The 111,920-nt window shown below is 45.3% G+C and overlaps 4 protein-coding genes across 6 annotated transcripts; all 4 read right to left on the reverse strand.

Annotated features, from left to right (window-relative positions):
- Positions 1-471: 471 nt before the first annotated feature.
- On the reverse strand, positions 472-28,613 carry LOC310758188 (uncharacterized protein). Its single transcript, XM_083604116.1, has 14 exons — positions 27,870-28,613; positions 27,233-27,328; positions 26,269-26,499; positions 25,956-25,978; positions 25,249-25,364; positions 22,203-22,235; positions 19,111-19,613; positions 10,092-10,553; positions 9,024-9,119; positions 8,001-8,231; positions 6,217-6,239; positions 5,120-5,238; positions 3,891-3,923; positions 472-1,267 (listed from the first exon to the last, which is right to left on the reverse strand). Exons 1-14 carry the CDS (start codon positions 28,470-28,472, stop codon positions 696-698), a joined length of 3,141 nt encoding a protein of 1,046 aa, XP_083460242.1. The 5' UTR covers positions 28,473-28,613; the 3' UTR covers positions 472-695.
- Positions 28,614-31,737: 3,124 nt separating this feature from the next.
- On the reverse strand, positions 31,738-53,420 carry LOC310756897 (E3 ubiquitin-protein ligase TRIM7-like). The gene is made up of 9 exons (XM_083601826.1): positions 52,206-53,420; positions 50,048-52,137; positions 47,409-47,504; positions 45,931-46,161; positions 44,366-44,388; positions 42,716-42,837; positions 41,759-41,791; positions 38,172-39,652; positions 31,738-32,683 (listed from the first exon to the last, which is right to left on the reverse strand). The coding sequence occupies exons 2-8, from the start codon at positions 50,471-50,473 to the stop codon at positions 39,135-39,137; spliced, it is 1,449 nt and encodes a 482-aa protein (XP_083457952.1). The 5' UTR covers positions 50,474-52,137; positions 52,206-53,420; the 3' UTR covers positions 31,738-32,683; positions 38,172-39,134.
- On the reverse strand, positions 52,743-78,972 carry LOC310756848 (zinc finger protein RFP-like). 3 transcript variants are annotated; one of them, XM_083601702.1, is made up of 7 exons: positions 78,075-78,972; positions 60,734-60,829; positions 60,334-60,564; positions 58,900-58,922; positions 57,268-57,389; positions 56,273-56,305; positions 52,743-54,006 (listed from the first exon to the last, which is right to left on the reverse strand). In XM_083601702.1, the coding sequence occupies exons 1-7, from the start codon at positions 78,504-78,506 to the stop codon at positions 53,456-53,458; spliced, it is 1,488 nt and encodes a 495-aa protein (XP_083457828.1). In that variant the 5' UTR covers positions 78,507-78,972; the 3' UTR covers positions 52,743-53,455. The 3 variants fall into 3 exon arrangements, with proteins under 3 accessions (XP_083457828.1, XP_083457829.1, XP_083457827.1); XM_083601703.1 differs by lacking the exon at positions 78,075-78,972 and adding an exon at positions 61,664-62,331; XM_083601701.1 differs by lacking the exons at positions 52,743-54,006; positions 56,273-56,305; positions 57,268-57,389; ... (1 more) ...; positions 60,334-60,564; positions 60,734-60,829 and adding exons at positions 71,408-72,333; positions 74,044-74,076; positions 75,118-75,239; ... (1 more) ...; positions 76,659-76,889; positions 77,390-77,485 and having other exon boundaries at positions 78,075-78,754.
- A 12,578-nt stretch (positions 78,973-91,550) lies between these two features.
- Positions 91,551-100,994, reverse strand: LOC310756905 (zinc finger protein RFP-like; the record flags this gene model as incomplete). Its single annotated transcript, XM_083601834.1, has 7 exons — positions 99,317-100,994; positions 98,375-98,470; positions 97,975-98,205; positions 96,710-96,732; positions 95,441-95,562; positions 94,449-94,481; positions 91,551-92,065 (listed from the first exon to the last, which is right to left on the reverse strand). Exons 1-7 carry the CDS (start codon positions 99,743-99,745, stop codon positions 91,551-91,553), a joined length of 1,449 nt encoding a protein of 482 aa, XP_083457960.1. The 5' UTR covers positions 99,746-100,994.
- Between the last annotated feature and the right edge of the window lie 10,926 nt (positions 100,995-111,920).

Raw genomic sequence — 111,920 nt, forward strand, 5'->3', positions numbered from 1 at the left:
AAGAGCATGAAATTCACACTCGACTGAGTATATTTCAGAAACTATGAATGTTTTCTTTCCACTCCATTTCACCAACAGCTTGTAAAGGTTTTGTGAGGTAGGCAGGGAGAGAAGCAAAATAGAAGTTAAGATCAGGGGTGAGAACAGATATATGGATCTTCTCAACAACCATGATGCACAATTACTGCCTCTTTAAGACATAAAGGTATAGCAGGAAGAGGGAATTCTCAGATTCCCTCAGATTCCCTCTGAATGGAAGCTCATGTTGGCTTTTTCAGTTCTGCATTTGGACCAATATATATATAATTAATTAAAGTAATATAATTAATGTGCGGTAAAGCCTGGTTCCACCATGAAGTACACCAGGGAGCAAAATGATGGGTGTTGCTGCGGCTCTTCGCCCACAATATGCCTGAACTAGAACTTTGAACATTGCAGTTTGGGTAAATAAAGATAGCAGTCATAACCACAGACACTTGAAGCGTTCCTCAAAACCCTGGAATGAGTCCTGGGTCTTAAATAGAATAGTTTATTATTATTATTATTAAGCGCTAAGTAACAGCTGCTCTTGCTCTCTCTCCTACTACAACTTGGGCCCACGAAGGGTATATGTCCTTGGATCTGGGGCCTGGTTCTCTCAGACCTATAAATAAGGCGCCCTGAGGAGTACGTTCTCACATTCCACCAAATAATTATCAGGATCCCAACAGAGCAATATCATCATGGCCTGCGAGGCAGAGCTTGCCATCTCCAGGAGACAGAGTGAGGTGGGCTTTGTCCCTGAGAAAAACCAAAGGCAGAAGAGTCTCTCCAGAAAATGAGGCCCCCGAGAAGGTGAAAAGGGGAACTCCACTGTCAGCGTCGAAAAAGGCCACCCGACCCCCTTCAACGTTCAGAAAAACTCGGATCCTCTTGAGCTCTCCGCTCAGGGTCAGAGGAGAATAGTGGGGGTTGTTGGTGGCAGAGTATCTACTGCCCAGCTTCCCCACAGCCCAGATCCCCTCCTTCGAATTCAAGGACAGCACACCCTTTCTGCTCAGAGATTTCCTGGTGACCCCCACGGCCCACCCTCCGTCGCTTCCCACAGCAAAGTCCCAGAAGTGTCGGCCCGATGTAAACCCCTCGCGCCCCAGCACAAAAGGCGTCTTGTCGAATCTCTCCGGGTTGTCCGGCCGCTCTTGACACTCATCTCCCCATCTCAAGCTTTTGTGATCTTCAGACAGGATGAGGTTGGGATGAGCTGTGTCCGGGTCCAGAGTTATATGTTCTGTTGGGGATTCGGTGGCGTTATGAAGGAAGGAAAGAGAAGTCACTTTAACCAGGAGACAGATTTAAGACCTGATACAATCTCAAGAATGCCGCTCCCTCCCAAATCAATAGAATTTCCATACAATCAGGGCTGGATTAAGACCTTTAGAGGCATAGCTGTCAACGTTTCCCTTTTTTAAAGGGAAATTCCCTTATTCCGAATAGGATTCCTCGCAAGAAAAGGGAAAAGTTGACAGCTATGTTTAAAGGCCCTAAGATTTTGGTGGCCCAGGATGAGGGTCATAATATTAATTATGAGCTATGGGAGAATTTATGGACGGTAAATATGAATCTTACGGTGTGTTACGCACTAAAAATATATATGGTGAAAATGACCCACAGATGGTACTTAACACCTGCCAAACTAGTGAAAATATTTAAAACAGAAAAAAGCAAATGTTGGAAATGCAATGAAGTACAGTGGTACCTCCGGCTGCAAACGGGATCCGGAGGTTTTCGCAACCCAAGGATCACCGTTATATGCGTGAGCACGGCGGTAGACCGCTTCTGCGCATGTGTGCGGGGCGAAACCGGGTCAAATACTTCCAGGATTACCGCTTTTGCAACCTGAAGTTTACGTAACCCAAGGGTTGCGTAACCTGAGTGCTACTGTAGAGGGATCTTTTTCCACATGTTGTGGTCCTGTAATTAGGGAATTCGGGGAAGTAATTTACAATGAGTTAAAAAAGATATTAAAAAAAACCTTCCCCTCAAAGCCTGAGACATTCCTCTTGGGAATGGTAACAACAGAAGTCCCTAAGAAACAAAAGAATTTATTATTATGTGCCACCACTGTGGCTAGAATAGTATTGGCACAAAGGTGGAGAACAAGTATGGCGCCCACAAAGGAAGAGTGGCAATTTAAAATGCTTGAGTATGCTGAATTGGCAGGTATAACAGACAGGATAAGAGAAAAAGATGATAAAGGATAAAAGGAGGATTGGAGAATGTTTATTGAATATTTTAAGAACCAGTATAAACAAGTAAATAACCTAGCAGGTATTGAGTAAATCCAGCAGGATAGGAGCTAACAGAAATTAACAGAGGAAGAAATGTGAAGATTAAAGATTTGGAATACCTGATTTAGTAGAAAAGCAAAGAAACCAGAGAAAGGGAAGAAGGGGAGTCACCAGGTATTTAGTTGTATGCAGTGATTGGTATGAAAGTTGTATAATTGGTGGCGAGTGGCGGGAATGTGGGTTGTGAGTATTAAAAATGCGCATATATATATATATATATATATATATGAATGATTTTGGTGCCCTCACATACATCCAATTCAAAATAGAAACAATAGTAAACCATATATCATTTATTATTACTATTACAGTATTACTACTACTACTACTACTACTACTACTACTACTATTATTATGTGAATATATGCAATTTTTTCATTAATTGCGGGAGCCTTTTTTTGTGGAACATGGTTTTGCTGCACCATATGGTCTGTGGTAAATCCGGCAATGGAAAATTTCTGTGGTGCCTGCCTTCCCTTGAAGCCCTAAGCAGGCCCTTATTTAGCTTCATGGTTAATTAAGGCCTGCATTCAATGTATTCAGGACTGGGGCATTTTCCACGGTTACCTGGACAGCCACTGTTAAGAGTGGATTGGATGAGCTTGGACCCCCTTTGACCTCAACAATGTGCTGCCATTAGTATCATGCTACTGAATTCAAACTAAGGGCCAAATCATACCTACGATTAGGATGTAGCATGCAGTTGTATCACTGATTCCTCCCCTTACTCCAAAGAAAGCACACCTTTGAGATCTGGATTGGGTCTGGTCCGTGTGGAATAGTGTTTTAACCCTTTGCCGCCTATTGTGGCCCCAACCTGAACAGAGACCTCCCCCCACAAGCATTTTTTTGGTATGCAGGTGCACCTCAGGTCCACAGCAAAGGCCAAAGGGCTCAAGCTACCCCCATCCCCACAAACTACCGTATTTTTCGCTCTATAAGATGCACCAGACCACAAGACTGGTTTTTGGAGGAGAGAAACAAGAAAAAAAATATTCTGAATCTCAGAAGCCAGAACAGCAAGAGGGATCGCTGCACAGTGAAAGCAGCAATCCCTCTTGCTGTTCTGGCTTCTGGGATAGCTGCACAGCCTGCATTCACTCCATAAGACGCACACACATTTCCCCTTACTTTTTAAGAGGGAAAAAGTGAGACTTATAGAGCAAAAAATATGGTACCTTCCCAAAGCTGCCCCACCACCATGGCTGAATCCTAAATCAGATTGGGGGACTGAGCTTACTTCTGGAGCCAGAAGAAAAGCTCTGGCGCACCTGCATTATGCATATTAAAGGAAAATGTAGCTTGATCCTTAGTCTGATCCAGTAGAATAAGTTCTTTTATCTTCCTGACAAAGGGCTTCTTTTGGGAGGAAGGGCGGGATAAAAATAGAATTTCAATAATATTAATAAAGATATTTATATATCAATAGCCATGGAGCTTTCCCTTAACTTTCCACGGATGGTTTCAGAGCCAACAGGACAGAATTATGAGATGATAATGAAATGTTTTCTCACAAGATTCACCTCCTGTGAATGTTTTCCCTCAAAAGCCCCCAAAATTTACCTTCTTGCACCTTGACTCCAAATACCAGAGTGTCTGTGAAAGAAAAAGGAGGAGTGAGAGATTTAGATCACACTGCCATGCGTAAAACAAATCTTGTAACGGCAATGTCATTTCACACATCGCCCCCCCCCTTATTTTAGTGGGAGGGTTAAGTAAAAACATGTTTTTGATGACAGAGAAGTATTCCCCTCAACTCTGTTACTCCTCCATCACCTTAAATTCAGCTCAGCCTCCTGAATTCCCGTTTCCTCTCATCAGACTAAGAAAAGTCTGCAGCAGGCCTGGGTTGTTGTTATTTATTCATTTATATACCGCTTGCTTGCCCAAATGGTTTCTCAGTGGTTTACATGTATGAAATCAATGATAAAAATATGAGCAATAAAACAATGTCATCGAAACACTGAAACAGTCATCCTTAACTAAAATATAATAACAAACGAGGCTGGGAGTAAGGACTCTTGATAGAGATTGTAGTTAATAAGGTAAAGTCCCGTCAAAGGCGACTATGGGGTTGCGGCGCTCATCTTGCTTTCAGGCCAAGGGAGCCAGCGTTTGTCCACAGACAGCTTTGCGGGTCATGTGGCCAGCAGGACTAAACCGCTTCTGGCACAACGGGACACCATGACGGAAACTGGAGCGTACAGAAACACTGTTTACCTTCCTACCACAGTGGTACCTATTTATCTACTGGCACTGGTTTGCTCGAACTGCTAGGTTGGCAGGAGCTGGGACAGAGCAGAACTTGAACTGATGACCTTCTGAATGGCAAGCCCAAGAGGCTCAGTAGTTTAGACCACAGGGCCCCTTGTAGGTAATAACATCTGGCTGGAGCCTGTATTCACTAGTCAAGGTTGAACAGCCAACACAAGTTCTTTAAACATATTATAAATTAATGAAACTAATTATTAATTAGCAAGCACCAATTCTATGCTATTTTGAAATAAATGCCTAATGTCCCTCAGTTACCTCAAGAGCTTTTCACCTCTAAGTGAAGGAAGCAGGAGGCAGTTTTAATCTTATTGGGTAGAAAAATCCCTACAGGTTTTTCCTTTTATCTCCACAAGGAAAAGGAACAGAAACTTTCTCTTAATTTTTTAATTTTTTTTTAAAGGGAAGCTGAAAAGAACTTTCCTTGCCACCCTTATAACCTGCGGCTATGGCCCACCTCAAGCTCACTTTTGGACATGTAAGATGTTCTGTATCAAATCTTTGCATCCATTTCCCCTCACCTTTGAATTGCTTCATGGCACCCTCGAGAAAAGAGGTTTTATCACAGAAGTCCCAGATCCTCCACTTCAGCTCAGGAGAAAAAGCCTCGGGATTCTCGAATGCCTCCTTTTCCTCACACCTGGCAGAACAACAATGTTAACCCATTGTCCATCCAACTCCGTATTCCCAAATAAGCAAAAAAAGAAAAGGATGTGTTGGAAAAATACCTCAGAGAGCCTGGAGACAGAGGGGGGGTGGTGTATTGGCAAGGAGGTAATTGCCCCTCAATAATTTTTTTTTTAAATTTAATGAAATTTATATACAACTTAGTTTTTTTTAAAAAGCCTCTAAAACAGCGGTTCTCAACCTGTGGGTCCCCAGATGTTGTTGGACCACAACTCCCATAATCCCTGAGCTCTGGCCTTGCTAGCTAGGGGTGATGGAATTTGTAGTTCAACAACATCTGGGGAGCCACAAGTTGAGAAAGGCTGCTCTAAACCATGGGTAGGCAAACTAAGGTCCGAGGGCCGGATCCGGCCCAATCGCCTTATAAATCCGGCCTGCAGACAGTCCGGGAATCAGCATGTTTTTACATGACTAGAATTTGTCCTTTTATTCAAAATGCATCTCTGGGTTATTTATGGGGCATAGGAATTCGTTCATTCCCCCCCCCCAAATATAGTCCGGCCCCCAACAAGGTGTGAGGGACCATGGACCGGCCCACGGCTGAAAAAGTTTGCTGACCCCTGCTCTAAACAGTTTACATAACATAAAACATTCACAGGAAAACGCCAATAAAATCAGCAGGCTTACAGAAAGAAGTACCGTAGACACCCTAATAAAAATAATAAAACGGTCAAAACACAGATGAAATCAACAGTTTTAAAAACAAATACACAAAAAAAAAATAGTGCAGTCGGACCCCCTAAATAAGACATGTGAGGGCAAAATAGCAGCTCCATGTGACACCGGCATGCTCAGAACTATTCAGCTGCTACCTACAGCCCAGGAGAAAGAGAGTAAGAGTCTCTCTCTCTCTCTCTCTCTCTCTCTCACACACACACACACACACACACAGAGGAATGTGATGGTTGGTGGTGCCAGTTAAGCCACTTACCGCTGCAAGAAGCTTTTAATATCCTGCAGGGGAAAAGAGAGAGGCAAGGCAGAATTCAGTGTTTGCAGCAACCCACATTACAATGACCCTTTCAGCATTGAGACTGGTGCCCTCTGGGAACAAGCTGGCAGGACTTGCCAAGTGCAGCCCACTCAAAAGCTGTGAGCCCACCTTGAGTCCCATCAGGGAAAATGGCGGGGTATAAATAAATATATAAAAGTAAAAATAAAAGCGATACATACATGGCTTTGGCCCTGTATACCTGAAGGAGCGTCTCCACCTCCATCGTTCTGCCTGGACACTGAGGTCCAGCTCTGAGGGCCTTCTGGAGGTTCCCTTGCTGCGAGAAGTGAAGGTACAGGGAACCAGGCAGAGGGCCTTCTCGGTGGTGGTGCCCGCCCTGTGGAACGCCCTCCCATCAGATGTCAAGGAAATAAAGAACTACAGAACTTTTAGAAGACGCCTGAAGGCAGCTCTGTACAGTGGAACCTTGTGTTACGGATGGGATCCATTCCGGAGGTCTGTCCGTAACACGGAACTGATGCAAGCCGAAGTGCCGCATCTGCGCACGCATGGGGTGTGAGTTAGTGCTTCTGCGCATGCACGAGCGGCGAAACCCGGAAGTAACCTGTTCCGGTACTTCCGGGTTGCCATGGGACACGGTGCATGCTCTAGTTATCTCCCGCTTGGACTACTGTAATGCGCTCTACATGGTGCTACCTTTGAAGGTGACCCGGAAACTGCAATTAATCCAGAATGCGGCAGCTAGACTGGTGACTGGGAGCGGCCACCGAGACCACATAACACTGGTCCTGAGAGATCTGCATTGGCTCCCAGTACGTTTCCAAACACAATTCAAAGTGTTGGTGCTGACCTTTAAAGCCCTAAACGGCCTCTGCCCAGTATACCTGAAGGAGCGTCTCCACCCCCATCGTTCAGCCCGGACACTGAGGTCCAGCGCCGAGGGCCTTCTGGCGGTTCCCTCGCTGTGAGAAGCCAAGCTACAGGGAACCAGACAGAGGGCCTTCTCAGTAGTGGCGCCCGCCCTGTGGAACGCCCTCTCTTCAGATGTGAAGGAAATAAGCAGCTATCCTATCTTTAAAAGACATCTGATGGCAGCCCTGTTTAGGGAAGTTTTTAATATTTAATGCTGTATTGTTTTTAACATTCGATTGGGAGCCACCCAGAGTGGCTGGGGAAACTCAGCCAGATGGGCGGGGTATAAATAATAAATTAATAATCATAATCATAACAAGAAAACATGTGACCTGAAGCGGATGCAACATGAGGTATGACTGTATAAGGAAGTTTTTAATGGCTGCTGTGGTTCACTGTGGTTTTATAATTTGTTGGAAGCCACCCACAGTAGCTGGAGCAATCCAGATCGGCGGAAAATAAAGAATAAATCATGTCTGGACTGCGTCCTTGAAATTTGGTAGTGCCTCTGAATTTCCTAAACCGGGCCCCTTCATTTCTTGTGTGGGTGAAGGAGCCACACAATTGCTTTGGGGCCAACTTCGCTGTTATGTACTGTAGTTCTCACCCTGGGCCAGCAGGGGGATACTGTAGATAGTTATGCAAATAAGGGATCGAAAGTGACGTTCAGTGATTGGATAGTTTTAGAAAGTTGCTACAGTAACATTGTACTGGAGCTCTATATAAGCAGGCTGGCTGAATAAACAAGAGCTGTTTGAAGAATCGCTGTGTTGTCTGATATGTTCACCCACAACTTAACACTCGCGCTGACTGGAGAGCAGCCCAGGCTGCTCCTTCCGCCATTTTACCTGCAGGAGTTCGCCAGCTGTCTGCTGGCGCTTCTTCTCCACCTCCCGGAGGATGCACTCAAGGGCAAAGAGTTCGCCGGACAGCTGGGCCATGCGCTCATCCCTCTTCCACCGGATCTCCATCTCCGCTTGTTTCAGCTGGGCCAGCATGAGTTTCTCCTGCTCCTCCAGGAACTGACGCAGCTGCCTGAACTCAAGCAACGTCTTTTTCCTCTTCGCTTTCGTTTGCTTCTGAAATAAGCAGGCAGGAGGAGAAGAAAAGGAAGCGCCTGTTAGGATATTTCCGTTCCTCCTTAAAAAGGGAACAGGCTGTTGTGTGTCACAAGCCTGCGTACTTCCTGCTCACAAGAATTTTCCGTTTTGTATATAGCTTTTGTTTCTGGCTGTTTTTCCTCGACACGGATGCAAGCAGTCATGTTTTTCCTTTGTTCTGACCAACGTTGAATAAAGCTGTAAATATGCTCTTCTGGGTGAATCTTCTGTTGTGGAAACTCTGCGAAAAGGGCGTGCATGAGTCCTGGAATGTGTCTGAGGCTCGTGTCGCTAATTGACTGATGCTGTTCCAACGGGAGACTGGGAGATCGTCCAGAGACAACGATGGAGGCCTGCCTGATTGCCTCTGTCTCCCTGGCAGTATCCCAACAGCGCCCCCCCAAATGCGCTCAGGGAGATCACCCCAGCCGCCCCACCTCAGGCCCACGCCAGCTCCTTACCCCATAATACAGTCGTACCTTGGATCTCGAACGGCTTAGTTGCCGAACTTTATCGGCTCCCGAACGATTGAAAACCGGAAGTGATTGTTCCAGTTTTCGAACTTTTTATTATGAAGGCAAACATCCAATGCGGCTTCCGATTGGCTGCCAGGAGCTTCCTGAAGCCAATCGGAAGCTGTGCTTTGGTTTCTGAATGTTTTAGAAGTCGAACGGACTTCTGGAACTGATTCTGTTTGACTTCGAAGGTACGACTGTACAGGTGTTAGACAGTGCTAGCAGTCCTTCACTTCTCAATAGGAGCAACACTTACGAGCAAGACTTTGCTTTCTCTTTTTGTGTCTGCTTTGTATGACAGAACTTTCTCCCTCTCTTTCTTCAGAGTCTCCAGGCAGCTGTAGAGACGATCCTGAAAAGAAACGAGGAAATGTTAATTTAATATATGTGCAGGAATTGATGGATGGTTGTCTGAAAATAAATTAAGGTGTTTTTTTTTAAAAAAAACAAGTATATTATAATGTAAGGTTATTTGTAATGTTTGAAGTTAGACTAGGATTAACTGGGAATATGATGCAGCACCAAGGAGAATCACAAGGAGAAATGTTTAATTTGTTTAGATTAAATATTAAATTTGTTTTAATTTAATTTAATTTGTTTCAATTAGTGATCAATTTGAAAAAAAATGAAAATCAATGAAAAAGATGTGTCCAAAGGAATGAGGAATTCCATTTTGGTCAATTCTTCACTGTATATTGTCAAATCAAAAATATCACTTAAAAGACTTAAAGCATAAGCCAATTTAGGGCATCTTGAATTTTTCAACTTTCAAATTCTAAGAATGAGGGGTGTTAAAAAGTTTTAACATAACTTGGGGATTCAAAAGTTATTTTTGTTAAATTAATATAATTTGGTTTCTCTTGGTTAAGTAATATATGTGTAGCATGGCATAGAAATCATTAGAAATGACTGCCAAGTAATTGCAGTTATATTATATATTATTATTAATTATTTTTATTATTTAGCATTACCTGACATTTTCAGAAGGCAAAATTAGAAATCTGTGGTTTTCTGAAGCAGTTTATGTGCTGCTTCAACAAACATAGACTAAATGTCGTCCAATCACAAAGATAATAGCACACACCCAAAAACATAATTTTAAGACCACTCACTGAAAGTTTTTGCAAAAATTAAGTTTCACCCCCTAAAATGACACTCCCTACAGGACCATGCCTGTAATCAGACTATCTGATCACAGCAAAACCTGCAAGAGTACCAGTAGCTTGGGATTTATTTTCCAGCAAAAGTTAACAAGAATCAGCATGAGCTATATTTGGCATTCCCAAGAAAACGGAAAGGATGCCATTATCAAGTTATTTCCCACCTTGTACCCTTGGACAGACTCCTCCGGCGGAAGCAGAGTGTGTGTCCAATGTTCTTCAGATTCTCGACAAAGCTCACACACCAGTTTCTCGTCCTCTTTGCAGAACAGGCAGAGCTTTTCACTGTGGCTCTCGCACAGCTCCCTCTTCCCCAGATTCAGTGGCAGGAGTTTAATCCTTTCCACGATATTTGCCAGCTGCCAGTTTGCCCGAAACTTCCCTTTCTGGAGGATGGCGCTACAGACGGGGCACCTCAAGGTCCACAGGACATTCCAGTTCACCGCGTGCTCCTTGATGCAACCCCAACAGAAGCTGTGGCCGCAGTCGACGCTCACGGGGTCTGTGAAATACTCTTTGCAGAGGGGACACCTGGCTTCCTCCACTATGTAAGTGGACGGCTGAGCTGAGGCCATGGTGGGCAGAGACCCTTGAAACCCAGTTGCTAAAGGATGTAGCTTTGGGACCTGTTACGACAACAGCAGGATAGCAATGGACTAGAGAAGAAAGGAATAACTCTTGTGAGATGACATTGTCTCCCATCCAGCAACTACAAAGGCTCTAATTCCGCATGTTATTTCTTTGTCAATTTTATTTGTAACCTGTTCCTCACTGTTCACACAATCCCAGAACAAGAGACAATATTAAAATGCAATGAAATAATATTTAGTTTAAATGCAACTACTGCATGCAACAGGGATGCGGGTGGCGCTGTGGGTTAAACCACAGAGCCTAGGACTTGCCAATCAGAAGGTCGGCGGTTCAAATCATTGCGGCGGGGTGAGCTCCCGTTGCTCGGTCCCTGGTCCTGCCAACCTAGCAGTTCGAAAGCACCTCAAAGCGCAAGTAGATAAATAGGTACCACTCTGGCGGGAAGGTAAAATGGCGTTTCCGTGCGCTGCTCTGGTTCGCCAGAAGCGGCTTAGTCATGCTGCCCACATGACCCGGAAGCTGTACGCCGGCTCCCTCGGCCTATAAAGCGAGATGAGCGCCGCAACCCCAGAGTCGGCCACGACTGGACCTAATGGTCAGGGGTCCCTTTACCTTTACTGCATGCAACATGGATCCTGAACGCCTTGCGAGTCAAACGTTTTGTCTCCCAAATGCCGCAAAATCAGAAATGAATGTTCCGGTTTGGAAACGTACTTTGGAACCCAAACGTCTGACGCGGCTTCTGATTGGCTGCAGAAGCTTCCTGCAGCCAATTGGAAGCCGTGCCTTGGTTTCCAAACGTTTTGGAAGTCGAATGGATGTCCAGAACAGATTCCGTTCAACTTCCGAGGTACCAGAGTGGAGAACAATGCCTCTCTACATCTCTAGCACATCCCTCAAGATATACCTCTCAGATCTCCCTCTCTCTCCTTTCTCGCGGGTTTGATGCACGTCTCCTGCTGTTGTTCCCTAGATATATGGGTAAAGGTAAAGGTGAAGGGACCCCTGACCATTAGGTCCAGTCGCGGACGACTCTGGGGTTGCGGCACTCATCTCACTTTATTGGCCGAGGGAGCCGGCGTACAGTTTCCGGGTCATGTGGCTAGCATGACTAAGCTGCTTCTGGCGAACCAGAGCAGCGCATGGAAATGCCGTTTACCTTCCCGCTGGAGTGGTACCTATTTATCTACTTGCACTGGTGTGCTTTCAAACTGCTAGGCTGGCAGAAGCAGGAACCGAGCAACGGGAGCTCCCCCCATCGCAGGGATTCGAACCACTGACCTTCTGATCGGCAAGCTATTAAACAGGTGAAGAGTTCCAAGCACAGAAAATGGGGCCTGTGAATGACCATCAGCTTTGCTATCTGGGGCTGATAAGAGCCGATGGTCAACAATGTCTGGAGGGTGCCAGGAAGGCTGAAACTAAACACGAGGATGAAGTTTCTGATGGTAAGAGTAGTTCTGACAGCAAAATGATCTCCATCGGAAGGTGGTGGATTCTCCTTCCCTGGATGTTCTTAAGCAGCGGTTGGAGAGCTGTCTGTCATGGATGCTTTGGTTGAGATTCTTGTACTGCAAAGGGTTGGACTAGATGACCCTCGGGGTCCCTTCCCACGCTATGATTCTATGAAAATTGTGTACCCACAAATTCAGGGTTAGGATTTGAGTACCACCTGACTATAGTGAAAACATCTAAGCGGTTTGCAAGAAATATTAAACCAAATATTTAATTAAATAAGAAATGACAGTTGAAAACATTTATCAATAATAAGTCAAGATAGCATAACAACAACAACAACAACAACAACAACAACAACAACAACAACAACAACAACAATTTATTTATACCCCGCCCTTCCCGGTTCAGAAAACTGGGCTCAGGGCGGCTAACAACAAATTTAAAACACTTAATTGTTGCAACAAAAAACAGCATAAAATACAGTATAAAACATGAATAACAATAAATTCAGAAATCAAAAATCAATTTTTTTTGGGGGGGGGGGAATCCATCCAATAAACATTAGATGATCACTAGGGCTAGCTGGCTAAATTTGTCCTATTTGCATAGCTGTCAACGTTTCCCTTTTTTAAAGGGAAATTCCCTTATTCTGAATAGGATTCCTCGCAAGAAAAGGGAAAAGTTGACAGCTATGCCTGTTTTGCCAGCAAGGAGACCAGGGGAGAATTAGCTGTGGGATCCCAGAGCGGGTAATCTTCATGAAAAGGGGAGGGGGAAGGAAGGAAGGAAGGGAAACAAAAGATCAGGCTAAGTTCAAATTGAAAGCCAGGCGGAATAGCTCTGTAGGAATGGCTAAACAAATATATTTTAAGCGTATTCAGTGAAGGCACCTGCCTGGTGTCAATAGGTTTCACAATGAAAGCTGATCTGGAGATCTCCTGGAACAAATCCACCAGAACTGATTTCCTGCGATTAAGGAAGGCAAAGGGGAAAACAGCGCTTGCTTTAGGTAGCTGTCATCTGACCTCCCCACAAACAAACCAAGACAAACACTCGGCAGGTAGCTGACAAAGCTTAACCCACCCAGGAAACAAAACAGAATGAATGCTCAGCAGCAGGTGACTGGAAGTAACCTATGGCCAGCGCCCTTGGCTTCTTTGCAGAAAATGAGCACACAAAGACCTCTTGTGATCAGCGCTGCTGGCCCACCAATCAGTGCATGGGTAGGCAAACTAAGGCCCGGGGGCCGGATCCGGCCCAATTGCCTTCTAAATCCAGCCCGCGGACGGTCCAGGAATCAGCGTGTTTTTACATGAGTAGAATGTGTGGTTTTATTTTAAGTGTATCTCTGGGTTATTTGTGGGGCATATGAATTCGTTCATATATTTTTTTCAAAATATAGTCCGGCCCCCCACAAGGTCTGAAGGACAGTGGACCGGCCCCCTGCTGAAAAACTTTGCTGACTCCTGAATCAGTGTGCAAATTGGGCACTGTTGTTTAGTCGTGTCCAACTCTTTGTGACCCCATGGACCAGAGCACGCCAGGCACTCCTGTCTTCCACTGCCTCCCGCAGTTTGGTCAGACTCATGTTTGTAGCTTCGAAGACACTATCCAACCATCTCGTCCTCTGCCGTCCCCTTCTCCTTGTGCCCTCCATCTTTCCCAACATCAGGGTCTTTTCCAGGGAGTCTTCTCTTCTCATGAGGTGGCCAAAGTATTGGAGCCTCAGCTTCAGGATCTGTCCTTCCAGTGAGCACTCAGGGCTGATTTCCTTCAGAATGGAGAGGTTTGATCTTCTTGCAGTCCATGGGACTCTCAAGAGTCTCCTCCAGCACCAGAATTCAAAAGCATCAATTCTTTGGCGATCGGCCTTCTTTATGGTCCAGCTCTCACTTCCATACATCATTACTGGGAAAACCATTGCTTTAACTATATGGACCTTTGTTGGCAAGGCGATGTCTCTGCTTTTTAAGATGCTGCTGTCTAGGTTTGTTCTTGCTTTTCTCCCAAGAAGCAGGCGTCCTTTAATTTCGTGGCTCCTGTCCGGCAGCAACTCTCCAGCACGATCATAACCCCGTTTACCTGGGTAGACACAGTTAGGATCCCACCGCTGAGCGCCCCTCTTCTCTCAAAGAAGGGCAGCGGTTCTGTCGTATCCCCACCCTGCCCTCGGGTACCAAGAGAGACGCTTACCCATGTAAATAGGTCTTGGCAGCGGCTTGGCAACACCCGACGTGGGATCCGAATTGCACTTTCAAGCACGAGGCGGGGAGATTCTCGCCGGATGTATCCTTGAATCAAAGCGTTGGAAGGGATCCGAGGGTCATCTAGTCCAACCCGCTGCAATGAAGGAATCTCCTCTGAAGCATCCATGGCAGAACCAGTAATGTGGCTTAATAAATAAGGCAGCTTCGCGGGTCCCTGCTTGCCTGCAACCTGTTCAATCTAAGGAGCCTTTTCTCCTCGCTTCTTCTGCCCTCTGCTCTTGGACACGTTCTCCGACATGCAGATCCCCGCCCCCTGCCTGCTGCCCCTGTTCCCTCTCTCCAGATCTCTCGGATCTGCCGCAGCTCCTGCTTCCTCAGTTCTCTGGACCCAGCCCTCGCTTGCACTCCGCCCCTGGACCAATATCCTCCGGTTAACCCCTTCCTAGCACTCCCTCCCGAAACAGGGGAAGGCGTGCGTGCCAAGGGCTCTTGTTTTGTTCACGGAATCGGAGAGTTGTAGAGCTGGGAGGGTCCCCAGGGTCATCTAGTCCAACCCCCTGCAACGCAGGAACTTTTGCCCGATGTGGGGCTCAAACCCACGACCCTTACTGCCTTTGCATCCCAAGGAGCTCAAGGTGGCATGCATGCTTCTCTCCCTCTGTCTTATTCCCTGCAACGGCCCCGCGAGGTCAGTTCAGCTCGGCTGAAAGACTGTGGCTGGCCTCAAAGTCACGATATAATCTTTATTGTCATTGTCCCATACAGAACAACGAAATTGAAAATCTACATCAGAATACTTTCAGAATACTTAGAACTAACCAAATTGACAGACATAATAAGACAAAAACCAAGATAGACTGAAACTGCAGAGCTTTGAAAAATTAAAAAACAAAGTCCGAGACTGGCTTCATTATTTTCAGATAAGGGAGGCATACAATTTGGACAGGAAAATTGGCTTCCAGGTGGAAAAATCTAAATTAGAAACAGAAGTGCTAGAACCTAAAACTAAAATTATGTCAAAAATGTATAACTTGCTGCTGAAATGGAATACACAGGATGAAACGGTTAAGTCAGCCATGATTAAATGGGCACAAGATCTCGGACACAACATTATGTTTGCTGACTGGGAACAGTTATGGACCACAGGTATGAAATTTACGGCATGTAATGCCTTAAGAGAGAATATTATGAAAATGATATACAGGTGGTACATGACCCCAGTCAAGCTTGCAAAAATATATCACTTGCCCGATAATAAATGCTGGAAATGTAAGGATGTTGAAGGTACATTCTTTCACCTTTGGTGGACGTGCCCAAAGATTAAGGCTTTCTGGGAAATGATTTATAATGAAATGAAAAAGGTATTTAAGTATACCTTCTTGAAAAAACCAGAGGCTTTTCTCTTGGGCATAGTCGGCCATTTGGTGCCAAAGAAGGACAGAACTTTTTTTATGTATGCTACAACGGCAGCAAGAATACTTATAGCAAAGCACTGGAAGACTCAAGATCTACCCACTCTGGAAGAATGGCAGATGAAGTTGATTGACTGTATGGGACTGGCAGAAATGACCGGCAGAATCCGCGACCAGGGAGAAAAGTCAGCAGAAGAAGATTGGAAGAAATTCAAGTATTATTTACAGAAATACTATAAAATTAATGAACTTTGAAAAGATGTTGGTTTGAACTTTGGTGGTCTCTAGCTGTTATGATAAAGATAACGGGGACTAAAATTGTTTAAGTTATTAAATTTAAAAAAAGTTGAGTGGAAAATAAGGTGTTATTTTAAAAGGAATGTTAAGAGATTAGGATTTGCTGAATTAACAAGTTGAACTAGAGAACAAGAAGGGGAGGTATGAGGAAGTCAAAGAAACATGTTATTGAAAAATTGTTATTGAAATTGACTTGTTTTCAATATTTTTCTTTTTCTTTTTCTTTTTGTGTTTATATAAAATTGGAAAATCTAATAAATATTCATATAAAAAAAATAAGACAAAAACCAAAAAAGTGAAGTAAAAAAAGAAGGGGAGTCCCTAAATGAATGCCTCAAACGTCAAGGTTCGAGGACAGAAATCTGGCTCTGGAATAACCTTGTGAAGTGAAAGGATAAGAAAGAGGGATTGTAAGATATGGATTTGGGGGGGGGTGTTAATTGTTGCTTTCTTTAGTTTTCGAATGTTGGTTTTTGTATGATGTGTATTGCTATTTCTCGATATTTTTCGTGTTGTTGTGTGGAAAATACTAATAAAATTTATTTAAAAAATTTAAAAAGAAAAAAAAAGAAAATCTACATAAGACATTCAGAAACCAACCAGCCTGCTATCCCAGCCTGGTTAGCCCCCTAAAAACTCTGATACCCCATAATTAAACACAATATACTCCCATAGGGACTACCTTACATTGCGCTTAAAACTAAAATCGCATTTGGATAGAAACTGTTTCTCAGGCGGCTAGTCCTAGTCTTTATAACCCTGTACCTTCTTCCAGAAGGCAGAAGCTGAAAGAGATCATTTCCGGGGTGCGCACTATCCTGCGCTATCTCTGCCGCTTTCTTGTGGCACCTGGAAGCATAGATTTGATCCAAGGTGGGAAGAGTGCACCCAGTTATTCTCTCCGCAGTCTTTACAACCCTGGACAGCATTGTTTTTTCCCTGACTGTGCAGCTCCCAAACCACACACAGAGACCATAAGTTAATACACTCTCAACAGTACAATGGTAAAATGCCATCAGCAGGTCCTTTGCGAGATTGTTTTTCCAGAGGATTCTCAGAAAATATAACCTCTGCTGTGCTCTCTTCATCAGGTCTTTGCTGTTTTCTCCCCAGGTTAGATCATCTCTCAACTCCATTCCCAGAAATCGAGACTTGGTTTGAGTGGGGTTTTGAACCCTGGTATGCCGGGTCCATCAACTCTTAAGTCACTGCACTAGGCTGGCTGGCTTAAGTGCTTGAAGCCCCCCACTCATTTGCAACCATAATTTACCTTGTTGTTCAGGTACTGGGCAGTTCTAGACAGGGAGAAATGCTTTAGACTTGCTGGGTCAGACCAAAATCCAGCAAATTGTCTCTGAAAACCTGAAGGTGAAGGTGATGGGACCCCCTGAAACGTTCCAAGCAACAAGAGAAAGGGGCTGGCCCTGCTTTTTGGTGAGTTTGTGGTACCTATGGCTCTCTTTAAAAAATAGAGAAAGGGAGGTAGGAATAGACATTATTGAGGTTAGGGAAAAGTGAGGCCAGCCTGCCCATGAGGCAAGGTGAGGTGGTCACCTCAGGTGGCACATAGGGCCTCCTCCACACGCCCACCTGCCTCCACCATGCCTGGTAATATCCCAGAGATGGCTTTCTTCGCTGCAGCCCCTACATTGTGGAATCCCCTCCCCTGAGAGTGATGCATATTTATTTATTTCATTTATATTCCACTCCTTCGCCCAAGAAGCTCAAGGTAGCATGCATGGCTCTCCACACCCTCAACTGAATTCTCCACAGCAGACTTGCGAGGTAGACCACCTGGGTCTACCACTTTGTGGTGGACTGCGGGTTTGAACCCTGGCCTCTCGGGTCACTGCACTCAGAAGCAGAAATGTGAATTCACCCTAAGAAATTGCTCAGCAGCTGACCCCACTGTTAACGATTTAATTTCCTGAGCCAGGAATGTTTACTTATGTTAAATCACCATGTACTTTTAACATGGGCTTTTTCTCCTCTGGCAGTAGCTCTCATGTGATTGGCTGACTGTGAGTCACATGAGAGAGGCATTCCATTCTGTTGTGACTGTTATTCCAGTAACTGTCATTTTTTTTAAAAAAAAAAACTGCTTTCTCTCTGTGTATGTGAGAGGGGCGGGATGCTGAGAGAGGCAATGCTGTGTCACTGATCTGTCTGATGCGAAACAGAGGAAGATCCGAAACATTAATAGGGAGAAACCTGTGCAGGAGCTCTCTGTAAAACTCTGGTGCAAGTCTCAACAGTTATGTTCTTAAGTCTAAGTAAGTCTCAGTCTACAATTCAAGTGGGAACATACCCATGTTTGAATAAGCATGAGATTGTAAATATATTCTTCTCATATGTTCATGAAAGCAAAGTTCTTCTGAATATTCTGGACATTGTGTAGTCTTTACAAAGAAGCTACCAATCACCTAGAAGTTATTTAGCCTCTTAGATGTAAGCTACTCTGTTTCTTTGGATATCATCAAAATTTGTGGAATCCCCTCCCCTGACATTGATGCATATTTATTTGTTTTATATCCCATCTCTATTTATCTCCCTGTGATCATGGGGTTCCTTGGAGGAAAGGGTATGTGCTGTATATGTGGCTGCTGTTTTACTGAGTCTGAAATTAAACACGAGCAATAGGAAGCAAAACCTTTAATAAAATTAAACATTTCAACCGCATGAAATACACCCCCGTGTCTGCTGATATATATAAAAGCAGAAATGCTCCTTAGAAATCTATAGATGGAACTGCCTAATCCTTAACTTCCAATTATAATAGGGGGCATATTTGTATAAATGGAAATGTCTCACCATCCCCTAGAATTTGCTCTGGCCTCTCACTAGAACTTTAATTTCCAGAGGGGACACTGATGTAGAAAACCACCTCAGTGACTCTGAACAGAATGAAAGAAGACTGGCTTTTTAGTTTTTTGCATTTCAGGAGCTGCCTCGAGAGATTAATGTTCTTTCCAAGGAGAAGCCAGATTTGCAGATGAGCAATTGGCTGGTACTTGTTTCAATCATGATACACCTTCCCATTTTCAGGCCGGTGACATGGACGGTAACAATTGGGTGACTCTTGTGTCAGTTAGGACACCAACCTGTTGGCCCTCCCTACTCACTACACGAGTCAGTGCAGGAGCTAAGCAAGCAAGCAAAATAATAATAATAAACCTGTTTTGATGTACGTCTTCTGTCTGTGCTGTCCTCCCTTAGTCAGAGAGCGTCAGGTGGGCTTTACGGGGCACCCAAAACAAGGGCACGAGGGTCTCTCCTGAGAAGGGGGCTTCTGAGAATGTGTAGAGGAGGGCTGCCCTATCTGCATCGTAAAAGGACACCCGTCCCCCTTCACAGTTCAGGGCCACTCGGATCCTCTTGGGCTCCTTGCGCAGGGTCATAGCAGCGTGGGAGGAGGCCTTGTATTCTCCTGCCCACTTCCCCAGACCCCAGACCCCTTCCTCAGGACCAAACGTGATCTGACCCTTCCTCTTCACAGACTTCCTGGCCACCCCCACAGCCCAGCCCACCTCACTCCCCACAACGACCTCCCAGAAATGTCTTCCGCCTGTGAACCCCTCGCCTCCCAGCACATAGGGATGCTTGTCGAATCTCTCGCAATTGTTGGGCAGATCTTGTTCCTCGTCGCCAAATCTCACTCTCTTACGATCCTCAGACAGGACGAGGTGGGGATGGGCTGTGTCTGGATCCAGAGTTACGTTTTCTGTGGAAGCAGGTGAGGAAAGGGAAGAGAGACAGGCTTACGTGTCGACACGTGACAGGAACAGCATTTCCTCCCAAATTAACAGGGCTTCTAAGCACTTCATTTGGAAACGAGATCCTTAAAAAATACCAATTCACATTTACACTAGGCTTTTTAGTTCTTCAAAGCACTCCACATGTGCTATCTACAGTGGTACCTCGGGTTAAGAACTTAATTCGTACTGGAGGCCCATTCTTAACCTGAAACTGTTCTTAACCTGAGGTACCACTTTAGCTAATGGGGCCTCCCGCTGCCGCTACACGTTTTCTGTTCTCATCCTGAGGCAAAGTTCTTAACCCGAGGTACTATTTCTGGGTTAGTGGAGTCTGTAACCTGAAGCGTCTGTAACCTGAGGTACCACTGTAGTTATAAACCTTACAAAGACCCTTAAGGCAAATCCGTATTATTATCCCCATTTTTCAGATAGGAGGACTGAGGGTGACATAGAAACAGCTTGTCTAAGGCCAATCGGTGAGTAGGTGGCAAAGGGGAGATTCAAAGCAGGGAGTCCCTGATTCGTAGCTCAATCTTTTTCAGCCAATGTTCCAGCAAAGACCTCGCTTGAAACCTCAGGAAAAACTGGCAATGAAAGATATCCTCCTTGTGAGCATGACCCAGGTTTCAATTATTCATGTAAAATACTTTCAAACCTGCCGTTTGAGGCACAAAAAAATACAACAGAGCTATTTCTGTGTTTTCCCACTTATGAAAATGGGGGGTGGTGGATTACTTAGCCTCTCTCGACACTCCCCCCAAGTGAAGTGGCCAGTTTGAGTCTCCGAAAGCTCCTGTTTGGGTGACTAGCTCCCAGGTTATGTGGCTGGGCTTGGGCATTTTATTGCCAAAATCCAGTTCTGGAGGGAGCAAGTCTTGATGCTTCCTTTTCTGCACCTTTTCCAGCTGTTGGAATATCCCTTTTGTTGGTGCCCAGCACTAGGCCAGGCTGAACCTCTGCCTCCACATCCAGCAATTTCTCCCCCATGTTGACTTCAATGTCTAAAATCCTTGGTAGAGGACAAGGATCCTGAGATCACGTTAAGGGTAGCCAAATTCTGTGCGATTTCCATAAATCTTAGGGAACAAGCTGTGCTATCATAATGATTAAGGTTTTAATTTTAGGTTATACAGTGGTACCTCGGGTTAAGTACTTAATTCGTTCCGGAGGTCCGTTCTTAACCTGAAACTGTTCTTAACCCGAAGCACCACTTTAGCTAATGGGGCCTCCTGCTGCCGCCGGAGCACAATTTCTGTTCTCATCCTGAGGTAAAGTTCTTAACCTGAGGTACTATTTCTGGGTTAGCAGAGTCTGTAACCTGAAGCATATGTAATCCGAAGCGTATGTAACCCGAGGTACCACTGTATGCTAGTGACTTAGTTTTAATTTATATATTTTTTAATGGTTGCTATATCTATATTGTCCCTGTTATAAGGTAAAGGGACCCCTGACCATTAGGTCCAGTCATGGCTGACTCTGGGGTTGTGGCGCTCATGTTGCTTTATTGGCCGAGGGAGCCGACGTACAGCTTCCGGGTCATGTGGCCAGCATGACTAAGGCCCTTCTGGCAAACCAGAGCAGAGCATGGAAACGCCGTATTACCTTCCCACCGGAGCAGTACCTATTTATCTACTTGCACTCTGATGTGCTTTCGAACTGCTAGCTTGGCAGGAGCAGGGACCGAGCAACGGGAGCTCACCCCATCGCAGGGATTCGAACCACCGACCTTCTGATTGGCAAGTCCTAGGCTCTGTGGTTTAACCCACAGCGCCACCCGCGTCCCTGTTATACCTAATTGTAAATTCAAATGTATCCCGATCATGTTTTATGACTTCCTTGATATTGTGTGTGGGCTGGAACTGGTCTGTGACTGAAATAATAAAATTCATTCATCCCCCATGTTGGGGGTGTGGGCAGGGGAGGGATAATGCAGCCAGAAGTGTTGCTGGAGAGACTGCTTTCATAGTCCTGGCAAAGCGGCTGCATTCATGGTTTTTCTTTCGAGAGGAGGCTAAATGATTATGGAATACCTGGAAGACCATGAGAGGGGGAATGTTTCCCCTGCGCATGATAATGTCACGCCAATGTCTGGGCATGAAGAAAACCTGGAGCTTGAGTGAGAGACAGAAAGACCTGAATTTGGGCTGTGTAAATTTACAGCTTTTTGAGATCCTTGCTGCCTCTTCCTGGAGGTCTGATGCAGACTTGGCTGCTGGAGAATTTAAGGAGTGAACCTATGCTCAACCCGTGTATATTTGTAAATGAATTTAAAGGCCTCCATTGAGTTAAGAAGGAAACCATCGGACTGAACTGTGCAAAAACGCTTGTGAAGGATAGATCCTTGGAACTTCTCTTTCCCACAGTGATGTGGGGCGATTGTGCCACACCCCAGTTAAAATATATAGGCTCTTCTGAACAGTGAAAAGCCTGCGAAGGCAGACAAGGAGCACATTTTGGGAACGGAACCCCACTTTGTCCAGCGGCCTCGTCTTTTGAGAGGCGGATCTCATCTCCTCTGGAAATATGGGCCACCATCAGACCCCAAAATAACATACCTTGCTGCAGCTGAAATCCAGATCCCAGAGTGTCTGTGGAAGAAAAAAAAAACACTGTCATCCTCACAACGAATCTGGGAACAACACCACAATATTGCAGCATGCTATAAGTGAGGGCAAGGATGATGTGTTGGTGCCAAGGGTCAGCCCTTTTGTTGTTGTTGTTTAGTCGTTTAGTCATGTTGGACTCTTCGTGACCCCCTGGACCAGAGCATGCCAGGCACTCCTGTCTTCCACTGCCTCCCGCAGTTTGGTCAAACTCATGCTGGTAGCTTCGAGAACACTGTCCAACCATCTCATCCTCTGTCGTCCCCTTCTCCTTGTGCCCTCCATCTTTCCCAACATCAGGGTCTTTTCCAGGGAGTCTTCTCTTCTCATGAGGTGGCCAGAGTACTGGAGCCTCAGCTTCAGGATCTGTCCTTCCAGTGAGCACTCAGGGCTGATTTCCTTCAGAATGGAGAGGTTTGATCTTCTTGCAGTCCATGGGACTCTCAAGAGTCTCCTCCAGCACCATAATTCAAAAGCATCAATTCTTTGGCGATGAGCCTACTTCATGGTCCAGCTCTCACTTCCATACATCACTACTGGGAAAACCATGGCTTTAACTATATGGACCTTTACATCACATTTTCTCAGAGAGCAGGCCCTTCATCCAGAATGCCCCCCCCCCAATCTCCAGCATCCATGAGGAGCCTTCAGATTCAGGCAACCCAGGCCTAGAGGCCTCAACACCAGTTGCTCTTTTACAACCCCCCCACCACCAAGGTCATAATAAAAGGGGGCAGCAAACCCCAAAGCAGCGACAGGGTTCCACTGCCCAGCTACCAACAGACTCACAGAAGTGCAGATTTGGAAGGGACCTCAAGAAATCATCTAGTCCAACCCCTTACAATGCAGGAATCCTGCCTACAGCCATCCCTGGGTAGGCGCGAACCACCCACCTTCTGGTTAACAGCCGGACACACTGACTCATTGCACCACCTGAGATTTGTGCTTGGGAAATGTGAGACTGACTTGGGAAAAGTGCGAGATTATGTCTCAGCTCATAAGCAAAGGGGCTAATAATAATAATAAGTAATAATAAATTTTTATTTATACCCCACCCTTCCCGGTTCAAAAACCAAGCTCATGGCGGCTAACAACAAATTTAAAACACTTACTGTATTTTTTGCTCTGTAAGACTCACTTTTTCCCTCCTAAAAAGTAAGGGGAAATGTGTGTGCGTCTTATGGAGCGAATGCAGGCTGCGCAGCTATCACAGAAGCCAGAACAGCAAGAGGGATTGCTGCTTTCACTGTGCAGCGATCCCTCTTGCTGTTCTGGCTTCTGAGATTCAGAATATTTTTTTTCTTGTTTCCCTCCTCCAAAAACTAGGTGCGTCTTGTGGTCTGGTGCGTCTTATAGAGCGAAAAATACGGTAATTGTAAAAGCAGCATAAAATACAATGTAAAAACATGAATAACAATAAAATTCAAAATTTAGAGATCAATTTAGGGGAAATAAGCAATTAGATAATCCCCAGGGCTAGCTGGCTGAATTGGTCCTACTTGGGCCAGCGAGGAGACCAGGGGACAATTAGCTGTGGGGTCTCAGAGCAGGTGATCTTCATAAAAGGGGAGGGGGAGGGAAGGGAAATAAAAGATCAGGCTGAATTCAGACTAAGTGATTTGAGAAGTCCCCTTTTCAGTTGGGAAATAAAGTCAGACCCCCATGCAGAGTGGATGGGGTGTATTTGCTGTTTCCTCGAGATGTTTGCTGCCGTTGGGAGGATGGGCTGTTCTTTAGCAGTGCCCACTGCTTGTGGCAGGTGGCGGGACGCGGGTTCTGATCAGTGGGCTTACTGATCAGAAGGTTGGCGGTTCGAATCCCTACCCTGCTCCTGCCAACCTAGCAGTTTGAAAGCACATCAAAGTGCAAGTAGATAAATAGGTCCCGCTCTGGCGGGAAGGTAAACGGCGTTTCCGTGTGCTGCTTTGGTTCGCCAGAAGCGGCTTAGTCATGCTGGCCACATGACCCGGAAGCTGTCCGCTGGCTCCCTCGGCCAATAAAGTGAGATGAGCGCCACAACCCCAGAGTCGGTCACGACTGGACCTAACGGTCAGGGGTCCCTTTACCTTTACTGCTTGTGGCAGGGAATGGCCCTGACTTCATAGAAGAGCTTTACACAAGAATGGTTTCAGGTTCAACGCCTGGAATCTCCAGATAGGGATGGGAGAAATTCTTGCCTGGAATCCTGGAGTGGCTGCCAGCCAGTGTAGACAATACTGAGTGAGATGGAGCAATGGCCTGACTCAACCTGAGGCAGGTTCCTATGCAGATTCACTCCCTGCTCCTATCCTTAAGCAATGGCAGATGCAGAAGCACTAATAGGTATAAATGAGCAGATTCCGTTTTGTAGGAGGGAGCTTTGACCACGGCCTTTTTCCATAATGGAAGATAATTGCCTTTTCCTTTCACACTCAGCTCTCCCATTTTCCCGACACTGCTAATATGACAAGCAACCTGGAGCCTTTTATGAACATTTTTTCTTATTCCCACCCCCCAAAAAAATTTATTTACATATACATTTACACAACACACATACATAACACACTACCTTATTTTCATAACATAAAACATACCTACATTACTCTATATAATACCTACCTATACTGTACATATCAACATACCTACACACCTACCCCACACGGACACCCACCAAGTGACTTGACTTCCAGCCATTCTAGTTAAGCTACTTTATTTTTCCAACTAACTTAAATGCATTTCATTATTTCTTTAATCTCTTCTATCTTGACTTTACTCTCCATTCACTCTAACCATTTTCTGGATTCACTCAATATCTGTCAGAAATTCTACTTTTCCCACATAAATTTTGATGTATTCCTTAAAGATAGCCCACTCCTTATTCACTTTTTGTACCATATCTCCTCTTATCCTCCTTGTTAGTTCAACAATAACGAAGTATTCCATCATTTTAGATAGCCAATCTCTTTTGAACATTTTTTCTTAAATGCCCACTATAAACCATGGAAACCACTCTTGGTACCTCTGAACTGCTTCATGACACCCTCCAGAAAGGGATTTATATCGCAGAAGTCCCAGATCCTCCACTTCAGGGCAGGAGGAAAAGCAATAGGGGGATCCTCAAACTTCTCCCGATACCTAGGGGAGAAGAACAAGGTCAACTCACCATCCCTCTAACGCAAAGAGCTTTCTGAAAAGCCAGGTGCCTCATCTTGATGTCAGCTCATCTCCACATTAGGGATACACCATGGTGAGCTGAGATCAGGGTTTTTAGCACATGGTGAAAAGCAGCAGGCAGGTGGCTTGCAGATCTACAGTGGAACTTTGGTTCCCAAACATAATCCATTCTGGGAGTCTGAAATGGTTTGAGAACCTAGGCGTGGCTTCCGATTGGCTGCAGGAGCTTCCTACAGCCAATCAGAAGCCGCACCGCACAGTCACTTTCGGTTTTTGATCGTTTGGGAGCCGAGGTTCCACTGTACTGCACAAATTATGATGCAGCCCCAAAGGCAAGGACTTATTATATATAGAAGCAAAAGGATTATGCTACAATGTAAAAGTAGATGTTATTTCATTTTCTGGAAGTGAGTGAAACATAGGGTCTTTAGACACCGAGGACTAGAATCATTTAACGTGAACCATTTTAAAAGAGAGAATGGGGGAAATAACAGTTTTTCCACAAGTGCAATGAGTTTTCCGACCAACCTGAAGTGTTTTCTGTTTGCTTACCTCCACAAGAAGCTTCCAATGTCCTGGAAGGAAAGAAGAGATTGAATTCAGTGGAGGCAATTCAGAGCGACAGAAGGAGGGAGAGAAAGACAGGGTGGGAAAAGAGAGAGGATTACTCTCTCAATAATTTTATACTGATTATGAGCTGGCCCCTTCTGCTTTTTCATTAACCTCTAAACATCAACCTTCAAGATGAGAAGGATGCCAAGTGATGGAAAGTCCATCCCATCTGTGAACTGGCAAGCAAGGGCCCTCGGATTCAGCATCCCACAACCAGTTAGTTAGGAAGCTCAGAAGCAAGACCAGGCCTGACCTGCAGGAGTTCACTTGCTGGTTCCTGAAGCTTCTCCTCCATCTCCCAAATGGCACTATCAAAAGCGGAGAGTTCCCTGGAGAGTCTGGCCAGGTGCTCCTCCCTTTTCTTGGCGATCTCCTTCTCCACCTCTGCCATCTTGGCCAGCAGAGCCTTCTCTTGTTCTTCCAAAAACTGGTGTAGACGTCTGAACTCAGCCACTGTCTTTTCCATCTCTGCTCCCATTTGATTCTGCAACAAGTAGGCAGAAAAATAAGGACAGCTTGCCAGCAGCAGGATTGAATATGACTTTGCAGCCTCAGATCAGGTAAGAGAATTCCCTTAAAAGGGCTCTTTTGACATTTCGGAGACATCACACCAATGTTCACAAAACCTTGCATACACCCACCCACCACTTAGGAATGCTCTTTTGTGAACTTTTTTTGGTGGGAGTTCTGGCCACTCCAAATAGTAAGGTAAAGGTAAAGGGACCCCTGACCATTAGGTCTAGTTGTGACAGACTCTGGGGTTGCGGCACTCATCTCGCTTTATTGGCCGAGGGAGCCGGCGTACAGCTTCCGGGTCATGTGGCCAGCAGGACTAAGCCGCTTCTGGCGAACCAGCGCAGCACACCGAAACGCCGTTTACCTTCCCGCCGGAGCAGTACCTATTGATCTACTTGCATTTTGACGTGCTTTCGAACTGCTAGGTTGGCAGGAGCAGGGACTGAGCAAAGGGAGCTCACCCCGTCGCGGGGATTCGAACCACCAACCTTCTGATCGGCAAGTCCTAGGCTCTGTGGTTTAACCCACAGCGCCACCCGCGTCCCATTATGCTCAGCCTACAGATGTGTAAATAAAACCATGTATCACAAATACCAAGGGGGGCGGGAATCAAACTGAACCGGAGGGAAGTGCTTTCACCGCTCAGAGAGTGGGGTGCTTGTAACAATACTTTTCTGCTTCCCAGGGATGTTGACACTTACGAGCAGGTCTTGGCTTTCCTCTTCGGCGTCCATTTTAAATGCCATGATCTTCTCCCTCTCCTTCCTCAGATGGCCTAAGCACCTACAGATCTGGTTCTGAAGACAAAACAAAATTCCAGTCTGGTTCTATTTTCTTTTCCTGCTGAGTTTTAGGATGCATGCAAGAGGGAAGTTGAACAAGATGGCTGTCCTGCATTCCAGGGTCTTTTGTGGAGATTCCCACTTATTTATCCCAGTGGATTGAATAAGACAACCAAATCCAATATGGGTTTAACATAACTCCCTCCATCCCCTTGAGAGACTGCTTCAGACCAACTCAAGCTCCAGGTTTTGAAGAGCTGTTCGACACTAGAGCAGAGAATAATAATATAAAAATAATTTATTATTTATACCCCGCCCATCTGGCTGGGTTTCCCCAGCCACTCTGGGCGGCTTCCAACAAAACACTAAAATACAATAAATACTATAACCTGTGTGTGTCTGTGTTTTTTTGGGGGGGTCTTCCTCCTTGGAGGAAAGCAGAGACATTTACAAATTGAATCATAATAAATTATAAACATTTCCCACAATTTTTGCTCTCTCCTGTCACCCAGCCCTGCCCTGCCCTCCCCCATCAAGGCCCATTGCCGTTTCCTACCATGTACTCCTGGGACGCCTCCTCCAGAGGAACCACCTCGTGGCTTTTGTGCTCCTTGGATCTTTCACACACCAGACAGATGGGGCTTTCGTCCTCCTTGCAGAACAGCTTCAGGGGCTCCTGGTGCTTCTCGCAGACCCTTTCCTTTCCTTCTGCCCGCTTTCTTCCACAGAAATCCCCACGGAGCATCTTGGCTTTTTCTGCAACATTTGCCAGCGACCGATTGGGGATGAGGTTCCTCTGCTGAACTGTTTTCCTGCACTCAGGGCAGGAAGCCTCTCCTTCGGATTTCCCCCAATAGTGGATCAGGCAGGCTCGGCAGAAGTTGTGCCCGCACTCCGGGATGATCACTGGGTCCTTGAAATACTCCAGGCAGATGGAGCAAGTGGCTTCCTCGAAGAGATCTTGCACGGGACCCCCAGAAGCATCCATGGCTGCCGCTTCGCCTGGAAGAAAGTTGGTTTCACTTTCTTGTCTGCCAGCAACAGGGCGTGTTTCCTCTGCAGGAAGGAGGTGACGCACGATCTCTCCTGAGTCTCTAACAATGGTTTTTTTAAAAAACAACAACAACAACAGGGAAATCGTTCGTGGCTGGCTGTTCATTTAGGCAGGCATTTTCCGATGACAGCTGGAGACAAGTGAATTTTTTGTATTGTTATGAACTTCACAACATCCTCAAATCGCACTGAAAGTCAGTGAATGAATCTGAACCTCTTAAGCTCCTCCCACCTGCATGCTCCTAGAGCACGCACGCACGCACGCACGCACACACACACACACACACACACAGTATACATTCAAATCAGCATAATTAGCAGGCAAGTAAAATATCATCTGAAATATACTCAGAGTCGCAAAGTGATTTCATGCTCTTTATTCAGCTCATAGTGGTGAGGAGGAATGAATGAATGTCCCCTCAAAGTATCTGCTTTATATACATTATTTACACAATGGGCTGCACATGATTGGCTAATTCTGGAATTCTACTGTAAGCCAATCAAGTTGTGGATTCACTTCTATCTGGAGCATGATTGGGTGGTTCCTGCCAACCAATCATACTGCTGCATTGTTCTAGGACTAATCAGACTGCTGCATTCTGAATCCTATTGTTCTAGGGCCAATCAGACTGCTGCCTTTTGGATCCTATTGTTCTAGGACCAATCAGACTGCTGCAGTTTGGATCCTATTCAACTCAGTACATAACATCATCTTAAAGATGTCAAAAGAAAACATTGCAAAGGTCAATTACAGAGCGTACTTAATGCAGCAAAGTTAACGAAAAAATTAATCATTTCAAAAGAAAGCATTACTAAAGGAAGTTGAATATGAAATGCGCATTTAAAGCAGCATGATTAGCAATAAAATAAAATAAAATAAAATAAAATAAAATAAAATATTATCTAGAACATACCTGCTGCTGTTGCTGCCAAACCTGCCCATAGGGGTTCCTGGCGGGCAGTGGCTGTGGAAGCTCAGGCTAAACGACCTGAGACTGCGCTAAGAGACCTCCAAGATCCCTGCCCTTTCTTGTAGAGTTGGGAGGGATCCTGAGGGTCATCTAGTCCAACCCCCTGTAGTGCAGGAATATCAACTAAAGCATCCAGGACTCCCGGGCCAGGTGGGAAAAGGCCTGCAAGACAGGGAACAGCAGGTTTTCCAGGACTCACAGCCAAGGTGGTCTCTTGAGGAACAGGGTGCCTCTGAGCATGCACTCAGCCTAGGAATTTGTGAGCCAAGCTCAAGAGATGTGCACATTAATCCACGCCTGGTTTCCTCACTTCAGCAGCTTTTGCAGTAATAGCGAGCTCTTGAGTTGTTGCTGTGTTAAGTTAAGACAGTTGACAGCTGGAAACCACAGGTGATATTCTGCAGTCACTGGAGATCTGTCAGTAGATCTGCCTTCGACCCAGCCCTGCCATAAGCATCTTGTGGGAATGTTCAGGGTGGCAGGAGAGGATATATTGTTTATTACTGGTAGTATCCTTCCTAACATGTGCTAGCAAGTTCCTTTACTTAGCAGAGTGCATTCCACTTTACACAGCAGAAAACTAGTTGCAAACTTGTGTGAGTTTCTTAAGACAATACGCAATTCAATCTGGCTTGTCCAGATTGAAATGTGTTCTAATATTTTCCTGGTAAGACCCCTTGAATCCCTCCTAAAAGAATAAAGACACCACAGTCTTATTCATAAGCAATAAAAAGAAAGTTTACTCACAATCAGGCAGAGCATAGTGTGATCTCTGAAGGCAGGCTTTAGGCTTAAAGTTACAAACATATAGAAACAGGTCTACCCCATATGTGGGTTGACCTAGTGACTGCAGTTAGCAGTCTGGGAAGTTCGCAGGATGAAAGGAAGATGGAAAAGAGAGAGAGTGGCAGCATGCCTTGTCCTTTTACCAGGTCTGGAAAGGTCACGCCCACCCACTAGTCACATGCAAGGAAGGATGCTCCAGACCAGGGGGAACAGGAAATTTGGACTGGCTGGACCGAACATTCCCTTGCATGTCCACTCTAGCAAAACAAGGAATGTTGTACTTGACTGCTCTCAGTGGATTACATCCCACTCATCTTGATGAGCTCCTCTTATGTTCTTATGACACCAAATGCTTTCCACTTGCATTAAAACACTGCTCATAGTTTGTTGATTCAATGGTGATAGAATCATGGAGGTGGAAGGAACATCAGCAGTCATCTTATCAATGAGGGATCTTTATGGTATGGATGATGTATTCCCTGTCAGGAGCTCGTCCTACTCTCTAGTAGGACCCTGGCAGAGACACATGCCCGACTGGCATGTTCCCTCCCTCCTGGTTTTTCGTTCGGGAGCTTCAAAAGCTTTCTTCTGCCTGGACATCACAGCGACCGATGGCAACAGACATCGGTACACTTAGGGATCCGCAGAGTCTTCACAGCTTGCGTGACAGACCTCAGCAACTCAGCATTTTGGCTAATCTACTTTATTTACATATAGGAGCACTGCAACATGGCTCCCTCTCTCTCTAGCATCGGGCAGCAAAGAGAAAAAGAACAAAGGACAATAGTCCCACTTCACGGAACACAGTAACACAAACATCCTGTCTCCGTCACTTCCCACTTTGTGGAGTCAAAACATACACCGTCATGTGATAGACAAAAATCCCATGACTGCAATCACGGAGCAGGAATTCTAACATCCCCCCCCCCAGCAAAATAAAATAAGGAAAGTATTGCTTTTTTCTCCCTCTTCATAGAGAACAGCTAGTTTGGGAAAGGTGGTTGGCCAAAAGTTGAGGTAACACAAATCCCATTTAGGGACTCGAAGCCCCTCTCCTCACACTTCCTGGTGAGTGGGAAGGTCTGAGGGATTTGTGGCACATTCAAGTGAAGGCCTCTCTCCATGCCAGCCAACGCTGCCTCATCAGCATTCCTGATAGCAAGGGACTGTGGGTTTTTCTGCGAGGCCTGGGTAAGTCAGCACCTCTCCGCTGAGCCTGCCCTACCTCACAGGGTTGCTGTGAGGATTACATGGGATCTCATACCTTGCCTATGTCACTGCAGTTCCTGGAGGCAGGATTATGTGGTGTATGAGGCTGTTACACTTTTCTTTTTTATATTTTTATTAAAGATTTCTTAGTGTACAGAAATACGTGCGTTGTCTCATTTTTCAGGCTGTGTTTTCTACCATTCTGTTTCATTTGTTGTGAGACAAGTTAGTGTTACACACAATGTTAGGTTGGAAGAAAGGAGGGGGAGAGGGGTGTCGTAAATAACTGAAGGGGTCCCACAAAATAAGTCCAAGTTCCTTTATCAGAATTGGACTCTCTGAAGGCAGCAGAAATTGAGGTTCTTCTCTGTCGGGATGCGAAGAACAGAGACCAGACCAGAATAATTAAAGCAAAGCGGCTGTAAGCCTGATCTTCTATTAAAAGAATGACTGTTGGCAACAGGGTTCCCACTCACGTAACAGGTGATGGAGGAGAATTCAGAACAAAAGAAAACTCTTACATTTATACCTTTGATTTTCAATACAGAACAATGAGAAGTTAGAAAAAACAGAAGACGTCAGACGAGGCGCTGGCTAAGGAGGCTGCCAGATACTGTATTTTTCACTCCATAAGGCACACTTTTTTCCTCCTTAAAAGTAAGGGGAAATGTCTGTGCGTCTTATGGAGCGAAAAATACGGTAATTTATTTGCTCCCCAATGCGTGCATTGGTGAAAGGGAACCCATGCCTTTGGCATGATTAGGCGGCCATTTTTACATAGTACGGATATGTGACAAATTCGGCAATATGTATGCAAATAAATGCAGTATATTGTTACAGCAGTAAGACAGCAGTAAGCTGAGCTTTTAGAGTCAACGATGCAACGAAAGAGAATGTAACGGAAGAGCAGAAGGGGAACATAGTCCACATACATTTGATACAGTACATTGTGAACCAAATCATATCAGTGTAGCATATAAGGACACATACAATTGAGGGTACAGTAAAATGGTGAGTAAGCATCAGTGTAGCAAACAACGGATACTGGCCCATTATTATTCTTATAACAGGGGGAATGGTGAGTAGGGTGTTTATGTTTCTATTCTTCTACTTAGTGTATTTGTGGGGTTTTGCGTCAGTGTTCCTTGTGTAGGTTCTCTTACTATTCGCTCGTTGTGTTTCCTTGGTGGCGAGAGGCTGTTACGATTTTTGAGGTGCCGATGACAAAAGAGCAACAGGAAGCAAAATCTTTGATAAAAGAAGAAGAAGAAGAAGAAGAGTTTGGATTTGATATCCCGCTTTATCGCTACCCGAACGAGTCTCAAAGCAGCTAACAATCTCCTTTCCCTTCCTCACTGTCAGGGAACTGTCATCTGAGACGAAGGAGGTGAAAGGGCTCATGGAGGGTGAGAGAGACCACTCAGCGGAGGAGGGGACCAGCAGGGGGAGAAGTGGAGTTACAAGGGAAAGTGAGTCGGAGGGAGGGCTCAGAGATACTTCAAGCGAGAACAGTGGAGAGGTTTCAGGACCTCCCGTAGGGACACCCACTCCTCGGCGGAAACTGTCACGCCGAGAGTCCAGAAGACGCGTTTCCGTTAAGGAGCTTTTATGCTGGAAGAAGTTCCGTAAACGCCCACTGTCCGACAACGAGCGATTGATGGAGCCATGCTTAAGGAGCTCCATCACAGACAGAGGTTTGGGAACTTAGCCAAACTCTGAGGGATCAGGATTTTACGCACAAGCAGCTCACCATCCCATCACAGCAATCGGACAGTCCCTGAAAGCAGCTTGTGCAGAGAGGCATCATGAGCAACCCAGCCGGAGCCGGAGGAGCAGCAGGAGCTGGAGAAGGTCAACTCTGGAAGAAAGGTACAGAGTTTTGGAACTCCAGCTAGCAATGCAAACGGCGAGGCTAGAAGAAAGGAGGGCGCAGGATGCAGAAAAGGCAAAAGGCGCTACACTAGCAAGAAAGATGCCAGGAATGGTGCAGAAGTTTGGGGGGGACCCCAGGAACTACCAAGCCTTTAGGACAGAGATGCAGTATGCTCTCGAACTGCAGTTTAACGACTTTCCCGATGAGGCATCGCGAGTGGCGTTTGTGATTGGCCATCTCGAAGGGGGGGCGAGAGACTGGGTCCGGCCCCTGATGGCAGGGAATAGTGACATGCTGAAGGACGCGAGGAAGTTTTTTCGCGCCATGGATTTGATGTTTTCCAGCGAGATTGAACAGGGACTGGTGCGCAGACAATTGATGGCTTGCAAACAGGGGAGCCGATCGGTTCGTGAGTACTGGACTGAGTTTACAATGTTGATACATAAATTGGGGTGGGACCTATCGGCGGAACCCATTCAAATGCTCTTTGAAGAGGGGCTTTCTTCGGCGGTGAAAGACGAACTTTCCCGGGCGCCCAGGGCGGAGTCTATGGACCAGCTGACCAAATCAGCGCTGACCATTGGAGCGCGCCAGGAGGCAAGAGCCTTGGAGAAGCGGGAGGGGAAAGGAGAGCGTTGGAGGGATTTCCGCATTCCAGAGATTCCAGAACCCAGTTTCCCGCCCGGAGAGCCAATGGAAGTTGGAACAGCGCGCGCGCGCGCAGTTTCAAATCCCAGTGAAGGGAGGAAGAAGGAGGGAAAGAGCGCCAAGAAATGTTACCTCTGCCAGCAGCCAGGTCACTTTGCCAGAGTCTGCCCGCAAAGAAAGGAATGGCAAGGGATGGCGGGAGCTGTTGGGGGGAAGGAGGAGGAAGTCCAGGAGCCAGTAAAAGCCAACGCCTGTCTGCCTCTGTCAGGGCACTGCAGACAGGCCAAGGAGCAGTAAAAGTGCCCACTCCGGAACCTCCAAGACCAGCTCTAGTAATAGAGGTGCTGCTAGAGCTGGCAAACGGATACCCACTAAAGACCAAGGCGCTGTTGGACTCAGGCAGCTCCTGTAATTTTATGAGCAAGGAGTTTGCAGCTGAACACCAGATACAGACACTCCCTTTAAGCAACCCCCTGCAGGTCACCACGATCGATGGGAGGGAGCTGTTGGGGGGAGAAGTTAGCCTACAGACCGTCCCAATGGTTATGAGGGTGGCAAGGCACACTGAAAGGATAGCGTTCAATGTAGCCACCCTGGGAGGGGCGCCAGTCATTTTGGGAATGAGCTGGCTAGCGTTGCATGACCCGCTAGTGGGCTGGCATCAGAGAGTGGTCTCCTTTGGGTCAGCACATTGCCTGGAACACTGCAAAGAGGGAAAGGTGCCAGAAGGGGCAAAAGCCTCCCTAGCAGGGATGGAAGTGGCGGACAAAGGGAAGGTGCCCAAACAATACGCTGACCTGAGCAAGGTCTTCAGCGAAAGGGAAGCAGATAAACTACCACCGCATAGAGACTTTGACTGCCAAATTAACCTGGTCCCTGGGGCCCAGCTCCCCGTGGGCAAGCTGTACGCCATGTCAGACAGGGAAATGCAGGAGTTGAGGGAGTTTATTGACAAAAACCTGAAGAGAGGTTTCATCAGAGAGTCCAGAGCGGTGGGGGGCAGCCCAGTGTTTTTTGTGGACAAAAAAAACACGGATAAACCGAGATTGATCGTGGACTACCGGCGGCTAAATGCCGTGTCAGAACCAGTGACTTTCCCCATGCCCAGGATTGATGACATTTTGACCAGGGTGAGGAAGGGAAAGATATTCACGAAACTGGACCTGAGAGGAGCGTACAACCTGATACGAATAAAGAAGGGGGATGAATGGAAGACAACGATGTTCACCCCCCTAGGGGCTTTCGAATATCTCGTTATGCCCTTTGGATTACAAGCAGGCTCCGCCTGTTTTCAATCGCTCATGAACCATGTACTGGGACCTTTGCTCTACAAGAATTGCGTGGCCTTCCTCGATGACGTGCTGATATATTCAGAGAATGAGGAGCAGCATGTAAAGGATGTCAGGGAAGTGCTGAGCCAGCTGCAAGCAAACCAGTTGTGGGTGAAATTGGAGAAGTGTCAGTTCCACGCCAAGGAGGTGGAATTCCTGGGGTACCGCTTATCAGACAAGGGATTAGCCATGGATCCAGGCAAGGTACAGGCGGTGCTGGAATGGAAGACACCGAAAACGAAAAAAGATGTGCAAAGGTTCTTAGGGTTTGGGAACTTTTACCGTAAATTCATCAAGAACTTTGCCCACTTAACGGCTCCCATCACGGACTGTCTAAGCAGCAAGAAGAAATTCGTTTGGACGGCGGAGGCGGAGCACGCTTTTGAGGAATTGAAAAAGGCATTCGCTTCGGAAGAACAGCTCCTGCATGTGGATTTACAAAAACCCATGAGAGTGGAAACTGATGCCTCAGACCGGGCGGTGGGGGCGGTGCTGCTTCAGCCAGGGAGCAATAAGTCGGAATGGAGACCGTGTGCCTTCTTTTCGCGTAAGCTGAACAAATCCGAGAGGAATTACACGGTATATGACCGAGAACTACTCGCCATTCACGAAGCGTTCCGGAGATGGAGACACTTACTAATTGGCGCACAGCATAAGGTGCAAGTGTGTACGGACCACAAGAATTTGGAGTATTGGAGAACGGCACGAGTGCTCAACCAACGACAAGTGAGATGGGCCCAGGAGTTCTCCAAATTCCATTTTGAAATCTGCTATGTGCCAGGTCCAGAAAACATCAGAGCGGACGCTCTCTCTCACAAACCTGAATATTTGGATGGGGAGGGAGCGCCAGAAGAGAGACATATTATCCCAGAGGACCACTGGGTGTGTGGTGCGGCCTGGGTGGGGGCAAGAGAACTGGTAGAGGGAACGGTAAATGATGAGTACGCCCAGGAGAAGCTCAGAGGTTTAAGGAGAGAGGGAGAAGACCCCGGAGGTTTTGAAGAAAGAAACGGGGCATTGTATTACAAAGGGGCGCTATATATACCCGAAGGGGAATTGAGGGGGAGAGTACTCAAACAGCTGCACGACAATCCCACAGCGGGGCATTTTGGGCAACACAAGACCATGTGGTTGGTGACCAGGGAGTTTTGGTGGCCCAAGGTGAGGGAGGATGTACGGGAGTATGTGAGAAGGTGTGACCAATGCCAGAGAGCCAAAGGAGAAAGGCGGGCACCAGCGGGGTTATTAGAACCGTTACCCACACCAGAACGACCGTGGGAGGCGGTGTCGATAGATTTTATGACTGATCTGCCCAAATCCCAGGGGAAAACCGCCATACTAGTCGTGGTAGACCAGTTAACTAAGATGGGTCACTTTGTAGCTTGCTCACATGCAGTCACGGCGGAAGAGACAGCAAAATTGTTTGTAGAACATATTTTTAGGCTGCATGGCGCCCCCTTGAGGCTGGTTTCCGACAGAGGGAAACAGTTCACGTCCAGATTCTGGAGGAAGCTTATGAGCTTGTTGCACGTAGAGGTCAACTTTTCGACTGCCAGGCACCCTGAGACCAATGGGCAGGCGGAGAGGGCAAACGGTATCCTTCAACAATACCTGAGGTGTTATGTCAATGACAGAGAAAACGATTGGGTCGAAAAGTTGGCACTAGCGGAATTTGCTTACAATAATGCAGAGAATGTGTCCACAGGGATGAGCCCCTTTTTGGCTAATTATGGGTGCCACCCCAGGGCGTTTCCAGGGGAAGGAGGAGAGAGATGGAGTGTTCCGGCCGCTGAACTTTTTGTAGAAGAAATGGAAGCGATCCATCGTCAACTCCAACACAACTTAGAAAGGGCCAAAGAAGAATATAAGAGGCAGGCAGACAAGAGCAGAAGGGAAGGTGAAACAATTAGGGTGGGGAGTCGGGTCTGGCTATCAACCCAAGGGTTGCCGTTCAAGGGGAGTTGCAAGAAATTGAGACCCAAAAGATTGGGACCATTTGAGGTCATCCAACAGGTCAACCCAGTGGCTTTCAGACTCCGGTTACCGAACCACATGAAACTGCACCCAGTATTCCACAGGTCATTACTGTCACCATACAGGGGGGAAGGTGAAGGGGTGTCCACACGGGGGCCAGCCATAGAAGAAAGGGAAAGCCGCAACTATGTGGCGGAAATCATCGACTCCAGGTGGAAGGGTAATCAGGTGGAGTATTTGGTCGCGTGGGAAGGGGAACCGGAGTCGGAAAACACCTGGGTGAAGGCAGAGGAGGTCCATGACGAGGTCTTGATCGAAACGTTCCACCAAAGGTTCCCCAGGAAACCTCAGACAGTAGCGAGGTTCCGGAGGGAGTACTTTGGCACCACCGACGATGAGGAGGAACTGGAGGGATTCAGGGAATCGGAGTTGGAAGGGGGTACAGACTCCGAGGAGGAGGGGTACTTGGAAACCGGGAACAGCAAAAGGTGGAGGGAAGTGTTCGAAACTTCGGAAGATGAGGGAGGTTCCTTCAGGGGTTTTGCTCCCTCGCCTCCCGCAGAGGAGGGGAGGGAAGGGGGTGAAGGGGGCCCTAGAGGGGAGGTGGATGTCAGGGAACTGTCATCTGAGACGAAGGAGGTGAAAGGGCTCATGGAGGGTGAGAGAGACCACTCAGCGGAGGAGGGGACCAGCAGGGGGAGAAGTGGAGTTACAAGGGAAAGTGAGTCGGAGGGAGGGCTCAGAGATACTTCAAGCGAGAACAGTGGAGAGGTTTCAGGACCTCCCGTAGGGACACCCACTCCTCGGCGGAAACTGTCACGCCGAGAGTCCAGAAGACGCGTTTCCGTTAAGGAGCTTTTATGCTGGAAGAAGTTCCGTAAACGCCCACTGTCCGACAACGAGCGATTGATGGAGCCATGCTTAAGGAGCTCCATCACAGACAGAGGTTTGGGAACTTAGCCAAACTCTGAGGGATCAGGATTTTACGCACAAGCAGCTCACCATCCCATCACACTCACCCACAACAAACACTCTGTGAGGTGAGTGGGGCCGAGAGACTTCAGAGAAGTGTGACTGGCCCAAGGTCACCCAGCAGCTGCATGTGGAGGAGCGGGGAAGCAAACCCGGTTCCCCAGATTACGAGTATCGCTCTTTTTTCCTAAAATATAATTTTTATTAACAGGCCAATCAAATCACACTAATTCCAAATCACATTAGTTCCAAATTATACAGCCAAATTTTTAAAATTTTTGTTGGGGGTACCCATACTTCAAGCTCCGAAAGGGATCCAAACTTCACTCTTGCTGCAGCTGCTTGAATTGAACAGTTCTATCCAGTTCTGTCCAGATAGTCTCTTTGTTATTTTCCTCATCTTCTTCTTGTTATCATATATTCCTTTCTTTGTGATCTCTGACGAGTCTATCGTTCTTAACCACTACACCACACTGGGGTTAACACACGAAAAACCCCAAATATGTCCAGACACACAAAAGTACAAGCAGAGGTGCTCTCTAAAAATCTATAGATGGATCTGCCCAACTGTTAGCTGCAGATTATTTCAATGGAAATAATTGTATACATAGATATGTACCACCATCCCCTAGAGTTCCTTAGATCAGCACCATCCTGGCTTCCAGCATCACCTACAAGGTGAATGTGATCATCTTGGGAAGGTTAGTGAAAGACCTAAGCGGACACAGGAATTTCTTTCTTACATCTGAGTTTCATAACCAACCCAGGCCACAGACTCCCGAGGAAACCCTGACTGAAGCATGGGACAGGGTCTACCGGCTTTCTGACAGTGCTTCCTAGACACCTGGCCTGAGCAGGACAAGAGGTGAAAGAGCCAGCCAGCCACTGTTCTACAAATATGGCTTATCCTCAGGGAGAAAGTAACCTCTGAGCTCATTCCTGAGAAGGAAGCAGCATGCGTGTGGCAACAGCAGGGGGTTCCCCCGTCTTGTCTGCCTCCACCCTTAGGCAGCCAGGTTTAGATGGCCCTTACTGAACACAGAAAACAAGGGCTGGAGGGTCTCTCCTGAGAACGAGGCTGCTGAGAACGTGCAGAGGCGGGCTGCTCTATCGGCATCGTAAAAGGCCATCCGCCTCCCTTCACAGTTCAGGGTCACTCGGATCCTCCTGGGCTCGCAACTCAGGGGCAGAACAGTCCGTGAACCGAGACAGGCAGCCCTGTATGCGCCTCCCCACTTCCCCAGATCCCAGACCCCTTCTTCGGGACCAGCAGTGATCACCTGCTTCCTCTGGACAGAACTTTTGGCAACCCCCACAGCCCACCCCTCATCGCTCCCCACGGTGACTTCCCAGAAATGCCTGCCTGCTGTGAACCCCTCACGACCCAGCACGTAATAATAGTTGTTAAATCTCTCAGGTCTGTCGGGCAGAACTTGACGTTCACCTCCTCGCCTCACACTCTTACGATCCTCAGACAAGAGGAGCCAGGGATTTGCTGTGTCAGGATCCAAAGTTACATTTTCTGTGGGGGCAGATGAGGAAAGAGAAGACGAACAAGGTCAGCTGGGAGACTTGACTTTTGTCTAGACACGTAACACGGAAAAACAACGCCCTCTGAAATCAACAGGACCTCATCCAGGACTGGGATGCTTCCTTTGGTTTATAATAAAGACAAAGATAATAATCATCATCATCATCATCATCATAACAACCACCATCTGGTTGGGTTTCCCCAGCTACTCTGGGCGGCTTCCAACAAAACACTAAAATACAACAACCTATTAAACATTAAAAGCTTCCCTAAACAGGGCTGCCTTCAGATGTCTTCTAAAAGTCTGGTAGTTGTTGTTCTCTTTGACATCTGGTGGGAGGGCGTTCCAAAGGGCGGGTGCCACTACTGAGAAGGCCCTCTGCCTGGTTCCCTGTAACTTGGCTTCTCACAGCGAGGGAACCACCAGAAGGCCCTCAGCGCTGGACCTCAGTGTCCGGGCAAAATGATGGGGATGGAGACGCTCCTTCAGGTATTCACATGTGTGCCATGCTTTCAAGTGTTTAAAGCATCACACATGCATTATATAATTATAATGTTTACAGCAACTCTGTAAGGCAAATCAGGATTATTATTATCCCCAAATTTCAGAGTGGCTTGTCTAAAGGCTACCCAGTGATCCATAGCTAAAACATTTAGCCAAGATTTCAACAAAGACCAGGCCAATAAATGGCTGGACTAAGGGGCACGGCTTAGGAAGGCACTGGCCATAGTAAAAGATCCATCGCATCCTGGTCACTGTCTCTTCGAGCTCCTGCCGTCGGGACGGAGATACAGGACGATGAAGACAAGAACGAGCCGTCTTAAGAACAGCTTCTTCTCCAGAGCGATCTCGGCCCTGAATGGGAAGCCTGGACTTTGAAAGTCATCTAATCTTCCTTGCTGTACTATACTGTATTGTTTTAATTAGTGTTTTTATGGAGCAGTCAAGTAATTTCGTTGTCCCTGAGAGGGGGCAATGACAATAAAGATATTATTATTATTATTATTATTATTATTATTATTATTATTATTATTTATTAAGTGACATGTCTGTGACTTTAACATTATTAAATACTGAACGATTGTTTTCTCAGTAATAGTAGCCCAGTGCATTCCAACATTTCTCCGATGAAAATAGGGACGCGTCCCATTCTTTAATGATAATTTTACTATTTATACCCCACACATCTTATTGGCTTGCCCCAGCTATGCTGGGAAGCTTCCAACATACATAAAAACATAACAGAACATTAAACATTTTAAAAAATCTTCCCTATACAGGATTGCCTTCAGACGGCTCAGGGTCTGGATAACTCCATACCCTCCAACATTTCTCCAATGAAAATAGGGAGGTCCTAAGGAAAAGCGGGACATTCCGGGATCAAATCAGAAATTGGGATGGCTTCTCAAAATCATAGATGGCCCTGGAAAATAGGGGCACTTGGAGGGTCTGTCCATGTAGTATAGTTTTAGGTACTAGTTGAAAACTTGTCCTTCTATTTGGTTTTTTGATGCCTGGATTACGGGCTGGTTGGCTCTCCCTTCACAGGCCTAATTGGCACAGTATCATTTTGGTCGGAGAGATTCCTGGCTAAATGGCTAAAATTATCGGGAAGGTCCAGAAATGGGGGCATGAGTCCCTCCACCCCACACACTTAGTTAAGGATATCATCTAGGTATCTCTCCATGAAGAAAAACTGAAGTTTGAGGCAGAGGCAGACATACAATGCTCTGAGTTTGGGTTCTGTATGCTTACAGCATTTCATGCTGTTGACTGCCTCTTGCTGGAGAGCGGATGTGGGGCAGCGGACTTGCCTGTTTGTGTTTAAGCCGTGTGCCAACACCCATGTTCAACCTGTCTGTATTGCCTCCTTGAGCAACTTGGAAATTATCACTGCCCACAGAAGAGAGTGAATGTGAAATCTCAGGTAAAAGTTATAGCTCATTGGAAGTGGCAGAAACATGTATGGCAGACATAGAAAGTGCTAGCCAGGGAGAACTGACATTGACAGAGTAGGCCCAATGGCCTGGTCACTTGGAGAAAAAAGCCCATCTCTCCCAGGAATTGTGCTTCCAGCAGACCCTGAAATGACATACCTTTTCTCAGCTGAAGTCCTGATCCCAGAGAGTCTAGACAAGAAAAGGGAGCAGAGACTTAGCACCACACCAGTGTCCTTATAACAATCTGGTAACAACAATACGAACTCATAACATTATATCAGAGGTCAGGCAACCAGAGGTGTCCTCCAGACTACAAGTCCCATAATCCTTAAGCACTGGCCATGCTGGCTGAGGCTGATGGGAGTTGTTGTCAAAAACATCTGGAAGCCACCATGTTGGCTTTCACACCACTACAGCTTGGATAAGTAGGGGGGATGTATTAGTGTCAATGTCCAAAATAAGGACATGGTGTCTCCTTAGAGAAAAACTGCCTCCCATCCAACAGATCTTTCCATCACCAGCAGCCTTGAGGAGCTATCAGATCCAGACACCCCTGCCCCAGGATCAGAGATCTCACTTGCCAGAGTTACTGACTGGATCTTGGATACCTCCTGCCCCCCTCTTGGGTGCCCAGGAATTGAATAGACTGCAGCCCAGGCATGAGCTTTGGGGCCCTCCAGCTCTTGGCTAGCAGTATGAGAGGCTGTGAGGTGTATTTAAAGCACCTGCGTGAATCAAGGCCTGTTTGAGAGATGGGAAGGGGTGAATAGAAGTTCTTGGTCAGAGTAGCTTCATTGCTGAAACAGCCACTCCAAGCAAGCTCAGCCTTCCTGAACCAGGGGAATGAACTGCAAGTCAGTGTAGACAATACTGAAGTAGATGGAACAATGTTTTCTGACGGTGCAAGGCTTGCACTGTTCAGCAATGCTGGGTAGTTTGTAGTTTGCAGGTTGATCACTCCCCTTTTCATAATGAAATAAAAATGCTGCTTTTTCAGCTGGCCGTCACATCTTCCATCTTCCTGGCCCAGCTAATATTACAAGTGAACTGGAGCTTTTCATAAACGTTTTTTTTTAATGCCCACTATAAAACCATTGAAGCCAGTCTTAGTACCTCTGAACTGCTTCATGACACCTTCCAGAAAGGGATTTATATCACAGAAATCCCAGATCTTCCACTTCAGTGCAGAGGGGAAAGGTGCAGGAAGGTTCTCCAACTTCTCCTTTGCTTGAGACCTGATGGAGAAGAACAACATCAACCACCTTCCTTCCAATTATGAGTAGAGGGCGATGTTTATGTTACAAATTTAGTGTAATGTATGATGTTGGTCTTTTGTTTTTGTTTTGCTTTGGTTCTTGTCTGTTTTTTGTAAGTTTTGGCGGTTTTAAAATTGGAGTTTTAAGTACATTATGTTGGTATGGGAAACTGTTGTGTGATGGGCCAGTGGCCGTAATAAAGTTCAATACCAATACCTTCCTTCCAATCAGGGCCGGCCCACCCATGAGGCAAAGTGAGGCGACTGCCTCAGGTGGCAGAATCCACAGGGGCAGCAGATCTCAATGTTGATCTTCCTTCTGCTCTTGTTCCTGATGTCACCCCTTTTTTCTCGGCAAAGAGGAGGGTGCTGTGTTTTGGTTCACTTCAGGCAACAAAACATATTGGGCCACCTCTGCTTCCAAGGCAAGCAGCTTTCTGAAAAGCCAGATGTCTCTTCCTGGTGTCAGTTAATGTCCACATCATGGAATGTGTGACAGGAAGTGAAGAGCAGGGATTTTACTGTGTTCAGACATCTTGTGAACACCTATCTATTTAACCAGACTCTACCTGACCCCCCTGGATTGGACCCTCTTATTACGGTATTCCTGTTATTATGATGCTGCTTTATGGCTGTTATGTTGCATTTTTGCACACCCTTTAGAGATTTCTCAATATTTAGCAGTTTTAGAAATACTTTTAAGTAAGATACGATTTAACAAGTTGCGGTGGACACCTAGAGGCAAATATATAGAAGCAAATGTACAAAGATATATAGAAGAAATATCTACTTTGTTGGAAGTGAATGAAAAATAAAATCATTGGACAGTGAGAGATTTTAGGATTAGGCCCATTTAAAATTAATCATTTAAAAAGAGAAAAATAGTGTGTGTGTTTATATATATGCACAGCCCTGAGTGCTCACTGGAAGGACAGATCCTGAAGCTGAGGCTCCAATACTTTGGCCACCTCATGAGAAGAGAAGACTCCCTGGAAAAGACCCTGATGTTGGGAAAGATGGAGGGCACAAGGAGAAGGGGACGACAGAGGACAAGATGGTTGGATAGTGTTCTCGAAGCTACCAGCAGGAGTTTGACCAAACCGCGGGAGGCAGTGGAAGACAGGAGTGCCTGGCGTGCTCTGGTCCTTGGGGTCACGAAGAGTCGGACACGACTAAACGACTAAACAACAAATGCACAGACTATACGAGGGTAAGGAAGGCTTACCAAGTGAAAACTTGCCCTCTCTTTTAAGACATTATTATGATATTTTAAAATGAAATGGCGTACAGTATTTCCATAATTACTGGTATGGGTGACGGGGTATTTCATCATCATAAAACGTGATTGCATATTTTGTAGATGAGAAAGAGGTTGCAGGAGTCTGAAACATATTGTATAGTTGAAAATTAATTTCTCTAAGGGAATATTTAAAAATTAATTACCCTAATATTTAAATATTAATTACTCTCAATAGTGAGAGGATCATTTTCTTTTATTTTCTGCTTACCTCTGTAAGAAGCTTCCAATATCCTAGAGGGAAAGAAAGAAGTCATTTGGGTCACTTCTCTGCAGAATACTGTGTGGGTCTGAATGAAGGAGGGAGGGAGAGAGAGACAGACAGAGAGGCGTATCTATCTTTTGGCAAAACACAAAGCAAAACACTCCCCTCTAAAACACGCAGAGAAATTTGATTCTAATTGAGTCATAGGCATTCTAATTGAGTCATATTGAGGCATACGCAATATCAAAGAACCACAGATTCAAGATTGTAATGGAAACAAATAATTTCATTGATACAGAATGCTTTGTTCAGGCCCTAGTGCTCACTTTTTCTGAATATTTGGACTTATCCAAACATCCTCCTCCCCATCTAGTTGCTAAACAGGACGTCTCAGTTCCCTAGAATGACCTAACTTCTAAGTGTCTTGGCGTCCTAGCATTCATGAAATGCAGTTCATAGTCACCCAGCCAGAGCTATGGGCCAGAAAGGACCATGCATGCTGGGCCAAACGACGTCAACATGCCGTGCTTGCATGCCTCGCAACATGCGCGCATGATGTCAGCATGCCCCACAGAATGCTGGTGCCATGCTCACAAGCTAGGGATCATGTTCGCAAGCATTATAAGCAGTCAGTTCCCAAAAGCCTGTTGGAATAAAAGCGTTTTCACCTGGAAGTGACTGGGAGTGGCCACCGAGACCATATAACTCCGGTCCTGAAAGGCCTACCTTGGCTCCCAGTACGTTTCCGAGCACAATTCAAAGTGTTGTTGCTGACCTTTAAAGCCCTAAACGGCCTCGGTCCAGTATACCTGAAGGAGCGTCTCCACCTCCATCGTTCAGCCCGGACACCGAGGTCCAGTGCCGAGGGCCTTCTGGCGGTTCCCTCACTGCGAAAAGTGAGGTTACAGGCAGAGGCGGAGCTAGCTGCTCTGTGCCCGCGTGGGCGGGGCTGGCATACCAGGGGGCGCTGCCTGTGGCAAGCGACCCGGGGGCAGCAGCGCTGTGATGTCACCCCCCCTCAGGGATGACACCCAGGGCGTGCCGCACCCACCACACACCCCACCCTCTGCCACTGGTTAAAGGGAACCAGTCAGAGGGCCTTCTCGGTAGTGGCACCCTCCCTGTGGAATGCCCTCCCATCAGATGTCAAGGAAATAAGCAACTGACTTTTAAAAGACGTCTGAGGGCAGCCCTGTTTAGGGAAGTTTTTAATGTTTAATATTATGTAGGGAGCCACCCAGAGTGGCTGGGGATACCCAGCCAGATGGGGAGGGTGTAAATAATAAATTATTATTATTATTATTATTATTATTATTATTATTATTATTACTGGAAGGACAGAAAGGAAGGAGCCAGCCTGGCTTCTCTGGGGAGGGAGTTCTTAAGTCTGCAGCAGCCCCTCATATATAACTGCTCCCCTGTAAAACAACACAAAAGTTCCCGGAAGTTAAAAACCAAGTATCAGGGAGGAAGTAGCCAAGGTGCGCTACTCAGCTTCTTCTTCTCATCAACATTTTAAAATGTGGGGCAGAATTCAGAAGTGATCTCCCAGCGTCAGAAGGAGGCCTCACCTGCAGTTGTTCATTCGCTGGCTGCCAACGCTTCTCCTCCATCTCCCGGATGAGGCTGTCAAGAGAGGAGAGTTCCCCAGAGAGTCTGGCCAGGTGCTCCTCTCTTTTCTTTGCAATCTCCTTCTCCACTTTTGCCATCTGGGCCAGCAGAGACTTCTCTTGTTCTTCCAGAAACTGGCGCAGTTGTCTGAACTCAACCACCATCTTTCCCTTCTCTGCTTCTATTTGTTTCTGCAATAAGGAAGTGGAAGGAAGAGACAGGAGGACAATATCAGAAATACAGTCTGGCTTTGCAGCATCCAGAAGTCAATTTTCAGAAGGATCGGCCTAAAAGTAACTCTCTCTCCCAACATCTACCTGTTAGAATATCGTCTTCAGTACTGAATAAATGGCAGCAACTGATACCAAAATTTAAATGTCAAAATAACCAGCCGAGACTGAAAGCCAGAGCTATATGTGATACTAAGAAGAGAGGTTTGCAACTTCCAAATATAACAGATTTGTATTTTTCAGCTGTAATAAATTGAGTAGTAGAATGGATTATGAATGTCTATGAGGAGACAGCTAAACATGAGCCAAATTTGATTGAAGTACCATTAAATAGAATATTATGGGGAACATACAACAGACCATTTTTGCTGAAAAAATTGTTTATTTTCTAATTTGGTAAGGTTATGGGACTGATATAAAAGCTTGCTCAGCTCTAAATTTTCTCCCTTGGGATCAATAATAAACATAATAGAATAGGATGTTTCCAAGTTTAAAATGTAGAAAAAGTATATGTTTAGCATTTGGGCCTTAATTAGGCAAGGACCACATGATTTCATATTTAGAGATTAAGGGATGGACGGTGGGAAGCAATCCTTTATGGTCTGAATGCTTTTGAATCTGTTCTAAATTGCAAGACTATATTAAAACTCCTAATCAAGCTGAACAAATTTGAGAAAATTTGGTGAACATTTTGGTAAAAAGTTATCAGTCGTTCTTGAAATACAGTACGGACCCAGAATAATTTTATGGTATAATATCCCAGAACATTGGGGAAATTGGAAGTGTGGGAGAAGTTATTGTTAATTGAATATAGGTTTACTTTGAATTCAGGGATAACAGAAAATTGCTATAAAATAATGAGCAGGTGGTACACCATGCCAGTAAAGATAAACAAAATAAATACAAATTATCCCACCCCTGCCACGTGTTGGAGATGTCAGAAAGAAAAAGGAGACCTTTTCCACAAGTGATAGGAAATGTGAAACAGCAAAGAAATAATGGAGTTAAATAAAATGTTCATTTAGAAAGAATTATGGGATAAGTCTCTCTCATTTTGAGTGAAGCCACACTCCCCATGGCATCCATTTTGTGAAGAGCGCTCCCAGCACTCTCCCCAAAGTTGAAATGTGCCCACTGGTCCAAAAGGGTTGGCAACCCCCCTATTTTAGACAATAGCACTTTTTCACTTTCCAGGAACAGTAACTTACAAGCAGGTCTTGACTTTCTTTTTCCATGTCTGCTTTAAATGCCAGTGTTTTCTCTTTCTTCTTCCTCAGATTGTCTAAGCAGCTGCTGATCTGATCCTGAAGAGAAAACAAAATTCCAGTCTGGCTCCCACTTTCATTTACTAATTGTTTTAGTATACATGGAACAGGCAAGTTGATCGATATGCTTGCTCTGTCATTCCAGGGTGTTTTTGCTAAGGTCTCCGAGGTGCCCTCTTTCCCCCACTGTAACACAGAAGTGGGGTGAGGAGGCTACTAGATTCAATATGGGTTCAACACCTCTCGAGATGGGGCAGACAGAGAGCTCCTTCCCATGTCTAGATTATGAATACAGTGGTATCTCAGGTTACATACGCTTCAGGTTACATACGCTTCAGGTTACAGACTCTACTAACCCAGAAATAGTACTTCAGGTTAAGAACATTGCTTCAGGATGAGAACAGAAATCATGCTCCAGCGGCACAGCGGCAACAGGAGGCCCCATTAGCTAAAGTGGTGCTTCAGGTTAAGAACAGTTTCAGGTTAAGTACAGACCTCCGGAACGAATTAAGTACTTAACCTGAGGTACCACTGTTATCATCTCATGTTTGAGCAGAGAAACTTGAGGTTTTCTATTTAACCCACCCCTCCACTTTTGACACATCTCACATAATCCTACAAACTAGGGTTTGTCGGGATCTCCGCTCGGCCAAGCTGATAAAGCTCATCTTCCTCCGGCCGAGTCCTTCGGAATCGCCTCCAACGATAATTAACAACCTGAGCCTTTGATGAGGCCTCAGGCACATTCCCATCTGATGGGATGCTATGATTCTATACATGACTGTGGCCTGATGGGAAGTCTTGCTCCTAAGCTTCGCTTCTGCACATAATGCTGCACAAACCGTTCTAATACTAAGACATTCACTCACCACCTTAGAATGTTCAGTTCACATCGAGTTCAGGAAAAACATTGTACTTTGACCTGTTCTTAATGCATAGTTGATCACATCTACGGAACGTGATTATTATGCTCTTTTAAGTTTCCTATATCAATCATTAGTAATTGTTTTAAGTCTTACTATATTAATCATTGGTTATAATTTAATTAGGAGGTCTTCATGCCTGTCTAGTTCTGTGCTCCCTTTCCCAGCCTTTAATCTATTGGTGATTAATACCTATATGCAACCTTTGCTTTGTACTTGTGTTAACCAATCAGCAATAAGCACATATGTGGCAATGCTGTAATATTCAATAAAAGAGGCTCCTCGAGACTTGCTCGGGAGATGCCTCCCAGATGACACTCGCTACCTGTCTGTCATTATTTCAACCCAACACCCATCCAGCAGAGAATCAAAGCAGCACACGGAAGTGATGAGATTTATGGCTACATTGCAAAGAGTTTTATTTTCCTAACTACGCAGACAAAAAACACATCCTTTGTGAGAGCAGAGCGCAACTGAAAACAAAGGAACAAAGGAACAGGAAACCAGTAAACATCACATCCGTCTCCTGTCTTCCATGAGACTTCCAACAGCCTGGACTGTCTCTGGAATATAAACAGAGTCTTGTGACTCCAAAGCACTGCACAGTGGCAACACACATAAACTAACAGGGTTGCCATATCTCTGTTTTCCCCCAGACATGTCCAGGATTCCAAGGGCGGAATGTCTGGGTTTTGCTCAGCAACTTTTTGTGTCTGGATTTTTACTTCTTGAAATATGGCAACCCTATCATAAACCTCTATCGTGTGCCCCACTTACTAGTGGAGCTGCTCCAGCCCACATACTGAGGGGCACTGTGGGGTAGTTCTTGACTGGGTGTTCAGTTGCCTACACATTTTTTTTGTGCCATAACGAGCCTTATATAATCAACCTGCTTAAATCTAAGTAATGCATGAAGGGGTTAATGCCATAGAGCAGGGGTTAGCAACCTTTTTAAGCCATGGGCTGGTCCACCACAAATAACCCAGAGATGCATTTTAAATAAAAGCACACATTCTACTCATGTAAAAACACACGGGGACGTCTGGTAACCTTAGGTTAAGAACGGTTTCAGGTTAAGAACGGACCTCCGGAACAAATTACGTTCGTAACCAGAGGTACCACTGTACTTCTTTGGGGTACATTTTCCATGTATTAAGTGAGGTCCCAAAATTTGTTTTGCTCTAATCAAAGTCTCAGAACAATGGATCCATGATACGAGTTAATGCATCAGGCAATACTCAACTTTTAAATCACTTTTTTAGATTTCAAATGAGGATTTGTGCACTCTCGTAGAGAGGATAATTATTATTATTTTTTTAAAAAGTTAAATTCAACAGGCATGCAGGATTTTACAATGCTGCACAGGAATTCCTCCTGGAGAAATCACTTTTGGTAATGTGGGGGAAATTTTATTGTAGGTCCTACTCAGTGTTTAGTAAATATATGTTTAGGGGTACTCTCATTTTGACTCCTGAAAATCATGATTTTATAGTTCAAAGCGGGGGAAATAAATACAGTAAATGGACAAAATTACAAAGATTCACAAAATGTTTAGGGGTATGCGTCCCCCTGCGTCCCCCCAGGAAGAAAAGCACTGGTCCTACATGTCTACAGCTATTTCCCTTGTCGACAAAATCATGATCCAGAGTGATTTCCTACCTTGTACTCCTGGAAAGCCTCCTCCAGAGGAATCACCTTGTGGCTTTCATGTTCCTTGGATCTGTCACACACCAGACAGATGGGCCTTTTGTGGTCCTTGCAGAAGAGTTTCAGGGGCTCCTGGTGTGTCTCACACCTTCCCTCCTTTCCTGCTACCGTTTCCCAGCCCTGAAGACTGAGTTTTTTGGCTCTTAGCGTTTCCAAAACAGTTGCCAGTGGCTGGTTCGGGATGAGGTTCCTCTGTTTAATTTGTTCTCTGCACTGGGGGCAGGAAGCCTTCGCTTCAGATTTCTCCCACCACCGGCTCAGGCAAGATCTGCAGAAATTGTGCCCACACTCCGGGATGATGACTGGATCCTGGAAATACTCTAGGCAGATGGAACAAATGGCTTCGTCACAGAGATCCTGCGCCGGACTCCCTGCCATGGCTGCCTCGCCAGGAAGAGAGAGATGGTTTAATGTTCTCTCTTTTGCGTCTGCAAATGCGCGTGTTTCCTTTCCAGGAAATTCAGACCCGATGGCTCGAGATCACTGCTGTCTGAAGTGGGGGGGGTTTAAACCGGGACACAGAGATGAGAATTCAGATGAGGTTATTTCAGTCTCTGCTGTGGCTTCAGCTGTGACACAGAGTCTCTTTGACATGGGAATATTTTGTTTTGTGTTTTAAAAAATAAAGAATGTGAATAATTTGTTAAGGAACCATTTTCCTTTGAAAGGTGGAGATACGCGAGAGTTTCTCCTCCGAAAGCTAGTGATTGAATAACTCAAACTCACGTGCTTTTTTTCCAGCAGCAGGGCACAATGTTCAAAGTCCAAAAGCGACACAGCCCAACCTCCCACTGCTCTGCACATTCCCACTGGGCAATTTGACACGCATTCACAACCACAGAGAAAATGTGAAGGAAGCTGTGGGATTTTTAAGCTGCTCCTCAGCTCCAGCGCCTTCCCAGTCCTATCCTCCCACTGGTCCCATCGCCAGCCTGTCCATTCTCTCAGATGGATTAACATTTAAAACTTTTTAAAAAAATTTTTTTACAAGCTGTCCCAGAAGGGTGAGCTAACTCATGGCCAGTATTTGATTTTTTTTTGGGGGGGGGGGGTACAGAAGAGTATTCTCTCTCTCTCTCTCTCTCTCTCTCTCTCCCTCTCCCTACTTCTAATATTTTTAAATACTGCTTATAGTTATTATTGTTGGTGGTTGATCAATATTCCTAATAAAAATATATTACAAATAGATTATGTTGTTCAATGTTGATCCTTATATAAATTTTACTCTGATGTTTCATTTGATCCAAGCTGAAGTGAGGATTTTATTTTCCCTAAATTTGGGTATATTTTTAAGTGTAGAAATAAAGAGAAAACAATTAAGACCATTATAAATCCACCAGAAATTGCATTCAGATTCAGATTCTGGATCCTCATAGATTCTGTTTCCTTTTGCAGAAGGGGCCAGAGCTTAAGAAAGGGCTGAGGTGTCCCAGGGGAGACTTCTGAAAGCTTTTGGAGGTGGGATATCCTCAGACCATGCAGAAAAAGTTCTGGGAGGACACACAAAAAGTAGTGGGGGAGCAGTTTCTCTCCATGTAGACATTGTTTTACTTATATCCATTAAGCTTGTGTTAATCATTAAGATATGTGTTATCTGCACAGGCCCTGTGGCGGCAGCAGGTCAGGTCAGAGGGGAACTGTTTCTGGGGCTGCCAGAACACAACATCATGCTATGAGGAACCTCCTGGCACAGAGGCAGTCTACCTATGAATAAGCTGAAGCTGTGGAGGCGAACAACAGGAAAGGGCTTTGGGTCTCAAACCCTCCTTTAAGAGGGTGTGCAAGTCAGTGGCCACCACCACACGAAGTGCTGTGTGAAGAGGAGAATCACCAAAACCTGTGAGCTAATCCTTTTCGTCTATCTATAAAAACATAGGCACTCCTATGTCTACTCAGAAGTAAATCCCATTAAGTTCAAAGGGACTTACTCCCAGAGAGGTGGGCCGGGGGCTGTAGCTTTAATTCTGAGACTCCTTAAGGGGAGGGAAAGGCGGGATATCAAGTCCAAACTCTTCTCTTCTTCTTTTTCTTCTTCCACTTCGCTCCATAGATCTCAAAAGGGATTAGAAAGACATGCTGCCTTCACTTCCTCTTCCCATTTGAGAATCACCATTTGGGTGGCAGAAATGTAGAAATGAAGTGTCTCCCCATATCATCCAGCGCCAAGGACCCTCTGGCGGTTTCCCTCGCTGCGAGAAGCCAAGTTACAGGGAACCAGGCAGAGGGCCTTCTCGGTAGTGGCACCTGCCTTGTGGAACGCCCTCCTACCAGATGTCAAAGAGAAAAACAACTACCAAACTTTTAGAAGACATCTGAAGGCAGCCCTGTTTAGGGAAGCTTTTAAGGTTTAATAGGTTATTGTATTTTAGTGTTCTGCTGGAAGCTGCCCAGAGTGGCTGGGGAAACCCAGCCAGATGGGCAGGGTATAAATAATAAATATGATGATGACGTGTGACACCCCATCCGCTTGACATGAATTGAAATGTTTAAGTAACAAACTGGGGGCAGTGGCAGCCCTATTGCTGTGGGGATCAGATGGGATATAAGTCACCCTATTTATATCCTTGCAGGAAGTGTCGCGTGGGATAGATGGGGCCATTATACTATTAAGTCTGAAATAACAAAGGAGCAAATAGTAGCAGTATCTTTAATAAAATCAAAGATGTTAACACATGAAACATATTTCCACATTAGTTCAGGCATGTTACACGGCCCCTTCTGACAGTGTCCCACCCCGCAGTCTCCCCCTTCTTTCTATTTTTTGTTTGTTTGTTTGTTTGTTTCAACAAAGTGCCCAAGGCTGCGAATGCATAAGCGAGTCACACGCAAATTTTGGATCTCTTTGAATAGGGAGATTTTGCCGAATTGCCACATAAATTGAAGGAAAGGGATTTTGATTGAGACGACTGAAATGTCATCATGGCGATGAGTTGTTGGGGTGAGGGTGAGCTTTCATTCTTTCCAGAGCTAACTGAATGATCTTGAAGATTCCAGAAGATTCCAAAAACTGCTAGACGCTGTCAGAAAGCTGGATGTTTATCTTTCGTCAAGGCCGCATCTGTGAGAGGAGCTGCTTCTGTTCTTACAGCAGCTGTATGAAAACTGTGTTTAGTCTGCATTGATCTGGCAAGCTGACAGAGAGGGAAGAGCAGGGCATTGTGGGTCGCAAAAAGCAAAGCCTGGAAAACTCTAAGGAAGAAACTCTTAGTCAGACAACCTCTATAAATGGGAACCATTAAGATTTTATGACCCGGTAGTGAAATATTTCTGTCTGTACTTAATTGCCTCTATGAGTTACTGCCTTCGTTGTCTGGGTCAGAGCTCCTGAAGTGGTAAGATGTTGCGCATCGCTCTGCTGATTTAGGACTGCTGGCACGGAAAAGCATACTTAGCAGTGAACTGGGAAGCTAGACTGTCTCTACACTCAGAGATTGTCAGGTGGCCTTTGGCAGCCACATAAAACAAGGGCTGGAGGGTCTCTCCTGAGGAGGCTACTGGGAATGAGCGGAGAAGGGCTGCTGTATCAGCATCATAAAAGGACACCCGCCCCCCTTCACAGTTCAGGGTCACTCGGATCCTCTTGGGCTCCTCTCTTGGAACAAAGTTCTGATACCCACCGCTCCACTTCCCCAAATCCCAGATCCCTTCCCCAAGACCAACAGAGAAAAGACCCTTCCTCTTCACAGACTTTCTGGCAACCCCCACTCCCCATTCCTCCCCTCTTTTCACAATGACTTCCCAGAAATGTCGGCCTGATGTGAAACCCTCACATCCCAGCACATAGGTATATCTGTCAAATCTCTCAGGGTTGTCTGGCAGGTCTTGACGCACTTCTCCATCTCTCACAGTCTTTCGATCCTCAGACAGGATGAGGAGGGGATGTGCTGTGTCTGGATCCAAAGTTATGTTTTCTGTGGGGGCAGAGGAGGAAAGAGAAGAGAAACGACCTCAGCTGGAAAGCGGACTTTTCCTTAGGCACGTGACAGAAACAGCATCCCCTCTGAAATGAACAGGGTCTCCATGGCTCTGCATTCGAGACAGGGATGTTCATCAAGTTCTTAATAACGATTCTTGAAACATGTGCAGTTCTTTCAAGTACTTAGCACACATTATCTACATATAACCCTTGCAACGACCCTGTAAGTTAAGTCAATCTTACTATGCCCATTTTTCAGATGGGAGGACTGAGGCTGAGAGACAGTGGCTTGTCTAAGGCCACCCCCACCCCCCACAGTTCATGGCAGAAGGGAGTCAAAGCAGGGACTCCCTAATTCACATCTTAATCTTTTACCTCACATCACATGACAGACCATGCTGGACATGCCAGGTAAAACTGAGAGCAGGAGCTCTCAAGTTTCAGTTACATATTTAAAGCATGTTCTACCCCATCTTTCCAGGTAGTTTATAAAAAGAACAATACATAAAAATGTATTTCTGTCCTCTGATTGATACTCCCTGTCTAAAATGTCCTGCTTGGAATTCTTGATGTGAGCGGTTAACCAAGAACAAACTTAAATTGGTTTGTTTAGAGTGAAGCAGAAAATTGATAGTTCTATATTTTAAATTGACATCTATTACATTGTTGATATTGTTTCCTTTTGCTATGACTTGTTTTAATGCAACCCACCCTGGGCTCCCAGGATAAAGGGAGAGATACAGTAGAAGTCTCTTTAACTACAGTGGACGCTCGGGTTGCGAACGTGATCCATGTGGGAGGCACATTCGCAACCTGCAGTGTTCGCAACCCACAGTGCCGCGTCTGTGCACGTGTGGGTTGCAATTCGGCGCCTCTGCGCATGCGCAAAGTGTGATTTAGTGGTTCTGCACATGCGCGAGCGCCGAAACCCGGAAGTAATCCGTTCTGGTACTTTTGGGTTCGGCGCAGTGTGCAACCCGAAAATGCACAACCTGAAGCATCTGTAACCCGAGGTATGACTGTATTTAAATTACTTTATTAAAGCCAAACCCGGTAACACCTAGGAGGTGCTGTTCCCACCCTCACCTTCAATGCAAAGACGCCATCCTGGCTCCCCACGCCAGATAGGCTATATGACTCATCTTTCTCTTCTCTGTTCCTCATATACGTAAAAAACGGCTTAGGAAAGTTACTGTGACGTTAACATATATAAGAGAGTGCTGGAGGGGAAATAGTTAAATAGGTTGCACAGACAGGACCCAGGGGAGTGGAGTCAGTGGGTTTATAAAACCAGTTCTGGGAGGAGTTCTGGAAGACGTTGGTTGGGAGTTGTTGGTGGGTAGTGGGTCGGTTTTCGTGGGTTGGATGGTTGGGAAAGTCAGTTGGTAATAGAGAGACAGTTAGGGCTGTGGGTTCTTGAGTGTGGGGAGGTAGAAGAGATAGAGAGAGGAAAATAAGACTACGAAAGTAAAGAGCAACAACGTTTGGAATGCTGTAAAATTTTTGTTTGTGTCTGAAAAACAATACACTCTTCTTTATTAATTGAAAAGCTGACTGAGACTGAAGTGATTTTACCAGGGAGGACCTGGTTGGTGGCAGTGGATTAGTGGTGTACGGGTCAATAGTCCGTGAGACGACCGGGGGCTCCGTACGAACGCCACAGTTGCCAGGTCTCTTGTTATTGTTGTCGCAGAGATTTCTGGCTAAATAGCAAAAAAATAGCTAGAAGGTATCTGGAGGCATGTCCCCCCACCAAGGAAAAAAAAGTACTAGCTAAAGACGATGTTATCAGGAGTCTGTCAAGAATAAAAATTAATGTTTGAGTGTAGCAAAGGAGGAGAAAGAGGGAATGGAGTTTGGGCTCTATCGGCTGAGAACATGTCATGGTCTTGGTCCTGGCTGCCTCTCTCTGATGCCAATCTGTGGACTTGCCTGTTGTGAATGTTTAAGCTCTGTCAATCTATTGATACTGGTAAATAAAAAACTCAAAAAGGATGAAATGTCATAAACCTCCAATGATATCCTTCAAAAGGAAACCTCTTTGAACTTCTCACTGACAAGAAAATTGGGACAGTATAACACCTTAAGTACAATTTATCACTTCCTGAAAGTGACAAAAAACTGTAAAGGAGACATGAAAAGTGCAAAGGGGGACTGGACTGGGGGGGGGTGATGGACAGAAGATCCACAGTAGCCTGGTCTTTTGAGAAGCAGATTCCATCACTCCTGAAACTGTTCCTCCTTTAAACCCTGACATTTACCTTTTCGCTGCTGAAGTCCAGATCTCAGTGTGTCTGGAAGAGAAAAGAGAACAGAGATTTAGCATCTTGCCACTGTCTTATAACTCATCTAGTGATGACAATATGAACTCATGAGATTGTACAGTCATACCTTGGAAGTTAAATGGAATCCGTTCCGGAAGTCCATTCGACTTCCAAAACGTTCAGAAACCAAAGCACAGTTTCTCATTGGCTGCAGGAGTCGGGAGTCGATTTGTTTGGGACCAAAGGCATTTGAGATCCAAGGTACGGCTGTAGTTTAAAGGTAAAGGTAAAGGGACCCCTGACCATTAGGTCCAGTCGTGGCCGACTCTGGGGTTGCGGCGCTCATCTCGCTTTATTGGCCGAGGGAGCCGGCGTACAGCTTCCGGGTCATGTGGCCAGCATGACAAAGCCACTTCTGGCGAACCAGAGCAGCGCACGCAAACGCCGTTTACCTTCCCACCGGAGCTGTACCTATTTATCTACTTGCACTTTTGACGTGCTTTCGAACTGCTAGGTTGGCAGGAGCGGGGACCAAACAACGGGAGCTCACCCCGTCGCGGGGTGTAGGTGAAGATACTTGGGAAATGGGTGAGATGCGTGAAAGCACCTAAGGCCTGGCTGAGAAATGTGAAGAGGTCAAGTACAACTTTTTACAGACAACTCGCAACTTATGTGAGAGTTGTACTCCATCTGAGATTTGGCATGTTCCCATAAGATCTTGATGGAGCCTCTCAGAGCCCAATAAACAAGGCAGTAAACGATAATTTCTTGCCTGCTCTCTATTTTATAGCGATCCGCGCAAAGCTGTGATTGCGTAAAGAAAGCAGCATAAGCTCTGAGTCTTCACATGTGAAAGTATGGCTTCTAGATATTGCAAGAGAATAAATAAACTTCCATTTTTCCTGGCATGTCTAATAATCCGTATGACTTGGAGCCTGTCATGAACACTTCTAAACATCCATTAAACAATCCTTTCAGCCCTTCTTTATTACCTCTGAATTTTTCCATGACTCCCTCCAGGAAGGGATTAATATCGCAGAAGTCCCAGATCCTCCACTTCAGGGCAGGAGGAAAAGCCACAGGAGGATCCTCTAAGTTCTCCTTCTCCTGAGACCTGGGAGGAGAAGAACAAAGTCAAGCCACCATCCTTCCAACGCAAGGAGCTTTCTGACAAGGCAGGTGTCTCATCCTGACAATAAAGGCATGATGGATATACGTTTATCCTGAAGACTTGGGAGCAGGTTTTTTCCTATGGCAAAAGGGATCATCTAGAGAGCACCTAACAAGTTGAAGGAAAACTGACACTCACTTGCTTCCAAAATATACTGAAGGAAATATATGAATATGAGACTGAAGGTAAATAATAAATAAATAAATATTTTATTATTTATACCCCGCCCATCCGACTGGGTTGCCCCTGCCACTCTGGGTGGCTTCCAACATATATAAAAACATAGTAAAACATGAAACCTTTACAAACTTCCCTATACAGAGCTGCCGGGATGGCTTTTGTAAATCCAGGAAAGTCCCTGGTTTCTGCTTTCCTGGTTTCTAGTTTCAAGCTTTCCACACCTTGCCCCTCTTATAAAGAAGAAGCTGATATATGCATATATTAAAGAAGCTGATATATGCAAATTATTTTTGTGAAGAAAAGTGAACAATGCTGGGTCTTTACGGAGTGATTTTAGGACTACAATGGGCCCTTCCTTAGGGCCAATGGTTAACTCGCCTTTCCTCTTCACAGACTCTCTGACCATTGACTACAATGGGCATTTCTGAAATATAAGGAAGTTCAGAATGCTTTAGAATGGCTTTTGCAATTAACATAAACGTATTTTAGCACAGCGGTTATATTATAAAAATGGTGAAAATATTAGAAATTAAAGCAGTATTTTCTAAACATGGAAGATTCTCAAAATTCGCGAGTGTTTGAATATGTTGCAGTTGTTTCAGGGACAAGGCTCTCAGCGGCTGCTCTTCACGATGGCTGAGTCAAAGGCAGTGGTGCCTCTGAACCTCAGGAGGGGAGTGTCCTCTGGGGCTCGGATCCTGATCACAGGTTTCCGACAGGCTTCTGGTTAAGCACTGTGAAAACTAAATGCTGGACTAGATGGGCCACTGGCCTGATCCAGCAGGGCCTTTCTCACATTCTTATGTCTGAGGAAGAACCTGCAGAAGCCAGAAATACACTGGATATTTAAGGGTAAGTTATAGTGAAGATATTTACAAGTACCTTTGGAATGTCCCCCTCTTTTTGTATCAATTGCAAAGTAAATGAATCCATCATAAAGAAGGGCCTCCAGAAATATGCAATGGAGGGGAACGAGGAATGGCTTCCTTCCCATGATTGTAGATGAGACCAATAGCTACAAATGACTATGAAAATGTGTCCCTATTTTTGTCTGTGATCTTGTGAAATGGACGATGGAGTCCTAAGCTATCTCTGGAAGGAGGAACTGGAGAGTGAGGTTCTTACTCTCAATCTTGTGAAATTGAAACCTTGTGAAATGGACGATGGAGCCCTAAACTATTTCTGGAAGGAGGAACTGGAGAGTGAGGTTCTCACCCGTTAAACAGGAACTTTTGTAGCATCAGAATAAGGAAGGGGTTTTTCCATCACTTACCTCTGCAAGAAGCTTTTGATATCCTGGAAGGAAAGAAAGAAAAAGATATCAGTGGAGCCATATCTGCAGAGAGCCCTGTGGTCAGTTATAAATGCTAAGCAGTTGAAGCAGAGAGATGTTACAAAGGTAAAGGTAAAGGGACCCCTGACCATTAGGTCCAGTCGTGGCCGACTCTAGGGTTGCAGCGCTCATCTCGTTTTATTGGCCGAGGGAGCCGGCGTTTGTTCACAGACAGCTTCCGGGTCATGTGGCCAGCATGACTAAGCCGCTTCTGGCGAACCAGAGCAGCACACGGAAACGCCGCTTACCTTCCGCCGGAGCAGTACCTATTTATCTACTTGCACTTTGTGCTTTTGAACTTCTAGGTTGGCAGGAGCAGAGACCGAGCAACGGGAGCTCACTCCGTCGCAGGGATTCGAACCGCCAACCTTCTGATCGGCAAATCCTAGGCTCTGTGGTTTAACCCACAGCGCCATCCGCATCCCTAGAGAGATGTTAGCCGAGGACAAAAGGCCCTCAAGAAAATATGCAGTGCCATGTAATTTGGAATAACCATCAGATAGCAAAAGTCAGCTACTCCAGTGATGACGAAGAAAAGGTCCCTTTCTTCTCTTTTGACCAAGTCACCCAAACACCGGAGAGATTCAATCCCACCTCCCTGATTTGCCATTTTGCCCTGCAGTGCATGCTGGCTCCGTGTTCACCTGCGACCAGTCGGTTCACTGCTATGTACATCCCACACTCAATCATATCCTATGAACCACCCTGAGACTTGTGGGTATAGGATGGTACACAAACTTACTTTAATAATAATGATGATAATAATAATAATAATAATAATAATAATAATAATAATAATAATAGGTCACCCCCTCTCTAGCAGGACCCAAGACAGCATCTGAATGAAAAGGTGATGCAGTGCCAATTTGGAAAGCCTGTGTTGGAGGCAGTATCGGTTGCATTCAACTCGCTTTTTCTCAGGCACACTGAAATTAATGAACCTAAGATAGTCATCCCCATTAATTTCAATTGTCTACTCTGAGTAAAGGTTAATTGAAGCCCTCTTGGCTTGTGGGCTTCCCAGAGACCTTTGGTTGGCCAATGCGAGAACAGGATGCAGGACGGAAAGGGCCTGTGGTTTGATCTAGTGACAACTTGAAGAAAATATTGGGGGGTGGGCAGGTAAGCTACGCCCCACATAATCAATCACAATATGCAGTACACACACCCCATTTCAACAGAAATGTCCATTATTGGGGGGCTGGCCCCCTCAAATATTTTATTGGGGTGTCCAAGGGATCTCAGCCCCTCAGAGTGGGCTCCTATGTACTGCTTGTTTCTCCTACAACAGTATTTTTATGTGGGGAAGGGCTAAGAAATGCTTGCAGTCTGAAGCAGCACACTCCACCCTCTCACATCAGGATGAGGCCTCACCTGCAGGAGTTCACTCGCTGGTTCCTGAAGCTTCTTCTCCATCTCCCGGATGGCACTATCAAAAGCGGAGAGTTCCCTGGAGAGTCTGGCCAGGTGCTCCTCCCTTTTCTTTGCAATCTCCTTCTCCACTTCTGCCATCTGGGCCAGAAGAAGCTTCTCTTGTTCTTTCAGAAACTGGTGCAGTCGCCTGATCTCAGCCACCAACTTCCCCTTCTCTGCTTCCATTTGCTTCTGCAGCAGCAAAAACAGAAAAAGGAAGAGAACAGCAGGCCAGTATCAGGCATAATGTTGCAGGATGAAGAGGCCAGATATCAGAATTCACTTGGAAGGGCATGTCTGACATTTTAGAGAGATTTAAGACTACAGCACTTTTTCACTTTCAAGTAACAGTGATGCTTACAAGCAGGTCTTGGCTTTCCTTTTCTGCATCTGCTTTAAACATCAGAATTTTCTTTCTCTCCTTCCTCACGTTGTCTAGGCATCTGCTGATCTGATCCTGAAAAGAAAACAAAATCCCAGCTGGGTTGCTTTTTCAAGCGTTTTAGTAATATCAGGCAACTGAATAATACGCTTGCTCCCTGCCCCACATTCCCGGGTCCTTCCGGAGGTTCCCCTTCATTCCTGCCACCTGCCTTGCCCCACCTTCCAGTTCTAGGAGCTTTCACTGGGAGCTGCTTCCAGAGGAAGAACTGTGGGGAGTGACTCCAATATGCTGCAGGGGGACATAGAGGGAAATTGACCCCTTGAAAGATGATGGAATGTTTATTAACTAGTGTTTTCAGAACCTTCACAAGGCTGCACAAACGCTCCTGCTAGAGGGAGTGGGGAGAATACATTATTTCAAGAGTATCTTGGCATCATTCCTGCCTTGCAGGGGGTTGGACTAGATGACCCTTGGGTCCCTTCCAACTCTTAAGATTCTGTGATCTTGCAGGCCTGGCTTGCCTACAGCTATTCCATCCCCCAAGCAAATCCAGAGCAGAGGCGTAGCATGGGCCAGCCTGGGAGGCGCCTGTTGTGAGCTGTTGCGTCCTTTGCACAACGTCTTCCATCTGAAGGACTAACAGTCTGGCACCCTGCCAGCCACACACAGCTTTTGCAAATCTCAGAAAGCGGTGCTGGGCTTGCAGTGTACCATGAGACTTGCACCCCTCAAAGCAAGGCAGCATCAGCCACGTTGGCTGGCCGAGCTCCCCACTGCATGGCTGAGCAGGTGGTGCAATGCCCCCCTCTTAGCCCCAGTTACTAGGGGTCGCTCCACTGGCATTTGTCCCCATGGCGTGCGGCACAGCAAGGAACGCTCCGCCACTGATCCAGAGTGTTTTCCTACCTTGTACTCCAGGGACGCCTCCTCTATAGGAACTGCCTCGTGGCTTTTGTGCTCCTTGGCTCTGTCACAAACCAGGCAGATGGGGGCTTCATCCTGCTTGCAGAACAGCTTCAGGGGCTCCTGGTGCTTCTCACAAACTCTCCCCTTTCCTTCTGCCTCCTCTTTTCTGCCCAGAAGGCTGAATTTCTTAGTTATTTCCACAACATTTGCTAGCTGCAGGTTTCGCCTGACGCTGCCTTGCTCCACCCTTTCCCTGCACTGAGGGCAGGAAGCCTCTCCCTCAGATTTCCCCCAATACTGGGTCAGGCAGGATCGGCAGAAGTTGTGCCCGCACTCCGGGATGATCACTGGAGCTTGGAAATACTCCAGGCAGATGGAGCAAGTGGCTTCCTCGCAGAGATCCACGACAGGACTCCCAGAAGCAGCCATGGCCACCGCCCCAGGGAGAGAGAGTTGGTTTCGTTTTCACTTTTCCTTCTGCAAATGGGTGTGTTTCCTTTCCAGGAAATTCAGACTCAATGCATTTAGATCTCTGCTGATATGGAGCTGTGGAGTGAGCTGGAGCAGAGAGCCTCTTTCGTGTAGAGGAAATTAATTCCTTTATTTTAAAAGGAATGCTCTTGGCAGCTGCTCGTTTAAGGAACCATTTCCAGTGAGAGCAGGAAAGTATTTTTTGCTCTGTAAGACTCACTTTTTCCCTCCTAAAAAGTAAGGGGAAATGTGTGTGTGTCTTATGGAGCGAATGCAGGCTGCACAGCTATCCCAGAAGCCAGAACAGCAAGAGGAATCGCTGCTTTCACTGCGCAGCGATCCCTCTTGCTGTTCTGGCTGCTGGGATTCAGAATGGTGTTTTTTGTTTGTTTTCCTCCTCCAAAAACTAGGTGCGTCTTGTGGTCTGGTGCGTCTTATAGAGCGAAAAATACAGTAATTTCTTTATTTAAAAAGGAATGCTCTTGGCGGCTGCTCGTTTAAGGAACCATTTCCAGTGAGAGCTGGAGAGAAGTGAGGTTGTTTTCCCCTAACTTCACATGAGCCTCAGACTACTTTGAAAACCTAACTCCATTGCACCCACAAATTGCTCCATTTCCAGCTCTTAGCCTCGACGCAAAGAGGAGAAGCAGCCCAACCCTCCATCACCGTGCCTATTTTTAGTGATTTTGGACAAAATCACCAGCCTCACTGATAATGTAAAAAAACACTGCCCCCGCCAGGAGAAGACTGAGATTGCACGGCATTTTTAGCAATATGAGAAAATTGTTTCCTTCATAATCAAAAAATGACTGGGTCCTTTTTAATCTGCTATGAAGACCCAGTGAAGCTGAAAGGAAGGAGAGTCAGGGCAGGGCAAAGGAAGGACTTCTCTTAACACTGGATTTTGTGGGATTCCGATTAATTTTGCCGTGTGCAGAAGGGCTCGAGGGTGACATGAGGGAGGGGATTCCAGAGACCGAGGCTGACAAATGGGCCGATGCCTGGAAAAACAAACTCAGGCACTCTTTGGAAAAAGGTGAGTGGTGGGGAGGTACAATTAGAGTTATAGAAAATGTGGCAAAAGTGGACAGGAATACGATTCTCTCCCTCGTAGGCTGTGAGCTAAAGTTCTTGTATGTGCCAAATGCTGTAACTCTCCTAATTTTGGTGCCTTTCCATAGGAAAAACCTCCTGTTTTGGGAGGTTTGTAATGCTTGATGTTTTTATTATGTTTTAGATGTGCTGTAAGTCACCCAGAGTGGATGAGGAAACCCAGCGGATGGTTGGGGTATTATTATTATTTTATTACTTAAAAAGTGTGCCCTAAGGTAAAGGTAAAGGGACCCCTGACCATTAGGTCCAGTCGTGGACGACTCTGGGGTTGTGGCGCTCATCTTGCTTTATTGGCCGTCGTGGGGATTCGAACCGCCGACCTTCTGATTGGCAAATCCTAGACTCTGTGGTTTAACCTACAGCGCCACCCGCGTCCCAAAGTGTGCCCTACTCATAGGTTAATAGTTTGCATGCTAAACATGCAGTCCTTGATCTAACACCAATGATATAATGTCCCACACCCGCCTTTAACTGATGGGAAGAGAAAGAGAGGCAAATGCTTTTTATATTTTTGGGCAGAGCCTGCATCATTTTGAAAGGTCTGAGAAATAATAGATTCTGATTGGCTGGAGGTTCTAGTCTATGGAAGGGGGCGAAATAAGTGAGTGTGGGGACAAAGCAATTGGGGTTGTCTACAGGGCCGTTTTTTGGGGGATACGTTTTTTTCGGGGGACGCGGGTGGCGCTGTGGGTTAAACCAGAGCCTAGGGCTTGCCGATCAGAAGGTTGGCGGGAAGGTAAACGGTGTTTCCGTGCGCTGCTCTGGTTCGCCAGAAGTGGCTTTGTCATGCTGGCCACATGACCCGGAAGCTGTATGCCGGCTCCCTCGGCCGATAAAGTGAGATGAGCGCCGCAACCCCAGAGTCGGCCACAACTGGACCTAATGGTCAGGGGTCCCTTTACCTTTACCTTTTTACAGGGCCGTTTTAAGCGTATCCGAAGTGTGGTGCAAAGATCCCTCCGGTGCACCCGCCCCACCCCGTTTCCCAGATTTGTCGACCCTTTATTTAGGGAGGGAACACCAGCAGAAGCGGAGGAAGCCTCAGCAGCTGGAGGGCGGCTCCTCCGGCAGGGAAGAGGCGGACCTCCGGGTTCAGCTGGCTGCTTCCTGCCCCATGGCGGGCGGAGGCTCTGGGTGGGTGCTGCTTCGGCGCAGCATGGCAGAGGCGGGCAAGGGCGGTGAGCTGATGCGCCTCAACCTGTTGGGTGAGCGAGCACACCAAGCGAGCTGGCCTGCGCCGAGTGAAGGCGTGTGTGCCTCTCCCGCTGAGTGTCAGCTCGGTTTTTCCCATTTTAGCCTTCTGGCGCCCTGCAGAATTCGGTGCCTGCAAGCTAAAAGGGTAAAAATGGAGTCAACGCTCGGCAGGAATGGCGCACTCAACCTCGCTCACTCAGCGCGCTCGTTTGGTGTTCCCCAGACTCTCGCCTGGTGCCCTCCAGAACTTGGTGCCTTGGCGCCCCGTGCCACTAGTGTGTATGGGTAAGACGCCCCCAGTTGTCTAGTCAGAACAGATTTAGTTGACCACATGAACCATCATATGAAAGAAGGTTCAAAACCTGGGTAGATATAATACAGTGGTACCTCCGGTTATGAACTTAATTCATTCCGGAGATCCATTCTAAACCTGAAACCGTTCTTAACCTGAGGCCGTGCTTTCGGTAATGGGGCCTCCTTGCACCCCGGGGCATAGTTTGCTCCAGGAGCAACTACTTCCGGGTCAGTGGAGCTTGTTACCTGAAGCATTTGCAAGGAGGACGGTAGGTAACTCGAGGTTCCACTGTATATGCATTTGCATATACAGAATCCGGGAACGAGCTGTTGTATCAAATGACAGCCTCTATGCTGTCTTGGCAGTGAATCTTTCCTCCTGAGCAACCAATAAATGAAATCTGGATGTCAGATCAAAGGAATTTCTACCTTGAGCTTCGGTCGTTGTCTCGAGGGCTGTTTGCACACACGTGTGTTCATCGCATGCTTCCTCAGCGCTCGATGTCTGGCAGCTTAACACGCAAACTGACTCCACCACAGTCAGGGGTGGTGTGCAAGTGGCTCTTGTAGCGACTGATTCATCACAAGCCTCCATGAGACGCTGCCATCGTCCAGTGAGGGACAGACCTCTGTGAAGCAGCTTGAAGTACCTGAATTTCCTTTAAGGCTGTGGCTCTAACCTTATTTATTTGGGAACAAGTTCCATTGCGGGAAGGGGACAGAGAGAAGGGACAGCCCATGAGTCAAGACTGGCGCATTTGGAAACTGTGAGAATTCCTGACTTAGAGGCAAATCAGCGACAATCTCAAATTTCAATTGCATCTCTGCAGCTAAAACAGAAGGAATGTAATCTGAGATTGAGGGGCGTACCCCAGAAAGAGTGGGATAATTTGAAGGATTGGTTAATTGAAGAATTTGCAGCATACTGGGGCCTCTCAAAAGAAGAATTAAATTCCTGGATAGACAAGGTCTACAGATTTGGACCTAAAAAAGATACTAAGATCACACATGATTGTATGGTGATTTTTAAAACTAAAGAGCAGAGAGACATTATTTTAGGCCACCATTATAAAAAAAGTTTAAAGATAGAGGAGAAGGGAATAATTCTTTTTAAAGATATTCCGACATACTTTTTGGCCCTGAGAAATAATTATACAGATTTGGCCAGTGCCCTAAGAAGAAAGAACATTTTCTTCAGGTGGGAGTTCCCGGAAGGACTATCTTTTAAATTTCAAGGAAGGAAACAAAGAAAACAACTGTCGGAGAGAAAGAAAGATTTTTGGAGAAAAACGCAAAAGAGGTTGGATTGGAAAGTTCTCCCTCATCAGGGGCAGGGGCAGTGGGCCCCTAACAAATCAGAATGTCTTTGAAAATCTACTCTTGGAATGTGAATGGTCTAAATTCACGTTTTAAGAGGAACCAAGTTTATCACGTACTGGCAAGACAGAATTTGGATATACATGCTATAAGACTTCATAGGAAAATTCTCCAAAATAAGAAACTTGGGCAGGAATTTATTTCATCCGACAAAGTGAAAAAAAGAGGCGTGGTTTTCTACGTTAAAGAAAAATGGAACCCCAAATTGTTGTTTAAAGATGAGGAAGGGAGGTACATTGCAGTTGAAATTACGGCACAAGGTGATAAATTTCTTTTGCTGGAAATTTATGCACCTAATGATGGCAAAGTGGAATTCTTTAAGGATCTGGACTTAAAACTCATGGATTATATGGATTACAAATTGATTTTAATGGGAGACCTGAATGGAGTAGCATCAACATTAATGGATAAAACACAGGGACAGAAAAATCCAAGTTCCGGCAGACTACCAAAGATTTTCTTTGATATGACTGATAAATACGATTTGTCGGACATATGGAGGCTACGAAATCCAATGGAGAAAGATTTCACTTTTTTCTCAAATTCAAATCAATCTTTCTCACGAAATGACTATTTATGGGTATCCAGAGATTTGGTTCCTAAGGTTACTAAAACAGAAATTTGCCCTAAGACTTGCTCAGATCATAATGCAGTGGTTTTGGAGATGAAATTATACCTGCAGGGTTCCTTTAGATGGAGGATGAATGATGAGTTGTTGAGGAATGAACAGATGATTAGTAAGGCCCAAAAGACTCTAAAAGATTATTTTGAACTAAATATGAACACAGAGGTTGAAACAAGAGTCATTTGGGATGCAAGTAAGGCCGTAATGAGAGGTTTCCTCATACAACAGAACCCGATAAGGAAAAAGATACAGAATGAGAAAAAAGAGAAAATTCTGTCTCCAATAAAAGACAAAGAGAAAAGTTTAAGATTAATGCCAAAGAGTCAACAGATACCAAAAGAAATTAAAGCATTGCAGATTCAATTTTCTCAAATTATTAACCAGGAAATAGAATGGAAAATTAAAATGATGAAACAGAGAAATTTTGAATCTGCAAATAAATGTGGGAAATTGTTGGCTTGGCAATTAAAAAAGAGACAGAAGCAAAGTACTATTACAAACATTGTATCTGATGGAAAACCCTGCAGATATAAGAAAATGTTTTCAGAAATACTTTAAACAGCTGTATAAAAAAGGTAAAGAAGATAAGGATAAAATTGAGCAATTTCTTGTGGCGAATGAAATGCAGAAAATTCCAGAGGATAAAAGGTTCCTACTAAATGGCATGATTACAAGACAGGAGGTTGAGATGGCAATAAATAAGATGCAGGCAGGCAAAGCTCCAGGACCAGATGGTCTTTCTGCAAAATATTATAAAATATTGAAAGATTGGCTAATTCAACCGTTGGCAGATGTGTGTAATAAGATTCTAAGAGGGGACAAAGCTCCCGAAACCTGGAAAGATGCATTTATCACTCTGATTCCAAAAACAGATCAAGATAGATCCGATGTAAAAAATTATAGACCAATCTCATTACTTAATGTGGATTATAAAATCTTCGCAAACATTTTGGCCAATAGATTAAAAAAGGTTCTATCAAATTATATACATAAGGACCAGGCAGGATTTCTGCCTGGGAGACATATGAAAGATAACATTAGAAATATAATTGATATAATAGAAAGGTTGAAAGCGAAAAGAAATTGTAAAGTAATGTTAATGTTTATTGATGCTGAAAAGGCCTTTGATAATGTTTCTTGGTTATTTATGATGAAAAATCTAGAAAGAATTGAGTTTGGCCAGCAATTTTTAAATGGTATTAATGCGATCTATTTTGAACAAAAAGCAAAAATCATAGTTAATAATGTGGTCTCAGAGGAAATCAGAATTGAGAAAGGAACCAGGCAAGGGTGCCCGCTTTCCCTCTGCTATTTATTTCTGTTCTGGAGGTTTTGTTAAACATGTTGAGGAAAGAGGAGGAGGTTAAAGGCATTGCAGTAGGATCCAAGCAATATAAATTAAAAGCCTTTGCTGATGATTTGGTTTTAACTTTACAAGATCCAGAAACCAGTGCAGTGAAAGCACTGGAGCTGATTCAAGAGTTTGGGCAGGTAGCAGGATTTAAATTAAACAAGAGCAAGACCAAAGTTTTAGAAAAAAACTTAGATAATGAGGAAAGAAAAAACCTTTTTGAAAGGACAGGCCTTGTTTCGGTGAAAAAAGTTAAATATTTGGGTGTGAATTTATCGGTAAAGAATCTGAATCTTTACAAAGATAACTATGAAAAATTATGGAATGAAATCAAGAGAGATCTTGAGGTATGGTCAAATTTAAAACTCTCATTGATGGGCCGAATATCGGTGGTTAAGATGAATGTATTGCCGAAGATGTTGTTCTTATTTCAAGTCTTACCAATCATTGATAATGTCAAATGTTTTAAAGAATGGCAGAAGGTATTGTCTAAATTTATCTGGCAGGGGAAAAAACCTAGAATTAAATATAAATTACTTACAGATATAAAAGAAAGAGGGGGTTTTTCCCTGCCAGATTTGAAGATATACTTTGAAGCTGCTGCATTCTGCTGGATCAAGGATTGGATTCAATTAGAGAATGATGATGTGTTAGACTTGAAGGGATTGGATAATCGATTTGGATGGCATGCATATCTATGGTATGACAAGGTAAAGGCCCACAGGGGTTTTAAGAATCATGTAATTAGAAAAGCATTATACAATGTATGGACTAGATACAAAGATCTTTTAGTAAGAAAAACACCAAAATGGATTTCACCAATGGAAGCACAGGCCCCAAAAAAGTTAAATATGGAAAACAAATGGTTGAGGTATTCAGATTTGTTGTTAGAGAATCAGGAAGGTTTTAAATTAAAACCATTTGAACAAATTAAAGATACAAGTGAATTGGTTGCAATATTATCAAATTAACGAATTATATAAGATGGATAAGAGAAATGGTTTTGCAACAGAAAAAACCAAATTGGAAACGGAGTTGTTAGATACTAATGATAAGAATATGTCTAAAATGTACAGTTTGTTGTTGGAGTGGCATACAAAGGATGAACAAGTTAAACTGGTTATGATTGATTGGGCAAGGGATGTGGGACATAATATAATGATGGAGGACTAGGAGAGGCTATGGAGGAAAGGGGTTAAGTTCACTGCATGTACGATGTTAAAGGAAAACATTATGAAGATGATGTAAAGATGGTACTTGACCCCTGTGAAATTAGCAAAGATTTATCACAAAAGTGATAATCTTTGTTGGAAATGTAAAGAAAAAGAAGGTACTTTTTTCCATATGTGGTGGACTTGTCCCAAGGTGAAAGACTTCTGGGAGAAGATTTATAATGAACTGAAAAAAATGTTGAAATATACATTTATTAAGAAACCAGAGGCCTTTCTCCTTGGAATAACAGGTTTAGAATTGCCCAAGAAAGATGTTAAATTATTTTTGTATGCCACAACGGCCGCTCGAATATTACTTGCTAAAAATTGGAAAACACAAGAACTACCAACAGTGGAAGATTGGCAGATGAAGATGATGGACTTTTCGGAGCTAGCTGACCTGACTGGAAGAATCCGTGACCAGAAAGAAGAGGAGTTTCAAGAGGACTGGAGGAAATTCAAGGACTATTTGAACAAATATTGTAATATAAAAAATTAGAAATTACTTGAAAGAAACAAATAGGCCTAGGACAAATTAAGTTATAATTAAATAAATGGGATTCAGAATGTCAAGGAAAGTGACTAGAATTGGAAATTGTTTTAGTTTAATAATGATATTGGAAAGCTGTTACTTTTAAATTACAAGGAAACTCAGAAGGGATTTGAGGAAGTCAATCAAGATGTTTAAAAAGTTGGATTTGTGAAGAATTAAGTTTGTTATTATTGTCTATTTGTTTATTGTTCTCCCCCTTTTCCCCTCCCTTCCCCCCTTTTTTTCTCTCTTCTTCTCTTTTTCCTTTTCTGTTTTTTTGTATTAATTTGCTTTGTGGTTTGTGTTACTATGAAAATTTAATAAAAATTTATTTTTAAAAAAAAAAGAGAGAGAAGGGACAGCCCACACCAATGTCTTGGGAGGGTGGCGCAAATAGTCCCAAGATCTTAATGCTCCCCCTAGAATTAATTGTGAGTTGGGCAGGTGAGCTTTTAATCAAAGCTGGCAAAGTGCTCTGTGTTTGCGTGGGTGTGTGAGAGAGCTGCATTGATGTGCCATTGGGTCATTAGACGTGGGAAATACAATGTCTACTGCGCATGCATGAGATGAGAATGAATTCACTGTAGGTTCCTGTGGAATGCCCTCCCATCAGATATCAGATAAACAAATACACAGCGTTCTGGAGACATCTGAAGGCAGCCCTGTATCGGGAAGTTCTTAATGTTTGATGTTTTACTGTGTTTTTATATGTGCTGTAAGCTGCCCAGAGCGGCTGGGGAAACCAAGCCAGATGGGCGGGGTATTAATAATAAAATTAAATTATTCTTCTGAGACTGGAATAATGCGAGTCAGGACTGGAAGTTTTAATGGATAATGTGAGGTAGGCAAACCAGCTCCTTGAGTTGGAACCTGCCTGGTCCCCTGGGAAGCAGTTCTCTCACAGTCCTTCTCCCATAAAGACCCTTATGGATCCATAACTGCTTGGTTCCTGCTCATTGCAGAGAGATCTGTGTAGATCTGCCTGTTCACTACAAAGCACCTAAGAGAAAATAATTGTATACATGGGAATCTACCCCCCCCCCGAAATTCCCTAGATTGTCTCTGTTCTCTCCTCAGAGCTTCTGCCGGTGGCTCCTCATTGTTTGTTACATGAGGCCTGAAACCTGCATGAGGGTTATGTTCTGGGGGTCTGCATTCAAAGGCAAAATCACATAAAGGCAGGAAGACCCCCAGAAATGCCTTCTGCAACCTTCCTAGAGGGCAGTAAGGAAGGCGGAGGAAAACCCAGGGCCAAAAGAGTTTAAGCCCCCTCTGACTTGCTTTCTGGTCTCTGGAGGCTCTTGTGAGATATCACATGGCCCCTTCTGAGTGTTACTTTGAAGCCTTGCGCCATCTTGATATTTTTGTTTTGACGAAGCATGCAAGGCAGGGATCGTGTAACTAAGCTGTGTGCAAATTTTGGGCCACTTTGGCCCAAAGAGAGATTTTACTGAAATGCCACATAAGCTTCCCTGAGCAACAGCAAAGAAGAAGGGATTTTGGTTCTTGCATCTCCACAGCCAGTGAAGGTCTTGGGGGAGGGAAAGGGAAACTGAAAACAGGACAGAGGCTGAAGGAGGTTTTAAGCGATGCCTATTCAGAATTCTGATTTTATTCAGAAGTGGTAAGGGTATTCTCCATAGAAAGCTGTAAGTCAGACTTCACTGGCTTTTGGGAGGCTGGAAAAAGTACTACATCAGAACAGGCATGAGGGTAGGGTTGATTTTGTGTTTATTATTAGTCTGTGTCTTTGCCCCTCCTTTGAAGCAGCTGATTCCCAAGGGAGACCATGAGGGAAAGACAACAGGCAGGTTTCAGGACTGACAGGAGACTCAACCAATTGGTACCATTTACAGAAGTGGCCTGAGAAAAAAAGAGTTGCACCATGATGGACACTCGGGTCAGTCTATCACTCTTTTGCCAATACAGCTGCCCCTTTAGTCTGCCTCTGAGATAAGAGAGAACTTAGATTGAAGATGTGGCGATATGTATCTGCTTGTCTGTCTCTATCCTCAGAGAGTGCTAAGTGGCCTTTGGCAGACACAGAAAACAAGGGCTGGAAGGTTTCTCCTGAGAAGGAGGCTGCAGAGTATGACTGGAGAAGGGCTGCTGTATCAGCATCGTAAAAGGACACCCATCCCCCTTCACAGTTCAGGGCCACTCGGATCCTCTCGGGCTCCTTACGGGGGAAGCAGAACTTGTACCTACCGCCCCACTTTCCCATACCCCAGATCCCTTCACTAGGACCAAAAGAGAACTTGCCCTTCCTCTTCACAGACTTTCTGGCCACCCCCACGGCCCATTCCCCCTTGCTCCCCACAACGACGTCCCAGAAATGTCGGCCTGATGTGAAACCCTCACATCCCAGTACATAGCTATGTATGTCAAATCTCTCAGGGTTGTCTGGCAGGCCTTGACGCACTTCTCCCTCTCTCACACTCTTTCGATCCTCAGACAGGATGAGCCAGGGATTTGCTGTGTCTGGATCCAAAATTATGTTTTCTGTGGTGGCAGAGGAGGAAAGAAAAGAGGAACCACATCAACTGGGGAGCTGACTTTGCTTTAGACAGTAACGTAATTCCCTCTGAAATGAACAGGGACTCAGTTAATGGTGTTCAGGACTAGGATGCTCCACAAGTTCTTAATAATAATTACTGAAACATCTGTATGGTTTTGGGGGAGTCGTGCCATCAAAAGGAACCCTCCTATTTTCTGGTAATGAAATCACTGTGCACAGAAACCTTACACCAGCCCTCTAAGTAAGGTCAACTTTATTATGCCCGTTTTTCAGACGGGAGGACTGAGGCTGAGAGTGGCTTCTTTACTCACCCCCAAAGCTCATGGCAGAAGGCGTCATCAAAGCAGGGACTCCCTGATTCACAGCTCAATCTTTTCCCTCACGACACACTGTGCTTGAAATGGCAGGTAAATCTGGCAGCAGGCCACAGCAGAGAACACACCCTTCTCATGGCAAGTTGGGTGTATTTAAAGGATGTTTTACCCCATCTTTCCAGGCAGTTTATAAAAAGGAAAAACACTGACACCCATAAAACTGTCTCTATGCTCTGCTGCTTATGAAAACAACTAGTCTCCCTTGACCCTCTCTGTGTGAAATGACCTTCTTGGGGCTCCGAGAGTGAATCAGGGGGGCTCTGTTTTGATGAGCAGATGTTGTCAGGCAGGCTGCCTCTCTCTGCAGATGCCAGACAGTTGACTTGCCTGTTGGGAATGTTGAAGCTCTGCTCTTCTCATTGATATTGGTAATGAAACTCAAATAGGACAAAAATGCATTCTCCTCCAATGATATCCTTCAAAAGATCATTTTAATGAAGGCCCGGCGCCTTCGTTATACACATTTAGGTGCCAGGCAAAAACATTCCTCTTTAACCAGGCCTTTGGCTGATTGACATCTGATGCCCTTTTAAAATGTGAATTGGGAGAGTGTAACAACCTAAGTAAGGGACATGGGGGGTGCTGTGGTCTAAACCACTGAACCTCTTGGGCTTGCCGATCAGGAGGTTGGCGGTTCAAATCCCCACGACGGGGTGAGCTCCCATTGCTCGGTCCCAGTTCCTGCCAACCTAGCAGTTTGAAAGCACGCCAAAAAGTGCAAGTAGATACCGTATTTTTCGCTCTATAAGACGCACCAGACCACAAGACGCACCTAGTTTTTGGAGGAGGAAAACAAGAAAAAAAATATTCTGAATCTCAGAAGCCAGAACAGCAAGAGGGATCGCTGCGCAGTGAAAGCAGCAATCTCTCTTGCTGTTCTGGCTTCTGGGATAGCTGCGCAGCCTGCATTCGCTCCATAAGACGCACACACATTTCCCCTTACTTTTTAGGAGGGAAAAAGTGAGTTATAGAGCAAAAAATACGGTAAATAGGTACCGCTCCTGCGGGAAGGTAAACGGCGTTTCCACGTGCTGCTCTGGTTTCGGTGTTCCGTTGCACCAGAAGTGGGTTAGTCATGCTGGCCACATGACCTGAAAAAACTGTCTGCGGACAAACACCGGCTCCCTTGGCGTGTAAAGTGAGATGAGTGCCGCAACCCCAAAGTCATTTGCGACTGGACTTAACTGTCAAGGGTCCTTTACCTTTACCAACCTAATTTATCACTTCCTGAAAGTGACAGAAAACCTGTAAGGCAGATGTGGAAACTGCTAACTGGGGGGGGGGGATAAAATTGTGCCACTATTCGACCCTGAAATTTACCTTTTTGCAGCTCAAGTCCAGATTCCACAGTGTCTGGTGAAGAAAAGGGAACAGAGATTTAGCATCACACCATCACCCTGGTAACTAATCTGGTAATGACAATATGAGCTCATGCAATTATAGCTGGGGAAGCCAGAGTGGTGAACTTTAGGTATTGTGGACTACAGTTCCCATCATCCCTAAGCATCGGCCATGCCAGCTGGAGCTTATGGGAGTTGCCATTTAAAATGTCTAAAACCCACCATGCTGCCTATCCCTGCATAAGCCAGGGCAGGGGCGATGTCAAGATTCAGGCCTGCTCAGACCTTAGAGGAGGAGCAGGACCCCCAGAAGATCTCCCCATCAGCAACAATCTTGAGGAGATGTAATAATAATAATAATTATTATACCCCGCCCAGTCACTCTGCGCGGCTCACAGCATATACAGTGGTACCTCAGGTTACATATGCATCAGGTTACATACGCTTCAAGTTACAGACTCTAACCCTAACCCAGAAATAGTGCTTCAGGTTAAGAACTTTGCTTCAGGATGAGAACAGAAATCGTGCTTCGGCGGCATGGCAGCAGCAGGAGACCCCATTAGCTAAAGTGGTGCTTTAGGTTAAGAACAGTTTCTGATTAAGTACGGACCTCCGGAACGAATTAAGTACTTAACCCGAGGTACCACTGTATTGAAACATAGTAAAAAATCAAACATTAAGAGCACCATTTCTCACGAGAGCTTCCACATCCCAACAAGTAATTGTTTCCTCCCCACTTCCTATTTAGAGTGCTCTGATGGTGTTTCCTGCTTGGCAGGGGGTTGGACTCGATGGCCCTTGTGGTCTCTTCCAACTCTATGATTCTATGATTCTATGATTTATTCGTGATCCCCATCAAGCTGTGACTGTGTGAGTAAAATTAGCGTAAGTTGTGAGTCATGTGTATATGAAAGGGTGGCATCTGGATACTGAAAGAGGATAAATATATAAACCTTTCATTTTCCTGCCATTGCTAATATACCATATGACCTGGACACTTTCATGAACACTTTGAAACATCTAGTATAGAATCCTTACAGCCCTTCTTCATTACCTCTGAACTGCTTCATGACTCCCTCCAGGAAGGGATTAATATCACAGAAGTCCCAAATCTTCCACTTCAGAGCAGGAGGAAAAGCCACAGGAGAATCCTCTAAGTTCTCCTTCTCCTGAGACCTGGGAGGAGAAGAACAAAGTCAAGCCACCATCCTTCCAATGCAAGGAGCTTTCTGACACGGCAGGTGTCTCATTCTGATTATAAAGGCACCATGGAAATATGATGAAGACTTGGGAGCAGAGTTCTTCCTATGGCAAAAGGGAGCATCAAGATGACGTCTGAATCTTGAAAGCATCTAAGAAGTTGAAGGAAAACCGACACACACCTGCTTCCATAGTACATGGAAGGGAATATATGAAGATAAGACTGAATGTATGCAGATGAATTCTTTAGAAGAAAAATAACAATACAAGGTCCTTAGAAAGAGATCTAGAACTGCATCAGTTTTAGCGAAGCATTTCAAATGACTAAAGTTATTAATACTTTTTAGCCCAGTAGTTACATTTAAAGTAGGGAGAAATATTAGAAATTAAAGCTGTATTTTCTAAACATGGAAGATTTAAAAAATATATTGAAGCCATTTGGAGAACAAAGCTCTCAACACTTATTGGCCATGATAGCTGGGTCAAAGGCAGTGGTGCCTCTGAAACCACAGGAGGGGAGTGTCCTCTGGGGCTCAGATCCTGCTTGCGGGTTTCCCACAGGCATTTGGTTAGTCACTGTGAAAACAGGATGCTGGACTTGATGGGCCATGGCCTGATCCAGCAGGGCCCTTTCTCACATTCTTATGTCTGAAGAAGAACCTGCAGAAGCCAGAAATACACGGGATATTTAAGGGTAAGTTATAGTGAAGATATTTACAAGCCCCTTTGGGATGTCCTCCCTTTTATGTAATTATTCCACAGTAAATGAATCGATCAGGGAAAAGGGAGAAATAAGTAATGGAGGGGAAGGAGGAATGGCTTCCTTCCTATGATTGTAGATGAGACCAATAGCTACAAATGACTATGAAAATGTGTCCCTATTTTTGTCTGTGATCTTGTGAAATGGACGATGGAGTCCTAAGCTATCTCTGGAAGGAGGAACTGGGGAGTGAGTTCCTCTCAAAAGAACTTTTCTAGCATCAGAATAAGGCAGGGGCTTTCCATCACTTACCTCTGCAAGAAGCTTCCAATATCCTGGAGGGAAAGAAAGAAAGAAAGAAAGAAAGAAAGAAAGAAAGAAAGAAAGATGTCAGTGGAGCCATTTCTCCAGTCTAAATGCTAAGCAGCCGAGTACCAGCTTCTGGGGATCACAGGTTTGGAGAGCACTACTGTTTTTAGGCTTCTCAGAGACCTCTGGTTGGCCAATGCGAGAACACAATGCTAGAATGAAGGGGCCTGTGGTTTGATCTAGCAGGGGCCCTTCTGCGACCCCTGGACTGACGCCTTTCACCCTTCATGTACTGTTTTCATGCCAGCAACATTTTTATGTGACTAAGAAATGCCTATAGTCTGAAGCAGCACACTCCACCCTCTCACATCAGGATGAGGCCTGACCTGCAGGAGTTCACTCTCTGGTTCCTGCAGCTTCTCCTCCATCTCCCGGATGAGGCTGTCAAGAGAGGAGAGTTCCCTGGAGAGTCTGGCCAGGAGCTCCTCCCTTTTGGCTGCAATCTCCTTCTCTACTTCTGCCATCTGGGCCAGAATACGTTTCTCCTGTTCTTCCAGAAACTGGTGCAGTCGCCTGAACTCAGCCACCATCTTTCCCCTCTCTGCACCTGTTTGTTTCTGCAGCAAAGAGATCGAAATAAGAGAACAGTGGGCCAAGATCAGGCATCTAGTCTGCTCTTGAAGGATGAAGAGGCCATTTATCCCAATTCCTTTGGAAGGCCACTTCTGACATTTTAGAGAGATTACGCCAATATTCAGCAGGGAAAGTGTTTCATAAGCACAAGCTCACTCCCTCCTTCAAATGTCTGTGGGCGATAAGGCTGTTTAAAAAGAAACCTCTTTCTGTATTTCCCCAGATTTTGATTTAATTTTGATTCGACTGATTTCTTATTAAAGCAAATAATTTTGCCAAAAATAAATATTCACTTAGTTTACAAATCCATTCTTCCTTTGTGAGTATAGTTTGTGACTTCCACCTAGCAGCAATCACTATTCTAGCAGCTGTACTTGCATATAGAAAAATTATTCCCCCCCCCCGCACCGGTATCTCTCCATCTATCTAAATTTCGATTTAAGACTACAGCACTTATTCACTTTCAAGTAACAATGATGCTTACAAGCAGGTCTTGACTTTCCTTTTCTGCGTCTGCTTTAAACACCATAATTTTCTCTCTCTTCTTCTTCATGTTGTCTAGGCAGGTGCTGATCTGATCCTGAAAACAAATCAAAATCAAAGTTTGCTTGCTTTTTTCCTTGTTGGAATTCATAATAACAGGAAAGTTGAATCATCTGCTTGCTCCCTGCCTTGTGGTCTTTGCCTTCTTCATCCTGGGAGCCTGTGGTGCAGTGGGTCAGTGTGTCTGGCTATTAACCAGAAGGTTGGTGGTTCGAGCCCAACCAGGGATGGCTGTGGGCAGAATTTCTGCATTGCAGGGGGTTGGACTAGATGGCCCTCAGGGTCCCTTCCAACTCCACCATTCTGTGATTCTATCCCTGCCACCTCCATTGCTCCTCCCTCCAGCCCTTTCCTAAGGGAGCTGCTTCCAGAGGATGAACTGGGGGTGAGTTTCTCCTGCAGGCGGACATTGGGGGCATTGTAATCCCCCAAAAGGAAAAAAGAAATGTTTATTGAAGAGAGTTTCCAAAGTTTAGTTTTTAGAAGGCTGCACAAAAGCTCTTGCTGGCGAGTGAGTCTTTGGCTGCCGAGGGGAGAATACATTAAAGCGTTTTCTTGCAAGACCCCCTTCTCTGTAGCTCTTTCACCCTCACCATCCCCAAAGGAAACCCAGAGAGATTTCTTACCTTGTACTCCTGGGACGCCTCCTCCAGAGGAACCACCTCGTGGCTTTTGTGCTCCTTGGATCTGTCACACACCACACAGATGGGGCTTTGGTCCTCCTTGCAGAAGAGCTTCAGGGGCTCCTGGTGCTTCTCGCAGATCTTCCCCTTTCCTTTGGCCTCCTTTTCCTCATGAAGACGGGGTTTCCCGACTGTAAGTTTTTTCACAACATTTGCCAGCGGCCGATTGGAGATGAGGCTCCTGTGCTGAATGATTTCCCTGCACTGAGGGCAGGAAGCCTCTCCCTCGGATTCCCCCCAGCACTGGATCAGGCAGGATCGGCAGAAGTTGTGCCCGCACTCCGGGATGATCACTGGATCCCTGAAATACCACAGGCAGATGGGGCAAGTGGCTTCCTCGGAGAGATCCTGCACGGGACCCCCAGAAGCAGCCATGGCTGCTGCCTCGCCCGGAAGAGAGAGCTGGTTTCGTTTTCTCTCTTTTGCGTCTGCAAATGGGCGTGTTCCCTTTCCAGGAAATTCAGGTGCTATAGCTCGAGATCACAGCTGCCTGACGAGAGGGGGAGTTAGCAGGGACACAGAGTCTTTGGGGCATGGGAATTTATATATTAAAAAGAAAGGGGATAAATCCTGGCTGCCGATTTAAGGAGCCATTTTCCAATGAGAGGTGGAGGGAAGCGAGTTTTTTTATGAGCTTCATGTCAGTCTCAGTTTTAGTTGGAAACCAGTGAATGAATCTGAATCTTGCAAGACCCTCCCACCCAATCGCTCAAACTCACACGCCCTTTTCCAGCTGCAAGACACAAAAGTTCAGACTCCAAGGAGCATCGCAGCCGGAGCCCAACCCTCCCCTGTGATGCGCATTCCCACGGGACAATTGAACACCCATCCGCAGCCCCTGAGAATATGGGATGGAGGCTGGGGGATTTCTAAGCTGCTCTCCAGCTCCAGCGTCTTCCCAGTCCTGTCCACCCACTGGTCCCATCTCCAGCCCCTCCAATGGTCTTCGGGGGAATAATCATTTCTTAAAATAACATTTTTAAAAAGGCTTTCCCAGAAGGATATATTTTATTGGGATGGGGGGAGAAAGTAGGCACAAGGATGTGGCATTTATTTCCTCTTTGCTCCACAGAAGAGATTAAAAAGACGACCTGCCTTCATTTCCTCTTCCCATTTGAGCAGTGCGACTATGTCAGAAATGATCCTGTAATGTCCCCTCTCCTTGGCCATTGACCCTGGTTCTTCAGTTTTCTCACTGCCATGGCAGATAAGGCTGAGTCTCACTCGCCCAAAGGACTTGGAATACATGCTGAAGTTGCGGAGACCAACATCAGGAAATGATTTAATAAATCTCCCCAACACCCCTCTCCAAGCAGCCCTTTCAGTTCAATAAAAGCCTCCAGAATTCTCTCTTCAGTCCCCTCCACAGCCCCATTGTCATTATCATTATTTATTCTGGCAAAAGTGAGTAGTATTTTAAGTCCTGCTCAGAACAGACCCATTGAAGTCAATAGACATGACTAGCTTAGGCTCGTTCATTTCAATGGGCTTACTCTGAGTAGGACATACCTAAAACAAACCCAGAATGTATAAGGATTGCTAGCCATCCTAGCCCAGAAGTTTCTCCCATGCATTTCAGCAGAATCCACCAGAATTCTCTCTTCTCCACCTGGCAGGTTCTGCTCCACCAAACCTGCTGAATGGGATAACCTGGTTCTCCAGAGGCCCTTTTCCTCACAAACCAGCTGAGTCTTCCTCAGAGGAACCCCCCCCCCCCCAACTGCACATGCAGAGAAGAGAGAACAAGCCCACACAATGCAAATACGGGGTTTCCGCTTGGCTCAGCTACCCCATCTTATTTTTTCATACCTTGGGGTTTGCTTGGCCTCTGAGAGAAAGAAGCCTGAGAAAACAAGGAGAGATAAAGGCTTTCCTGCTTATTTCATTACTTGGAAATTTTTGGGGGACAAATAAATTTTGGGGGGACAGCATTCCCAGCACCCATGTCATGGGCTAAGAGGAAGGCACGCTTGGCAAATCCACACCATGATCAGCACCTGCCCGAAAACCAATGTCCCCACTGTGGAAGGAAGTGTGGGTCCAGAATTGGCCTCCACAGTCACCTACGGACTCATTGTTAAAACCGTGTTTATGGAAGACAATCTTACTCGGCTACGAGTGATCGAAGAAGAAGAAGAAAGAAGAAGAAGGTTTTCTACAAACTAAAACACAGCCAGAGATTGGGGGAGGGAGGGCAGAACCGAGCACAGTTGGTCAGGTAGTTAAGTGTTTTTATTTATTCACTTGATTTAGGGTGGCAGCTGACCTCCCTGCCCCCCTCTGTCTACACCCATGGCAGACACCATTGCGAGAGAAAGGCAAGAAAGCAAGGGTTATGGCAGAACCCAAACTGGATTTAAATCCCCTTTAAAAGCTTCACTGTTGATACAGGAATACCTGAACATGAGCTGCAACATGAAAGAACTTCACAATGAGGGCTTGGGAGCGCATCTCTGAAGAGGGCTTGGCAACATGGTGCAGATGCTAAGAAAATGGATAGGGAGATCTTTTGTGATCTTAGCTCCTGGAGTGATCCAATGAACGGAAGGAGAGCTGGAGGCGCTGCTGCAGGAGGCTTTGGGCTGAGAAAATCTGGTGTTTTTTTAGATACAATGGTACCTTGGTTTACAACAGTAATCCGTTCCGGAAGTCCATTCATAAACCAAAACAGGTTGTAACCCAAGGCGCGCTTTCGCCAATGGGGCCTCCAAAATTTTTTTGTTAGTAATCCAGAAAAAATGTGTTATAATCCAAAAAGAGAGTGCAAACTGGGACATGCACTTCTGGGTTTGACGAGTTTGTAATCCAAAACGTATGCAAACCAGACTGTTCACAAACCAAGGTACCACTGTACTGTTAAAGTTATTATTGTTGGTGGTTGATCAATATTCCTAATAAAAAAATATTACAAATAGATTATGATGTTCAATGTTGATCCTTTTACAAATTTTACTCTGCTTCATTTGATCCAAGATGAAGTGAGGATTTTATTTTCCCTTAATTTGGGTATATTTTTAAGTGTAGAAATGAAGAGAAAACAATTAAGACAATTATAAATCCACCAGAAACCTCATTAAAATTCAGATTCTGGATCCTCATAGATTCTGGTTCCTTTTGCAGAAGGGTCCAGCGCTTAAGAAAGGGTTGAGGTGTCCCAGGGGAGACTTCTGAAAGCTTTTGGAGGTGGATATCCTGTAGCCAGCACAAAACGTCTGGGAAGACACACAAAAAGTAGCGGGGGAGAAGTTTATCTCTACGTAGACATTAATGTTTTGCTTATGTTAATCATTAAGATATGTGTTATCTGCACAGGCCCTGTGGCAGCAGCAGGTCAGGTCAGAAGGGAACTGTTTCTGGGGCTGCCAGAACACAACATCATGCTATGAGGAACCTCCTGGTGCAGAGGCAGTCTACCTCTGAATAAGCTGACGCTGTGGAGGCGAACAGAAGGGTGGTGGGAATGGGTGATTGGCTAATAGGTGTGGTATCCCTGTTGATGACTGTTAACGACTGCAATTGGTCTTACAGGAAAAAGCTTCAGTGTATCTGAAGAAGTGTGCATGCAGATGAAAGCGCATACCCACAACAAACTTAAGTGGTCTCAAAGGTGCTACTGAACAATTTTTGGAAGGATTCTTTTAAGGACTTTTAAAGGGATTTTTTTTTAAAAAAAGACTTGGTTCTTTTGGAAGAATTTTTTTCTGGAGTTTTTTTTTTAATGATCTTTTTCAAGAATTTTTTTGTTTTTTTTATTTTGCCTTTAAGCGGGTGTGGAAGTCAGTGGCCGACACCACACAATGTGCTGTGTGAAGAAGAGAATCACCAAAACCTGTGAGCTAACCCTTTTCGTCAATCTATAAAAACATAGGCACTCCTATGTCTACTCAGAAGTAAATCCCATTAAGTTCAAAAGGACTTGCTCCCGGGGAAGTGGGCCCAGGGCTGTAGATTAAATTTCCTCTTCGCTCCATAGAGCTCAGAGGAGATTAGAAAGACATGCTGCCCTCACTTCTGATTTGAGAATCAGCTTTTGGGTGGCAGAAATGAGGAAAGGAAGTTGAAATGGTTAAGTAGCAAAGTGGGGGCAGTGGCAGCCCTATTGCTGTGGGGATCAGATGGGATATCACCCTGTTTATATCCCTGGGGGAAAGTGTCATGTGGGTTGGATGGGGCAAATACACCATCGAGTCTGAAATAACACAGGAGCAACAATAAGTAGAATCTTTAATAAAATCAAGCAAGTTAACAGATGAAGCATATTTCCACATTGGTTCAGCCATGTTACAAAAAGGGATAAGAGGTGATCTCCAAAAACATATAGAGTCATACCTCTACATACGTTGCCTTCGGGTAACGGAATTTCATGTTATGGACAGCGGCAAACCCGGAAGTCCCAGAACTGGTCACTTCCGGGTTTCGCCATTTGCGCATGCGCAGAAGCTCGAAATTGCACCACGTGCATGCGCAGACACGGCACTTCCTCTTATGGACGCTTTGGGTTGTGGATGTGCCTCCCTGTGATGGCCTGGGACTCGGGCTCGGACTCAGAACCAGAGGAGTCTCAGTCCGCACCAGATCCTTTGCCTCAGGCGGCATCTGAACCAAGTCTGGGGCCTGATTCTGAAGAGCCCCAGTCTGCACAGGTTCCCCTGCAACAAGCACCAGCTGGGCCGAGTCAGGGGCCTGAGCCTGCCCTCCAACGATTACCTCGTTGCCTTCAGCTGAGCCATCACTTACAGCTGCTCCACTACCAGTTGGGTCAGGGGAAGCTGAGGCGGCCTCTGGGTCTAGTAACCCACGACATGTCCCGAGCTGCAGAGACTAAGGTCTGAGAGAAGGAGAGACCTGAGTACTCGCAGGAGGAGTGCTCACCTTCCGGCGAGACAGGGAGTTGAGTCACCGGGGGATCAGGACCGGCCGTTACCCTGACAAAGATAAAAGGCTGTCGGACCCCACCCCAGGTTGTGGGAGCAACATTGTTGTTTGCTAGAACCTGCCTGAGACCCTGTGCCTGATCTAGCCTGGTTTCCTGCCTCGTGTCCTGCCTTGGCCCTGTTGGACTGACTCCTCGTGGAATCCTTGGATTCTGGCCGGACCTGGACCACATTACTCAGGTTAACCCCCGGGCCCAGCACACTCCCGAACAGATTACGTCCACAACCTGAGGCACCACTGTAGATGTTTCTGATTGTTTGCAAGAAGTCACCTTAGAGAAAATAATTGTATAAATGGGAATTTACTACCACTCCCTGAAATCCCCCAAATTGACTCTGTTCTGTCCTTGGAACTGTCAGAGGCTCTTTCGTTCTGGGGATTAGCAAGACTAGTCAGGGAAACCCCTGCAAATGCTTTGAGGTACCTTTTTTTTTTTAAAGATATTTATTGAAATTTTCAAAAAATAGAGAAAAAACAAAAACACACACGCATATAATTTGCATTCCTTACTTTCAATAACATATTTCCCTGACTTCCCCACACCTCCCCTTCTTGTATTCCAGTTCAATTTTTAGTTCAGCAAGTTCTTATCCCCAAATTTTACCTTATTATATTTAATTCATTTTAGTTAACCAATTTTAACATAAACCTCAGTCTTTATACGTCAGTACTTATTCTTAATATCTTTTTCTAAGGTCGACCCCAATTCCCTTTCACGAGTTCCCCATTTTGATATAAGTAGCTGTCCATTAAACTTTAATTAGTTTAATGTTAAGTAAACGTCCAGTGCGCTTCCAACGCCATAAATCTTATCTCAGCAGAGAATTTCGTGCAGCGGTTGAAGAAGGCAGGAGAGACAGTACCTTTCAATGAAGAATCCTGGAGCAAGCACTTTGGAACTCAGGAAAAAACTTTATTTACAAAAGAAAAACCCTGGCGATAAAGCACACATGCTTTTATCTCCAGCATAAAGAAAACTTTACTCTAAACTTAACTCATATCAGCAAACACGCCCATGGCCACAAACTGAGTCTGCGAGTCAGGTCAAGGGGGAAAACACATGGGTGAACTGACTATTTATACAAACTAACTCACATTCCTGGATGCTTAATGACTTCCAGCTGCTCAGTGATTAGAGCGACTTGTTACCTCTTAACCCTTTAGTACCAACACCCCCTCTCGCTCGTAACACTGAGCTGTACCAACCTTAATTCAAATTTAAACCTGAACAGAAATATTTATGAGATTGCGGACTCAAAGCTTTTGTAAAACCGTCTGTGAGATTTTCTTTGCTTGGACAATACTTTAGTTCAATTAAACCTTGTTTTACACTTTGGCATACATTTTGATAACGGATATCCAAGTGTTTTGTGAGTGCCTTGAATTGACCTGATTTAGCTAGTTTAATACAAGGTTGATTGTCTTCCCACACTCTGATAGGTAGGGAACATTCTCCAAACAATTCTTGTACCAGTTGCTTATAAAATTCCAGTTCTCTACATACGTCTGATAATGCATTGAACTCAGATTCAGTTGAACTTAAAGCTATAAGTGATTGCTTTCTTGATCTCCAACCAATTAGTGCATTTCCAAATTTTATCGCCATTCCTGACACTGATTTTCTATCTGGTCCAGCATCTGCCCAACTGCTGTCGGCCCAACATTCAAGTTGTGTGCTGCCCTCTGCTGATAGTTTTAAGCGAAACCTTTTGGTAGTTTGGAGATACCTTAAAACTCTTTTTACTCCTTGCCAAGCATGCATTGATGGTTTTTCAGCTTGTCTACACAGCATGTTGACAGCATATGTTATATCGGGCCGAGTCCACTGTGCAATGTGGAGTAGACTGCCTATCGCTGACTGGTAAACCCCGGGATTACTGAACTCTACCTGTTGCTTGGCTTGAGCATCCTTTGTGTAACTTAACTCCATTGGGGTTTTAACACCAGCACAGTTGTCCATTTTAAACCTTTCCAGCAACTGCTGGATCTTAGCTTCTTGGCTGAGCCAATAGTTCCCATTTTCATCTTGCTGAATTTTAACTCCTAGATAAACAGATACAGTGCCTAGTGATTTTATCTGAAACTTTTCTCCAAGCTTTGTGGCAAATTGTTGTGCAAGTTTATCGTCCTTTCCACTGTATAATAAATCGTCAACAAATATCAAAACTGCTTCTTGTTCACATCCCGAGCCTTTTAGATAAAGACACGCATCTGCTGCGCTCTTTCTGAACCCCATGCTCTCTAGAGCATCGTTTAAGCAGGAATTCCAATTACGGGCGGACTGTTTCAACCCATAAATGGATTTGTGTAGGCGCCAGACCTGGTTTGGCTTGTCTCCTTCAAAACCTGGTGGTGGTGTCATATAGACTTCCTCTTGTAAGTCTGCATTTAAATAAGCCACATTGACATCAAAATGAAACAGCTTATTTCCCTTCTTAGCTGAAGAGGCTAGAAGCACTCTTAATGACTCCAATCTTGAAGTAGGGGCATAGATTTGAGAATAGTGAACACCTTTGCGCTGCGAAAATCCTTTTGCAACTAGTCGGGCTTTATATTGCAACTCCTCAGTAGTTGTGGGCTTTAAACGATATACCCATCGACAACCTACAGCTTGTTGCCCTTTCGGAAGCTCTGTACTTGTAAACACACCGAGAGACTTCATTGAAGCCATCTCTTTTTCCATTGCTTCCTGCCACTTTACGGCTTCTGAGCTTGGAAGCTGTTGTACCTCTATATAGCTATCTGGTTCACACTGTGCCATATTTACGTATACACTTGTCATCTTAAACCGCTCTGGTGGTATGCCCTTTGTGGCACGTTTTGATCTGCGCAATTGTTCCTCTTGTGCCCCCTCTGACCGTTGGCTGTCAGAATCTGTCTCAGACTTTATATCTGGATGCGCCCCTAGGGATAAAGACCTCCGTTTAGATACCTCCCTTGGGCTTGGTGTTGCAGGCGACCTGCTTCGCTTTTGCTGTCTGCTAGGCCTACTGACTGGCGATGTTGGAACACTCCTAGATTCTGGCTTCTCTACCTTAGGAGAAGAACCTTGTGCCTGGTCAGAATCTCATCCGAACCATGTGCACCATCCCCTTCTGGCTCACCACCCTCTGGACTTCCATTCTCAGCATAAATGCCTAAATCATCTCTCAAAATGTCAGGGTTAGCATGTAAGTGAGTCCATCCGGATTGCTCACAAAATTCAGCGCTCCTACTGATGACCACTCTTGTAGTATCCCCATCTGGGTTCACGAACCTCCAAGATTTGGCGTGTGGTTCGTACCCACAAAAGATGAGTTTCCTAGCCCTTGGACTTCCCTTTTTCCTTAACGCTTTTGGGATAAGTACATAGGCTTGAGATCCAAACACCCGAAAGTAATTAACTTTGGGCTTCTTCCCATATAAAGGAAAATATGGTGTAGTATCAATTACCGAATTATATACTCGGTTCAGAATATGAGTAGCCGTCTGCCAGGCTTCCGCCCAGTAACTTTGAGGGAGTTTAGAATCAAACAACATAGAGTTTGCCAACTCTTGCAGAACCCTGTTTTTACGTTCGGCCACGCCTCCTTCCTGGGGGGAATAAGGTGTAGACAGACGATGCTTAATTCCCTTTTTCTTAAAGAAATTCTGCAATACAGACCCGGTAAATTCTGACCCTCTGTCTGTCTGAAAAGCAAGTACTCTAGTACCGAATTCAAGTTCTACTGCATGAACCCAATTTTTAACTGTTTCTGCAGTATCTGCTTTTGTTTTGAGAGGAAAAAAACCCATGTGACTTTTGTTTTGTCATCCGAGAGACACAGTGCATACCTCGAACCTCCCATGCTAGCAACAGGCATTGGGCCACATAGGTCCATATGCACAAGTTGGAATACTTTGTCAGATTTCCTATCTGAACTGGGATAGCTGCATCTATGAACCTTCGCCCTTTTGCATGCAGTACAATCCAAATACTTAGTACATTTGTTCATTTTCAACCTTCTGATAATTCAGGTTGCCTTTTAACATACTGAAAATTGATATGTCCCAAACGGCGGTGCCATAAATGAACACAAGAATTATGGGTAGGCAAGTTCACACAACCAGCATGAACCTGTTCAACTTCATCTGGACTTGTCTCAAAATAATATAACCCATTTCTGCATTCCACCTGTAAAAGAGATACATTATTCTTTGAAATAGTGCAAACCCCATTTTCAAACACAGTTTTAAACCCATCTCTATCAAGTTCTGACACAGACAAAATACACCCCTTCATTCCCTTTAGCACATAGGCATCAATTTCTGTATGCAAACAATTCAAGAACAATGTGCCTACGGTCTCTAAGGAACGTTTAGTTGAATCTGCCATTGTCACAACTTTAAGGGTTTGCAAATGCCTGCAATTCTGCAAACGGACACTAGATGGCGCCACCAGGTGGTGAGATGCACCACTGTCGATCAACCAGCATAGATTGCTGCCTTGGCCACGCCCTTGCATCAACGCCATTGCTGAAGCCATGTGCTGTGTACTGTGGGAGTAGCCACAACCTCCTCCTCTTCTTCGACGTCCCCTGGAACTCCTTGTCTGGTAACTAGGGGTAACGGCCTTGGTGCTGTCTTGACCAGGTTCACGTGTGCAGTTCCTGATTAAATGGGAAGAGGAACCACAGCGAAAACAGTGTCTAGCTGCAAAAGCATTTACTGTGTTCTCAAACTCAGCATCCCCACTCTTAGGCACAGCACAACTCCCCTTTGAAGACAAACCTCTTTCTCTTTGCCTTTTATCCTGTTCATCTGCAAGCCGAGAAGAAATGTATTCAAGGGTTAATTCAGCTGAAGGCATAGCTTCCAAAGTTAAAGCTAGAGTCTCATAGCTTTTATCAAGAGAAGACAACAATATGTATGACTGCTGCTCCATAGAGAAAGGAATGCCCAGCTGTCTTAGTTGATTAAAGGCAGACACCATTTTGGCAATATGTTCTTTCACACACGCTCCCGGTTGGAGACGTAAATCAAACAAACATCTTGTAGCATGGATCTTGGCCCCCGCAGTGTTTCTGGAATTTAGCCGCTGCAGAACCGTCCAGACCTCATGTGTGTTCTTTAACTCAGAAACATAAGGCATTTGCTCTGGTCCCACTGCCAAAAGTAATAGACCTTGGACTTTCCTGTCGCGTTTCTGTGAAGTTGCTGCTGCTGCTTTGTCTTCTGCAGACGCGTCTGCAGCTGCCTGTAAAGGCGGTGCTTCAGTACAACTCCACAACTCTTTTGCTTGCAACCAAACCCTTACTCTAGCCTTCCAATCTTGCCAATTTTTCCCATTGAGTCGCGTAAACGGGACAGCAAAACTTTCCTGGGACTCTGCCATCCTCCCTGGGGCTTAGGAACGATACTCACACACCTGTAGACCGTCTCCCAGCTGCTGAGGTGGCTCCTTGAGGAATAAGACGTCTTCCAGCGAGTACAAACTGCGCAGTGCCTGTTTAAAACTTTTTCTAGGCACGTTGCAGGACTCAAGCTGCTTTCAAGGCTTTCGTTGTCGGCAACCGCTTCTGTCTTCGCTCCAGTCCTTTCATAAATCACTCTGAACTGCACTCCTTATCTCCTTCTTGACGTACAAACAACCATAACCTGTCCATTAAACTTTAATTAGTTTAATGTTAAGTAAACGTCCAGTGCGCTTCCAACGCCATAAATCTTATCTCAGCAAAGAATTTCGTGCAGCGGTTGAAGAAGGCAGGAGAGACAGTACCTTTCAATGAAGAATCCTGGAGCAAGCACTTTGGAACTCAGGAAAAAACTTTATTTACAAAAGAAAAACCCTGGCGATAAAGCACACATGCTTTTATCTCCAGCATAAAGAAAACTTTACTCTAAACTTAACTCATATCAGCAAACACGCCCATGGCCACAAACTGAGTCTGCGAGTCAGGTCAAGGGGGAAAACACATGGGTGAACTGACTATTTATACAAACTAACTCACATTCCTGGATGCTTAATGACTTCCAGCTGCTCAGTGATTAGAGCGACTTGTTACCTCTTAACCCTTTAGTACCAACAGTAGCAAAACAAAATACAAAGAAACAAAGTATAATTGTACACCCTTTGGATTCCCAAAGCCCCACTCCCCGCCTTTCCCGGTTTCGAGCTCCAACAAATGTCCATCAGTCTATCTGCTGTCAGCCTGGTGACCTCACGGCCGAGGCTCTTAATTCTCTCTCAATTCCTCTCTGCCGGTTTTTTTGATAGTCCTTTATATTAAACACCAAATCTCGGAGAAGCTCTGTCCCAATAAGATCCATGTTTCTTCCAGCCAGACCTCCATATTTAAAAGTGTAGTCCAAATCTTGTTTCTTACTTCTTTTAAGTCCAAATGTCCCAGAAACTCCAGCTTCCACTTTAGTCAAGTTTGTAATCCATAAGTCTTCAGATCTCCACATGAGGAGATCTCTCCATTCCTCATTCTTCCATTCAAACCAGATTTTCATAATCTCATTCTTATTTTCCTTTATATCCATCTTAGCAGGCCTCTGGCTCTCCTTAATCATCTGCGGCATTATAGCTCCTCCTTCCTTTCCCTCCAAATCGTCATATATCTCTTTCCCCACTTTCTCAAATTTCTCAGATTTCTTTTCTTGTTCAGCTGCAAAGATTTTTAATTCAGCTACAAAAACTTTTTGTTCAGATACAAAGACTTGAGTCAAGTCCCTTCCAGATTCAGCAAGTTTATTTACTGTTTCATTCAATGTTGTGACATTTGTAGCCAAAACATTGCTTTGTTCTTGTAACTTTCCCAAGAGAAGGAAAGCCCTCTCCAGTTCAGTCAGTATTTTTCCACTTGCAGCCATTCTTGTAATGTCCCAGAGCCCCCTCTAGAGGAGTTCTGGTTACTTAGTATTCCTTCCAGTTCCAATCCAAAAGTCAAATTAACTGTTTCTCTTTATTTTCAACAATTTATTACCTGAATGTAACAAATATAACCAGCAAAGGCAACAGAAACAAAGTTCTCTTTTTCCCCCCAGCTTTGACAGCTAGTTTGACAGCTGTCAAAATCTTCTATGTCTCTTCAACAGGCTCTCTCACGGATCGCTCCCGGGTCCTGGGGGGGGGGGTGACGATTCCACTCTCAAAATTAACTCTTATCCTCCAGCAAATTCACTTATGCTGCCAAAACGTGAAATTAATTACTTTTATCCTCTCAAGAAGAAGGTGTTCTCTCAACCGTAGTTATCTAGTCCTTGCTTTAAGAGGTTTACAAGACGGGGAGACGGACTTCCTCTTTGCGCCTTCCCCGCTCGTGCCAAATCCAAAAAAGAAATTTTAAGTCCAATTTCCGTATTACTCACGGGTTGTTACTTTTAGTCCAAATGTTCAAAGGAAGAAGTCAGCGCTCTCCGACCATGGCATGCGGCTTCACTCCGTAGGGGAAGCAGTCGACTCACAGCACCGCGCCGCTCCCTGTCCCCCGTTCCGAAGCCTTTAAAAAAGCTCCTTCGCGGGTCGGGGGGCGCAAATGGTGCCCGCCGAGTAACCAAGTCCACAGGCTTCAGCGCCTGTGGTTTCTGAGGGTCCCCGCGTCGCCGCCGCGGCAGGACCCGTCCCCTACTGAGCAGATTCCCTCCGGAGCTCGGAAGGGAATCCGCCATTAGTCGATCGCGCTAACCCGGAAGTCCTCTGCTTTGAGGAACCTTTCCTGGAGGTCAGTAAGCAAGGCGGAGGGCTTAGAAACTATTTACAGAGTAGGATTTGGGCACCAAAATTGTGAGCCTCCATCTTGCTTTCTGGGCTCTGGAGGTTCTTGTGAGATCTCACACAGCCCCTTCTGACAGTCATCGCCCCCAGTCTCCTAAACTCTATTTATTTATTTTTGTTTTGACAAAATGCACAAGACTGCGAATGCATAAGTGAGTCGCGCACAAATTTTGGATCTCTTTGGACAGAGAGATTATACTGAATTGCCACATAAACTGAGGGAAAGGGATTTTGGTTGAGACGACTGAAATGTCATCATGGTGATGAGTTGTTGGCGTGAGGGTGAGCGTTCATTCTTTCCAGAACTAACTGAAAGTTCTTGAAGATTCCAGAAGATTCTGGAAATTGCTAGAAGCTGTCAGAAAGCTGGACCTTTCGTCAAGGCCACATCTGTGAGAGGAGCTGCTTCTGTTCTAACAGAAGCTGTATAAAAACTGTGTTTAGTCTCCATTTATCTTGCAAGCTGACAGAATGCAAGAAAGGGATGTGGGTCGCAAAAAACAAAGCCCGGAAAACTCTAACTAAGAAACGCTTCAGCAGACAAACTGTAAATGGGAACCATTATGCTTTTGACCCGGTAGTAAAATACATCTGTCTGTGCTTAATTGCCTCTGTGAGTTACTGGCTTCGTTGTCTGGGTCAGAGCTCCTGAAGCGCTTTGATGTTGCACATCTCTGCTGATTTAGGATTGCTGGAACTGAGAAGCATACTTAGCAGTGAACTGGGAAGCTTGTCTGTCTCTACACTCAAGAGAGTATCAGGTTCCCTTTCTTCCTCACGTAAAAAAAGGGCTGGAGGGTCTCTCCTGAGAAGGAGGCTGCCGAGAATGAGTGGAGGAGGACTGCTGTATCAGCATCGTAAAAGGACACCCGTCTCCCTTCACAGTTCAGGGCCACTCGGATCCTCTTGGGCTCCCCACCCAGAATCAAAACACGGTGCCCATTGCAGGTGGAGACCCTGTACTGATCACTCCACTTCCCTAGGCCCCATAACCCTTCCTTAGGGCCAATGGTTAACTTGCCTTTCCTCTTCACAGACTCTCTGGCTACCCCCATGGCCCATTTCCCCTCGCTCCCCACAGCGACTTCCCAGAAACGTCTGCCTTCCCTGAACGCCTCACGTCCCAGTACATAGGCATATGTGTCAAATCTCTCAGGGTTGTCTGGCAGGTCTTGATAGACTTTCCCCCATCTCACACTCTTTTGATCCTCAGACAGGATGAGGCAGGGATGTGCTGTGTCTGGATCCAAAGTTACGTTTTCTGTGGGGGCAGAGGAGGAAAGAGAAGAAAAACAATGTCAGCTGAAAAGCTGACTTTTCTTTAGGCACATGACGGAAATAGCATCCCCTCTGAAATGAACAGGGACTCCATGGCTCTGCATTCGAGACAGGGATGTTCATAAAGTTCATATTAAGTTAATCTTACTATGCCCATTTTTCAGATGGGAGGACTGAGGCTGAGAGACAGTGGCTTGTCGAAGGCCACCCCCACCCCCAGTTCATGACAGAGGGAAGTCAAAGCAGGGACTCCCTAATTCACATCTTAATCTTTTACCTCACATCACCTGACAGACCATGCTTGATATGCCAGGTAAATCTGGCAGCAGGTGCTCTCACCCGCCTTGTAACCACCATTGAGGTTTCAGTTGTATATTTAAAGTATGTTATACTCCATCCTTGCAGGTAGTGCATAAAAAGCAAGAAAGTGGTTAGGTTACCCCGCTCCCCGTGTGAAATGTCCTACTTGGGACTCATGACAGCACATCATAGAAGCCTAGAGTTGGAAGGGACCCCAAGGGTCATCTAGTCCAACCCCTGCAATGCTAGAATCTCAACTAAAGCATCCATGACAGATGGCCGTCCAACCTCTGCTTAAGAACCTCCTAGGAAGGAGAGCCCACCCCCTTCCAATTGAGACCGTTGCATGTTGTGCAAAATTCACAAACCGGAACACCTGCTTCCAGGTTTGCAGTGTTCTTTTTCCAAGTTGTTTATAAACTAAGTGTTCCAAAACCAAGATACCACTGTATATAAAATCAAACCAAAAGCAATAACCCAATAACGCCCCCCGCCAAAATACCACATTCTAAAAGGGGGTTGGATGTTAATAAGATCAACCAAAGGCCTGGTTAAAAAAGGAACATTGTTGCCTTGTGCCTAAAGGTGTGCAATGTAGATGCCAGGCAAACTTCCCTGGGGAGAGCATTCCACAGATGGGGAGCCACTGCAGAGAAGGCCCTGCTCTTGTGTTGCTACCCTCTGAACCTTGAGGAGGCGGCACACGAAGAAGGGCCTCGGAAGATGATCTCAGGGTCCGGGAAGGTTTATGGGGGAAGAGGCGGTCCTTCAGACATTGTGGTCCTGAACCATTTAAGGCTTTATAGGTCAAAACCAGCACTTTGAATTGGGCCCAGAAACCAATTGGTAGCCAGTGCAGTCAGACCAGAGTAATATGCTCAAACCATCTTGCTTCAGTGAGCAACCTGGCCGCTGAATTCTGCACCAACTTACATTTCTGAACCGTCTGCAGGGGCAGCCCTACGTATAACACTTTGCAGTAATCTAACCTTGAGGTTACCAGAGCATAGACCACAGTAGTTAGGCTATCCCTGTCCAGATAGGAGTGTAGCACTCTGGGCCACTGAGGCCACCTGAGCCTCGAGTGACAACAAAGGATCCAGGAGGACCCCCAAGCTACAAACCTGCTCCTTCAGAGGAAGTGTAACCCCATCAAGAGCAGGCAACCTCCCAGCCATACCAGCTGTACCTTTTCCAGCTCTTATGGATCCCTTTTTGTGGTGTTCAGGATCTGGCCAGACTGGACTTCTGTCTTCCCATTGAGCCTTTTCCCCTGGTCTGTTGTGCAATTCTGCCCTGCTCTTTTAAGTTTATTCAGGATTCTCTAGTTTAAACAGAGACGTATGTCTTCCGTCCAATACAAAAGCTGAGGGAAGACCCCCATCTTGCAGGGAAGCTGGACCCCTGGAGTTCACACTCAGGCAGCCCCCAGCTCCCTCCACTGACACCAGAAACCATTTACCTTCTCGCCCCCAAAGGCTGTTGCAGCCATTTTCTGAGCTATTTGTGTTCATGCATTTCCCACTCTTACATAAAAGGGGTGGGGATCCTGTATGGCTCAAAGGGATATTTCCCCCTCATGTGCCAGGAGCCTTTGGCTTCACACCACCCCTGTGTCTTATTGAGATTCGGCACAGAAAAGCCAGCCATCCTGGGCTGGGGGCCTCCTAAGAGTCTGCAGGCTCCGGCCAAGATCCCCTCTAGCCCAGCAAGCTGCTCTCACGGAACAGATGCCTCCAGGAAATACAGTGGTACCTCGGGTTAACAACTTACTTCGTTCTGGAGGTCCATACTTAACCTGAAACTGTTCTTAACCTGAGGTACCACTTTAGCTAATAGGGTCTCCTGCTGCCGCCACACGATTTCTGTTCTCATTCTGAAGCAAAGTTCTTAACCCGAGGTACTATTTCTGGGTTAGAGGAGTCTGTAACCTGAAGCGTCTGTAACCCAAGGTACCAGTGTAAGGGAAAATAAGGAATGGATGGAAGAGCTGCAGTGGCCTGGTCTTTTGAGAAGCAGATCCCATCTCTCCCGAATTAGTGTCTCTGTTTGACTCGGAAATGTACCTTTTTGCAGCTGCAGTCCATATTCCACAGTGTCTGCAAGAGAAAAGGGAACAGAGATTTAGCATCACACTTTCATTCATATAACAAACCTGGAAAGAACAATATGAGCTCATGAGATTGTAGCCAGGTGTTGTGGACTACAAGTCCCATCATCCCTAACCACTAAAAAGCCACCTGGAGATTATAGGAGATGCAGTTAAAACTACCTGAAATTCTCCATACTGGCTATCCCTGGATAACCAGGGCAGGGGTGAAGTCAAGGTTCAGGCCTGCCCAAATCTTGGGAGGAGAAGCAGGACCCCCAGAAGATCTCCCCGTAAACAAGAAGATCCAGACACCTCTGTTCCAGGACAGGAGGCCTCAACCCCAGTCCCCTCTGCTCCTGGCTGGCTCTTGGACAGCCCCCCTCCTTCCCTCCTTCCACCCCCTTACATCAATCTCAGGGCCAAAGGAACAGAGGAGTCGCCCAAAAGGCTGTAGATGAGGCTACTTGGGTAATGGGTGAGATGTTTGAAGAGGTCAAGTACAACTTTTTACAGACAACTCGCAACTTAAGAGAGGGTTACATTCCTGGGGGTTGTGCACAAAGGCAAATTCAGAATGACCCCGGAATCACCCCTGCCATCTGAGATCCCAAGATGGCCCCATGAGATTTCGCAGGAGCCTTTCAGAGCCCAGTAAGGTCTTAAAAGTGATTTGAGTGGTGGCTAAACACTTCATGGCAAGAGCTTTCAAGCCCTTTACCTTGCTGACTGGAATCTGGGAGGCTCCCCCAAGAGCTTCCAGATCCCAGCAAGAAGGGCTTACCATCCCCTTTCAATTGCCTAAGTTAAATCAGTTGTGAGACATCTACATAGGAAAGTGTGGCTTCCAGATTTTGAAAAGAATAAATAAATAAACATTCCATTTTCCTAGCACTGCTATTGAGCTGGAGTCTTTCATGAACAATTTTAAATATCCAATACAAAATATTTTCAACCCATCTTTACTACCTCTGAATTTCTTCATGCCACCCTTCAGGAAGGGATTTATATCACAGAAGTCCCAGATCCTCCACTTCAGGACAGGCGGAAAAGCCACAGGAGGATCCTCTAATTTCTCCTTCTCCTGAGACCTGGGAGGAGAAGAACAAAGTCAAGCCACCATCCTTCCATCGCAAGGAGATTTCTGACAAGGCAGGCGTCTCATCCTGATTATAAAGGCATGATGGATATATCAGGAAGACTTGGGAGCAGGATTTTCCTATGGCAAAAGGAGCATCTAGATGATGTGTGGATTTAGAAAGCATCTAAGAAGTTGAAGGAAAACCCAAATGCACCTGCTTTTGAATTTTGGATGAAATATATGAATAGGAGATTGAAGATAAAGAAGCTGATATATACACATTTTTTTTTGGAAGAAAACTGAACCACACTGGGCCTTATGCAGAGATTTTAGGACTACACCAGTTTTAGTGAAGCATTTCAAGTGATTAATGAGCCAAACAAAATAGATCTGGTATGTGCATTTCTGAAATATAAGGAAGTTCAGCATGCTTTAGATTGGCTTTTGCAATTAACTTTATAAATGTATTTTAGCACAGTGGTTATATTTTAAAAATGGAGAAAATATTAGAAATTAAAGCAGTATTTTCTAAACATGTAAGATTTTCAAAATTCTTGAATTTTTGAAGATGTTGCAGGTGTTTGGGGGAGAAGGCTCTCAGCGGCTACTCTTCACGATGGCTGAGTCAAAGGCAGTGGTGCCTCTGAACTCCAGTTGCTGAAACCACCGGAGCAAAGTGTCCTCTGGGGCTCTGATCCTGCCCACCGGTTTCCCACTGGCATCTGGTTAGTCACTGTGAAAACGGGATGCTGGACTTGATGGGCCATGGCCTGATCCAGCAGGGCCCTTTCTCACATTCTTATGTTTGAGGAAGAACCTGCAGGAGCCTGAATACACTGGATATTTAAGGGTAAGTTATAGTGAAGATATTTACAAGCCCCTTTGGAATGTCTCCCCTTTTTGTATCAATTGCAGAGTAAATGAATCCATCACAGAGAAGGGCCCACAGAGATATGCAATGGGAACGGCTTCCTGTCTGTGATTGTAGCAACAAACTACCACAAAAATGTGTCCCTACTTTTGTCTGTGATTTTGTGAAATGGACGATGGAGTCCTAATCTATCTCTGAAAGGAGGAACTGGAGAATGAGGTTCTCACCCGTTAAACAGGAACTTTCCCAATACAGTATCTTAAAGCAGCAGATTTCCATCACTTACCTCTGCAAGAAACTTCTGATATCCTGGAAGGAAAGAAAGAAAAAGATATCAGTGGAGCCATTTCTGCACAGTGCTGCTGTCAGTTATAAATACTCAGCAGCTGAAGCAGAGAGAGGTTTGTTGTTGTTTAGTCGTTTAGTCATGTCCTACTCTTCGTGACCCCATGGACCAGGGAGTCTTCTCTTCTCATGAGGTGGCCAAAGTATTGGAGCCTCAGCTTCAGGATCTGTCCTTCCAGTGAGTACTCAGGGCTGATTTCCTTCAGAATGGATAGGTTTGATCTTCTTGCAGTCCATGGGACTCTCAAGAGTCTCCTCCAGCACCAGAATTCAAAAGCAGCCCAGCTCAAAACAAAAGACCCCCAATAAAATACGCAATGCCACATAATTTTGGAATAACCATCAAATGGCAAAAGTCAGCCACTCCAGTGATGACGAATAAAAGGTCCCGTTCTTCCCTTTTGACCAAGTCACCCAAACACCTGAGAGATTCAGTCCCACCTCCCTGATTTGCCATTTTGCCTGCAGTGCATGCTGGTTCCGTGTTCACATGCAACTAATCGGTTCACTGCTATGTACATCCCACACTCAGTCATATCCTATGAACCACCCTGAGACCTCTGAGTATAAGGCAGTATACAAACTTATATAATAATAATAATAATAATAATAATAAGAAGAAGAAGAATAAGAATAAGAATAAGAAGTCACCCCCACTCTGGCTGGACCCAAGACAGCAGTGCCAATTTGGAATGCCTGTGTTGGAGGCAGTATCGGTTGTATTCAACTCGCTTTTACTCAGGCACACTGAAATTAATGAACCTAAGATAGTCATCCCCATTAATTTCAGTTGTCTACTCTGAGGAAAGATTAATAGAATACAGATCTCTGTTTGCTTGTGGGCTTCCCAGAGACCTTTGGTTAGCCAATGTGACAACAGGATGCAGGATGGAAAGGGCCTGTGGTTTGATCTAGTGACAACTTGAAGAAAATATTCTTCACATAATCAATCACAAGATGCAATACACACACCCCATTTCAAAACAAATGTGCATTATTGGGGGGGCTGGTCCTCTCAAATATTTCATTGGGGTGTCAAGGGACCTCAGCCCCTCAGAGTTGGCTCCTGTGCCAGGGCTGAAACCTTTTACCATTCATGTACTGCTTGTTTCTCTGACAACAGTATTTTTATGTGGGGAAGAACTATGAAATGCTTGCAGTCTGAAGCAGCACACTCCACCCTCTCACATCAGGATGAGGCCTGACCTGCAGGAGTTCACTCGCTGGTTCCTGAAGCTTCTCCTCCATCTCCTGGATGAGGCTGTCAAGAGAGGAGAGTTCCCTGGAGAGTCTGGCCAGGTGCTCCTCCCTTTTCTTTGCAATCTCCTTCTCCACTTCTGCCATCTGGGCCAGAAGAAGCTTCTCTTGTTCTTCCAGAAACTGGTGCAGTCGCCTGATCTCAGCCACCATCTTCCCCTTCTCTGCTTCCATTTGCTTCTGCAGCAGCAAAAACAGAAAAAGGAAGAGAACAGCAGGCCAGTATCAGGCATAATGTTGCAGGATGAAGAGGCCAGATACCAGAATTCACTTGGAAGGGCATGTCTGACATTTTAGAGAGATTTAAGACTACAGCACTTTTTCACCTTCAAATAACAGTGATGCTTACAAGCAGGTCTTGGCTTTCCTTTTCTGCATCTGCTTTAAACATCAGAATTTTCTTTCTCTCCTTCCTCACGTTGTCTAGGCATCTGCTGATCTGATCCTGAAAAGAAAAAAAATCCCAGCTGGGTTGCTTTTTCTCTCTCTCTTTTTTCGGCATTTTAGTATACATAATATCAGGCAACTGAATCATATGCTTGCTCCCTGCCCCACATTCCCGGGTCCTTCCGGAGGTTCCCCTTCATTCCTGCCTCCTGCCTTGCCCCACCTTCCAGTTCTAGGAGCTTTCACTGGGAGCTGCTTCCAGAGGAAGAACTGTGGGGAGTGACTCCAATATGCTGCAGGGAGACATAGAGGGAAATTCATCCCTTGAAATATGATGAAATGTTTATTAACTAGTGTTTTCAGAAGTTTCACAAGGCTGCACAAACGCTCCTGCTAGAGGGAGTGGGGAGAATACATTATTTCAAGAGTATCTTGACATCATTCCTGCCTTGCAGGGGGTTGGACTAGATGACCCTTGGGTCCCGTCAAACTCTTAAGATTCTGTGATCTTGCAGGCCTGGCTTGCCTACAGCTATTCCATCCCCCAAGCAAATCCAGAGCAGAGGCGTAGTATGGGCCAGCCTGGGGGGTGCCTGTCATGATGTCTTCCATCTGTAGGGCAGGTAAGGACTAACAGGCTGGCACCCTGGCTTTTGCAAGTCTCACAAAGTGGTGCTGGGCTCGCAGTGTGCTGTGAGACTTGCACCCCTCAAAGCAAGGCAGCATCGGCCACGTTGGCTGGCCAAGCTCCCCACTGCATGGCTGAGCAGGCGGTGCAATGCAGCCCCTCTTAGCTCCAGTTGCTGGGGGTCGCTCCACTGTCACAACTTGTCCCCATGGGGTGCGGCATGCCCCGGGCACCAGCAAGGAACCAGATCCAGAGTGATCCAGAGTGTTTTCCTACCTTGTACTCCTGGGACGCCTCCTCTATAGGAACTGCCTCGTGGCTTTTGTGCTCCTTGGATTTGTCACAAACCAGACAGATGGGGGCTTCATCCTGCTTGCAGAACAGCTTCAGGGGCTCCTGGTGCTTCTCACAAACTCTCCCCTTTCCTTCTGCCTCCTCTTTTCTGCCCAGAAGGCTGAATTTCTTAATTATTTCCACAACATTTGCTAGCTGCAGGTTTCTCCTGACGCTGCCTTGCTCCACTGTTTTCCTGCACTGAGGGCAGGAAGCCTCTCTCTCAGATTTCCCCCAATACTGGGTCAGGCAGGATCGGCAGAAGTTGTGCCCGCACTCCGGGATGATCACTGGATCCTGGAAATACTCCAGGCATATGGGGCAAGTGGCTTCCTCGCTGAGATCCATGACAGGACTCCCAGAAGCAGCCATGGCCACCGCCCCAGGGAGACAGAGTTGGTTTCGTTTTCTTTCCTTTCTGTCTGCAAATGGGCGTGTTTCCTTTCCAGGAAATTCAGATTTAATGAGTCCAGATCTCTGCTGATATGGAGCTGTGGAGTTAGCTGGAGCAGAGAGCCTCTTCCGTGTAGAGGAAATTAATTAATTTATTTTAAAAGGAATGCTCTTGGCGGCTGCTCATTTAATGAACCATTTCCAGTGAGAGCTGGAGAAAAGTGAGGTTGTTTCCCCCTAACTTCATATGAGCCTCAGACTACTTTGAAAACTGATGAATGAATCCTAACTCCATTTCCCCCACAAATGGCTCCATTTCCAGCTCTTAGCCTTGACGTAAAGAGGAGAAGCAGCCTAACTCTCCATCACGGTGCCTATTTTTAGTGAGTTTGGACAAAATCGTCAGCCTCACTGATAATGTGCAAAAACACTGCCCCCCCAGGTGAACACTAGGATTACATAGCATTTTTAGCAATATGAGAAACTGGGTCCTTCATAATCAAAACAATGTTTGGGCCCTTTTTAATCGGCTATGAAGACCCAGTGAAGCTGAAAAGAGGGAGACTCAGGGCAGACAAAAGGAAGGACTTCTCTTCACACTGGATTTTGTGGGAATCCGATTAATTTTGCCATGTGCCAAATGCTGCAATGCTCCTAATTTTAGGTCCTTTCCATAGGAAAAAAAACTCCTGTTTTGGGAGGTTTTGTAATGCTTGATGTTTTTTATGATGTTTCTTGATATATTGTAAGCCACCTGGAATGGCTGAGGAAACCCAGCACGTGGGTGGGGTATTATTATAATAATATTTAAAAAGTGTGCCCCACTCAAAGGTAATAGTTTGCACGCTAAACACGAAATCCTTGATCTAACGCCACTGTCTCACACCCACCTTTCTGAATGATTGGTGTTAATAATTGTATTATAATTTAGCACTGTTATAATGAGGCTATTATTGGATTATTGTAACTGAAAACTAATAAAAATCATCCAAAATAATATTATTCAAAATATTATAATAATCCTAATAATGATTGGAAATCTGGTGATGAGTATCTGCTTGTCTGCCTCTACACTCAGAGATTGTCAGGTGAGCTTTGGCAGACACATAAAACAAGGGCTGGAGGGTCTCTCCTGAGAAGGAGGCCGTCGAGAATGAGTGGAGGAGGACGGCTCTATCAGCATCGTAAAAGGACACCCGTCCCCCTTCACAGTTCAGGGCCACTCAGATCCTCTCGGGCTCCTCACCTGGAACAAGGGCCTTACAGGGAGAGCAAAACTTGTACACACCGCCCCACTTTCCCAAACCCCAGATCCCTTCTGTAGGATCAAAAGAGAAATCACCCTTCCTCTTCACAGACTTTCTGGCAACCCCCACCCTCCATTCTTCCTCTCTTCCCACAGTGACCTCCCAGAAATGTCTGCCTGATGTGAAACCCTCACATCCCAGCACATAGGTTTGTATGTCAAATCTCTCAGGTTTGTCTGGCAGGTCTTGACGCCCTTCTCCCTCTCTCACACTCTTTCGATCCTCAGACAGGATGAGGCAGGGATGTGCTGTGTCTGGATCCAAAGTTATGTTTTCTGTGGGGGCAGATGAGGAAAGAGAAGAGAAACAACGTCAACTGGGAAGCTGACTTTGCTTTAGACAGAAATGTAATTCCCTCTGAAATGAATAGGGACTTTGTTAACTGCATTCGGGACTAGAATGCTCCACAAGTTCTTAATAATACTTCTTGAAACATCTGTGTGGTTTTGGGGGAGTTGTGCCATCAAAAGGCACCCTCCTATTTTCTGGCAACGAAAGCACTCCACTGTTTTTATTGTGTTATGTTATGTGAGCTGGTCTTTGACCGTAATAAATTATTTATCTATCTATCAGTGGTGGAAAGAGTTTCTAAGTCCACCTTGGTTCCCGGCATCTAGAAGATAGATAGATAGATAATTTATTACGGTCAAAGACCAGCTCACATAACATAACACAATAAAAACAGCGTTCATAAAGATAAAATATGCAATTGGATCAGATTGCAGCAATAGCTCATGAGTTAAAATTGAGATATATACATACACCCGTACAACTGAGATTTGAGCTACCATAAAAAAAATTGACCCTGGGGCACCCCAAAGGGCAACTTCAGCATTTCCCTATTAAGCTATTTTATTCTAGAGGATGATCTGTGCCTACAAATCTGGGTGCAGAATCTGGCTACCAGTCAGGTCGTCTTATGATCTTTGCCTAAGAGGAGAGAATTAAGTTTAGACTTGTCTGAAAGATCAGTGAGCCTCTTCAGCAAAGGGTCAATGGTGTCTCTACGAATCTCAGCATAAAAAGGACATCTAAAAATATATATGTTCAAGGCTTCCTATTTCCCCTAATGGGCAGGCGCAAAGTCTCTGTGCGTACGGGACCCTTCTATAGGAGCCCTCCAGAACCGGTGAGGGCCAGGCCGAGCTTCTAGCAGGAGTGAAAGCCCTTCTTGCATTTCTGGATGTGAGGAAATAGAGATATGTTGCTGGAGAAGCTACGTATCTCCCGTTTTCTATGATTTTATAATCAGGGACCCTTGTACAGTCCTGTTGTCTCTCTATGTCCATGATTCTTTGCCTAACCACGGATCTAGCTTGGCTCAGGCCCATAGTTATGAGGGTTTGGGGAGCAAGGCCCAGTTTCTGAAGAGTGTTTAAGACTGCTGTCTGCCAGCCAGACTGAAACTGGTCGCTCAGAATCAATGGGGCTATTCCTTGGGGAAGCAGTTTCAGAGTTAGCCACTTATATATTGAGGTTAGACTAATATGAGCTTCCACTTTCATTATCCCTGTTTCTAGTCTGACCCATGCATTTGAAACGCATCTAGGAACTTGTAGAAGGGCTCTGAGGAGTTTGGATTGCACTCTTTCAAGGGGAATGAAACAAATGCTAAATTAGAATACAATTATCATTCAGATGCCAAACTATATAATTTAGGTGGTCCCCTGCATGAAAGAATTGATGTCTGTGATGTCTTTTCCTGTCCTTGTAAAATATTATGTGTATCTTTTCCACCTTGGGCGGAGCTAATATCCCATTGTTCTTTCAGAAGTTCTCCATTGCTCTGTCCCATCCTTCATTGTTTTGCAATTTTAACAGCAACTGCAAAAATCACACTGACTCAAGAAATATCCTGTGTTCGCCATTTTCCTTCTCGGCCTGGGAAGGAGAGTGATCTGTCGAACTTCAAATAACTCATTGATGGACTTTTTATCACATGTGGTGGGAATGTAGAGAAGTGAAAAGATTTTGGGAAATGATATATAATGAATTGAAAAAAATGTTTAAAATGACATTTGTAAAAAAAACCCAGAAGCATTTTTGTTAGGGATTGTAGGACAAGACCTGCCAAGAAAAACAAAGAAATTATTTACGTATGCTACAATAGCGGCAAGAGTCTTGCTAGCATAAGGATGGAAAAATGAGGAAATCCCAACAAAAAAACAGTGGCAAGAAAAACTGATGAGTTATGCGGAACTGTCTAAATTGACATATAAACTGTGTGATAAGGACAACTGTGACTTTAAGGAAGAATGGGAACTTTTTACAAATTACCTAAAAGGACAACAAAATGAACTGGACGCCTTGGCAGGTTTTGAATAAACACCCACCAATTTGAATACATGACAGATAAGGCAAGGATATGTACAATTTTATAACATGCAGAGGACAATACATGCAGAGAAATCAGTGAGGGGAGCTGAAGGAAGTCATTGGTGGGGGGGAGAGGGGGGATGGAGGGGAGAAAGGGGAGGAAATAATCTATTTGAGTACTTGGATTGATCATTTGTTATGTTGAAACTGTTTAATAAAAATACTTATAAATAACCTCATTAATGAACCGTATCAACTTCTCAGCAAGCTTGCAAACAGATTCCTTTCATCCCTCTGTTCAGCCAAAGATAAATACTTCCAATTAAATTAATCTTGAAGTCCTTTTAGCATGCTCCAGTTCAGTCCATAGATAATAAAGGATAGGGAAGAAATCCAATTGTCCACAAACCCTGCAAATAAGCCTTCCCTCTCTTTTTTCTTTTTATACGCACTGTTATGTCCTGAAGTTCTCACCCTGGGCCAGCAGGGGGGTACTGTAGATAGTTATGCAAATGAAGGATCGAAAGTGACGTTCAGTGATTGGATAGTTTGTTTTTTTTTTAAATTATAAATTTTTATTCATATTTGCACATATATCCAGAAAAAACATAAACAAAAAATCCACCACATACCTTATACAAATTATATCCACTTCACAAATCATAAATAAAATACATAACTGAACTAGTCTCAACTGAGCCTTGGACTTCCCTCCACTCCTTTGGTAAGTATCGAATAAATTATATAGTCGCGTACTTTTTAACTCTTTTACATAGGCCTTTCCCGCTGTTAGAGTTATTTCAACCCTGCCAGTGTCACCTGAGATTTAGATTCCATATACATTAAATATTTCTTCCAATTATCATGAAATTTCTGTTCGTCTTGGTCCCTTACTCTTCCTGATATTCTGTCGAGCTCAGCATAATTTATCATTTTAACCTGCCAATCACTTATGTTAGGTATTACTTCTAATTTCCAATTTTGTGCTAACATAATTCTTGCAGCTGTCGTAGCATATAGAAACAAGAGAGGGAAGGAGAAGAGATAGACGATAAAAAACAGTAGATTTAATTTAGACTTGTTATCTTATTATTTGCATATAAGTGATGGCTCTAAAAGTTCTGACCTGGAACGTGAATGGACTCAACAATAAAAATAAAAGGAACCAGATTGCGCATATTTTACTAAAAAAGAACCTCGACTTAATCTGCCTACAAGAGACTCACGTAATAAGAAAGCATGAGAGAATTTTAAGCAATAAGAGATTAGGATTGGATTTTGTGGCTTCAGATAGAGTTAAGAAACGAGGAGTGGTTCTATATATAAAGGAAAAACTTGATCCAAAATTACTGTATAAAGATGAACAAGGGAGAATGATTGTAGTACAGATTATGTTTCAAGGAGTAAAGATTATTGTCGTCGGACTATACGCACCTAATGACAGAAAAGCAGTCTTTTTCTCTGAATTAGGTATTAAGTTAACAGAGTGGATGGATCAAAAAATGATAGTGATGGGTGACTTTAATGGGGTGGTGTTACCAAATCTGGATAGATCAACAAGAAAACAAGAGATTAAGGAAGGCAAGCTACCACAGACTTTTTTTGATTTGGTTGATAATATGGGACTAATTGACGCGTGGAGATTCAAAAACCCTACTGTAAAACAATATACTTTTTTCTCAAATCCTAACCAGAGTTGGGGGAGAATAGATGGTATTTGGATCACTAAGGAATTGATACAGAACTTAATCAAATCTGAAATTCTCCCACAGACTATATCTGATCATAACCCAGTATATTTAGAGTTAAAGGGTAAAGAGGCTAGAGTACTTAGATGGAGAATGAACGAATCTCTATTTAATGATCAAAAGATAGTGATTAAGGCAAAAGAAACAATTGAAGAGTACTTCAAGTGGAATTTATATAAAGGGACAACTTTAGAAACGGTTTGGGACGCAGGGAAAGCCGTCATGAGGGGCTTTCTAATTCAGAAAAACAGCCATCAAAGAAAAGAAAAAGAGAAAAAGAAGGAGGAGATTTTAGTACAGTTAATGGAGAATGAAAGACAATTAACTATTAAGCCAGGTGATGAGACTATAAAACAAAATATAAAGTTATTACAAGCCCAATTTTCTATGATAGTAAACCAGGAGATTGAGTGGAAAGTCAAAATGTTGAAACAGAAGAGTTTTGAATCCGCTAATAATATAGGGAAATACTTGGCCTGGCAACTAAGAGAAAGGAAAAAACAAAATATGATCTGTAGGATAAGGGATGGAGATAAGATAGTGGAAGACCCAAATGAAATAAAAAGGTTGTTTCAGAAATACTATAAGGATTTATATAAAAGAGGTAAGGAGACAGGCTATGATATAGAACGCTATCTGAAAGAACATCATTTACAACAGATATCAACCGAAGAAAAAGAATTATTAAATCAGCTGATTACAGAGGAGGAGGTAAGGAAGGCAATATCAAAGATGAAAATCGGTAAAGCGCCGGGGCCAGATGGTCTGTCAGCCAAATATTATAAAGTACTAAGTGATCAAATAAGCCCAACCCTATGTGAAGTGATGAACAATACTTTAAAAGAAGGGAAGACCCCGAATACCTGGAAGGAAGCCTATATTACATTAATTCCTAAAAAAGATGTGGATGCCTTAGAGGTGAAAAACTATAGGCCAATTTCATTATTAAATAACGACTATAAACTGTTTGCGGATGTAATGGCAGAAAGATTAAAAAAAGTATTAAATAACAGAATCCATAAAGATCAAACGGGCTTCCTTCCAGGGAGACAATTGAAGGACAACGTAAGAAATGTGATAGATATCATTGAATATTTGGAAACTAGAATAGACAAACAAGCCGCTTTGATTTTCATTGATGCCGAAAAGGCCTTTGATAACGTTTCTTGGTGCTTCCTGACAGAAAATCTAAAAACGATGGGGCTGGGTGAAAGGTTTAGAAAAGGTATAGAAGCTATCTATAATGAACAAAAAGCTAAGCTAATAATAAATAACTCAACATCAGAATTTTTTGACATATCTAAAGGGACTAGACAAGGCTGCCCCCTGTCTCCTCTGTTATTTATAACAGTACTTGAAGTACTTACTAAGAGACTGAGAGAGGCAGTGGAAGTGAAAGGGATTAAGGTAGGGATTAAAGAACATAAGATAAAAGCTTTCGCGATGATATTGTATTAACTCTAGAAGACCCAAAAAATAGTATGAAAGAAGCCTTGCAAAAATTTGAAGAGTTTGGAGCGGTATCAGGCCTCAAGATTAATAAAAATAAGACTAAAATGTTGACTAAAAATCTAACTAAGGAAGATATTGTAGAACTAGAACAAAAGATGGGAATTATGACAGCAAAGAAAGTGAAATATCTTGGAGTGTGGATATCAGCGAAAAATATTAACCTATATAAGGATAATTATGAAGTCACTTGGAAGAATATTAAGAAAGATCTTGAAATCTGGGAGAGATTGAGGTTATCTTTTCTGGGGAGGATAGCAGTTATCAAAATGAACGTTCTCCCCAGAATGTTATTTTTGTTCCAAACCATTCCGGTACTAAAAGGTCTAAAGCAGTGTAAAGAGTGGCAAAGAGCCTTAGCGAGATACATCTGGCAAGGCAAAAGACCACGAATAAAAATGAAAATATTGGTGGACAAAAAAGAAAGAGGGGGATTCTCTCTACTGGATCTAAGTTTATATTATGAAGCGGCGTGTTTATTGTGGCTGAAGGATTGGATAAGATTGGAAAATAGGGACATCTTGGACTTGGAAGGTTTCGATAACAGGTACGGGTGGCACTCGTACCTGTGGTACGAAAAGGTGAAAGTTCATAGAGGCTTTCTAAATCATATTTTTAGGGGACCACTATTCCAAGTATGGGAAAGAAATAAAAATATATTGGAAAGGAAGACACCTTGGTGGATTTCACCAATAGAGGTGTTAACTATAAAAAAAATAAACATGGAAGGGAAGAATGCCACCTATGAAGAACTAACTTGGAAGACAGATAAAGGGATTAAACTTAGACCATATGAAGAGATCAAAAATTTATTTACAGGGTGGTTGCAATACCACCAAGTAAATGATCTGCTAAAAGAAGACAAAAAGAAAGTAGGATTTGAAGATAAAAAATCTAAATTTAATGTAGAAGTTATAGAAGGTAAGAACAAAACACTGTCAAGGATGTATGATATTTTGCTGGAGTGGTATACAAAAGATGAGGAGGTGAAGGAGGCTATGACTAAGTGGGCGATGGATATTGGATATAACATCGACTTTGAGAGGTGGTTGGAACTATGGAACAAGAATATGAGATTTACGGCATGCACGGCACTAAAGGAAAACCTGTGGAAAATGATCTACAGGTGGTATCATACACCAGTGAAATTAGCGAAGATTTATAAGTTGAAGGATAAAAGATGCTGGAAATGTAGAGAGGTAGAAGGTGACCTCTACCATATGTGGTGGTCGTGTTGCAAAGTGAGAGGCTTTTGGGAATTGGTTTATAATGAACTTAAAAAAATCTTGAAATATACATTTCCCAAAAAGCCAGAAGCTTTTTTGTTAGGAATGGTCGGTAAAGAAATTAAAAAAGAAGACAAGACCAGTGATTGGATAGTTTGTATGCAAATGAAGGATCGAAAGTGACGTTCAGTGATTGGCTAGTTACAGAAAATGGTTACTGTTGCATTCTAGTGGAGCTCTATATAAGCAGGCTGACTGAGCTCCTCAGTTCAGTTCTGTTTCAGCTTACAAATAAAGAGCTGCTTTGGAAGAATCCCTGTGTCGTCTGATATGTTTGCCCACAACTTAACACTGGCGACGAGGATGGGATCGATGGACATCAGAGCACAGCCAGATGCGGCCATCCTCTGAACTGAGCTGAATCACTGATCTGAATCACTGAGCGAAATCACTGAACAGAACCAATTCAGAGCTGACTGTTCTGGCTAGAGCACTGTGTTCCATCCATCGCCCTTCACGTCGGCATCGGAATCATGGCTTCACTTGTGCCTCTACCGCCGTTTGCGCCAGACTCTGAATCATGGGACTCCTACCTCGCTCGGTTCGACTGCTACCTCCAAGCCAACGAGCTGACAGCAGTATCAAAGGAGCGGAAGCGGGGCCTATTCCTCAGCCTCTGTGGGCCTGAGGTGTTTGAGACAGCCCGAGCATTGGTCGCGCCTGAAGCAGTCCAGGCAACACCATGGGACACGATCCAAGAGAAGCTCCGCAACCACTACGCGCCAATGCCGTCCAAGATTGCTGCCCGCCATGCGTTTTACCACTGAAACCAGGCAGAGGGGGAGTCAATCAACAACTATACCACCACCCTGCGACAGGCTGCAATGCACTGCGAGTTCCGAGACTTAGACGATGCCCTGATGGTTCAAATCATCTGCGGGGTCCGGGACATCCATCTGCAATGGCGTCTCCTTGCCAAGCCAGACCTCACGCTGCAGAAAGCCATTGAGGAGGCCGTGGCCTCGGAAGCTGCTGAACGCTCCGCCCAGGAGATCCGCAAGGCCAGCAGCCCGCATCTTGCTAGGAAGCCAGTTCCAGTGCATCATGAAGAGGCCAGCAGTGATGAGGCATCTTCCAGTGAAGACGATGACGTGCACGAGACAAAGTGGGAGCGCAGGAAGTTCCAACAGAAGTCCAAGGGCCAATCGGAATGTGCCGGCTGCGGAGGAAACCATTCCCATGCCAAGTGTCAATTCAGAGACGCCATCTGTCGGACGTGTTCCAGAAGTGGCCACATCGCTAAGGTCTGCCGATCGGCTCCGTCTGACACCCCCCCTTCACCGACTCGCAAGTCCAAGTCTTCACTCCAGTCTGCCAAGGAAATCTGTTTCACTCTCACCAACTGCTGCTGCCCGTCTAGAACCACGATTGGCCAAACCGACTCACCTACGCGATGCAAGCTGAACGTCACGGTGCTCATTGAAGGAGCTCCATGTGACATGGAGATTGACACCGGGTCTGCCCTGTCCATCGTGTCTTGGAGCACCATCAAAAGACTGGTACCCAGAGTGTCCAAAAGGCAACTCGACTCTCACCGCGTACACCTGAGAGACTACCAGGGAAACGACATTCCCGTGGTAGGCGTTGGCCGGTTCCGGATCGCCTTCAAGGATTTTTCGGGCCTGCTCCGACTGGTGGTGGTCGAAGGTCAGCGGCCAAGCCTCCTAGGGCTAGACTGGTTTGATGCCCTCGGCCTGGAAGTCACCGGCATCAACTGCATCTCTAACGCAGAGACTGAGGGTCTGGTCAAAGACTTTGCCGAGGTTTTTGACGGCACTTTGGGGCAATATACAGGTACGCCCATCTCCTTTAGCCTTGATCCACAAGTCGCCCCCATCAAGCTAAAGCCACGCCGGGTTCCCTTTGCTCTCAAGGCTAAGGTGGACGAACAACTGGACAAGCTGATCGCCCAAGGAGTTTTGGAGCCGGTTGACCACACCAAGTGGGAAACCCCCATCGTCATGCCTGTCAAGCCAGACGGGTCGGTGAGAATCTGCGCTGACTACAAGTGCACGATCAACAAGGCACTTCAGCAGCACGCTTACCCGGTTCCTGTTGTTCAACACCTGATGTATTCCTTGGGTGAGGGTAAGGTCTTTGCTAAGCTGGACCTTGCCCAAGCCTATCAACAACTGCCCGTCGATGATGCCACTGCTGAAGCCCAGAAGATCGTCACCCACCGAGGGGCATTCCGTTGCCGCCGTTTGCAGTTCGGGGTGAGTGTGGCTTCCAAAGCCTTATGGAGCGTCTCCTACAAGGGCTTCCAGGCGTGGTACCGTATTTTGATGACGTCTTGGTGTCCGCAGACTCACACCAGCAGCTGTTCGAACGCCTCCGTGCCGTGCTGACCAGGTTCCAGGAGGCCGGGCTCAAGGTAAAGAGGGAGAAGTGCCAGATCCCCGTTTCACAGGTGGAGTTCCTGGGCTATCTTATCGACGCCTCCGGCCTTCACCCGACCACATCCAAGATCCGCACTATCCAGCAGGCCCCCATCCCAAAGAACAAGACGGAGTCGCAGGCGTTCCTGGGACTGCTGAACTTTTATAACATGTTCCTGCCCCACAAAGCCACGGTGGCTGAGCCTCTTCACCGACTCCTCAGCACAAAGACACCTTGGTCCTGGGGTCATCGGGAGACGGCGGCCTTCAACGCGGTCAAGGCTCTCCTTTCATCGGACAGTGTGCTGGTACAGTACAGTGAAGCCAGGCCGCTGGTCCTTGCCTACAACGCCTCACCTTTTGGCATCGGCGCTGTCCTTAGTCACCATTTTCCACATGGAAGAGAAGCACCGCTCGCCTGCTTTTCCAGGATGCTATCTCCAACGGAACGGAATTACAGCCAGCTCGACAAGGAAGCACTGGCACTTGTGGCTGGAGTGAAGAGGTTCCATGAATACCTCTACGGCAGGACTTTCGACCTCATCACCGACCACAAGCTGCTCCTGGGCCTCCTCGCCGGTGATCGACCAACTCCACCGGTCCTCTCGCCACGCATGCTGCGATGGACTGTTTTCCTGGCTGCCTACCACTACTGGCTCGTCCATTGCATGGGGAAATCAATGGGCCATGCCGACGCCCTCAGCCGTTGCCTTCTTCCAGCGTTTGTGGAAGACCCGGCTCCTGCTTCATCGCTCCTCCTGATTGAGGATCTTCCGGCAGCGCCTGTATCGGCTGCCACTGTGGCCTCCGCATCTGCCCAGGATCGCACCATCAGCCGTGTGCTCAACTGGGTGTGGAGGGGGTGGCCACAAGGGCCTTTTGCATCGGAGTTCCAGCCCTTCGCAACCAGACAACATGAACTCTCGGCTCATCGCAGCTGTCTGCTGTGGGGAGACCGTGTCGTGATTCCCCAAAGACTGCACGTTGGCCAACCGGGAATCGTCAAAATGAAGGCGTTGGCTCAGTGTTACATCTGGTGGCCTAACATGGACGATGCCATCACTGCCTGGGTTTCCGCCTGTCAAGCGTGCCAAGAATCGAGGCCTGCGCCACCGGCAGCTAAGGGACACACCTGGGAGACGCCCAAGACAGCCCGGTCGAGGGTGCACATCGATCTGGCCAGCCCCTTTCACGGCCGGACCTTTATGGTAGTGGTGGACGCCTATTCCAAATGGTTGGAGGTGGCCCTGATGCCCTCCACCACCACCGAGGCCGTCATCCGGGGGCTACGAGGCCTCTTTGCGACGCATGGGTGTCCTGATGTCCTCGTCTCCGACAAGAGACCACAGTTCACGTCAGGCACTTTTGAACAGTATCTTTTGAGACTGGGCATCCACCATGCCCTAACGGCACATTTCATCCATCCAGCAACGGGCAAGCAGAGAGAATGGTGCGCTCGGCAAAAGAGGCACTGACGCGCCTGGACCGGGGAGACTGGCACAAGCGGGTCGCCAAATACTTGTTCGTGCAACACATCACCCCTCATGCGGCCACAGGGCGGAGTCCTGCTGAACTGCTTATGGGCCGCCGCCTCAGGTCCCCGCTCGACC

Source organism: Podarcis filfolensis (assembly GCF_964270895.1).
Source record: "Podarcis filfolensis genome assembly, chromosome: 2".
Classification (NCBI taxonomy): domain Eukaryota; kingdom Metazoa; phylum Chordata; class Lepidosauria; order Squamata; family Lacertidae; genus Podarcis; species Podarcis filfolensis.

What these genes read in the sequence shown, in the direction of transcription:
- LOC310758188 (XM_083604116.1), bottom strand. Translation starts at nt 28,472, where the DNA reads ATGAACAGCCAGCCACGAACGATTTCCCTGTTGTTGTTGTTGTTTTTT. An exon ending in AGTCTGTCCAAGGGTACAAG is followed by an intron (nt 9,120 to 10,091) that starts GTGGGAAATAAC and finishes GTTTCTTTTCAG; the next exon opens with GATCGTCTCTACAGCTGCCT. An exon ending in TGGAGTCAAGGTGCAAGAAG is followed by an intron (nt 1,268 to 3,890) that starts GTAAATTTTGGG and finishes AATCCCCAACAG; the next exon opens with AACATATAACTCTGGACCCG.
- LOC310756897 (XM_083601826.1), bottom strand. Translation starts at nt 50,473, where the DNA reads ATGGCAGGGAGTCCGGCGCAGGATCTCTGTGACGAAGCCATTTGTTCC. An exon ending in ATTGGAAGCTTCTTACAGAG is followed by an intron (nt 42,838 to 44,365) that starts GTAAGCAGAAAA and finishes CTTCTCCATCAG; the next exon opens with GTCTCAAGCAAAGGAGAAGT. An exon ending in AGGACTTCAGCTGAGAAAAG is followed by an intron (nt 39,653 to 41,758) that starts GTATGTCATTTC and finishes CTGCCCCCACAG; the next exon opens with AAAATGTAACTTTGGATCCT.
- LOC310756848 (XM_083601701.1), bottom strand. Translation starts at nt 78,506, where the DNA reads ATGGCTGCTTCTGGGGGTCCCGTGCAGGATCTCTCCGAGGAAGCCACT. An exon ending in ATTGGAAGCTTCTTGCAGAG is followed by an intron (nt 75,240 to 76,275) that starts GTAAGTGATGGA and finishes TTCTCCTCCCAG; the next exon opens with GTCTCAGGAGAAGGAGAACT. An exon ending in TGGACTTGAGCTGCAAAAAG is followed by an intron (nt 72,334 to 74,043) that starts GTAAATTTCAGG and finishes CTGCCACCACAG; the next exon opens with AAAACATAATTTTGGATCCA.